Below are 144,179 nucleotides of genomic sequence, written 5' to 3'. Positions count from 1 at the left end.
CAGGACTAGTGTTCAAATGACCATAGTGAGTTTATGTGTGTGGTGTATGCGTTCATCCAGTTTGGATGCTTATTGGGTTTTTTTCCAGTAACATCAGCATTGTGTTTGCAAATCATTATTGCAAGTTTTTACACATTTCAAAAACACCAAAATTATGTTAACCAGGCTCAATATTTTAACTTCAGCTATGTTTAGTATTGACATACCTTAAGTCCAATTGAAATACTGTATTCATGCAAGATCTACTAATGCAAAATATGCTTATGGATTGAAGGTTTTTAAAGGCCCCAGATAATTCTGAAGTTTTGTATCCTTTATTACTGTTCTCTACTGAGATTCTTTCTCCTAATCTGTTTTTATGGACATTGGGATAAATTATCTTTATTAATGGCAGTTCAAATCTGGTGAGGCAGAGAAGGCAGTGAACTCACTCTGTTAAAAAGGAACTTTCTTGGTAGGTTTTCAGAAGATCATTCAACTTTATAGACCAAAAGAGTAGTTTTGCTTTAAAGGACTGTATTTCCTATACAGACACATCCAACTTACCAAGAGGCCAAATCAAGTCACTTAGGAGGTGGCAGGTTAAATGGGGCCTCAGAGAAGCAGACCTTAGCCTTGTGTTCTAATGGATTGTGAGATATAACTAAGTATTTTCTAATGTAGTTATTATCGAAGTATAATTGATATGCAATGTTGTATTAGTTTCGGGTGTCCAACATATTAATTTGACAATTCTGTATGTTACTCAGTCCTCACCACGATAAGTATAGTTACCATCCATCACTGTATAACATTATTACGGTATTATTGACTATATTCCTTATGCTGTGATTTTCATCTCTGTGAATTACTTATTTTATAACTAGATGTTTGTAGCTCTTAATCCCCTTTACCTAATTCACACATTCTCCTAATCCACCTTCTTTCTGGCAACCACCAGTTTGTTCTCTGAGTCTGTTTCTGTTTCATTTGTTCATTTGTTTTGGTTTTTAGGGTTCCCATGTAAGTGAAATCATATGATATTTGTCCTTCTGTCTCTGAATTATTTAACTTAGCACGATACCACAATGCCCTCTAGGCCCATCTATGTTATTGTAAATGACAAAATTTCATATTTTATATGGCTGAATAAAGCTCTACGTAAATGTGTGTGTGTGTGTGTGTGTGTGTGTGTGTGTGTGTGTGTGTATCACATCTTCTTTATCTGTTTATCTATCATTGGATACTTCGGTTGCTTCCATATCTTGATTTTTGTAAATAATGCTACAATAAACAGAGGGGTGTATATATCTTTTCAAATTAGTGTTTTTATTTTCTTGGGCTAAATAGCTAGAAGTGCAATTGATAATATGGTATTTCTATTTTTCATTTTTTTTAAACCTCCATATTTTCCACAGTGCTTATACCAATTAGCTTTCCCACCAACAGTACATGAGAGTTCCTTTTTGTCCAAATCCTCATCAACTCTTGATGTTTCTTGTCCTTTTGATTCTAGCCATTCTGACGGGTGTGAGGGGATAGCTCATGGTGATTTTGATGTGCATTCCATGATGATTAGTGATGGTGAGCATCTTTTCATGTGTCTGTTGGCCATCTGTATTTCTTCTTTGGAAAAGGGTCTTTAGACATTTTTAATGCCCATTTTTAATCAAATTATTTAGGGGGCTCTTTTTGGTATTGATTTGTATAATTTCTTTACATATTTTGGATACTAATCCTTTACAGATATATTATTTGCAAATACACTTTCCCATTTAGTGGCTTGCCTTTTTTGTTGTGTTAATGGTTTCCTTTGCACAAAAGCTTTTTATTTTGGTGTAGTCCCAATAGTTTATTTTTGCTTTCGTTTTGCTTTCTTCAGGAGGAATAAATAAATAATATATAAATAAATAAATATATTACTAAGCCAGATGTCCAAGAGAGTACTGTCTCTGTTTTCTTTTAAGAGTTTTATGGGTTCCATTCTCACATTTAGGCCTTTAATCCATTTTGAGTTTATTTTAAAATGTGTATAGTGTGAGAAAGTGGTCCGGTTGTATTCTTTTACATGCAATTGTTCAGTTTTCCCAATGCTATCTTTGAAAAGACATTCTTGTCCTTACTGTGTATTTGTGCCTCCTTTGCCATAGGTTAATTGATCATGTAAGTGTGGGTTCATTTCTGGGCTCTCTATCCTTTTCCATTGATTTATATGTCTATTTTTGTGCCACTACATTCCTGTTTTGGTTACTACAGATTTGTAGTATATCTTGATATCTGGGATTGTATAACTCCAGCTTTATTCTTCTGTCTCAAGATTGCTTTTGCAATTTGGACTCTTTTGTCATTCCATGCAAATTTTAGTATTATTTGTTCTAGTTCTGTGAGAAATGCCGTTGGTATTTTGATGGGGATTATGCTGAAACTGCTGATTGCTTTGGGTAGTATAGACATTCTGACAATACTAATTCTTCCAATCCCTGAGCATGGTATGTTTTTCATTTGTGTTATCTTCAGTGTCTTTCATCAGTGTCATAATTTTCAGAGTACAGGTTTTCTCTCTTTGGTTAAATTTATTCCTAGGTATGTATTTTACTTTTTGGTGCAACTTTAATGGGATTGTTAACTTATCTTTCTGCTTTGTTGGTATTAAAAAAAAATGCAGCAGAGTTCTGTGTATTAATTTTGTATCCTGTCACTTTACTGAATTAATTTATCAATTCTAATAGTTTTTTGGTAGCATCTTTAGGATTTTCTATAATAGTATTATGTCATCTGCAAGTAGTAACAGTTTTACTTCTTCCTTACCAATTTGGATGCTTTGTACTTGTCTGTCTTCTCCAATTGCTATGGCTAGGACTTCCAGTACTATTTTGAATAAAAATGGAGAATGGATCTGTATTTTGTTCCTGATCTTACAGGAAGTGTTTTCAGTTTTTCATCATTGAGTATGAGGTTTCTTGTGGGTTTTCATATACGGCCCTGATTATTTTGAGGTATGTTCCTCTAAATTCACTTTATTGAATGTTTTTAACATGAACGGATGTCCTATTTTTTCAAATATTTTTTCTGCATCTGTAGAAATTGTATAATGTTTATCCTTTCTCTTATTAGTGTCTATTAAATTGATTTGCAAGTGTTGAGTCATCCTGCAACCTTAGAATAAAGCCCACTTGATCTTGGTGAATTATTTTTTTAATGTATTGTTGAATTTCCTTTGTTAATATTTTGTTGAGGATTTTTACATCTATGTTCATCAGGGATATTGGTTTGTAGTTTTATTTTTTTTGTAGTGTTTTTGTCTGGTTTTGATATTTTGGGTAATGCTAGCCTTGTGGAACAAATCTGGAAGTTTTTCTATCTCTTGCATATTTTGGAATAGTTTGAGAAGTAATAATTCTTCTTTAAATGCTCGGTTGAATTCACCTGTAAAGTCATCTGGTCCTGGACTTTTGTTTGTTGGGAGTTTCTTGATCACTGATTCTATTTCATTACTGGGAGTCTGTCAAATCAAATTTTCTATTTCTTCCTGATTCCGTTTTGAAAGATTGTATGTTTCTAGGAATTTATCTACTGCTTCCAGGTTGCCCAATTTGTTGGCATATAATTTTTCATACTATTTTATAATGCTTTTACTTATGTGTGTTGTTATTTCTCCTCCTTGATGTCTCACTTTGAGTCCCCTCTCTCCTACTTGATAACTCTGGCTAAAAGTTTATCAGTTTTATCTTTTCAAAGAACCAGCTCTTGGTTTCATTTGATCTTCTTTTAGACTGTGTTTATTGCTGTTCTCTTCTTTAGTATTAACTTCCTTCTACTAACTTTGGGCTTTTCTGTTTGCTCTTCTTTCTAGTTCCTTTAGGTATGAGGTTAGATTACTTATTAGATATTTTTTTTGTTTCTTGAGGTGGGCCTGTATCACTAAATCTTACTTCTTAATACTGCTTTTGCTGCATCCCAAAGATTTTGTATCTTTGTGTTTCTATTTTCATTTGTCTTCATGTATTTTTTTATTCCTCTTTGATTTTTTTCACTAAACCATTGGTTGTTTAGTAGTTTGTGTTTTCTATTTTGTTTTTTTTTTCCTTGTAATTGATTTTTAGTCTTACATCATTGTGGTCATAAACCATACTTGATACGATTTCAGTCTTCTTAAAGTTATTGAGACTTGTGGCCTACCATGATCTATCCTGGAAAATAGTCCATGTACACTGAAAAAGAATGTATATTCTGATTTGGGGGGAGATGGAATATTCTGTATTTATTGGTTAGGTCCATCAGGTCTAATGTGCCACTCAAAGTCTGTTTCTTTGTTGATTTTCTGTCAAAATGATCTATTTGTTGACATACATAGGATGTTAAAGTCTCCTATTATTGTATCACTGTCAATATCTCCCTTTACATCTATTAATATTTGCTTTATGTATTTAGGTGCTCCACTGTTGAGTGCACAGAAGTTTATAATTATTACATTCTCTTGTTGGATTGCTCCCTATTGCACTATTGTTTATTGCTCCCTTTATCCTCACATAATGCCTTTGTCTTTTGGTGCTTTTGTTTTAAAGTGTATTTTTTTCTGATATAAGGATAACTACTCTGGCTTTTTTCCCCACATTTATTTATATGTAATTTTTTTTTCATCCCTTCAATTTCAGTCTGTAGGTGCTTTAAGTTAAAGTGAATCTCTTACAGGAAGCATATAGATGGGTCTTGTTTTTTCATCTATTCAGTCACCCTTATCTTTTGATTAGAGCATTTAGTCCATTTATGTTTAATATAATCACTGATCCATATTTATTTGTTGCTTTTTTCTTTTTTCTTTCATGTTTTCTGGTTGTTTTTGTAGCTCTTCTTGGTTTCTTTGTTCTTCTCTTGCTCTCTTCCCTTGTGGTTGAATGTCTTTACATAGTGAAATGCTTGCATTACTTTCTCTTTATTTTTTTGAATATCAATTGCAGGTTTTTGTTTGTGATTACCACTGGGTTCATATATAACATCTTATGTGTACAGTGGTCTATATTAAGTTGATGATCTCTTAAGTGCACATACAATCTAAGAGTCTATATTTTTACCCCTTTCCATGTTTTGGGTATATGATGTCACATTTTGCATCTTTTTATTATTTGTATCCCTTGACTAACTTTGGTAGGTATAATTGCTTTGGCTACTTTTGTGACTTGACGTTCATACTGGCTCTATAAGTGATTAATCTAATACTTTAACTTTATGTTTGTTTTTACCAGTGAAATTTTCTCCTTTCATAATTTAATTCTAGTTATCGCCTTTACTTTCCACTTAACTCCCTTTAACATTTCTTGTAAACTGGCTTAATACTGATAAACTCCTTTAACTTTTGTCTGGGAAACTATTTATCTCTCCTTCAATTCTGAATGATAATCTTGCTAGGTTGAGTATTCTTGGTTGTGGGTGGTTGTTTTTGTTTTTCCTTTCAGCAGTTTCAATATATCATGCCACTTCCTTCTGGTCCACAAAGTTTCTGCTGAAACATTACCTGGTAGCCTTATGGAATTTCTCTTATATGTAACTGTTTCCCTTTCTCTTACAGCTTTTAAGACTCTGTCTTTAATTTTTATGATTTTCATTATTATATGATTTGGTGTGTGGACCTCCTTGAATTTATATTGTCGGGAGCCCTCTGCTTCCTAGACCTGGATGTTTATTTCTTCTAAAGATTAGGGAAGTTTCCTGCTATTATTTCTTCAAATAATTTTCTGCTCCCTTCTTTCTCTTTTCTCCTTCAAGTGTCCCTATAATGTGAATGTTATACTTGATGATGTCACAGTGGTTCCTTAACCCATTCTCACTTTTTTTTATTATTTTTTGTTTTTGGTGTTCAGCTTGGTTGCTTTCCATTATCTTATCTTCCAGACCACTAATCTGTTATTTTTCATCCTCTAATCTGATTTTTTTAATTCTCTTGATGTATTTTACATTCTACTTACTGTATTCTTTACCTCTGACTCGTTTCTTTTTATATTATCTATCTCTTTTTTGAAATTCTGAGTTTATCTACTCTTTTCTTCAGTCCAGTGAGTATTTTTACAATGGTTACTTCAAACTGTTTATCAGGTATATTTTTTTATATCTGTTATGCTTAGCTCTTTTTCTCTGATTTTTGCCTTGTTCTTTCATTTGGTACCTATTTTCTGTCTCCTCATTTTGTCTACTTCTCTCTCTTTTTCTCTTTGTATTAGGTAGGTTATCAAAGTCTCCTGGTCTTTAAAGTAGTGGTCTGTTGACAAAGGGGTCCTGTGGTGTCTTGTAGAGCAATCCCCCTGGGTCACTAGGACCAGACATCCAAAGGTGTTCTCTATGTGGGCTCTGTGCCCACTACTGTTGTGGCTTAGACACAGTTGCCATGGGCATGGTGGTGGGTGGGTCTGGCCTTCAGCCCAGCTGGCTGCTCTAACCCACCTCATATTCTATGGGCACATTGGCATGGTTTGCCCCTTGTTACAGTGTAAGGCCTGGATGCAGCCACCATGAGCTCACTGGTGGGTGGGCTGGCATTCAGCCTAGCTGTTTGCACTTAGTCTCTGTGACAGCTGCATGTACCCCACAGGGTAGGACTTTCTCCTTACACAGCCTGCTAAGGCTCTGCTGCAGGAACTGAAGTCATGCCGTGTGGTGTTATCCCATCACCTCCTCAGTACAGGACTTGCTTTGGAGTGATGCTGATTTTAGTTGGGGCTACCTGCTTTGGCAGGATGACTAGCTGGGGTAGGAATTGCTTTGGAGCGATGCCTGCCCCACTGGCTAGCTTGGGTTGGGACAGTTCTGCAGGGGAATGCCAGAGTGGATCACGCAGTGCCAAAAACTTAGATGGAGGGTGTTAGAATTGGCTCCTGCAAGCAACTGACTAAGCTGGGGGTGATGCAAGATAAATGACACCCACTAGCACTTTTGTTCCCAGAGAAATATGCAGACCCCCACCCTTCCAGCACATGCCTTAAGATTAGTCAATAAATCTCCTTCACACATATGCCACATATTTTTCAAACTGCTGCTCTATGCTGTATCTCCCACTAAGTTATTTATGATGCTGACTCTTGAAGGGTGCAGTCTCAGTTTCATATCACCTCCAGCTCTCCTGGAGTTAAGTCCTGCTGATTTCCAAAGTTCCCAAAATTAAGGCCCACTGACTTTCAAAGCCAGTGTTTTCCCAGTGAGGATCCCCACAGCCAGGGGTACTTAATGTGGATTCTCTTCCATGCTTGTGGTGTCCCTCCTGTTTATGGTTCATTGTGCTGAGAGTTTGGATCCCAATGGCATCTCCACTCCTCCTACCCTTTTTAATGTGCTCTTTTCTCTATGGAAGATCTGTTGTGCCAGTCTTCAGGTTGTTTTCAGAGTTGTTGCAGAGAATGTAACTGTTGCCTCAGGGTGTCCAGGTGACAAGGTAAGCTCAGCATCCTCCTATTCTGTCATCTTCTCCCTCTCCTGTCAACGTAATTTCTTACTGATAGTAATTTTAAAAGATAAAGTTGACGATAGACTTTTAAACATTTTAAAAAATTATATACCATGTCCAAGCCAACCCCCATCATGGCCTCACTGGTTTTCATTCCTCAACGTACTCACGGGAGCAGAAGAGAAAGGTATGGAAGATTTTGATCACTTGGGGCATCCTCGCACTGTAAAGTTAAATAAGAAAAAAAAATCCAAACTCTGTAGGAAGTATTAGACTTTTGTAAAAATAAGTGCCTATAAAAGGAACTAGAAAATCTCTTAAACTGCAAAAGAAAAACTAGAAATACAATAAAGTGTTAACAGTTACTGAGATTAAGGATGCCTTATCCTCCTCATGAACTTAAAACTTTCTAAAAGGATTTTTTTTAACTGAAGCGACAATCCACGTCCAACAATTAGAAGGGGGTGTTTTTCAAAACTATGGCACATTTATTTACAAAATAGAATGCAGCTATTAAAAAAAACTTTTGGAAGATGGTGACATAGGAGGACGCTGGGCTCACCGCGCATCCTGCTGATCACTTAGATTCCACCTACACCTCCCTAAATAACCCAGAAAACCGCCAGAAGACCAGCAGAAGGGAGTCTCTGGAGCTAAGTGCAGACAAGAGGCCCACGGAAGAGGGTAGGAAGGGCCGCGAGGTGGTGCACGCTCCACAAACTGGCGGGAGGGAACCGGGGCGGAGGGGCGGCCCAACGGCCAAGCAGAGCCCCCGAGTCTGGCTGGCAAAAGTGGAGGGGCCGGACGGAGTGTTCAGACAGCAAGCGGGACTTGACATCTGGAAGGTTATAACCTAACAGCTCTGCTTGGAGAACGGGAGGGCTGGAGGACAATGGGAGGGAGAGTCCTTGAGCCCCAGATGACAGAGCTCAGCTTGGCGGGGAACAAAGGCACTCACCACCACCATCTCCTTTGCCCATCCCCTAGCCAAAATCCCAAAGGGAACCGGTTCCTGCCAGGGAACTTACTTGCACCACACAAACACCCAAGCTGTGCTTCTGCGGATCCATCCCTCCGGCTGGCGGGGGGTCTGACTCCCTCTCAGTGCCGCAGGGCCCCTCCCGAAGCAGATCACCAAGGATAAGCGAGCTTGAGCCTGCCCCTCCCGCCCCCCTACACCTGGCCAATCCACCCCAGCTAATACGCCAGATCCCCAGCACCACAAGCCTGGCAGTGGGCAAGTAGCCCAGAGGGGCCATGCCACCCCACAGTGAATCAAGCCCCTAGGAGAGGGGAAGAGAAGGTACACACCAGTCTGACTGTGGCCCCACGGTGGGCTAGGGGCAGACATCAGGTCTGAGGCCCCGCCCACCAATGCAAGTTATTCAAGACAGCACAAGGGAAGTGCCCTGCAGTTCTATCCAAAATGACAAAACAGAAGAATTCCCCTCAAAAGAATCTCCAGGAAATAACAACAGCTAACGAACTGATCAAAAAGGATTTAAACAATGTAACAGAAAGTGAATTTAGAATAATAGTCATAAAATTAATCGCTGGGCTTGAAAACGGTATACAGGACAGCAGAGAATCTATTGCTACAGCGATCAAGGGACTAAGGAACAGTCAGGAGGAGCTAAAAAAAAATGCTATCAATGAACTGCAAAATAAAATGGAGACGACCACGGCTCCGATTGAAGAGGCAGAGGAGAGAATAGGGAACTAGAAGATAAAATTATGGAAAAAGAGGAAGCTGAGAAAAAGAGAGATAAAAAAATCCAGGACTATGAGGGGAAAATTAGAGAACTAAGTGATGCACTAAAGAGAAATAATCTATGCATAATTGGTGTTCCAGAGGAGGAAGAGAGAGGAAAGGTGCTGAAGGTGTCCTTGAAGAAATAATAGCTGAGAACTTCCCTGATCTGGGGAAGGAAAAAGGCACTGAAACCCAAGAGGCACAGAGAACTCCCTTCAGACATAACTTGAATCGATCTTCTGCACGACATATCATAGTGAAACTGGCAAAATACAAGGATAAAGAGAAAATTCTGAAAGCAGCAAGGGATAAACGTGCCCTCACATATAAAGGGAGACCTATAAGACTCGTGACTGATCTCTCTTTTGAAACTTGGCAGGCCAGAAAGGCTTGGCACGATATCTTCAGTGTGCTAAACAGAAAAAATATGCAGCCGAGAATCCTTTATCTGGCAAGTCTGTCATTTAGAATAGAAGGAGAGATAAAGTTCTTCCCAAACAAACAAAAACTGAAGGAATTTGTCACCACTAAACCAGCCCTACAAGAAATCCTAAGGGGGATCCTGTGAGACAAAGTACCAGAGACATCACTACAAGCATAAAACATACAGACATCACAATGACTCTAAACCCATATCTTTCTATAATAACACTGAATGTAAATGGATTAAATGCGCCAACCAAAAGACATAGGGTATCAGAATGGATAAAAAAACAAGACCCATCTATTTGCTGTCTACAAGAGACTCATTTTAGATCTGAGGACACCTTTAGATTGAGAGTGAGGGGATGGAGAACTATTTATCATGCTACTGGAAGCCAAAAGAAAGCTGGAGTAGCCATACTTATATCAGACAAACTAGACTTTAAATTAAAGGCTGTAACAAGAGATGAAGAAGGGCATTATATAATAATTACAGGGTCTATCCATCAGGAAGAGCTAACAATTATAAATGTCTATGTGCCGAATACAGGAGCCCCCAAATATATAAAACAATCGCAAACATAAGCAACCTTATTGATAAGAATGTGGTAATTGCAGGGGGCTTTAATACTCCACTTACAGAAATGGATAGATCATCTAGACACATGGTCAATAAAGAAACAAGGGCCCTGAATGATACATTGGATCAGATGGACTTGACAGATATATTTAGTACTCTGCATCCCAGAGCAACAGAATATAGTTTCTTCTCGAGTGCACATGGAACATTCTCCAAGATAGATCACATACTGGGTCACAAAACAGCCCTTCATAAGTATACATGAATTGAGATCATACCATGCATACTTTCAGACCACAATGCTATGAAGCTTGAAATCAACCACAGGAAAAAGTCTGGAAAAACTCCAAAAGCATGGAGGTTAAAGAACACCCTACTAAAGAATGAATGGGTCAACCAGGCAATTAGAGAAGAAAGTTAAAAAATATATGGAAACAAACAAAAATGAAAATACAACAATCCAAATGCTTTGGGATGCAGCGAAGGCAGTCCTGAGAGGAAAATACATCGCAATCCAGGCCTATCCCAAGAAACAAGAAAAATCCCAAATACAAAATCTAACGGCACACCTAAAGAAAATAGAAGCAGAGCAGCAAAGACAGCCTAAACCCAGCAGAAGAAGAGAAATAATAAAGATCAGAGCAGAAATAAAAAATATAGAATCTAAAAAAAACTATAGAGCAGATCAATGAAACCAAGAGTTGGTTTTTTGAAAAAATAAACAAAATTGATAAACCTCTAGCCAGGCTTCTCAAAAAGAAAAGGGAGATGACCCAAATAGATAAAATCATGAATGAAAATGGAATTATTACAACCAATCCCTCAGAGATACAAGCCATTATCAGGGAATACTATGAAAAATTATATGCCAACAAACTGGACAACCTGGAAGAAATGGACAAATTCCTAAACACCCACATTCTTCCAAAACTCAACCAGGAGGAAATAGAAAGCTTGAACAGACCCATAACCAGCAAAGAAATTCAATCAGTTATCAAAAATCTCCCAACAAATCAGAGTCCAGGACCAGATGGCTTCCCAGGGGAGTTCTACCAGACGTTTAAAGCAGAGATAATACCTATCCTTCTCAAGCTATTCCAAAAAATAGAAAGGGAAGGAAAACTTCCAGACTCATTCTATGAAGCCAGTATTACTTTGATTCCCAAACCAGACAGAGACCCAGTAAAAAAAAGAGAACTACAGGCCAATATCCCTGATGAATATGGATGCAAAAATTCTCAATAAGATACTAGCAAATCGAATTCAACAGCATATAAAAAGAATTATTCACCATGATCAAGTGGGATTCATTCCTGGGATGCAGGGCTGATTCAACATTTGCAAATCAATCAACATGATACATTACATTAATAAAAGAAAAAATGAGAACCATATGATCCTGTCAATCGATGCAGAAAAGGCATTTGACAAAATTCAGCAACGTTTCTTAATAAAAACCCGCGAGAAAGTTGGGATAGAAGGAACATACTTAAACATCATAAAAGCCATTTATGAAAAGCCCACAGCTAACATCATCCTCAATGGGGAAAAACTGAGAGCTTTTTCCCTGAGATCAGGAACACGACAGGGATGTTCACTCTCACCGCTGTTGTTTAACATAGTGTTGGAAGTTCTAGCATCAGCAATCAGACAACAAAAGGAAATCAAAGGCATCAAAATTGGCAAAGATGAAGTTAAGCTTTCACTTTTTGCAGATGACATGATATTATACATGGAAACCCGATAGACTCCACCAAAAGTCTGCTAGAACTGACACATGAATTTAGCAAAGTTGCAGGATACAAAATCAATGTACAGAAATCAGTTGCATTCTTATACACTAATAATGAAGCAACAGAAAGACAAAGAAACTGATCCCATTCACAATTGCACCAAGAAGCATAAAATACCTAGCGATAAACCTAGCCAAAGATGTAAAAGATCTGTATGCTGAAAACTATAGAAAGCTTATGAAGGAAATTGAAGAGGATATAAAGAAATGGAAAAACATTCCATGCTCATGGATTGGAAGAATAAATATTGTCAAAATGTCAATACTACCCAAAGCTATCTACACATTCAATGCAATCCCAATCAAAATTGTACCAGCATTCTTCTCGAAGCTAGAACAAACAATCCTAAAATTCATATGAAACTACAAAAGGCCCCGAATAGCCAAAGTAATTTTGAAGAAGAAAACCAAAGCAGGAGGCATCACAATCCCAGACTTTAGCCTCTACTACAAAGCTGTAATCATCAAGACAGCATGGTATTGGCACAAAAACAGACACATAGACCAATGGAATAGAATAGAAACCCCAGAACTAGACCCACAAACATATGGCCAACTCATCTTTAACAAAGCAGGAAAGAACATCCAATGGAAAAAAGACAGCCTCTTTAACAAATGGTGCTGGGAGAACTGGACAGCAACATGCAAAAGGTTGAAACTAGACCACTTTCTCACACCATTCACAAAAATAAACTCCAAATGGATAAAGGACCTGAGTGTGAAACAGGAAACCATCAAAACCCTCGAGGAGAAAGCAGGAAAAGACCTCTCTGACCTCAGTCGTAGCAATTTCTTACTTGACACATCCCCAAAGGCAAGGGAATTAAAAGCAAAAATGAACTACTGAGACCTCATGAAGATAAAAAGCTTCTGCACAGCAAAGGAAACAACCAAAAAAACTAAAAGGCAACCGATGGAATGGGAAAAGATATTTGCAAATGACATACCGGACAAAAGGCTAGTATCCAAAATCTATAAAGAGCTCACCAAACTCCACACCCAAAAAAGAAATAATCCAGTGAAGAAATGGGCAGAAAACATGAATAGACACTTCTCTAAAGAACACATCCAGATAGCCAGCAGGCACATGAAAAGATGTTCAATGTCACTCCTCATCAGAGAAATACAAATCAAAACCACACTCAGATATCACCTCACGCCAGTCAGAGTGGCCAAAATGAACAAATCAGGAGACTATAGATGCTGGAGAGGATGTGGAGAAATGGGAACCCTCTTGCACTGTTGGGAATGCAAACTGGTGCAGCCACTCTGGAAAACAGTGTGGAGGTTCCTCAGAAAATTAAAAATAGACCTACCTTATGACCCAGCAGTAGCACTGCTAGGAATTTACCCAAGGGATACAGGAGTACTGATGCATAGGGGCACTTGTACCCCAATGTTTATAGCAGCACTCTCAACAATAGCCAAATTATGGAAAGAGCCTAAATGTCCATCAACTGATGCATGGATAAAGAAATTGTGGTTTATACACACAATGGAGTACTACGTGGCAATGAGAAAGAATGAAATATGGCCCTTTGTAGCAACATGGATGGAACTGGAGAGTGTGATGCTAAGTGAAATAAGCCATACAGAGAAAGACAGATACCATATGTTTTCACTCTTACGTGGATCCTGAGAAACTTAACAGAAACACATGGGGGAGGGGAAGGAAAAAAAAAAAAGAGGTTAGAGAAGGAGGAAGCCAAAGCATAAGAGAATTTTAAAAACTGAGAACAAACTGAGGGTTGATGGGGGGTGGGAGGGAGAGGAGGGTGGGTGATGGGTATTGAGGAGGGCACCTTTTGGGATGAGCACTGGGTGTTGTATGGAAACCAATTTGACAACAAATTTCAAAAATAGATAAAACTTTTAGGAAGTTTATTTAATAACATGGGAAATGCTTATAACATTTCTGAAGGTCCAGATGCAGGGTACAGAATTTCTCTGAAAGACTGCACACAAAGAAGATAATAGTGACTGCCTCCAGGGAATGAAACAAGATTGCTGAAGACAGACCTAGGAGGCAGAATTACTTTTCTCTGCATATCTTTTAACACTGATCAGACTGGCAAAAACAAAAGTCTGGTAACACCAAGTACTGATGACAATGTGGAGAAAGAACTGTTACACATTGCTGGGCAAAGGGGAAATTCCTATATGCATTTGGAGAGCAATCACAGCCAGGCAAGCTGAAAAATCCATTCCTTTATTGAGATCCTGCAGTTCCACTTCCCCCTATGTAGCTTATCACCCCCTGTGTGCAGAGAAATACAAAGGGTGTTCTTGCTGCCTGGCTTAATACCATGGAAACAGTGACAACAACCTAAAGGTCTGTTGTGGACTAAATCATGTGCCCCCAAAATTGTTATGTTGATGTCCTAAATCCCAGTACTTCAGAATGTGACTATATTTGGAAATAGGGTCTTTAAAGAGGTAATTAAAATGAAGTCATTGGGGTGAGCTCTAATCCAATATGGTATCCTTACAAGAAGAAGAGATTAGGACACAGGCACGTACAGAAAGGAGACCGTGTGAAGATGGAGAGAGACGGCCATTGACAAGCCAATAAGAGGGGCGTCAGAAGAAATCAACCCTGCCAACGCCTGATCTCAGACTTCGAGCTTCCAGAACTGTGAGACGATAACTTTCTGTTGTTGAGGCCCCCAGTCTGCGGTGCTTTTCTGTGGCAGCCTGAGCAGATGAATGCAAAGTCCATCAGTAGAAAATGGATAAATAAAGCCTTGGTTATGCAGACAATAGTCCCACTAACCACCAAAAGTGGTAAAAGATGAGGGTCCCGGCAATATGGAGTCCTGTGAGTAGACAACCCCCAGGAATTTAGTTGAAGCATGTTGATCTTATCCTACCTGAACTCCAGTGGCCAGGAGAGTTTGATCTAGCATCATACCCAAAGGAAAGCCTAGATGGTAGAGGAAAAGGCAACATGGTGCCTTTGGTCATTACAAAGGAGATTTATAAGGCTGATCTCTAAAGACAGAGGACAGAACCCCAAAGCCAGCCTGCGTCTCCAGTATGCCCCCTCTAGCTCATTCCAGAGGAATAATCCTGCCAGGGTGAATGGAATTTATTCTTTCGGTCATTTGTCCCACCAGCACTGACTCAAGTACCCCTTTGAGCCCAGTGCCTTGCTAGGTATGAAAATATAAAGATAAACACAGTTTATAGTTGTCAGGTAGCTGGCTGGGGAGAGACAAATGAAGTCAAGTCACTACACAAGGTATTACTGGGGACCTATGAGCAGAGCCCAGAGGTGAGTGAAGATGTCACAGTGAAAACAGCATCTTGCACATTGTATTTTCTCTGCCGGAAAGGCCTGTCTTTTTTGCTTTGGGAAGTGTCTGTTCAAAAAAGACAGGCCTTGAAGGCAGCAGCAAAAAGTACAAGGGCAAAAAGTCACAAATGCCCCAGGCTGGCTGGGGCAGGGCTCTAAGCGGGGCAGCCGCATTGCCTGGCATGCGGCATAGGAACCAGGCTGGTCAGGGTAAGAGGGGAAGGAGGTGGGTTTTAAGCTGTAGATAGTAGGCGTTAGACAAATTTTTTCTGAAGAAGCCTGGCCTGATGGGCTGTCCAGGAAGATTCTCTGGCAGTAGTTTGCGGAAGGACTGGAGGGAGAAGGGACTGGTGGCCAGGCAGAAAACCTGTCCCGGCATCTGGGGCTTTTTCAGGCTGGTGCACACAGAGATAGTTGTGACTCAGGACTGCAGCTGGAATCGCTGAAAGGTTATTTTGCCCGTGAAACACAAGACAATAGACAGAGGGCCCAGAATGAATGGATGAGTGTCGCTGGCAATTGCTTAGACCATGTATATTTTAATGTCAAAAGTGCTTATTCCGTATGAATTTTCTTTGAGAACAAAAGGGCCATTTGATCCTTGGGGCTATGTGGATCCAGAAAGGCATAGAGAAAAGTGCTGTGCTATCCAGAAAAGTGTTCCCCATCTGCCTCCACTGGTTGGGTCAGCAGTTCTGAAAAAACTGAGAGGTTGACATGATGCTGCAGCATGTAGAAACCAGCTGGTACCCAGGTAACGCAGGTGTCCAGGCCACTGGAACACCCAACCACTCACCTGTGCTCCCATTCTCAGGCCTTAGAAGGGCATGCTCATCTGAGAAGGTGTCATTAAGATTTAGGAGGCACATCATAGACCCGTGTGTCCATGAGGTGCACTCTGGTGGGTCAAAGAATTTGTTTCCACCCTCAACTCTCCTACAGAAGAGCTCTGTGATACGTGGGGCCTCCGTTTCCTCAGATGTGAAAATAGGAGATGAAGCCAATTGTTACCAAACATGGCCGCACATCGGAATTACAAGGGGAGTCAGTTAAGACTAATGATTCCGAGGCATAACTCTAGACCAATGGAGTCAAAGTATGTGGGGAGGGGAACTCTGGAGACTGTTCATGACCAAATATTTGTTAAGGCATCTGTTACCTGCCTATCCCCAAGGTCCCTCACTTTATAAGATATCCTTGTACTTACAAATTCAAATTATAGGAAGCATAGCACCACCTCTAACCCTATGGCCAATATTTTGGCCAGAATTCCAGGCAGTTCTCACAGGAGGCTTAGGTGACTCCTGGACATACCTGCTCCAATCTCTAGCACTTACTGTATTTTCTATCTCGCTGGGTCTGTTCCTTTCTCTTTTCCAATGCCAGTCAAACTTGAACTGAGCCCACCATCATTAAGATTAAGAGTGTCTCCAGCCATGATGGTAAGAGACAAATAGTCCATAACAATTCAGCTGACCAGTCCACCCATGGGGATTTCCCCTTCCCCTCAGGTCCCAAAGTTGTCTCTTGTCACTCTTCTCCTGAGCAGTGTGTACCTAATTCCCCCCAAGTCCTGTCCATTTCCCCCATGAGGCAGTTTGCCCCACACAACCTGCATCAAATGCTGAAAATCTCGGCCAACCTTTGCTTATTTCAAAATGCACTAAAGATTGCGTTAAACAAAAGGTCTTTGAGGAGCACGAGCACTGACAGAAGTTTCAAAACACCTTCTCTTGAACAGAATCAAATGATTTACTTTGACTCTCACCTCATGGGTTTGTTCCTTCCCCTAAGCAGCAGAGAGTAATGGCAAGGTAACCATTACCTTCCATGGATATTAATTCTGCTGCTTCCCTTAGAAGATGGGAATAGTGGCAGATGGCACTTTCTCTTCAACAGCAAATCAGTCTATCTCCCCACTCCTTGCATGTTTACTAACTCCCTAAGTGTCCAATACAGCCATTCTGTATTTGGAAACCACTGGACCAGGTGAATGATACAGTTACCTTCAACTTTAAAATTCCTGGTCTCTCTGAAAACAGAAGTGCTTCTGCACTTGTGAGATGGATTTGGGCGATCCACTAACTAGCTGGGCGATCTTGGGCAAGTTACTTCAAGTCTCTGAGCTTTGGCTTCCACATTTGCAGAAAAGAGAATAAGAATACCAAGTTCATGGAACTGTAGGAGGTGACATTAGATGGGACGGGAACCCACAGTACTGCTAGCTTTCATCTTCCTAGCATCTGGTAGGCAAACTTGCAGAAATTTAGGATTTAGACAAAAGCTTAGGTGGGATGAGCTTTCTCTTTGTCAATACATCTTCTCCCGGACCTCATGAGGTCATTTACTGAGTGTGGGACCTTTACCAAATACCCTTCCAGACGGGGACTAGATACCCCACTACTGCTCTGGACAACTGTGAAAGTACAGCCTGCTGCCCTGGGTGGTCACTGCATTAACAAGTACTGATATGCTGCAAGGTCAACATCTAATTTCAGGACAAGGGCAAGCTCGATTCCGACAGACAGGACAGGACTCCTGGACATGAGGCTGGAAAACAGCAATGTTGCTGTGCTGGGAGGCCATCAGGCACCATGAAATGATGTGCTCCAAACTTACAGGAAAACAAGGGTGGAAGGCAACCAATCACTGAATAATTGTGGATGCTGGGGTTTTCCTGGACACTCTTACCTGCAGTCTTTTTTATCTGCCATACCTAACAGAGTACCAAGCCCATAGCAGACATAATAATAGTTAAGAAATTAAGTGAATGCTAGGACACCTGGGTGGCTCAGTTTATTGAACTTCTGACTCTTGATTTTGGCTCAGGTCATGATCCCAGAATCATGGGATCGAAACCCATGTCGGGTTCCATGCTCAGGATGGAGCCTACTTAAGATTCTCTCTCTTTCTCTCTCTCCCTCAGCCCCTCTCCCCTGCTCACACTCTCTCTCACTCCCTCGTAAAAAAAAAAAAAGAAAAAGGAAAGAAGTGAATGTGTTCATTAATGGATCAGATAGATGGATGGATGAGGGAGTTTTAGGCTATGGAAACTGCCTGAGTGGTTATTTCACATAACAGACTTTCTGAATCCCCTGAAAACACAAACCTTTATTTCAAAAACTCGTTCTGAAAACCAGAAAATATGTTTCCCAGTGTAAAAGGGACTCCATCAGAACTGTCAAGTGCAATGATGCATTAAACTAATTCATTCGATACTTCATTCATTCAACAAACTTACTAAATCCTTACATAGCAGGCATTATGCCAAGTGCTGAAGGCAAAAAGAGAAATAAAATGTGGTACCTTGAAGGGGCTGAGCACTGGTCATTTTTTTTTTTTTTTTTTTTTACTTCCTATGTGGTTCTACTCTGCAGCCAGGGTGGACAAATGTTGCCTGGTATGGCTGTCTTCCCAGAGCCTGCACAATAATGGAGGGGGCACCCACACCAGTTCTCAGACCACCTGCCAACCCCTCTTTCTCCTCCCCATTTCCCAGTCTTCCCAATTTCCATCTTTTTCTCCCTTAAACTGTAAAAATCTCACTGAATTATTTATTGCTTTTTGCAACTATTGAATAATGGTTACCTTAAAGAGAAAAAGAACCCCCCCCCAAAAAAAAACATTTTAGACTTGGCTTTTTGAAAAACAAACTATGAAATGGATTTTTTTTTTAATTTTAATTCCAGTGTAGTTAACATACAGTGTTATATCAGTTTCAGGTGTATAGTATAGTGATTCAACAATTCCATACATTACTTAGTGCTCATCATGATCAGTGTCTTTTTTAATTCCCTTCACCTATTTCACCCATCTCTCCACTCACCTCCTGTCTGGCAACCATCAGTTTATTCTCTCTAGTGAAGAGTCTGTTCCCTGGGTTATCTCTTTCCTTTGTTCATTTGTTTCTTAAATTCCACATACGAATGAAATCATACAGTATTTGTCTTTCTCTGACTTATTTCACTTAGCATTATACACTCTAGATCCGTCCATGGTATTGCAAATGGCAAGATTTTACTATTTTTATAGCTGGATAATATTCCATTGTATAAACATACTACATCTTCTTTATCCATTCATCAATTGATGTACACTTGGGCTGCTTCCATAATTTGGTTATTGTAAATAATGCTGCTATAAACATAGGGGAGCATGTATCCCTTTGAATTAGTGTCCCTGTATTCTTTGAGTAAATACCCAGTAATGCCATTGCTGGATTATAAGGTAGTTCTATTTTTAATTTTTTGAAGAACCGCCATACTGTTTTCCACAGTAGCTGTACCAGTTTGCATTCCCACCAACAGTTCATGAGGGTTCCTTTATCTCCATATCCTCATCAACTCTTATTTCCTGTGTTTCATCAGGACTAAAATCTGTCAGATTTTAGCCATTCTGATAGGCGTGAAGTGATATCTTATTGTGGCTTTGATTTGCTTTTCCCTGATGATGAACGATGTTGAGCATATTTTTGTATGTCTGTTAGCTATCTGGAGGTCTTCTTTGGAGAAATGTCCGTGCATGTGTTCTTCCCATTTTAAATTGGATTATTTGCTTTTTGGGTGTTGAGTTGTATCAGTTTTTTATATATGTTGGATATTAACTCTTTGTTGGATATGTCATTTGAAAAGATCTTCCATTCAGTAGGTTGCCTTTTAGTTTTGTTGATCGTTCCCTTTGCTATGCAAAAGATTTTTATTTTGATGTAGTCCCAATAGATTGTTTTTGCATTGGTGGTTCAGTGGTAGAATTCTCGCCTGCCAATAGATTGTTTTTGCTTTTGTTTCTCTTTCCTCAGGAGACATATCTAGAAAGATGTCGATACAGCCAGCATCAGAGAAATCATTGCCCGTGTTCTCTTCTAGGATTTTTATGGTTTCAGGTCACACACACACACACACACACACACACACACACACACACAACCTGGAAGTATCACAATCCCAAATTTCAGGTTATATTACAAAGCTGTAGTAACCAAAACAATATGGTACTGACACAGAAATAGACACACAATGTGTAATGGAACAGAATCAAAAGTCCAGAAATAACCCCACAAATATACGGTCAATTAATCTTTGACAAAGGAGGCAAGAATACGCAATGGGAAGAAAGACAGTATCTTCAAGAAATGGTGCTGGGAAACTGTATAGCAACATGAAATAGAATCAAACCTGACTACTTTCTTACACCATATACAAAAATAAACCTGAATTACTCGGCAATCAAAAAGAATGAAATCTTCCCATTTGCAACTATGTGGATGGAACTGGAGGGTATTATGCTAAGTGAAATTAGTCAGAGAAAGACAAAAATCATATGACTTCACTCATATGAGGACTTTAAGAGAAAAAACAGATGAACATAAGGGAAGGGAAACAAAAATAATATAAAAACAGGAAGGGGGACAAAGCAGAAGAGACTCATAAATATAGAGAACAAACTGAGGGTTGCTGGAGGGGTTGTGGGAGGGGGGATGGGCTAAATGGGTAAGGGGCACTAAGGAATCTGCTGAAATCATTGTTGCACTATATACTAACTAATTTGGATATAAATTTTAAAAAATAAAATTAAAAAAATACTTAAAATGTATGTCTTTTAAACTGAAAGCTCATTGATCCAAAACTGTTTAATGTATTTTTAGGACAACTTGGATCTATAAGGCAATAGAAATAGTTCCAACTTTCCATCTAAACTTTGGTCCTAAATTGAAACTTTTTCTATGTATGAATCATTCTCATGGAGAAAATGCTGCTATTCACCCTTCTAGGAGTTGTCTTTTTAGTACAAGAACACCTCAGAGATATTTCAGATTTAGTTCTAGACCACTGCAATAAATACTCTAGTATCTATTGCAAATATTGCAATAAAGTGAGTCAAATGAATTTTTTGGTTTCCCAGTGCATATAAAAGTTACATCTACATTATGCTGTCATCTATTAAGTGTGCAATATCATTATGTCAAAAAAAGGAATGCATACCCCTTAATTAAAAATATTTTATTGCTTAAAAATGCTAACCATCATCTGACATTTCAGCAAGTCTTAATCTTTTTGCTGGTGGAGGGTCTTGCCTCAATGTCTTTGGCTCTGGACCGATCAAGGTGGTGATCTGAGGTAGGTGGTTGTGGCACCTTTGGCTCTGGACCGATCAAGGTGGTTGCTGAGGTAGGAGTGGCTGTGGCAATTTCTTAAAATTAGTCATCAGTTAAGACTGCTACATAGATTGCTTTTTCATGAACAATTTCTCTGTAGCTTGAGATGCTGCCTCATGGCATCTCACCCACAGTAGGGTCAATCCTCTCAGAACCTGCTGTTACTTAATCAACCAAGTTTATATAATATTCAAAAGCCTTTGGTGTCATTTCAACAATCTTCACAGCATCTTCACCAGGCGTAGATTTCATTTCAAGAAATCAAATTCGTCGCTCCATCCCAAGAAGCCAACTCTCTGTTCATTCAAGTTTTATCATGAGATCGCAGCAAGTTTACCACATCTTCAGGCTCCGCTTCTAACTCTAGTTCTCTTCATGTTTCCACCACATCTGCAGTTACCTCCTCTACAGAAGTCTCAAACCCCTCAAGGTCATCCATGAGGGTTGGGATCAACTGCTTCTGAACTCCTGTTCATACTGATTGTTTTGATCACATCTCATGAATCACAAGGGTTCTTCATGGTGAGTCCTTTCCAGGTGGGTTTTTTTTTTTTTAACTGATTAATTTTTTGTTGAAGTATAGGTGACATAAAATGTTACATTAGTGTTCACAAATGTAACATAGTGATTCAACAAGTGTATACAGTATACAATGCTCACCACCAGTGTAGCTACCCTCTGTCACCATACAATGTTATTACAATACCATTGACTATATTCCCTGTGCTGTGTCTTTCTTATCTCCATGATTTATTCATTCCATAACTGGAAACCTGTGTCTCCCACTTACCATCACTCATTTTGCTTATCCCCCCACCTGTTCCATTCCTAAAACCTTAAGTTTATTCTCTGTACTTATGGGTTCTTTTCTGATTTTGTTTTGCTTTTTAGATTCCCACATAAGTAAAATCATATAGCATTTGTTTTTTTCTGACTTATTTCACACAACACATACCCTGTATACATAGCCATCCATGTTGTTGTAAATGGCAAGAGTTCACTCATTTTTATGACCAAGTCAGATTCCATTGTATATATCATCCATTCAGTGTATATAGCCATATTTTATCCATTCATCTATTGATGGGCATTTGGGTTGCTCCCATATCTTGGCTTTTGTAAATAATAGGGGTGTACATCCTTTTTTTTTATGTTAGTGTTTTCATTTTCCTTGGGTAAATACCCAAAAGTGGAATTACTAGATCATATGGTATTTTTATTTTTAATTTTTTGAGGAATCCCAATGGCTTCAGCAATTTACATTCCTACCAACAGTGTACAAGGGTTCTTTTCTCTCCTCATTCTTGCCAACACTTGTTATTTCTTGCTTTTTTTTTTTATTCTAGTCATTCTAACTGGTGTAAGATGCTATCTCATTGTTGTTTTGATTTGCATTTCCCTGGTGACTAGTGATGTTGAGCATCTTTTCATATGTCTGCAGGCCAGCTATAAAAATTCTTTGGAGAAAAGTCTACTTGGGTCCTCTGCCCATTTTTAAATCAGATTATTTGGGGTTTGGGGTATTGATTTGTATAATGTTTTAATATAATTTGGATATTAACCTCATCAAATATATCATTTGCAAATATCTTCTCCCATTCCGTTGGTTGTCTTTTTGGGTTTTTGATGGTTCCTTTGCTGTGCAAAAGCTTTTTGTTTTCATGTAGTTCCAATAGTTTATTTTTGCTTTTGTTTTGCTTTCCTGAGAAGACATAGCTAGAAAAGTGGTGCTAAGGCTGAAATCAAAGAAATTACTGCCTATGTTTTCTTCTAAGAGTTTTAGGTTTTCAGGTTTCACACTAGGTCTTTAATCATTTTGAGTTCATTTTTGTGTATAAGAAAGTGGTCCGGGGCGCCTGGGTGGTTCAGTTGGTTGGGCGGCCGACTTCGGCTCAGGTCATGATCTCGCGGTCCGTGAGTTCGAGCCCCGCGTCGGGCTCTGTGCTGACAGCTCAGAGCCTGGAGCCGGTTTCGGATTCTGTGTCTCCCTCTCTCTGACCCTCCCCTGTTCATGCTCTGTCTCTCCCTGTCTCAAAAATAAATAAAACGTTAAAAAAAGAAAAAAAAAGAAAAAAAAAAAAGAAAGTGGTCCAGTTTTCATTCTTTTGCAGGTAGCTGTTCATTTTTCCCACCACAATTTACTGAAGAGACTGTCCTTTCCCTATTGTATATTTTTGCCTCCTTTGTTATTGATAATATAAGCATGAATTTATTTCTGGCTGTCTATTCTGTTTCATAGATCTGTATATTTGTTTTTCTGCCAGTAAAATCTGGACTATGATGCTTCCAGCTTTTTTTCTTCTTTCTCAAGATTGCTTTGACTATTTGGAGTCTTTTGTGGTTCCATACAAGTTTTGACTTTCCTAGTTCTATGAGAACTATGGTTCCATACAAGTATTGTTTTTCCTAGTTCTATGAGAAATGCTGTTGATATTTTGATAGGGATTACAGTGACTCCATAGATTGCTTTGGGCAGTATAGACATTTTAACAATACTAGTTCTTCTAATCCATGAACATGGTATATACTTTTATTTGCTTGTATCAACTTTCATTTAATCAGTGTTTTATAGTTTTTAGAGTATAGGTCTTTCACCGCCTTCATTAAGTTTCTTCCTAGATATTTTATTCTTTTTGGTGCAATTACAAATGGAATTGTTTTCTTAATTTCCCTTTCTCCTACTTCATTATTAGTGTAATTAGATGCAACAGATTTCTTTATGTTAATTTTATATCCTGCAACTTTACTGAATTTATTCCAATAGTCTTCAGATGGAGTCTTTAGGGTTTTGTAAGTGTAGTATCATGTCATCTGCAAACAGTGACCATTAGTAACATTTTTCTTACTAACTGGTATGACTTACATTTCCTTTTCATCTCTGATTGCTGTGAATGTAACTTCCAGTACTGTGTCGAATAAAAATAGTGAAAGTAGACCTTTTTCCATTGTTTCTGATCTTAGGTGAAAGACTCTCAGTTTTTCACCACTACGATGTTAGCTGTGGGTTTTTATATATGGCCTTTATTATGTTGAGGTATGTTCCCTCTAAACCCACTTTAGTGAGAGTTTCTAACATGAATGGTTGTTGTATTTAGTTAAATGCTTTTTCATTGAGATGATTATATTTTTATCCTTCATTTTGTTAATATTGTGTATCATATTGTTTTGCAAATATTTAATCACGCTTGCATCACAAGAATAAATCCCACTTGATAAGAGGTGAATAATCCATTGAATGTGGCTTGCTAATATTCTGTTGAGAATTTTTGCATCTGTGTTCATAAGGGATATTGGTCTATAGTTCTTTTTTTTGGTTGTGTCTTTGTCTAGTTTTGATATTGGGGTAATGCTGGCCTCACAGAATGTATTTGGAAACTTTCTTCCATCTTCTATTTTTTTGGAATAGTTTGAGGAGAATAAGTATTACATCTTCTTTATTAAAAAAAATTTTTTTTAATGTTTTATTTATGTTTGACAGAGAGACAGAGCATGAGCGGGGGAGGGGAAGAGAGTGAGGGAGACACAGAATCCAAAGCAGGCTCCAGGCTCTGAGCTGTCAGCACAGAGCCCAATGCAGGGCTTGAACTCACAGACCATGAGATCATGACCTGAGCTGAAGTCGGACGCTCAACCGACTGAGCCATCCAGGGGCCCCTAAATCTTCTTTAAATACTTGGTAGAACTCACCTGTGATGTCATCTGGTCCTGGACATTTGTTTGTTGGGAGTTTTTAGGTTACTGATTTAATATGGTTATGACTAACTGGTCTGTTCCAATTTTCCATTTCTTCCTGATTCAGTTTTGGAAGATTGTATATTTCTAGAAATTTATCTGTTTCTTCTACATTGTTCAATTTGTTGGCATATCATTTTCCTTACCAGTTTCTTAAAATCCTTTGTATTTCTGTAGTGTCAGCTGTCATTTCTTTTGTATCTGAATTTATTTGGGTCCTCTCTCTTTTTTTTTCTTGATGAATCTGGCTAAAGGTTTATCTATTTTAAGCTTATTTATTTTTGAGAGAGAGAGAGAGAGCACAAGCAGGAGAGGGGCACAGAGAGGAGACAGAGAATTACAAGCAGGCTGTGCACTGTCAGCACAGAGCCCAACATGGGGCTCAAACTGATGAACCCGTAAAAGCATGACCTGAGCTCAAATCAAGACACTTAACCAACTGAGAAGCCCAGGCACCCCTTTTCTTGTTCCTTGAGGTAGGTCTGTATCACTATAAATTTCCTTTTTAAAATGGCGTTTGCTGTGTCTCAGATTTTGGCCATTGTGTTTTCATTGACCCATTGGTTGTTCAGTAGCATGTTGTTTAGACTCTACGTTTGTATTTTTTCCAGTTTTTTCCCCCATGATTGATTTCTAGTCCAATCCCATTGTGGTCAGAAAAGATGAATATGATGTCAATCTTTCAAAATTTATTAAGGGTTGTTTTGTGGCATAACATGTGATCTGTCCTGGAGAATGTTGCATGTGCACTTGAAAAGAACATGTATTCTGTTGGTATTTTGGGGATGGAACATTCATACAGATGTGTTAAGTCCATGTGGTCTGTTTCATTCAAAGATACTATTGTTTTTTTTTTATTTTCTGCCTGGATGATCTATCCACTGATTTAAGTGAGGTGTTAAAGTCCCTGTCAGTTTCTCCCTTTTCGTCTATTAATATTTGCTTTATGTATTTAGGTGTTCCAATGTTTTGTACATAGATATTCACAATTGTTATATCCTCTTGTTGGACTGATCCCTTTATCATTACATAATGTCCTTCATGGTCCCTCATTACAGACTTTGTTTTAAAGTCCATTTTTTCTGATATAAATATTGCTACATTGGTTTTTTACTTTGTGTCTTTAAATCTGAAGTGAGTCTCTTCTAGGCAACATATAGAAGGTCTTGTTTTTCTATCCATTTAGTCACCCTGTGTCTTTTAAGTGGACCATTTAGGCCATTTACATTTAAAGTAATTATTGATAGATATGTACTTGCTACATTTTGTTCGCTCTTTCATTTTTTTGTAGTTTTTCTAAGTTTCTTGCTCTCTCCTTATGACTGGTGACTTTCTGTAGGTGTTATGCTTTTACTACTTTCTCTGTATTTTTTGTACATATATTCTAGGGTACCATGTGGTTCACATGTAACATCCTAAGTACACAGCAATCTATATTAAGTTGATAGTCCCTTTTTCACTCCCCACTCTACATTTTATGTATATGTTGTTCCATTTTACATCTTTTAATTTATAATTTTCTCCTAATTATGTCCTTTTATTTTCCATTTAAAGAAGTACCTTTAACATTTCTCCTAAGGCCAATTGAGTGGTGATGAACATTTAAAATTGCTGTCTCAGAAACTCTACCTCTCCTTCAATTCTGAATAACTTTGCCAGGTAGAGTATTCTTGGTTGTAGGTAGGGTTGTTTTTTTTTCCCTTTCAGATAGGCTTGGATTGTTCTGGGATGCTTTGTGACTGTGTTACCTTGGTGAGATGGCTAAAGCTGTAGTTTGTGTTGACTAGGGGTGTCCTGGTATATACCATGCTGGGGCCACCTTGGTGGGATGGCTGGGGCTGGTGTGGGCTAGGTGCCTGGGGCTCACTGAGGCAGTAGGCTGGCTAGGGTGGACCTGAACGCTGCTCCTACCCATGCTATCAGGGTGGAGAAGGAAAGTTAACCAAGGTTAAGCCATGGCTTTTTTTCTGTGCCCAGGGGTATCTGTGGCTGGTATGAACTAGGCACCCAGGGCTCACTGAGGTGGCTGGCCAGTTGTGGTGCCCAGAACCTTCCCTCCATCTACACTATCACGGTACATGGTAAACATAAACCATGGTGCTCCCCAGCCCCTCTAACCTGGATAGAGTTCCAGAAGATCTGCTATTTGGAAGAGGTCTAGGGCTGGATCTCTTCCATTCTAGTTGCTCTTTGAAACCACTTTTTTTCTGTGCCCCAGAGCATCTTTGGCTGGTGTGGGCTAGGGTCCCAGGGCTTTGAGTCGGCGGGCCAGCTATGGTACCAGAACCCTGTTGTCATCTGCACTGTCAAGAAGGAAGGAAAACAGTAGTGCTGGGTGGCTCTCTCAGTTAAGCATCTGACTCTCGATTTTGGCTCAGGTCCTGATCTCACGGTTCATGAGTTTGAGCCCCGCGTCGGGCCCCTCACTGGCATTGCAGAGCTTGTTTGGGATTCTCTCTCTCTGCCTCTCTCTTGCTCATGCTTGTTTGCTCACTTGCTCTCAAAAATAAATAAACTTATTTAAAAAACTTTAAAAAAAGAAAAATAGGAAGGTGAACATAAACCATGGTACTCGTCAGCCCCTGCAACCCAGAGAAAGTTCCAGAAACTCACCAGCCATTTGCAGGGTTCTAGAGCAGTTCCTTTATATTCTTATTCTAGTTGCCCTTGTAAACCATGGCTTGTTTTTCTGTGCCCCACATCACGTCAGATGAATCTGCTCACGATCCCTCAATACTATTCCTCCCCACTGCTGTCTGCAGCATTGGGGATGGGGGGTTCCCTTCATTGCCATGTCTCCCATCTCTCTTGCTGTTCTCTACATGGCTTATCTTTACCTGTGTAAAACCTGCTTAGCCCCCAGTTCTTCTTCAGGAGGAACTACTCTGTAAATAGGTGTAGATTTGCTGTATCCATGGAGGAGGGGAGGAAGGGGGTCTTCCCAGGTCACCATCTTGGACGAGAACCCCAGAAAGTTTTCAGTTTACTTTGCCTGGATCCTTCAGAAGAATCATTATCTATAGCAGCTATACCTTAGGAAATGTATTAATAAGACGTAAAAATCAAAATTACCCTTTAATCCATGGGCTACAGAGTGGATATTGCATCAGCAGGCATGAAAACACCATTCATCTCTGTCCATCTCTATCAGAACTCTTGGGTGACCAGGGACACTGTCAATGAGCAGTAATATATTTAAAGGGATCGTTTTTTCCCCAAGCACTAGGTCTCAACTGTGGGCCTAAAAGATTCAGGAAACCATGTTGTAATTCAGACTCTGTCATTCAGACTCTGTTCTTCCATTTATAGAGGGCAGGCAGAGTAGATCTAGCGTCATTCTTAAGGGACCTAGCATTGGCTTCAGCTTGAAGTCACCCACTGCATTAGCCCCTAACAAGAGCCAGCCATGCTTTGAAGCCATGCATTGACTTCTCTTCAGCTCTGAAAGCCTTACATGGCATCTGTCATTCAGACTCTGTTCTGTGCTGTCATTCAGACTCTGTTCTTCCATTTATAGAGGGCAGGCAGAGTAGACCTAGCGTCATTCTTAAGGGACCTAGCATTGGCTTCAGCTTGAAGTCACCCACTGCATTAGCCCCTAACAAGAGCCAGACGTGCTTTGAAGCCATGCATTGACTTCTCTCCAGCTCTGAAAGCCTTACATGGCATCTTCTTCCAGTAAAAGACTGTTTAGCATAGCCACCTTCATTAACTACCTCAGCTAGAACTTCTGGAGAACTTGCCGAAGCTTCTACATCAGCACCTGCTGCTTCACCGTGAACTTTGATGTCATGGAGACGGTTTCTTCCCTTAAACCTCACGAACCAACCTCTCCTAGCTTCAAACTTTGCTTCTGTAGCTCCTCACCTCTTTCAGCCTTCATAGAACTGAAGAGAGTTAGGGCCTTGCTCTGGATGCAGCTTTGACGTAAGGGATGCTGTGGCTGGTTTGGTTTATCCAGACCACTAAAACTGTCTCCAAACTGGCAACCGGGCTCTTTTGCTTTCTTATCATTCCTGTTTCACTGGAGTAACGCTTTGAATTTCCTGCAAGAACTTTTTTCTTTGAAACACAGCTTGGCTGTTTGACGCAAGGGGCCTAGCTTTTAGCCTGTTTTCAACATGCCTTTCTCACCATGTCTAATCGTTTCTAGTTTTTGATTTAAAGTGATAGATGTGTGATTATTGCTCTCACTTGAACACTCAGAGGCCATTGTGGGGTGATTAATGGGCCTAGTTTCAATATTGTGTCTCAGGAATAGGGAGGCCTGAGGAGAGGGGGAGTTGGGGGAACAACTGGTTGGTGGAGAGGTCCGAACACACACCGTTCTCAATTAAGTTTGTCGTCTTATATGGGTGTGCTTCATGGCACCCTAAAACAGTCACAATAGTAACATCAAAGATCGCCATAAGAAATATAAGATAACAAAGATGTTTGGAATATTGTGAGAATCACCAAGCTGAGACAGACATGAAGTAAGCAAATGGTGTTGGAGAAATGTTGCCAACAGACTTGCTCAACACAGAGTTGCCATTAATCTTCAAATCGTAAAAACAACAACAAAAAACGCAGTATCTGCAAAGCACAATAAAGTGCCTGCACTGAATAAAGTTCCACAATAAGAAAAATGTGCCTAAGAGCCCAGCGCTGTCTGACATAAGGCCTCTATGAGCCCAGATTCCAAAGGCCTGACTTTGACTCCATTCTGTAATACTTGATTCTCGGCAAACACGGGAGGGACCAAATGGTCCAAGTTTCCCCACGACTGAGGGGTCAGTAAAGTCACTGGTACAACAGGATGGTCACCCTGGTGATCACCCCTCCTCTTGTTACCAAAATTTTTCTCTCAGAAATGATGTTATTTAGATACAGTGAAGCCTGAATATAAATCATATTGCCAAGTTCAAAGACTTTACTGTAATATGGATTACTCCAAAGACTTTGGGCCCACGGTGATCTATATCATTTTTACTGGTGTGCATTTTTCTTGGTCTTGCACCTCTACGTGTTCCTGTTGGAAAAAGCCCCTGATAGATGGTAAGTACCCATATCCCCTCTCCCCTAACATTCCTCGTGGACCAGCAAGGTGGTATTGCCCCAAGGTTACCTGGTTAAATTGGGGTGAGCCTCAAACACCGGCCAAAATGTGCTATTTCTTAACTTCCATTATCTTACATATAAGGCCTAGAGTTTAGGTTCTAGTATTCTCCATGAACACCATACAAACTCTTCAAGGGACAAGCACATCACTTCACATTTCATCGCCCTAAGCAGCAGCAGGGTACCTCCTGGAAATTACAAACTGTCCAAAGCTTTGGAATTTGGATTTTAATCTCTGCTCCTTCACTAACTCTGTGACTGTAGGGGCACAGTCTCTGTGACTGTGGGGGCACTGAGGGGTTAATCCTACCTGCAAAGCTGGGAATGAAGATAGGAAATTAAACCAAAAAAACCAAAACCTTCCAAGTACCTGACATAGAGGACAAATTGAACAGGTCATAAAAGGTCAAATTTAAACAAGTAAAAACTGGAACTTTGTGCATTTGTTAAAACTTAAGAGAAAAACCTGAACTATGTGCATTTGTTAAAACTTAGAGAAACACACAAATATAAGGCACGTGCTTCAGAATGCTGAGTCACCCCTCACAGAAACAAAAAGCAATCATTCCATTCAGGAATGCTTCCTTTATATACAAACACAGCATTCATTTGGTAAAAAACCAATTGGGAGCCATCTGATTGGAACAAATTCTCTCACCATTACTTTAGGGTACACTGTTGTAACATATAATTTATTATTATCAGTTTCATCATTTTGCACATTTAATACCATGTTTCTTTCTCCCACATAGAATATTATCCAATAGAAGTCCCCGAAAGGAACCACAGCACATTCATAACAAGGATAGGAAACGGTCCTCCATTTCGCTCTCCGATACAATGATTCAACTAAAATAGTCAAATTTAATCAACTGCAAAACCAGAAAAGTGAAAATCAGCTGGTGTGTGTATCATAACCAAGATCATGAACACCTCCACGAAATGAGGTGAGCAAAGAGAAAAATGCTGCTTCTTAACAAGCTTCTATGGAACTTTACTTTTTTAAAACAAATTACTTATTTAGAAGGCTTATTTATTCTGCCTTTGATGGTACAAACATTTGGGTGTTTTCTCAGGGCCATCCCTGGGCAAAGAGATGGCGTGTGTGAAATGGAAAACAGTAGCCCTTCCTAGACTCCTGGAGTACAGGAGACTGATTTCCAATCTTGGCTCAGTTCAGAAGGAAAAAAGGGAAGAGTTCTATCTCTTGGGGAAAAAAATGCAGCCTACTTTCGGGCATGCCTGATTTTCCATCCACTCAAGCGTTCACGGCAAGTCCTCCTGGTTCTTTCGTGCCGGCTCCTTCTCCTCCGTGGTCTTCTGAGTGTCGTCACTGTGGTCAAAAGGTCTGGGGCTTCCCAAGGAACAACCATATCTGGGTATATTCTGGAAGATCAGCTCTGTCAGCAACCACACCTTCTGCCTTCCGGAGCAGATGTATGGGCTCCCGTGGCTGGAAATGGTGCCAGAGAAGCAAAGACCCAGCAGCCCAGACTGCACGGTCTCTGGCACATTCTGCACATACCTCCACCCCACTCAAGTGTCCTAGGAAATATTAAGTCAACCGGACATGGCTGACTTAAAAAGGCTTGATAAAAATTCTCCCTGCACTTAAAAAAAAATGCATGTAAACACTGCTTCTAAGTCACTGGAGAACCCTTGAGCCTTTTGGTCTCAACTTTCCGATGTTTTGCAGTTTTACACGCTCAGCTTTTTCTTGGAGGTATCAATCTTTTTTCTTCTTATTAATGGAGTTCAGAGTCTGAGGCTGCCTCTGAATATGAGCATGGGGTTTGACCGGCAGAAATAGTATTATCAGAAGACTTATGATGTGTAAATAAAAGTACATGGACCTAAAATAAAACACAAAAATTATATTTCGCACAAGGATGCAAATGGGAAAAGTCACATGGGTGTGATTACATCATCTGCAGGCCAGCAAGTGAAGGCACAATTTTGGGCAGTAGCCAACCCGTCTGTATTCCAGTTTGCCTTGATCCACCCCAAGGCGGGGGGGCTCCTTCGGTAGGTGAGCAGGCCAGGGATGGACCAAAAGCATAGAACTGAACACAGCAAACCCATCAGCCCATCTACAGATAGATACACAGTACTGTCCCCCTGCCCTGATCAGACTAAGAGCATGAATCCCATAACAGCCAGAAACCCCTAATGATTTGAAATCTAAGAACACACAGGACCCAATTCAAACCCTATACTCTGTTCCCTAGACACAAATGCACCTTACACTTTAACTGATATGCTCAAGTGTGAAGAGTTGTTCTTGTGTGTGTTAGGAGCCAGAAGAATCCAGATTTTCAAAACCTGCTCTATGACTCTGAAGATCGCTTTCACCCAAACTAATAAGAAACAAGTGCTGCTTTTTCAGTCTGTGCATTTCTATTGTGTAAACGTGGCATTCAGCACACTGAGCACAATGTAGACAATAAATATCTGTAAATGCAAGTAATTAGAAACAGCTCACATTTGTACAACTGTTCTATAGCCTTTTGGAAAGGCTGAACTTAAACGTTCTCCAATGCTTCTGGAAGATCAAAGGAAAATAATGTCAAGAAACCCAGAACGGATTCATGTGTCCTCAGACACATTGGAATCAGGTTAATTCACATATCCCCTAAATAAATTTCCCTGAAAGCATCTACAGAATAGTCAAGAGTTCTAACAGAAAAAAATACATCTTCACTTATTCTTTCAATAAGCATTTACTGCTTAGGATGTACAAAGCATTAAACCAGGACCAAAAAAAAAGGCAAAGCCCTTCCTTCCTTCAGGGGAATGGGGAACAACAGGAATATAGGAGTGAGGGTACCACAGATACCTCCCTCCCACCTTAGCTGGAGGACACGGTCCAAGAGCCCCAAGTAGAGGTCTGAAACTGTGGACAGTACTGAAACCTATATATACTGTTTCTCCCTCTACAGACTTATGATACAGTTTAATTCATAAATTAGGCAAAGAAATTAATAGAACTACAACCATGTACTTTAATAAAAGTTATAAGAATATGGTCTCTCCTCTCTCAAAATACAGTACAATAGTACTGTACTCACCCTTGTGATGATGGGAGGTGATAAAATTAGTAACATTAGGCTACTACTGACCTTTTGATCACACAACAGGAGGCGGATCATTTGCTCCCAGAGAGTAATTGCAGGTAACTGAAACCATGTAAAGCAAAACCGGGGATAAGGAGGCTCCTATAATTTAACCAGCCCCAGGCAAGTAAACAATTAATTTATTGTCTAAACCAGGACACCGAGAGTGAAAAAGAGTTCTATAGATAGACACACTGGCTCAACAGGCACTCCAGCCACGCTTTGTTCTTGCATTTTCCTTAATCTTTCATCTACACTGGAACAGTTATGTTAGATTAAAGCCAATTATTTTGGAAGTCAGAAGGAAAATATTTCAATCCCCTCCCAAAGTTTAGTAACCTATTCTGCCATTCCATATTTTTCTAAAATTTTAAGAAACACTTCATCTCTTTATTATGGAAAAACTCAACATTTGTTGAGCACCCTAGTTCCGAACCAGGTACCCCAGATACACCGATGAATGAGGCATAGTCCTCACTCTCAAGGAGATGCTATCTGCAAAAGATGTCTCTACCTGGCATCCTTACACACTGAATTTAAGAAAGTGTCACTACTAGGGCACCGGGGTGGCTCAGTCAAGCGTCGGACTTCGGCTCAGGTCATGATCTTGCAGTTCATGGGTTCGAGCCCCTGTGCTGACAGCTTGGAGCCTGCTTCAGATTCTGTGTCTCCTTCTCTGCCCCTCCACTGCTTGCTCTGTGTCTCTCTCTCAATAAGTAAATGTTAAAAAATATTTTTTAAGGGTCTTCTACTTAAAGACAAGTTCGTGGATAAGGATTTGCCTTTCAAAATGAGTTCCCAAAAAGGTCCAGCCATGGACCCCAAAGGTGCCCCAACCTTCCAATTCATGTATTGAAGCCCTAACTTCCCAAGGGATGGTATTGGAGAAGTGGAACTTTGGGAGGTAATCTGGTTGGGGGTGGGCCCCGTGATGGGATTAGTACCTTTATAGGAAGATAAAGTGAAACCAGAGTGTGAGCTGCCTCTCCCTGTGTGGCTCTGCCACCCTGTGAGGACACGGAGAGAAGGCAGCTTCCGTAAACTAGGAAGACAGCACTCACCAGAAACCAAATCTGCCAGCACCTTGATCTTGGGACTTCCCGGCCTCCGCAACGAGGGAAATGTTTGTGGCAGAACTCACTCGGGCTATATTTAGTCATAGTATCCTGAGCTCAGACAGGTTCTTTCATAATACATTTAAGTGTTTACTTGGGATTCACAACTTAAAGATTAGACAGGAATTTAAAGCTGAGATGGGAAGTCACCATAGATTGAAAACCGACTAGACCTAAAAATAAAGCACATCTGAAATTTAAATGTTAAGCAGTGATGGATGTGCGGAGAAGTGATTTGCATACAACTGCCATTCATTGCCAGTCACCGAAATTAGCCCCAAGTGAGGAACAGATCTGGAATGATCTGGAATGCAACCAGACCCACCTCCGCTAAAAAAAAAAAAAAACCGCACATTCAATTTTCATTTCTTTCATCAGATTCAGTGATTCTCTTAAGAGATGCTGAAAACACTTTGTGAGATGCAATCTATGATAGCCGTTGGCAACACATGGCTGTTACAATTCAAATTAATTAAAATTAGATAAAATTGACCATTCAGTTCCTCAGTCACCGCAGCCACATTGCAGACGCTCAACGGCCACACGTGCCGATGACTAACACACCGGATAGCATTTCTAGACTGTAGAAACTTCTGGACAGAGCTGATCTGGGCAGGGAATTATTGTTTTTGTAAATACATGGAAATCTACTTGGGTGATCTGGCTTGGTAGCTATTTGCTTCTCTTCCTCTAGAGCCCCTGAGTGTAGGAATCAGCATACTTCAGTCGGTTAAATGCACGTTATCTCCAACAAATCGCTATTTAGCATGATCTCCAACCAGTAACATTCTGCCCAAATAGCTTGTAAAGACATTTTTCGTGACTGCATTACTGTTCTTGCTATAAAGGAACTCCAGGTCTGAAACTCAGGTCGAGGTGTGTGAGTTTTGTTCAATCACCCTCTCTGAGCTTCCACTTCCTCTTACGACAAACAGGGATACTGAGAGCTACTCTCTCCCCTCAGCTCACCGCTATCTACCATGGATTCTCGGTTCTGCCAACACTCAGGTCACTTGGGGCTTCAGTGCCCAGAACCTCCTCCTAGCACAGGGGGCCTTTTCAGTGCTGTTCCCTGTGTCTGGAGCACAGTCCCTAGGGTGCTCCACCTGGACCATCACCCTCACATCCCCACACACACTATGTTTCGCTCCCCCCCCCCCCCCCCCATGCAGCCTCCAGGTCTTAGCTCGAATGCCGTTGTCACCCAAAAGCTACCCTTGATGTCCGGTCTGAGTCCGATTCCTGTTACGTGCCCTCCTAAGTCTCGATACCGATGAGGGAGCATTAAGGCAAGCTGAGGGCAAAGTGCAAGCCAGCACCCCTGCCCCCGCCCCGCCCCCAGGTGGGATATGTGCCATATTCCTCAGACACTCCTGGCCGCCCAAGGACCAAGGAAAGGAAACAAGCAGTTAATGGAGATCATAGTCATGCGGGACGGGAGTCTCCCTCAGTTCACAAATATCTTAAGATGGCCTTTTTTTGGTAATTTATTATCAACAGACTCCTCTCCAGTTATCTCTAGACTCCGTTTCCTGGAGCCCCTGGTATCACCTTCCTCTCCATAGGGATATGGGGAACAAAGGCAAGAAAGAAAGAGCAGGTAAAATTAAATTTCTTTACAACCTGCAGCCCATTGATAAGTACTTCAGGCAAATTCGGAGTAGAACATTTCCTCCAGGAACCCCCCACCATCCTAGCGTAAATGCCTTACTAGAGGAAAAACGACCTTAGCTTCACAATAGCAAGGCCTCAGGTATCCTAGGAGTCCTCTTTAGCAGACCAAAGTCCTTCTGGAGGCCTCCTTTTGATTCTACCTCCCCCAACTCCAGGGTATATAACTAGTCACTCTTCACAACCCCAGTAGAGCTGTTCCTGCCCACCGGTCCTGTCCATGTGCTTTGATAAAATCACATCTTGCAGCAAAGACATCTTCAACAATTCTTTCTTGGCCATCAGATACCAACCCCCACCACTCCAAAACCTCATCAGTATCATTCACTCTGAGTACAATCTTAATGTACTCTTAATGTACTTAATGCCTCTATCAAGCTATCCCCTCCATGGGACCAGGAAGGATTTCTTTTATTTTTCTCACCATTTTATCCCTAACTTCTAGGACAGTGCCCAGCAACCAGAAGGTATTAAATGGTTTTGAGCTGAACGCAAACATTCCTGCTGTAAGTTGACACATATTTCACATTTTGGCAGTTTCCTGCACTTAAGATACGTGGAAGCCATATTTAGAAATTCTTAATACTGATGGATTCAATTTGCCAACTTCCAAGCCAAACGCAGAGAAGACAAGTTTATGAAACGGCAATGGAGAACGACGGAAACTTACTTGTATAAGCTGATGGTTGGTTCAACTGCTAACATGACGAAGGGAGCAACGGTGTAGGACACGGCCAGCTGAGTGACCACCCAGGTGACCACATCATACGCAACCTTGAGGGCTTTTGAGGAAAGGAAGTAATGTCTGTAGTTGTTCCTCATCTGCAAGCCAAGGAAGGCAGAGCCAGGGATAAAAAAATAAAAACAGTTTTTATTCCATGCATGGGGGCAGTATACCTTGGGAACACAGGTGATCAAAAATGCCATTATGATTTTTATTATCGTAAAAACATATTTATGTCCACTGTTGACAAGTGTTCAAAGAACTAAGCAAAAAAGAATTTTATCTTTTGATATCTGCCAGCGAAAAGCACTGTTTATAACCTTGGCACATATCCTCCCAAGCCTCTCGCTATGCATACACATCCACATTTATATTTTCACTGATGGCACAGATTTATTTTCTAGGCTTTTTTTTTTTTAGTATTCTATCGAAAACCATATTCCATGCTGAAAATATTAATCTGTGATATAATATGGAAAAGCTAACTTTTCCATAATTAATTTGTAGGTCTTTTAATAAATGGGACTAGATTTGCCTCCAGAAAGACATGTAATTCCCAGATCCAAGAACCAAAGGCACAGCTGGGACAGTGACTGGCTTACAGGTAGCTTAGCCCCAAAGCAGGAGAGGCTTCCTGGGGGCCTCTGGGTAAGCTAAAGACTCCTTCTTGGCGAGTTCAAGACAGAGCTCCACCCCCTGGGGAGCGTAAGCAGTATCAACAAACTCCTGAGTTCATTCTCCTGGGAATACTGTTCTACCAACCCTCTCTACCCCCTATCTAACTCATTTGTGAAAAATATGTCCGGGCCACCCAAAAGAAAGGCTTTCCATAAATCAATGCTTTGATACCAGTTGAAATCACAGAGCTAAAGGCATTTTCAGGAATAATACTTTGGATATATAAACAAGCACAATTCCGGTCTTTGTTTTAGCTTGTCCTGGCCATCTGTTCTGTGCTTTTATAATGTAAGGGGTATGTGAATGGGAGAAAAGACACGGCGTTCCTTGTTTTCCACTTACAGATATGTGGAATATAGACGTTACTACTCATGTTGATTAGTGCACTTTTAAAATAATCAATTATTCTTGTTCACACGTATATTCCAACCCACATTCATCGAACTAAAACAGGTATTCTGCAGGGAAGGGACTCTTGCTGCGGGATTCCAGTGCCTGAAACACTCACAGGATACATGAATTAAAGCGTGAATAGCTATGCTGGGGCTCCTGAATTCACATCCAAAATACAGTTTAACAAATGTCATTAAAAATCCATGGCACCAGGGGCACCTGGGTGGCTCAGTCGGTTGAGCATCCGACTTCAGCTCAGGTCACGATCTCACGGTTCATGGGTTCTAGCCCCGCATCAGGCTCTGTGCCAACAGCTCGGTGCCTGGAGCCTACTTCAGCTTCTGTGTCTCCCTCTCTCTCTGCCCCTCCCCTGTTCATGCTCTGTCTCTGTCTCAAGAATAAATAAACATTAAAAAAAATTTTCTTTTTAATCCCTGGCACCTAAATATGGAAGGCCACAATCATTATCAAAGGTTGCGATTAAATCAAATACAAAACTCTACTGCACAATCAACACACCCTGATTTACAATTACTCACATACGTGTTCATTTCGTTCTTTAAGGGCAGGCAGGGCTTGTGTTTCTTTAGCATTCTACTCTACAACCAGCACAGAGTAGGAACAGTCCAGGACGAACCGGAGGCTACCCAAACAAATTCACAAAGAATTTCACACAAACTAACTTAATCGGATCAGGCATGAGAATGTGACAAGTTAGAGTGATCTCTAACAACACAATTTTACTGGCTGCAAAGACTTGGCGGATTGTTTCTCAGCTTATGATAATGAAATGAGAAAATGAGTTGGGTACAAGCAGAATGAAGCCTGTGGAGCCTCAATTACGAAGGCATCGTAATTGGTAGACCGCTTAATGATTAAAAATGTTTTCATCTCTTAAGGTACGAAACATTCATTACTCCTAAAATTCCTTGTTTTGCAAATACCATCTGTAAATAACAGAAAAGCAGTTAATTACTTGGTGGCCAAAAATTCCTACATATTGAAGTATTTCTCTAAGAGGAAGACTTCTGTTGTGTGGTGATTTTTCAAAGTATCACTCCCATCTCCACCACCTACTTCTGAGACCAGAAGGTAACACATACAGGCATCAGATTATTAGGGAAAAGATCTTACAACCAAAGGAAGCTTACCGTTCTGGCTGCTACTGTGACAAGGGTTCCAGTTAAGAAGGTAAAATAGTATCCAGGGTAGACACCATGCCACAAGGCAGACAGGACAAAGGTTAGCACCGTGGGGTACCAGGGAACCCGCTCATAGCACACTCTATGAAGAGAGGAAGGTACAACAAGCCATCAGTCAGAGGAGCAGAAACGTCTAACTACACTTGTGCCTTCAGACCACACAGAAATCATCTGACCCATTACGGATGGCGAACATGCCTACCCCTATCAGGGCTTTTCAATGCAATGCCAGCTGCCTGAGCTCCGTTTCCTGAATGCTACCAGACAGGGAATTCGTAGTCCAATCGTCTGGGGAGTAGAATAGGAAGTTTTAAACTGCATGGAACTAAATGATCTGGGCCCCGTCATACGAGATCTAATAAAAGTCCAAGCAGTCACTCCACCCAGCAAGAGCTCCTGCCTCATAGAAGCGCACTCCTCCAGTGCCCTGATCTACCAGGAACACTTATGGATCAGGGCCACTGGCACTAGAACTTTTCAGATCAGGATAGCGTCTTTCGAAGTAGGTATCTTCCTTCGGTCAAAATGAATCCCGACCTGGCCTCCGTGCCATCTACCCAGCCAACGCTGCAAACCGTTTCATCTCTCTTGGCAAGGACTCCAGCACAAAATCACGGTGTCGGTTACACGACTTTTCGGCGCTTCCGGTGTCCCTTTGGATTTCAATCCACGAATTCGCTTTAAAGAGTGACACTGTGAGGACCTAGAAACTGTCAGCAAATACCCTGGAGATCTCTGACTTCTTGGTTGATTAAAACGAAGTGATGGGGACTTTCTCCCAAATCCGATCTATAAATCGCCAGTGGCAGCATAAGGAAACCATGACGTGCTTTACTAAACAATCGAACCCCCAAAAATAAAATAGAAATTCAAACAGTTAACACCAATCCAGCTCTGTATGGATTGTCAAACGCAATGGAAGTGAACTCAAACTAAGGACTATGGCTTGCTTGTCACACAAAGAAAGAGAATGCATTTGGGGAAAGAGACAGAACCTGGATGCCACTTGGAATGTTTCTTTGAAATGGGCTAGTCTTCACAGGTATTTGTTTCTTACCCTCTGTATCTTTTTGTATGAATAAGATGCTTTGTTTTCCAAAATGATTTTTTAATATTTGTTACATTTTTTATGTTCAGTCATCTTAGAACATAAATTCCCAATGGAGATATTGGGATTACCTGACATACAGAAATAGAGGTTTAGGGGCACCTGGGTGGCTCAGTTGGTTGAGCATCCGACTCTTGATTTCAGCTCAGGTCATGATCTCACGGTTCATGGGATCAAGCCCTGTGTCACATTCTGTGCTGACAGTGTGGAGCCTGCTTGGGACTCTCTTTCCCTCTCTCTCTCTGTCCCTCCCCAACTCGTACTCTCTCTCTCAAAATAAATAAACATTAAAACAAACAAACAAAAAAAGAAATAGAGGTTTATGCTAAATTTTCTGGTAAAATTAATAGCACCAGTAAGTACAAATTCCCAAAATTTGCATGTTCAGGTCAATTCTCAGATGGCGCTGCTTGAGTTTACTTTGGAGTGTTACCGTATATTGTCTCTTACCCTGATGTTGGGACCTATGAAAAATGCTATGTATCAGAAACAGAATCTACAGCTTGATAGTTTCACACTCTTGCACTCATATGATCAGAGTATTTGCTAGCTAGAGTTTTTTGCTTCAAGGATAGCACATTAATTCCATATTAAGTAACGTTTCCAGTCTTGGAATGTGTAGGGAAATAAATGACAGAGAAATATGAACAAAAATGTGAGGTTAAAAAAACCTAAATCTTCAAGGTGCCATCAAGCTGTTAATGCTAGGGATAAATGGAGATCTTCAGTGATTTGATGCTGACATTGACCTTCCTTGACCTAATCTCCTCTAGGTAAGAGGCAGCAAAACACAGAGGTTTAAGAGCCTGGCTCTGGAGAGAGTCTCTTTGGGCTCTTATCAAGTACTCATTAGCTGTGTGACTTTAAGCAAGTGTCATAACCTCTCTGTCTCACTTTCCACATCTGTAAAATGGGGATAACCGCCATCTCCTATGGAACTGACCTGAGAACTGCACGAGTGGCTGCTAGACAAGAAGGGCACTATTAGGTGTTTGATACACTAAAATAACTATGCTACGCTGCGACCCTCTCACATTATTTCTACTTTTCCATTATAGGGCAGAGATGTTAATACAAAACAAAAGTGTCAGATGACACGTTACTCCTGGCAGACTACTGCTCATCTAGCGACGCCCATCTAAACATATCCCAGTGCCACGAGCAATGAGGTCATTTTTTTTATTTTTCTTACCGCTTTAGCCAAGTAGCTGTCTGAATATTCCAGTTTTCTAAGTACATTTTGAAACTTGTGGCAGTCTAGAAAGAAGAAAATAACACCTATCATTAGCTTCAAAAATTCCCCAAGTAATGGAAAGTCCTCCCCAGAATTTCCCTGGCGGCAGATTAGATGTGCATAGAGACGACTCCATCCAGAGAAGATCAGTGGTTCCATCCTACACAGTACAATTTCCCGGTGTTTAGACAGTTCGCTTTGCACTAAAACTTGGCTTGCAAAGTCTTCATTTCCCTCAAAACTTATTTTCAAATTATAGGAAAATTGAAGGAATGTCTTACAGGTTTTTCTCCCACTCTGGTTAAAAAAAAATTTTTTTAAGTCATCTGAGTTTAAAAACTAAACACTCTAAAGGGGGATTTGCCATAGGAAAAGTTTCATCATGTCGATTTAGGCTTTTCTGGAGACAACCTAAATTTAACTGTCATCTTTCCCTATGTGGCCATCTATACACTAGGTCAGTCTTGTGAAGTGATTCTGCCAAGAGCTGCACAGGTTCAAGGGCTTCCAGTTGGATTTAGAATAGGGAGAGATTTCACGCATGAAGGAGTCTCCATACAAAAAAAGAAAACAAACATCACCCAACTGGCAATGACACAGGTGCCAAGGAGAGAGATTCCAAAATAATCCATCAATTGGGTTTTCTCATTAAAAAAAAGAAAGAAAGAAAGACAAAAGTCATATCAAAGGCTGGCACTAGAAAGCATGAAGCAAACTTTCAAGAACCAGAACTCTTGGGGTGCCTGGGTAGCTCAGTTGGGTAAGTGTCTCTTGATCTCAGTTTAGGTCTTGATCTCAGAGTTGTGAGTTCAAGCCCCACATCATGATGCCTACTTTAAAACAAAACAAAAAACCAGAATTCCTAACAAAGGCAGAGTATAAGTGGCACTTTTTTCTATGCCAGCCCTAAGGACATCTTGGGCCATACATTGGCCTAATGTAGTATGTTTGGAGGGAAGGCGAGAGATGGTAGGTAGGTAGATAGATCAGACAGAAAATTAAATACATAAGTAGATATTATAACTTTTTAATTCAAAGCCCTAAGGGGTTTTATTTATGTTGTCTTTGGCTAATACAATGCTATATGTACAGCTTCGAAGTACCTTAACTAAATCAGACTTCCTTGGGTTTCTTCAGCTCTTTGCTCTAGATCAACTCTACTGAGAATGCAAACTTCTGCTTTCTGGTTTTCTCTTCTAATAAAGATGTGACTTAACAACTTAGCGCTTCACCCTGACCACACACCCACAACAGGAGGGCTGTGTTTTGGGCACACAGCTGAGGGGACTGGTGAGCAGGCCAAAGGGAGATGCTGTAAAGTACGTGTACCCGTAGCACCCCAAGGCAACCAGCAGTGATCCGAGATTTTTGAGGAAGCCAAGAACTTGAGTGGGAAAAGCGAATGAAGTCCCGATGCGACTCTCTCGGACGTTATCTGTATAGAAATGGGAAGCTTGTAAGTGATCTACACTGCTTTTCCAAGCATGACAAAGGTCGTACTGGAGGCTGCTGCTTGTCCATTAAGAAGAAGAGAAGCCTCGGGCATTAAGAAGGTGGAGAACATCGGCCATGTCCCCTTTTGGCCTGGTGTCCACCTAACAGGGAGCAGGCGGTCAGTCTCCACATCCCTGGTTTCTTGCTCTACACGCACATCCTCTTCTGCTCAGACTCTCCCGTGGCACCCTGCCTGCCCTGTGGTGGGTGGGAAACCAGAACCGACAGCAAATATGAGTCACCCGGCTAGAGGACCAACCCTTCTGTAGGTCGAGACCCGAGTCCTTACTCCCACTCAGCAGCCAGAAGGAAAGGCTGCTCTGACGGCTCACACAATGCCAGGAAAACCGGGAATCTCACGGCCCCAACAAGACCACCTCTGAAGATAAGGACGTGTCGAGAACCGAACCGTGATCCAAGAACAGAGCCAGGGAAAGACCAAAAACAAACAAACAGACAACAACAAAAAACCCACGCTGATTCGAGTGGCCTAAAAGCCATGTGCCATGACAACGCTTCTTAAAAGCAAATGGATTAGAAATGTTTCAGAAGGAACCACAGAGAATGCCTGCCATACAACAACCTAAACACAGGAACTTCCAGTCTGTATTCTTGACTGAAGAAAGCAGAATGTGAAATGAGAGAAGATGACATCTGTACTTTCTGGTAGAAAGAACAGGACTGTAAACAACAAAACGATTTTCCTGGTTCCTTTTCAGATTTCTACACGTCATTCCTTGAGCCATGCAAACTGTCAAGAAAGTAGGTTATCTTAAAAAAAAAAAAAGTCCAAGGGGCTGCTCGACTTAGAATTCCCTGATCCCTCGGACACTCTGAGGAAGAACTTCCAGGGACACCACACTCAAAGCAAATCATTTGCTCTATTTGCGACGGAAGCTTGATGCAAAAGCATAATAGACTCACCTCAATTTTCCAGATGTTTAGGTTAGAAAGCAGATCCCAACAGAAATTTCCATTCTTATCCACTCCGCTGAACCCAAAGCCTGCTGCATTATTCACTGCATCAGCTATGGTTTTTAAAACAACACATTAGGATATGGAACAAAAGTCACGTTGCTGCTTTATAAGATATTAAATGTCTGTCTAACTTTAAGATTGAGAGAGAGGCAGTGGTCTCTCCTTTGGGAAAGAAACCAACACAATTTTAAGGACCTGGTACCATCATAAATCACAGAAACATCAGTGGTTCTTTGGTGGCCTTAACGTTCACGGACTCATTTTTATTCATTCGCTAGCATTTAGTGAACACCTGCGAATAATAAGGCACTAGACGCTCACAGAACACAAAATGGAAGTAAAAGAGAAATGAATCAGAACAAAGCAGCAAGGATTTAGTGACCAACTTGATAGAAGGGGAGACAGGGAAGAAGGTAAACACACATCTAAGCTCAGAAGCAGAGGCCAGAAGAAACCGAGGACCCAGGGGACTCAGGCCCGAGAGTTGTCATTCAAGATGGCACAACGTGAACTGATAGCGTTAGTTCTGAAAGAGAAACCGGAGCTCATTCTGGACACATTCAGGGTGACATGCCAGTAGGTTTCAGCCAGAGCTGCTGAGATACAGTTAGAAAAGCTCAGAACACAAGACAAAGAGCTGAGACAGAGAGACATGAATCTGGGGCCAGCAGCCACGGAGACCACACGTGGACCCCATTACCAAAGCATCCTACCCACAAAGTCAGTCTGAGAAAACGCCCGTTTCCATCTTTATTTCACTTCACTGAAGTGTAAGAAGATGTCCCCCTGCGGTGAGTGCAACATTTCTGACTCCTTAATTATGCGATTTTGTAATCAGATAGAGACCTGATGAAATCGACGTAGATGCCGACCAAGAGGCTGATTTTCTCTTTTCACTTCATTCAATTCTGTCAGACTATTTTCTTTAAAAAAAGAAACTTCAACACCCCGCCCCCCCCAAAATAGTAGTCCAGATAAAAAATGGGCAGAAGACACAGACATTTCTCCAAAGACAACATCTAGATGGCCAACAGACACACGGAAAGATGCTCAACATCACTCATCAGGGAAATGCAAATCAACACTATAATGAGATATCTATCACCTTATTACTTGTCAGAGCAGTTAAAAAATACAACAAACACCAAGAGTTGGCAAGGATGTGGAGAAAAAGGAATCCTCATAGACTCCTGGTGGGAATGCAAACTGGTGCAGCCACTGTGGAAAACAGTTTGAAGGTTCCTTAAAAAGTTTAAAAAAAGGCCTACCCTATGATCCAGTAATTTCACTACTGAGTATTTACCCAAAAAATACAAGAATACTGCTTCAAAGAGATACAGCATTATTTACCATAGCCAAACTATGGACACAGTCCCAGTATTCATCATTGATGAATGGATAAAGATGTGATATGTGTGTGTATATGTATACACACATACACACAATGGAATATGATTTATCCATAAAAATGAAACCTTGGCATTTGTAACAATATGGATAGAACTAGAGAGTATCGTGCTAAGTGAAATAAGTCAGAGAAAGACAAGTACCATATGACTTCGCTCATATGTGTTTAAAAAACAAAACAAATGAGCAAAGGGGGGAAAAACACAAACCAAGAAACGTACTCTTACTTAACTCTAGAGGACAAACTGATGGTTACCAGAAGGGAGGTGCATAGGGGGATGGGTGAAAAAGGGTCTGGAGATTAAGGAGGGCACTTGCTGATGTATGGAAGTGTGGAATCACTGTATCACACACCTGAAACCAAATACAACGCTGTATGTTTACTGAAGTTAAAATAAAAAATAAATCACAGCGCCGTCTTAAGATCTGGGGAGATCTTAGAAAAATCTTTCTTGTAGCTCTACTCATTCTTTTCTATAGGAGTTCAGGGCCAGCTCCAGAGTGACTTCTGAAGGGTTACTCTAAAGAAACACAGCCCGTTCTATGTTCGTCTCCTTTCCTTTTGAAAGGGCTGATGACTGCTTTACCACCTCCAGGTTGGTCCTCTAGCTGGGTGACTGTGTTTGGCTTCACTGGGAAACGATCTGGCTTCTTTTAGAAGGAGGGAAGAGAAGTACTGAGCGCTGATAGGTCATTCTCCCAAGCTGACTTGATGGATACTCAGCGGACAAGGAGAAGAACAACAAAGCAAGGGTGTGCCAGTTAAGAAACGACTGGGTGTGCCAGTTTAAACGTGCGGGAAGACACTGAACGACAAGACAAAGAGAAGAGGGGCAGTTGGGGTCGGTGTTGGAGACTGAAACAAGGGCCGGGACCCGCAAGGCAGCCCCTCACTCAGTTCCTTCCGCCCCCGCCGGCCTCATCTAAAACGCAGATTAACAACTTCTTCTCTTTCTGGTTCTCGCTACCTTTCCAGGATTGTAGAAAGCTCTCTCTCTACAGGTGTTCTCAGTCAGTGTTCCCAGCGGTGCGAAGACAGTGGCAAGGGTGAGCTCCGGAGGCAGAGCCCCTGGCTTCCTGCCCCCCATCGAGCAACACCCTGAGCGTATGGCCTCGGGAGAGTTGTCTGACATCTAGACACCCATTCCCTTGAGAGGAAATTGGACAGAAGAATGGTATCGAATTTCAAGCCATGTGGAAAGACTTAAACGAGATATGAGTGAGCACAAAGCACGGTGCCTTGCCTGTGGGCGCTCAAGAAACGTTAGCTATTATCACAGTGTCCGTCTTGCCCAGGCTTAGTGATGCTAACATTCTCATCACGCAGGTGGTCAACAATGCCAGACTCCGAATGCTAGAAGGAATTCTGATCCCACAGCCTGAGCGGCTACGAGCCACCCCGCCAAGATAAATGAAGGACCAGAAATAGCGACTCTCGGATGCTACGTCTCTATAGAGGATGGGGGGACCTACCGGGTCCCCCTAGTGCATTCCGCCTCCTCTTAAGCGAAGACTTGTTTTTGTCTCCAAGCGGAGGTGGGTGCTACATTCACCAGCCCCAAACTGGCTTTACTTGTATTGCCTACTGTATGATCGCAGATAAGTTGGATACCCATATTTTGGAGGTCGTGTTCCTTGGAACACAGCCTGGGCTGAAGTGGAGTCTCGCTAATTAGTACTAATTAGCAAGGGAAAAACAACCAGGATCGTACATGAAGTCCAAAGAAAACAGCTTTAATTATTTCACTGTAAACAGTAACGAGAAAACGAGGCTAACACGGTGCAGCTCAGCTGAGATCCATCAAGAGGCCAGCTTTAAGGATTAAATTTATAATCACGTATAATTAGTGCATCAATTATATGTAAATGATGTTTTAAGGAGCTGGATAAAACAATTATTTGGTAAAGCAGTTTAAGCATTCCCTGTTACACTCTTCATTGCTTCTTTATTCGTAACACAAAGGTTAATTTCAGACCAGCCCAAGCAATCTAAACTAACAAGGTTCAAATTGAGGCCATACAAATTAATGAAGTGTTTCTACTGAAGCTATCAAAACCAGATAAAGGGAAGAGGGTATAGAAAAGAGCCAAGTCCAAAAAAGCTACCCACGGGAAAGAGTACTTCTATACTCCCAGTATCTGGGGCACTCCCGAAAGGGCAGAATGACACCAGACACCCCGTTCCCTAGAACCCCCTCCCCACCCACAGCCCCACCAGCACAACCCACCTCGTGTTAGACTTTCCCTATGAGGCCACGGACTGGCCTTTCTTTCCTCCTAAAGCAGGAGCTCATTTAGTCCAGAAGCCAGCCCGTAAGCCCTAGGATACAGAATACGGGAGAGGGAAAAGTAAGGAGAGGAGAGAGAAAAGGAAAGTAAGTGAACAAGCAGAAGGCAGAAGAGGGCGTGAAAGAGTATTAGCTCTTCCTCTCTCGCTCATTCTCTTACACGCCCACGTGCACACACACACAGACGCACCCGCAGGTTAGAGCAGAGTGAAGACATTAAGTAATTCATGTAGAAAACTAAGCCTGGTACTCCGAGCAGGGTTCACCATAGTATGCGTCACGCCTGCCTACAAGAAATTCTCCTTCTCAAGTAAGAAAGAGGAATAGGACTTTTGAAGCCCCAGCCCATATTCCTCGTCCCCTCTGTACTCCTCGCCTGGGGACAGCTCTCTCTGTGTCCTGCCTGGATGGGGTGCACAATTCTGTGCCCACACAACGTAACCATCTTGACCACAGACCAGAGCTCTTGTTCCCCCTTTGCGTTCCCCCGAGCACAGCACCCGGTCCTCGACAAAAACTCCCTGCAGTAACCAAATAGGACAGACACAATTTCCCATGCTGCAAACTTGTTTAAGAGCCTTAAGTCAGATCTTTCTGGCCAAGCATTACATCAATACTGCACCGGACTGAACTTATCCCTGAACATCTCGACCTATGAAAATCATGTAGACCAGGGGCCGGGGAGAGGGAGGAATGAGGAGAATATTACTTTTTCTAACGGGAACAGCATTCCTGTTTGGGGTGACGGAAAACGTCCTGGAGACGGATGGTGGTGATGGTCGCCCAACACCGTGTATTTACTTAATGACCGTCTGTTGTACGCATAGAGATGGTTAAAATGATAAATTCTACGTTATGTCTACTTTACCACAAAAAATAAAAATTCAGTAGCTACCAGCTTTAATTTGGAGATAAAAACTTGGGAGCATGAAATGAGAAAAAAGGAACTCAATTAAGCGCTATGCCTTCACTCACGGAATATGGGCGAAGCACCAGGCACTGAGTTTAATCATCTGTTTCGCTTAATAAACCAAATCACCGCTCCCTGACATCAAGCCCCAGGTCACCCTCAGCTAAGAAGTCAAATTTCCATTCCTGAAAGGGTTCCAAATGTGAACTAGACACAGCTGCCGTGCCTTATCAAAATCCCTTACCACGCCTGGTAAGTAAATAGAAGGACTCACGGCTCACTCCAGCAAAGCTTTAAACTTTTCCAGTCTAAAATTGTTTGAAAGGAAAGAGAGAAAATCAAAGTGAGTCGAATTTTCTACCTTAAAAAAAAAAAAAAATCACTTGAAAAAATCTTAACCAACAATTGAAGCAGCATAACCTCAATCAGCACGTGCATTGGTAAATTATTCAAGCATGTATCCTGTATTATGTACAACCCAGAAAAATGGCCCGATGACCAGCTCATTTTGGAATTTTTCCCTAACTTTCCGCTGTACTGAAGGCCAGTTCTGACTGGTGGAGGAAGCTTCCAGATTTGGACATCTGTTAATAGCATTGAGTTTAAACGAGAGGCAGGATTGCTTTTCTCTTATCATGGGTGATTGACTTTACGGATGGCAGGAGACAGAAGTGCTGTGCGATAAAATACAAAACGATACTGGCTCAGCCACCCCCATTACGTATTGAACTCTGTTTTGATTAGGCGATCCCAAATGCGGTTCTGTCATGCAGGGCCATTCCATCGAACGTACCTAACGTCCAGGCAAAGTAATACTTGGGCTTCGAGGCTTGCATGACGATATACAAGTAGCACAGTCGAGTCAGAAAGTTCGCTTTATGAACAAACCAGTCATCAACCAAGCAGGTGACAGGGAAGGTCTTCGTGAGTGTCAAAAACAGAAGGAGAGACACCAAGGTCATGTACAACTTGCGGATCACTGCTCCCTGAAAATGTGGAAAAGAATAGGTGTAACCATTCAAGATTCCAGTATGAAGAAAAACAATTTGAGCAAGGGCACATTAAGAACAAAGCTGTTCCAAGAGCCGCTTTGGCAATAGGCCCTAGAAGGAGAGGCATGCCTAGGACACAAATTGGACGCTGGGCATATGGGCTACAAGTGAAGAAAGAACATACCTCTGAGCCTTGAGGATTGAATGTATCTAAAATGGAAGACAATGATTACCAGCACATTCTACCAATAAAAGGTAGGCGTCTTATTACCCAAAACATAAGGGAAATAACATTATAGGGTGGCAATCTTCCATCAGAAAGAACCATTTCGCTTGTCTTCCACTTCTGTCACCCGCAGAGCCGAGGAAATGGGTTTCAGTCACCACAAGGACAGAGGCTTAGTCAGGAAGGATTCTGTGCCAGTTTTCAAGGGCCTGAGCCAGGACGTGAGTAGGTAATGGAAAGCTTTAGGAAGCCTTCCAGGATGGTTTACATGTGGTCTGCTCTGGCCTTGAGATGTGCTAGTGGTTTTTTGGCTTTTTTGACGTTTATTTATTTTTGAGAGACGGAGAGCATGAGCGGGGGTAGGGGCAGAGAGAGAGGGAGACCCAGAATCCGAAGCGGGCTCCGGGCTCTGGGCTGTCAGCCCAGAGCCCGATGCGGGGCTCAAACTCAAAAACCGTGAGATCATGACCTGAGCCGAAGTCGGTCGCTTAACTGACTGAGCCATCCAGGCGCCCCATGATGTGCTAGTGTTTTAAATGCCTCTGGACCAAGTGATTTCTGCTCAGTTTCCCTGACATTCCAGGCAATGTCAATGAACATCAATAGGATTCTGGTTCCCAACTTTAAAAAAAAAACAAAAGGGGGCCACTTTCTCTTTGTAATATGGGGACAGCAGGACGGCAACAGCACCTCCCTCAGCTTGAGGGTTAGGTGAGTGAGTGTCCGCAAGGCATCCAACGGCGCCTGGCTCCCAGTCGAGTGCACGCCACGCTTAGCCACGATGATGCCAACACACCGGGGAAGCACCAGCTCGTGAGGGCCACCCTCTCCCACCGATGTGTCTTCAGCCAAAGTACCACCTCCCTGCTTCATGCTCTCCGTGCACAAACATGCAAGAGGCTCCCTGGAGAGTGATGTTAAGACTCTCTGAGAATATTCTCGGAGAGTGATGTTAAGACTCTCTGAGAATATTCTCTACGAGCGCGTGCAACATAAGAGCACTACTGTGCCAGACCCTGCCAAGAAACACCCGCGGGCACCCTCATGTCTCGTGGCCACGGTGACCTCACTGCTATGTTGTTTCGATGCCGCAGCGAGAGCGGAGACAGTGGACGGACCGTAAACTGTCAAAGACCCGACAGCACCGAAACTCTCTGAAAACGCATGCTCCAGAAGTCACTTAAATTTTCAAATAATTAACTTTGCCTGGGTTGTAGCATTTACAAAATATTTAACTCCAATCTCCCGGTTTTCTCCTCTTTCCAATGTCCCCTACTCCTTCAGCTAATTACAAACGTCCCTTAAATACAAGCCATGTGATCTGAATAAATGCAGCGTTTTTGTAAAGTTCAAGAAGCGATCCCATTGCTGACCACTTTGAAATGAGCAAAATGCAAATTAAAATGAAAGTATTTTTTAAAAAGCCATCTTAAACTCTCTCGAAGTCAATAAAACCAAGCTTTAAGCGTGCCCACGTAAAACTGGTTTCCCACATAAGAAGTGGGCTCTGAAATAAAAATCGCATTTATTCTGGTTCCCACCCCTTCCCATCCCCCCTTTCCCGATATTATCTTTGGGCTGGATATGAATTTCTATCCCTAAAGACAAAACACTCATAAATCCGAACGTGTTAACTAGCATAGGGCCGAGCACACTGTAAGCATTAAATATTGGCTGACTGACTAATGGACGAATCGCCTTAATATTTCCAGCCAATGAGCTCCTCTGTGAAATAAACATGTGGTGTTCCAACATGGAAAACTGCTGTAAATAAATACCAATACCAGTATTTTCAGTGCATAGGGGTGGTGGTGGGGGTTATTGGCCACGCTTTTTGGTGAACTGTTTGGCTTTTTAATTAGAACAATTACCAGTGAGAGTCAGCCCTGGAAGCAGAGCTCTATTTTTCTGGAGCTCTGCGTAAACACTCTCGGCACTAAAAACTTACAGTGGGAGAAGGCTCTGGCAGGCTCTGGAAACCTCTCTGCTTCCAGTTCACTTCCAGCAACTTCATGTGCGTATGTCTCCCCTCAATAAAGGCTATGTAATCCTTGAAATTGTTGCAAGGGCCAGCTATGACACTCATGAAGTTGAGAAGATAGCTTAAGTATTGCAAAAAGGAGGGCTTTACCCTGTGAAAATAAACAACAAGTTGAAGTCTTCGGTCTTTGGATTTTTCTTTTAGATCCGCAAGTAGGCCAATCCTAAACACAGGGGTTGTCTTTGTAGATTACCAGACGTGAGGTGGTCTTTCTGGGTTCCGTTTCTCTAAAAATCCACCCAAGCTAGAAACCTGGTTTGAAAGGGCAGGTTAAATCGGGGAGTGGCTCGGAGAAGGCGCAGCGCTCCGTGGCGCCCTCTGCTGGCCGGCTGCGGCTATGGACATGGAGGGTGAGGTGCAGGGTAAAGGAGGCTCTGAGGCTGGGAAATGCGCTTTCTCATCACCCTTGGTCGCCTAACAAGAGAAAAAGGAAGGTAATAAACATAAGGCAGGGTGGGAACCTGACCTAATGTTAGCTGCTCGAGATGCACTGAAATGGGAAAACTCCCTCCCGACTGCCAAAATAAATACAAAACAAATGATGGGTGGAACCAGTTTCCACTAGAAGAGGACACACAAAACCACCCCTGTGCAGCCTCTTGTCTGCTCTGGCATCCAGGCACGAGGTCCTGAACAACAGACAGAAGTAGCGGCAGGAAGCAATTCTGTAGAGACCAGTTCTGGGTAGTGTTTTAATGGCATTTAAAAGGGCAGGATGAGGGGCGCCTGGGTGGTTCAGTCGGTTAAGCGTCCGACTTCGGCTCAGGTCACGATCTCGCGGTCCGTGAGTTCGAGCCCCGCGTCGGGCTCTGGGCTGATGGCTCAGAGCCTGGAGCCTGCTTCCGATTCTGTGTCTCCCTCTCTCTCTGCCCCTCCCCCGTTCATGCTCTGTCTCTCTCTGTCTCAAAAAAATAGATAAAAAAACGTTAAAAAAAAATTAAAAAAAAAGGGCAGGATGGTATTGTGGGGACAAGGCTCCCTAAAATGCCACTGGTAACCCGTCACTGGAATATACCCTACAGCACTTATGCCCTCATAATACTGACCAAAGAGTTGGATTCATTAGTCTCTTGCAATGGGTCTCCATTTCTTCCAAGTCCCGATCCCTTCGCGTGGAAATGGGGCACTCCGTCTCCCGACCACTCAGGACCCTCTCTTCCTTACCCTGCCTCCTACAAGTCTCTGGCAGGAACCCTCCACCGCCATGGCTGCACCACCTTCCCCGATGTGCTACCCACGGGCTCTTTCCACTCCCCATCAATGCTACTCTCCTCCGTTAGTCTCCCTTCCTCTCCAACACCCACACCAGCCACAATCTGTCTTCAGCCTGCTTCCTGCCACCTGCCTCCCATCCCCCGGCCCCCAGTCCTCTGTCCAGCCCTTTGAGTCCGTTTCGTACCAGCATTTAATCCTACTGACGGGCACTGACAACTCTTTCTTGAGGACCCTCTGACACAGGCCCCATAAAAATAACTCGGTAATAACGGACATAACAACCTCAGTGAAGGAGAATCTTGCAAAACAAACAAAACTACAGATCCATTTACTCTCCGGCCCAGCAACCCCGCTTCCGGGAATCTGTCCCACCATTATACCCAAACTTGTTTAAAATGACCAAGGAACAGGGTCATGCATCACTGACTTGTAAAAGCCACAGACTGACAGACAACCCCAAGTATCCATCAACAGCAGATTCATTAAACAGACAATATTACCTCCATATAATGCAGTGAATATGCAGATACTGAAAAGAGGGGGATTTCTGGACACTGATACACCAAGGCCTAGAGAACATACTGTGAAAACTTACTTCACAGCAAGTCGATGTTGCTCAGCAGAGAGGTCTTCAGCTCTTCGACCTAATCCTATAAAAAAGAAAAAAGTTAGAAAGGAGATGTGTGAAGCAGATAACTCATTCTAAAAGAGGCTTACAAAATTCATTTGAAGAAAGTGATTTATCTCATATTTCATTAATTTTGCTTCAGAAATCATAAAAGGTCCTCCTTTTGCTTTTTTTTTTTTTTTTTTTAATGTCCCGGATTTAAGAGCTACCCACAAATATGTGTGTGAGGAGGAAAGTCTCTATATGTTCTTGTGAAGAGGGGAGGATTCAGGGACTACTATTGAATCTGCAGTCTGTCATGGATCCCAGAGAAGCCCCCACATCTCCTCCACTCCTTGCCCAAGTGCCTCTGGTTTCACTGCTCCATGAGAGAGAGAAGCCGGCCTTTGCTGCCTGCACCAGCTTAAGTACCTCCCTGAGTGCACTGGGTGCAAACACCCAGTATTGGCTGAGAACATAGGTGTGGAATGGGGAAAGGAACAGGGGACTTTCCTCTTCCAAAAAACAGGAAATGGAAGCCTGAATGCGGGGAAAACACAGAAGAATTATCAGGTGATTATTCTTTTAAAACTCATCCAGGGGCGCCTGGGTGAGTCAAGTCGGTTAAGCATCCAACTTCGCAGCTCATGTCACGGTCTCACGGTTCATGGGTTCGAGCCCCGAGTCGGGCTCTGCGCTGACAGCTCAGAGCCTGGAGGCTGCTTTAGATTCTGTGCCTCCCTCTCTCTTTGCCCTTCCCCTGCTCGTGTTCTGTCTCTCTCTCAAAAATAAACATTAAGAAGAATTTTTAATAAAATAAAATTCATCCATGCCAGAAAATCACCTTAGTGCTTCTCATAAAATTTAGATGTTAACTTATAGTCAAACTGAAGTGTCATAAGTTGACTTTAAAACTGTATATTCAGCTAAGACTGATTATGATCACCGATCACAGAGGCAATTCAGAAACATGTCTAAAGGCAGGCAGAGTGTTTCTGAATTTTACTTGTTCCTCCCATGCACAAGAAAAAAAGAAACGGCAAACAAACATCTTGCTGCATATAAGGGTTGTTCCAGAAAATCGGGTATACTGAGAATGCTTTAAGTAGTAAATATAGGCAAAAGGCCTATTAAAAAAAAAAAAAAAAAGGCAGTATTTAAAAAAAAAAAATCACACTTTCTTCTAAGATCTCAACAATACATCTCTGGCAATCCTAGAAATTAAATTGATTTTAGTTATTGGTTTATGGTGCTAATATTAGTCTATAACCACTACCAAGTAGACTTTTAGGTACAAAAACATTCAGCAACTCACCCCCGTTTGCCCAGGACTTACCCAGTTTGGGTCCTAAAAGTCTCATGTCCTGGGAAAGCACTCAGTCCTGGGCAAACCAGGACAGATGGTCTCCCTAGAAAGACCCCATCCTTGGTATGAAATTACCCAGTTCTCTACACAGTGATTAAATTGCCAAGTATGAACTCGGAATACCCAGGGTCAAAATGAAATTAAATCGGTTCCCAAGCTTTAAAGAAAAATAAGACTAGCTGACAGAGACTGTAAATCTACTCAACCTGTTGGCACATAAAGAAGCTTCAACCGTCCGAAAGCGTTTGCCAGAGCAGTACAAATCCGTAGAATATACTTTTACTAATTGTACCCAACACCTCTTAAGCCCATATTAAAATCTTCCACCCAGCTGAAAGCGCTGTACTCATCCCCTGGAACCAGGTTTTAATCATGTAAATCACACTTTCTTGGCCATTTGCAGGAAGGGCATGAGCAAAGAAAATGTTCAGTTTTATACAAACAGAAGGTTCTTCCTTCTTCTAGGACAAGGGTCACGCTAATCTCATTAGATAATTTTCCAAGCCAAGCAAAAACAAAAACACTAAGCTAACAAAACAAATCCAGCATGAAAAACGATTAGCCAAGGGCACCTGGGTGGCTCAGTTGGTTGAGCGTCCGACTTTGGTTCAGCTCATGATCTTACGGGTTTTTGAGTTCGAGCTCTGCATCGGGCTCTGTGCTGACAGCTCGGAACCTGGAGCCCGTTTCGGGTTCTGTGTCTCCCCCTCTCTCTGCCCGCCCCCCCCCACTCGCTCTTGCTCTCTCTCTCTCTCTCTCTCTCAAAAAGTAAATAAACATTTTTAAAAAAAAAAGATTAATCAGCCAATACTATTTTTTATTACCTTATGAGCATCTCAGATTAAACCAAAGAAAAAATCAACAGATTTAGAAATGAAGGGCAGAGCGCACCATACATTTAAAATGTGGTATAAACAAACAAAAAAAACCCTTCTCAGTATAAAGACTTCAGCAAATGTAGACGGCAGATTCAGCAGGAAAAGTGGTAAATAATAGCTGAGAAAGTAAAAAGCTTTGATTAAAGAAGCTTGCAAATTTCTGACAAGTTATAATAAGATCTGGACTGTGGATATAGTCTAAACGAAGGTCTCTGTCAGGCTCACTCTCAGAACCAAAAGGAGAGTTCTTCTCACCATCATGAACTTGGAATGCCAAGGTCGTGATCTTCTGTGTGACAATCATCAGAGGCCTAAAAGGAAGACAGAAGATAATCCATTGGCAGAAGGGCCACGAGAAGAAACTTTCATTCTATTTCCCTGAATGGTGGTGTTTTATCCCGAAGGTTATTCAATAAAATACGAACACACTGGATTTGAAGAACCCATTTTTATTTCCTTTCCAAATCACTTTAAGTAAGTAGATACAACAACACGGAACGAGATCACACCAGAAAGCCTCTCTTGCACTGTTACTCAAAGCCTTGAGTTTCAGTACCGGCACCGACTACGTTGTCTGGAACTCGTTAAAAATGCAGACTCGTACACTTCGTTCCAGAACCAGAGAATGGAAACCTGCATCTTACCAAGATCTCCAGGGAACTCAGATGCACAGTAACATATGAGCAGCATCAGTTTGGGGGACACCTAAATCCAGTGCCCTGCTTCCGCCTGGATGAGGTACATATTCTGGCTTCTTCATTCTAGTATCTTCTACCATGTGTTGTTCTAGTAAAGGCAATTCTTGCACGTACTTTTTCCGTAGTAAAAGATTCATTTGTAAAACGCAGCCACCTGTCCATAAACCGTTTAGTGACCAAAAATAACACCAATCCTAATCTGAAAAAAGACCTCAAATAAAAACTTGCCTAAGAAGTGGCATCATGTCAACAAGGATGCCAAGATAATTCAACAGAGGCAAGAACAATTTTCTTAAATAGTGATGGCACAACTAGATAGTCACATAAAAAAAGATACAAAAGTAATTAAAACTGCATCGAATACCTAAAATGCAGGCTAAAACTATAAATCTCTTAGAAGAAAACACAGGCATAAATCTTTATGACCTTAGATTGGGTGACGGTTTCTTTTTTTTAATAATTTTTTGAGACACAGAGAGAGAGAGAGAGAGAGAGAGAGAGAGCGTGAGCAGGGGACGGGCAGAGAGAGAGGGAGACAGAATCCAAAACAGTTGCCAGGCTCCAGCTGTCAGCACAGAGCCTGGCGCGAGGCTCAAACTCATGAACCAGGAAATCATGACCTGAGCCGAAGTCAGATGCTTAACCGACTGGGCCACCCAGGTGCCCCTTGGTGATGGTTTCTTAAGTGCAACGCCAATAACCTGTAACTTCACAGGTAACAAAAGAAAATTATAGATTAAATGGATATCATTAAAACTTAAAATCCTGTGCTTCAAATGACACACACCATCAAGAAAGTGAGAAGATAGTTCACAGAATGTGCTGAATACATGTGTAAATCACACATCTGGTAAGGGACTTGGCACTAGAATATATAAAGAACTCTTACAACTCAATAAGAATAAGACAGTAATATCATTTAAAAATGGCCAAAGGATCTGCATGGACATTTCTCTAGAAAGGATATACAAATGGTAAGAAGTTGCTCTGGCCGAGGTATAAGCAGATGAAAAGATGCTCAACAATGATCAGCCATCCAAGAAATGCAAATCAAATCACGTACCCCTTCTCAACCACCAGGATGACTAGAATCAACAAGACAGATAACAAGTATTGGCCAGGAGTTGGAGAACCCTCAAACACTGCCAGTGGGAATATTAAATGGTACCTGCTACTTTACTTTTTATTTTTTAATGTTTATTTATTTTTGAGACAGAGACAGAGTGTGAGCAGGGGAGGGGCCGAGTGAAAGGGAGACAGACTCTGAAGCAGGCTCCAGACTCTGAGCTGTCAGCACAGAGCCTGATGCGGGGCTCGAACTCACAAACCATGAGATCATGGCCTGAACCAAGGTTGGACGCTTAACTGACTGAGCCACCCAGGCGCCCTGGTATAAGCTACTTGAGAGAGTCTGGCAGTTTCTCAAAAGGTTAAACATAGAATCACCGTATAACCAAGCAATCCCACTCCTAGGAACATACCCATGAAAAATAAAAATACACTTACACAAAAACTTGGGCACACGTGTTCAGAGCGACATTATTCGTAATAGCCCAAAGGGAAATAACCTAAATGTCCACCAACTGATGAATGAGTAAATGAAATGTGGTATGTCTACACAATAGAGTATTATTCGGCAATAAAAACAATGAAGCCCTGACACATGCTATAATACAAATGGTCCTTAAAAACATTATGCTAAATGAAAGAAGCCAAACACAAAAGTCATATATTGCACGGTTCCACTGACATGAAATACCTAGGACAGGCAAACCCATAGAGAAAGGAAGTGTTGCCCAAGGCTGGGGCAGTTGGGAGGAAATGAGGACTGAGGGCTAATGCATACCGGTTTCTCTGGGAGGGTGATGAAAATGTCATATAATTGGGGCGCCTGGGTGGCTCAGTCGGCTAAGCTTCCGACTTCGGCTCAGGTCACGATCTCGCGGTCCGTGAGTTCGAGCCCCGCGTCGGGCTCTGTGCTGACAGCTCAGAGCCTGGAGCCTATTTCGGATTCTGTGTCTCCCTCTCTCTGACCCTCCCCCGTTCATGCTCTGTCTCTCTCTGTCTCAAAAATAAATAAACGTGAGAAAAAAAAAATTAAAAAAAAAAAAAAAGAAAATGTCATATAATTAATTATGGTAATGGTTGCACTCTGTACACCCACTCTGTGAATACATTCAAAACCACTCAATTGTATTCTTCAAATGTTTTATTTTTTTTTAATCTTTAATTTTCTAAAGTTTATTTATTTATTTTGGAGAAGGTGTGCATGGGAGGGGCAGAGAGAGAGAGAGAGGCAGAAAGAGAGAATCCCAAGCAGGCTCCACACTGTCAGCGCTGGGCTCAGACCCAAATGGTGAGATCATGACCTGAGCTGAAATCAAGAGTCGGGACGCTTAACTGACCGAGCCAGGCAGGCATCCCTGAATCGTACTCTTGAAATGAGCGAACTGTAGGATATGTGAATTAGATCTCACCAAGAGGAAGTGGAGTTAGAATCCTCCCTCATACTCACTGTTCTATGCATGTAAGGAGGAGTGCCATATGCTCTTGCTCAGAAGCCTTCCTGTCTCAACATTTTTCATTGATCCATTTATTTAAACTTACGAGTAGATGAGATGCCAAATTCAGAATGCCCAAGTTATGAGATTTGAGAGTCAAATCCGTAAAGTTACTGACTTAAAAGATGAAACTCAAATACCATCCATGTTGTATATTTCAGTCAAAACCTAAAATAGTCCAAGACATGTCGATGATGATTGGAACTCATGCTGACTTTTTGCAAAAATGCAAAACGCGGCACACACGAGCAACCACAAGTACAGGAAGGACGCAAAAAGGCTCCTTGATGCAGCCAACGAACTTCCGCAGAACAACGAGGCCTTAAAAGTTGAGTTGTACTCGGATTTTCCACCGCTGAGAAGTGCGCCTTGTGCTGGGGTTTGCACGCACTCACCAGTAGCAGGCGCTGCACTTGCATCCATGGGAACCATCCGGTCAATCTGAAATCAAGGTTTGAGTCCAGCGTGGTGGAGGTAGGGCCATTTCTCTTTTGTCCGATAACATTCTTCATGATTAAGAAATAAAAAAGATAAACAGGCCAACTTCTGGGGAAGATGGTAAAATGGGAGGATCCTAAGCTCGCCTCATCCCATGGATACAGCCAGACAACAGCCACATCGGTGTAGAGGACCCAAACAAGGACCTGAAGACTGACAGAACAGGGTCACCACAGCTAAACGGAGAGAAGAGGGCCCACCGAAAAGACTAGGAAGTGTGCAAACACGGCTGGGAACCAAACTGACCCATGGGACTGTGGGAAGGAGGGTCACTGCAAGCATGGAGAGGAGCAGACCCCACACCAGGCACCGGGAAAATAAATCCCCCTCACAGTTTGCTTTGAAAACCGCAGTGGCTTAACGCCACCAGTCCTTAAAACCAGCGGCACGTAAACCTAGAACCTTAAAAACCGGCAGGCTCAGCTCTGGGACAGCTGGAGCTTGACAGGAAATGGAGTCCTGGACCCTAAAGAGACAGCATGACAAACAGGCCTGCTGAGATACAGCACAGAAGCAGCAATTTGAAAAATACCTGGGGTATACTGTGGTATACAGGAAGGAGATTTACTAATCTCAGAGCGTGTGCTTGAGAGACAGGGATCTTTAGGAGTCTTCTCCAGACACAAAACAGCTGGTGGGCGCCATTTCTCTCCCCTACATCCCTGCCTAAATAGCACACCTGTGGGAACCGGCTCAAATACTCTCCAATTAGCTTGATAATACCGCACAACCCCCACTCTCCTGCCCCACCTAATCTGCCCTTGGCAGGAGTCCATCCAAAGCAGCCCCACAAGCTGGCATTGTGCAAGCAACTGCCACAGGGGCCAGCGCCACTCTAAGTGACTCCTGCCTTGGGGAGGCAGGTAGAAGATAACCACACACACCAGTTAGACTCTGGCCCCAGCAGTGGGCTGGGGCAGACATCGGGTCTGACTGCAGACCCCACACGCCAACTAGAGCCTGTCAGGGGACAAAACAGGAAGAGCACCCTGCAGTTCAGTGTGACCACAGCTCTGAAAATTCAAGCCCGAGGTAGCCCAACTGGCCCATTAGACACATAGGGACCAAATCCTGCCCACAACGGGCAAAGAGAGCCATTGCAGACAACTGGTCTGAAGGCAAATGCAGCTCAGTCACAACAATAGGGTGTGCTCACCACACAGAGGAAGCAAAACCATAAAGCCCCAGGTTCTGGTGAACATGGGACATTGCACTGTAGGGCACTAAGGGACCCCTTCTTCATAATGCCACTGCTTTCAACAGCAGGAGACACTGCTGACTTTCCTAACACAGAGAAACAGACACAGAGAGTTAGACAAAATGAGACAGAGGACTATGTTCCAAATGAAAGAACAGGACAAAAATCACAGCAAGAGAGCCAAATGAAACAGAGGTAAGTGATATGCCTGAGAGAGAACTTAAAGTAATGTTCATAAAGATACTCATGGGACTGGAGAAAAGAGTGGAGGATCTCAGTGATATGTTCAACAAAGAGAAACCATAAAAATGAGCCAATCAGAGATAAAGAACTCAGTAACTAAAATTTACACAGGAAGGAATAAATAGTAGACTAGACTAGAGAAAGCAGAAGAATGGGTCAGTGAACTGGAGGACAGAGTAATGGAAGCAATCAAGCTGAACAGGAGAGAGAAAAAAGAATAATAAAAAATAAGAATAGACTAAGGGAACTCAGTGACACCATAAAACATAAAAACACTCACATTATAGGGGTCCTGGAAGGAGAAGAAAGATAAGAGGGGGAAGAAAATTTATGTCAAGAAATACTAGGTGAAAACTTTCCTAATCTGGGAAAGGAAACAGAACTCCAAATCCAGGAGGCCAGAGAGCACCACCCAAAAATCAACCCAAGGAGGTCCACACCAAGACATTAAAAATTAAAATGGCAAAACATAGTGGTAAAGAGAAACATTTTACAACAGCAAAAGAAAATTATTACATACACAGAAACCCCACAAGGCTATCAACAGATTTTTCAGCAGAAACTTTGCAGGCCAGAAGGGAGTAGTACAATATATTCAAATGCTGCAAGGAAAAAATCTGCGGTTAAAAATACTCCATCCAGCAAGGTTATCATTCATAATAGAAGGAGAGATAAATAATTCCACAGATAACATCAATAAAATTGATAAACCATTAGCCAGACTCATCAAAAAAGAAAGAGAATTCAAATAAACAAAATCAGAATTGAAAGAGAAGAAATAACAACCAACACCACAGAAATACAAAGGACTATAAGAGATTATTATGAAAAATCATATGTCAACAAAATGGACAACTTAGAAGAAATGGATAAATTTCTAGAAACATATAACCTCCCAAAAATGAATCAGGAAGAAATAGGAATTTTGAACAGACCAATTACCAACAATAAAATTGAATCTCAAGTCCAGGACCAGACACCTTCATAGGTTAATTCCACCAAAGATTTAAAGAAGAGTTAATACCTATTATCCTCAAATAATCCAAAAAAATACAAGAGGAAAGAAAACTTCCAAATTTCTTCTATGAGGCCTGCACTACCTTGATAGCAAAATCAGATAAAGTCACTACAAAGAAAAAAAAAAAAAAGACACTACAAAAAAAAAGAGAACTACAGGCCAATATCTCTGATAAACATAGATGCAAAAAGCCTCAACAAAATATTAGCAAACTACATCCAACAACATGTTAAAAAAATCATTTACCACAATCAAGTGACATTTATTCCCAGAATGCAAGGGTAGTTTAATACTCACAAATCCATCAGATCAATAAGAGGATAAAAATCATGTGATCATTTCAAGATGCAGAAAAAACATTTCACAAAGTACTATATCCATTCATGATAAAAACTCTTAAAGTAGGCTAGGAGGGAACGTACCTCAACATAATAAAGGCCATATATAAAAAACCCATAACTAACATCATATTCAATGGTGAAAAACCGAGTTTTCCCCCTAAGATCAGGAACAAGACATGGATGTCCACAAAAGTGTCCTACCACTTTTATTCAACATAATACAGAAGGTCCCAGCCACAGCAATCAGACAAAAAAAAAAAAAAAAAAAAAAAAAAAAAAAAAAAGGAATAAAAGGCATATAAACTGGTAATGAAGATGTAAAACTTCCACTATTTGCATATGACATGATACCATATATAGAAAACTTGAAAGAGTCTACCAAAAAACTATCTGAACTGATAAGGAAATTCAGGAAGATCGCAGGATCCAAAATCAATGTACAGAAATCCGTTGCATTTCTATACACTAATAATGAAGCAGCAGAAAGAAAATTTAAAAATACAATCCCATGTACAACTGCACCAAAAATAACAGAATACCTAGGAAGAAATTAACCAAGGAGGTGAAAGACCTGTGCTTTGTAAACTATAAAATATGAATGAAAGAAATTGAAGACAACAGAAACACATGGAAAAATATTGCATGCTCACAGATTGGAAAAACAAATATTGGTAAAATGTCTATACTGTCCAAAGCAATCCAGAGATTTACTGTTCTCCCTATCAAAATACCAACATTTTTCACAGAACTAGAATAAAGAATCCTAAAATTTGTATGGAACCACAAAAGGGCCTAAATTTCAAAAAGAAATCTTGAAAAAAGAAAAAGCTGGAGGCATCACTATTCTAGACTTCAAGTTATATTACTAAGCTGTAGTAATCAAAATAGTATGGTACTGCCACAAAAATAGACACATATTTCAATAGAACACAAAGGAGCCCAGAAGAAACCCGCAACTTTATGTTCAATTAATCTTTGACAAAAGAAGAAAGAATATGCAATGGGAAAAAGTCTCTTCAGCAAGTGGTGTTGGGAAAACTGGAAAGCTACATCCAAAAGAATGACACTGGACCATTTTCTCACATCATACACAAAAATAAACTCAAAATGGATTAAAGACCTAAATATGAGACCCAAAACCATCAAAATCCTAGAAGAGAGTACAGGCGGTAATTTCTCTGACATTGGCTGTGACATTTTTCTAGATCGGTCTCCTGAGGCAAGGGAAACAAAAGCAAAAATAAGCTAGTGGGACTACATCAAAATAAAAAGCTTCTTCACAGCGAAGGAAACAATCACCAAAACTAAAAGACAACCTACAGAATGGCAGAGAATATTTTCAAATGACATATCCAATAAAGGGTTAATATCCAAAACGTAAAAAGAATGGATACAACACCACACCCAAAAAACAAATAACCCAATTAAAAATGGGCAAAAGACACGAACAGACATTTCTCCACAGAAGACGTGCAGATGGCCAACAGACACATAAAACGATGCTCAAAATCACTCATCATCAGGGAAATGCAAATCAAAACCACAATGAAATATCACTTCACACTTATGAACATGGCTAAAATCCAAAACACAAGAAAAAACAAGTGCTCCCGAGGATGTACAAAAAAAAGGAACCCTAGTGCACTATCGGTGGGAATGCAAACTGGTGCAGCCACTGTGGAAAATCCTATGGAGGTTCCTCAAAAAGTTAAAAGTAAAATTACCATATGATCCAGGAATTCAACTACTAGGTATTTAACCAAGGAATATAAAAACACTAATTCAAAACAATATATGCACCCCTATTTATTTCAGAATTATTTACCATGGCCAAACTATTAAAGCAGCCCAGCGTCCATCAATAGATGAATGAATAAAGAAGATGTAGTATGTACATATACATGCAATGGAATATTGCTCAGCTAGAAGAACGAATGAAATCTTGCCATGTGCAACAACATGGACGGATCTAGGGAGTATAATGCTAAGTGAAATAAGTCAGTCAGAAAAAGACAAATACCGTATGACCTCACTCCTATTTGGACTTTAAGAAAGAAAACAAATGAACAAAAACGTAAAAAGAGACAAACAAAAAACAGACTCTTTAGTACAAAGAACAAGCTGATGGTTATCAGAGGGAGGTGGGTGTGGGGACGGGTAAAATAGGTGAAGGAAATTAAGACTATACTAATCATGATGAGCCCAGAGTAATGTATAAAATTATTGATTCAGTATACTGTACACCTGAAACTAATATGACACTCTATGTTAATTATACTGAAATTTTAAAAGTCAACAGAAGGAAAAATTTATACATATATAAGGAAAGAAAATCACTTTTTTTTTCTGAACCTAAGATTATGCTTCCAATTTGGATAAAGACATATAGGGAAAAATGAATAAGGGAAAACAGGCAGATGGAGATGTGATTAGGGTAGAAAGAACAATGCCACTCCCTCCAACACACACACACACACACACACACACACACACACACACACACACAGAAAATCAGTGCCTTCCTACAAACTCCGGGCAATTTACCAGAAGTGGTACCCATTCGTCCATGTCTATTTTCCGTATCAACTCCCACCAAAAAATAACCTGTCTTTTAAAACATTAAACAGAAACTCAATTTTGAACAACATTCCAATAAAACCTACCTAGTTTACCTTACTCTTTGGAGCTAGCGTGGTTAAGTTCTCTGTCCCGGTAAAACTGAGATGGGGCAATGATATAAAGTTGGCTGGCCAGCATCACGCCAGATCTGACATTCAAGATCCAAAAGAGTGTATTTTGCATTTTCATTACTCTTTTCTTTATAATAAAAGTCCTCTTGTAATACTAATATATTAGGAAAGCAAAGAGTCAGGCAAGCCTAAGTTAGACAGGGTGGGAGAATAGGAATATGACAAACTTTCAATCAACGGCAACCTAGGCTGGGACTGCCATCTTGCACAACCAGGGGCTCCAAATGCAACGTGAACTATGCAACTAGTAGGCTTAACTCAGCAGCTGAGGAGCACAGGAGGCTCGGACAGTACTCCCTCATCTCTGTTGCTTCTGCCCCACTGGTAACCCCCACTCCCTGGATTACCAAAGAAGAAGGTGATGGTATGACAACTTCAGTAGAATGTTACCAAACTCCTATCAACTCTTCCAGCATCAGGAAGAATATGGAGGGCTCCAGAAGTCACAGCAAACAAAACAGATGGTTCCATGAGCTCCCCAGGACTACAACTAAGGGTAGCGGGAACTCTTCTCCACTTAGTTCAAAGTTCACCGAGTATCTGTTGGGAACCATCCAGTGGTCAATCAGAGTAGAATAGGCTTACCCTTCGCATTAATCTTTCCAAAGTTGTAATCTCCACACTCTCGACTCAACAATAACAGAATCATCAGTTCTCCATTCTAAATAGGCACCCACCAAATATACTTACTTGGTAGAACTTATACTCATGTCTGGGAATTAAATTCCAAGTGACTATACTAGTTATCAAAGAGCTGACAGAAGCCTGAAGAAGCACGAAATAAGCAAATCTCCCTGCAGACATCACTTCTTTGCCCATATTATAAAACCCAATTATTTGCACATACTGAGTTGGTCAGGTGGAGGGGCCAGGATGTCATAAACCAAGAGAAGAAAACATTTCCCAGACAAATGATCATCTCTAGCAGCAAGGTGTGCAGACAAGTGATATTTCTATTATGCCCTAGTAAGGTAAAAGGGAACACAAAGGCTATTGTTCTACTCCTCTAGACCATTTCACCATAATATGCATGCATATGCATTCATAATATGCATACTTGCAAATATATTTAAGTATTGTTTATGATTTCTCATTATAATCATATAAAAGAATAAAACAATTATTAAAATCACCAATAAAGACCTCCCAACAGAACTACTGTCTCAGCATTTTGATTATTTCCTTCCAGGGCTTACTACGCATGTCCACGTTCATAAGAATGGGAATCTTTTTTTTTCTTTTATTTTTGAATGTTTATTTTTATTTTGAGAAAGAGCACCAGCAGGGGAGGGGCAGAGAGGGGGAGACAGAATCCCATGCAGGCTCCATGCTGCTAGCACAGAACCCGAGGTGGGGCTTGATCCCATGAACTGTGAGACCATGACCTGAGCCAAAACCAAGAGTCAGATGCTTAACTGACTGAGCCACCCAGTCAGGGACTGAGCGCCCCTAAAAGTGGGAGTCTTAAGTCACGTATTAGTTTTGTGGATTTGATTTTCCATTGTATTGTAAGCATTTTCCAGTGTCCTTAAACATTCTTTGAAGACAACATTTTCAGTGGACATATATTAGTACCATGATTTAATCATTCACCTCTTTTGGACCATTGAGGATGCTAACAGCTTTTCACTATTGACAACAGCTGAACACCCTTATGAATACATTTGATTTCCTTAAGGTAATTCAATTGCTAGGAATTTCTCCTATCATAGAATATGAGCTTAAAAAAAAAAAATCCTGCTTGAAATTTTATGGCTAAGTTGCCTTCCAGAAGGGGACGGTACCAATTTGTACTCCCACTATCAGTGTGTAAGCGTTCTTGTTTCAGACTGTTCTCAAAAACACACGGGCAACTCAAATTGCCAACATGATGGGAGAGCAATTAGCTGCCTGAATCGGCCGAGCCTGCAAAGAGGAAATGAGGGTTCTTCTTTCTGCTTCCCTCAGAAATATGAATTTGTACCCTTCTGGGAGCAAGAGAGAAGAATGAGCTCACTTCCACACACTTCAAAGGAATCAAGTACCCGCTTTATTACCAGCAACTGTTGAGCGTCCTGCAGGGGAACAGTAAATGTTCTGGTATTTTTAACAGCCCACATTCACAGAGAAAACACAAAGGATATTCGCCACTAATAAAAGTGTGTCGTCTGTGGTATCCTCGCCATTAACAACAGTCCAGCCCACAAAAACCTGATTACTTTCAGAAAGACAAATAAAATGCCAAGCCCCAGAATAATTTAAAGTATGAGTTTAGCCGTTACTCTCAAATTAAAAACATATATATGTTGTTTGGCACAAATGCTGATCTCCTCTAATCCCACTCAATTCCTGTCTGTGCTCTTATCCTAAAGACGTTTATAGGGGTGCCTGAGTGGCTCAGTTAAGGTGTCAGCTCAGGTCAGGATCTCACAGTCCCTGGGTTCAAGCCCCGGGTCGGGCTCTGACGGTGTGGAGCCTGTTTGGGATTCTCTGTCTCCCTCTCTCTCTGCCCCTCTCCTACTCATGGCCATGCACTTACACTCACTCTCTCTCTCTCCCAAAATAAAAAAAAAAAAACTTAAATAAACAAAGACGTAATAAAGTATGTTAAGCTCTTCAGTTTGGAAGCATGCTACAAAGGGAACAGCTATCTCGTTAGGCTGTTTTAAAACACCAGGTTCAACTTCAAGACAGAACTTTAGGAGCACCTGGGTGGCTCAGTCAGTTGAGCATCTGACTTCGGCTCAGGTCATGATCTCACGGTTCATGGGTTTGAGCCCCGCATCGGGCTCTGTGCTGACAGCTTGGAGCCTGGAGCCTGCTTCAGATTCTGTGTCTCCCTCTCTCTCTGCCCCTCCACTGCTCATGCTCTGTCTCTCTCTCTCTCTGTCACAAATAAATTTAAAAAATTTTTTAAAACTCTACTTTATTCCTCCACAAAACAAAAATTTTAAGCTGAAACGAATGGAAGTGTCAGACAAAGTCCATTCTGAAGGGGAACTGGGGTTTTCTGCATGTTCATCATCAAAACAGACATCATTAAAGAATCTCTGTAACTGACAATCTGGGATTTAAAACCTCTTGTCAATTTCAGGTTGGTAGGTGCCTCTCTGTTTATCCAAGAAGGCAGATTTATGTCAGTGAGGCACAGTGAATTTCTGGTGGCAGGGAGAAAATAATGCTGCTTAATAATGTTCTACAATTTAATTTTTTTAATGTTTTATTTATTCTTTGACAGAGAGAGAGAGACAGAGACAGGGACAGAGGGAAAGCATGAGCAGGGGAGGGGCACAGAGAGGGAGACACAGAATCCGAAGCAGGTTCCAGGCTCTGAGCGGTCAGCACAGAGCCCGATGCGGGGCTCAAACCCACGAACTATGAGATCATGACCTGAGCCAAAGTCGGACGCTAAACCGACTGAGCCACCCAGGCTCCCCAATAATGTCCTATAATTTAAAAAAAGACATATGCTGAAGAACCGAATAGCACGGCCATCCAGCAGTTAGAGAAGGAAGTCTCACACAACTACAGGGAACAGACACATCTTCTCTGTATCCTTCCTCAATCCACAGTGTTCTTTATAGTTCAAACATTCTATGATCTAATGTGTAATCTAGTGTGTAATCTAGTGTGTAACTTCTTAATACAAGGAGATCTAAAAAATGCCCGAGGGGCCCCTGAGTGGCTCAGTCGATTAAGCACTGACAGTGCGGAACCTGCCTGGATTTTCTCTCCCCTTCTGTGTCTGCACACCACCACCCCCCATGTTCTCTCTCTCTAAATAAATAAATAAACATTTAAAAAAAAATTTCCAAGCACCAACATCACTTGAGGAAAGATGTCACGACCATGCTGCTGGAAGTCAAGCTGACAGTGACTGATTTCCATTGTCCCCTTCTGTCAAAGTCCCCAGTTTTACGGACAGAACCGACAAGGAAGGAGGTGTGACAAGAGCGGGGAGAAGTGGGGACGCTGCAGGTGTTCTCACCTGCATGATCAGGGGCGAGGGACAGCTGTTGGTCCATCAAAAGGCACACTATCACAGAACACCGTGTGCTGCTGTCTGAGAATGGCCGTAACCGAGTATCACAAATTAGGTGGCTTAAAACCAGAAACTAATTACACCTACAAAGACCCCATTTCCAAATAAGAATACATTCAGAGATTGAGGTTGGAGGAACATTAATCAACCCAGTACACGACGACAAATATGCTCTCAAGAGAACTTCCCAAACCAACCTGAAGTCGGTAACCCTATGTACATGTCAGTCTTTGCTCACCCCTGTCTCCTGTAACCGGGCCTGGCATGTTCGGGGTTCTCAGCCAGTGCCTGCTGAGTGAGGAATGAATGAGCCTTCTGATTCAACACCAAAGCCCTTCCTCGGAGTGGGGATCTGCAGAGTGATGGCATTGCTCTTCCATAAGCCCCATCTGCCACCTCCACAGTCATTCCTCTAACGGGGACTGAGGCAGTAGAAGCAAGTCAAGATGCCCAGCCTGCCGAGCGACCTGACAGCCGACTCCTGCAGGACTCCAGTCCTCCCCGTCCCCTTCCAACCTCCCTACCCTCTTCTCATTCAACAGCCATTACTTGTGGCATGATGAACTTGCCTTCGTCTCTTTCCAAGGGATCACTCTCTCCCCTTTCATGTCCATATACAATCAGTTTATATAGCAGTACAGGCAGGCCGGGGCGGCTCAGTCGGTTGAGCGTCCGACTTCGGCTCAGGTCATGATCTCATCGTTCGTGAGTTCAGGCCCCGCATCGGGCTCTGTGCTGACAGCTTGGAGCCTGGAGCCTGCTTTGGCTTCTGTGTCTCCCTCTCTCTGCCCCTTCCCCACTCATGTGCTCTCTCTCGATCTCTCCCTCTCTCTCAAAAATAAATAAACATTAAAATAAATTAAAAATTACATTTAATGCTGTAACTTCCTGGCTGTATTGTTATCTTTGTTGCTCCCATATTTTCCATATATTGCTCATGTGTCATTAAAAAGTAAAAAGTTGTGAACTTGTTTCAGAAAAACTCAACAACAACCATGTTCCACAACATACAGGGAGGGAAATGCAGAAAGGAGACGAGGCAGAGAGAAACGTAAAATCCCAGGAACCCAAGGATAAGAAGAACCAATGCAGGAAAGACCAAACCACAGTCACAGAAACTTCAGGACACCAGTCTTTGTGGCCAAAACCAACACTTCTGGCTTCCCAAGCCTCTTCAAGGTGGGACAGTTAAGTCGCAAAATTTGCAAAGTTCGCAGAACTGAGCTGTGAGTTGCAACACCTTTATTTCACTACCTCCCCTCCAATAACTCATGAAAGGAAGTGCAATTCAACCGGAACGGAGACCCCAGGCTCTGCCTGACCTCGCGCTGCTGCAGAGAACAGACCCAAATTCCCCAGGAAGGAACACGGTGAATATACAATGTGTTAGGAGGAATCACCCTGTTTCAGTGTCCATTCCTCAAGATTCATAAACAGCTGTTCCTAAACAAACAGCGACAGAGTATAGAATGTTCACTTATCTGCCCACGGTTATCACCAGGTGACCATCAGGAGAAGGGTGGCCCAGCAGGTTAGGGCCAAGAAAAAACTTTTGCAGCCCAGCATGGAGACCCTTGCTGTGCTGGGTATTACCTTCACGTCACTAGAAGCCTAGGGAATCTGGGGGAAGGGTCAGGACGGGAACCATTTATCAGCTGGGAGTGAAAAATTTCTGTATTATTAATTAGTAGGAGATAAACACCAGGTCCATGTTAAGAGCATTGTAACAGAGGACTGGAAATGTTTCCTTTAAAGAGGAAGACAGTAAATACTGTAGGCTTTGCAGGCGACATGGTTTTGTCATGACTATGCAACTCCACCGCTATAGTGCAAGAGAGGCCAGAGACAACACGTAATGACCCGGTGCCCAGTTGTGTTCCATTGGAACTCTACAGAAACAAGCGGCAGGACAGACATGGCCCACGGGCCATCGGCTGCCACCCCAACCTTACAACACAGCAGGGCCAACAGTCCTGCAGAGCAATCAAACCTTCAGCCCCAACCTCATTAGCACAGTCTTACCAACCGATTGGACCAGCCACCAAGGAGTCTCCTGTGCAGCCTTGATCTTTACAGACCCCGAGAGACGGAGTGCAAGTCTGCAGTCGGGCCCTCCCCCCAAATTAATACACTCACCCAGAAAAATCTGTAGTGAGAATTCCATAGTGGAAGATGTATATCCGGCTGATGTGGCATATTGTAAGGTATCCCATTGCTACAAAGAAGGAGTATCTGAAAGCAGAAGAGAGAAGATCGGATGATTATGCGTGGCAGTAACACGATCGACTTTCTCCTCTTCCTCTCCCTCCCTCCCCACATATAGTCAGTCACAAAGTCCTCTCTGCTTGGTCTGTAACCCAGCTGATCCCCTCCGCTCACTTTTGCATTCACTGCCTGGGACCCTTCATCTTTTCTCACCTGCACACAGCACAATGGAGTCACCCCGGTGCCGATGCCTGGGCCTCACCCCTGCTATTCTGGCTTAACTGGTACAGGATACACCCAGCAGGTGTAATTTCATCGTGCAGCCAGAGCTGCGAAGCAAGAACCTGCAAGATCTTGTGCTCAGATTCTCCTCCTCAGAAACCATCGTGTCTACACAACGATCTTTGTAAAATACAAACCAAACCAGCATTATGCCGCCGACCTCTCCCTTCCTGACATCAACTTTGTTCTCTTGGCTTCTCTTCTCCGTGATTGCTTCCCGCCTCTCTGGTTAATGCTTCCAAGGTTCTTGCTCAGCTTATCTTCCTCCACTTACTCCTTAGGTGTGAGCATTCCCAGTGCCCTGCTGGGCACACCCCTGCCCAAGCCTGAGGCTTCAGTTACCACACACCAAGATCACGTCCTGTCTTCCTTCCAACACCTGCCATGACCACCGGGGTACGAACCAGCAACACAAAGACAGACAGACAGACACACACACACTCATGTACATCATTCAGAACATTCATCAATTTGTAATCACACATATGTGACATTAAAGAACAAAAATTCAACTGAGTAAACTTTGAAGATCGAATTATCTTTATTAAGCGATTTGTTGACCTGGCTGTACCCCACTTAGCAAATAGAGGGGAGCTCTGAGGAGTTGCACAAAATGGAAGGTTTTTACAGGAAGGAGGGTGGCACAGGGAAGTGACTAGGAAAAGAAGGGATTGTTTCAGGCAAGGCCACTTTCCCTTAGGAGGAAGGGTCTCCTCACGCAGATGACCTCATGTTCCCTTTGGGGGATGGAGAGGGCCCATGGGATAGACTCCAGAGGCCATTAGTGCTGACCAGAAAATTCCTGGATGACCGGTTAAGACTTACATTTCTGGGGGGTTTGAAACTGCCCTAAGCCCTAGTTTGGTGAGGTGGCCTACGTGACTCCATTTTGGGTCTGTGGTCTTCTTTTTCATAATGATCATCAAATTAACTGTTGTCTCCCTTACTAGACCATGAAAGCAAGAAAGTCTTGTGTGTTTCACTCACAAGAGTGGCCTCCTGGGTGCTAAGTGAAAACCAAATAAATGTTACTTGTCTTAAAAGTCTCCAATGGCTCCCACTGTCCAGTCACATCAAAACTCCTAAACGCAGCAGGCAATGTGCTCCTGCACGGAGCTCTACCTTTCCCTCGTGGACTCCTCTCTGCTCACACCCCACGTCCACTTATGCTCAGACGACACCGGCCGCTCTCTCTCCACAATTACAGCTTGCATTTCCAGGCCAGATGTCTTCCGCACACCCCTTCCTCTGCCTGCAACTCCCTCCTCCGTCCTCCAGACTACCTAGGAACTGTCTAATTACCAGGTAAGGCCGGGCTCCGGGTCAGTCCCCCCCGCACCGGCTTGCTCCACCCCTTCCCTCCTACCCCCAGCACAATTCACTGTTCCGCTCCTGGTATATCTCCAGTGCTCCATGCCAACCTCATCATTATGATGCTGAAATTATATGCATGTGTCTGTTACACCAACTCACCATGACCTTGAGCACCCCAACCCTTGGCCATAGAGGGGGTTCGTGTATGGTTAGCTGAAAGGCACTGAAAGGAGCACATTCAACATTTTAAATGGTGCAAGAGCCCATCAGAAACAGACATAAATTTAGAAGGTATAACACTGAAACATGGGTCATAAAACAGAGATGAAGCATATTCTCAAATTATATTGAAATTCACGAGTTCATGTTAAAATAACCCATGGAGACCGAATGGTGAGGTAAGAAAAATAAAAATACACTTGGTAGCAAGGGAGAACCAGCTAGTGGGCGTGAAGCAGTTCTGTAAACTCTAAAGCACTACATAACTTTACGTTCTCTTTGCAAACAAAGACGTCCTGACACAAAATAAGACTTTCCCTGCCTTGGGTTCATCCTTAACCCTTTCCCAAACAGAAAGACGGTGAGCAAAGCAGGACTGAGAGAAAACAACTCCCTGAAGGGCTGAGCAGAAGCAGAATGGTGCTAGTTAGGCCCTTCTGCCTCCAGCCTCTGTTTTCTCTCTCCAGCCAGTTCGTGAAGGTCAAGGCAAAAGCACGAGGCAGATACAAAAGACAAATTCTCCCACGGCCCTCTTGAATGCAACCATACCTGCTTCCTCTTTCTCCTTCACAAGAGCTAGACCCATACCTTCCCCTGCCCCCCAGCCGAGCAAAGAAAGAGACTTCAACTCAGTAGTTATAACAAGCACTGTGTCCCGAGACAACAGCACAATGCATTCATGCTCTGGACGCACCTGAAAAATCTAAGGAATCCAGGAGTGGTAGAGAGACTACGCATTATGTTCTGGAGACAGACCAACAGGACTTCAAAGCCCAGCAATGGCAAAGCTAATGTGGGAAGTTTAAATACTAGCTATTTTATGAAGGAAGGATGTGGCAGAGACTAGGGCATGAGTGATGGTAACATTCCCCTGCTGACCTGGGTGGTGGTAACATGGATGTATTCATTTACGAAAATTCCCTATCTGTATACCTATTTACCTCTCTGAGCATTCATTTCTTCAACCTGTGGGGAGGGGGGGGGGAATCTGTATCCCAATTAATTGTCCTAGAGAGAATATATTTGTAATAATGACGTAAAGTATTAAATATATTACATGATATACTAAGTAAGAGTTTATAGATTCAAAATAATGAAACAGAACTATTTTTTGTAATGTTTTTGTTCTTATTTACGAGAGAGAGAGAGAAAGACAGAGAGAGCGATTGAGCGCATGAGCAGGGGAGGGGCAAAGGGGGGGGCACGGACAGAGGATCAGAAGCAGGCTGTGCACTGATAGCAGGGAACCTGACGCGGGGCTCGAACTCACAAACTATGAGATCATGACCTGAGCCAAAGTCGGACGCTCAACCGACTGAGCCACCCAGACACTCTGAAACATATCTTTTTAAAAGAGCATGGCTTAGCACTTGGCACAAAGCAGGTACCCCAAAATTGGCAACTTATCATGTTCTCACAGAGGCGGTCTATCCTAGGAGATACAAACTATATTCTGCTCCAGTCGGTCTGGATATGATCAATTAACACCTGTGATTTCTGCCCAACATAGTGGCTTAGGAAGGAAACAGTTGGCACCCCAAGAAATCTATAGACAAAGAGAAAACAGTATGTCTAGAAATCAGTTAACTCCCCATAGCGGCAAAGCCTGACCTTCCCCGACTCTCCCCAGCCATGTGACGGAACTCTTGTAACTGGCTCGGCAAGGGGAAGAAAACGATTCCCAAAGAATCACGAAATCCTGATCCTGAAGAAACCTTAAGTTCAAACTATCACACACGCCACATTTTATAGGTGGGAAATCTGCTGTACAGAGAGGCTGCATGACCCTTCTGAACTCACACTGCCAGAGAGAGCCAGATTTCCAGTCTCATGTTCTTTCCCTGCATCAATAGGAAGCAATTTCCCTCCGTCAGGAACCATGAACCACTCCCTACTTCCGCAGTCCTGGCAAAGAAAGAGCTTGTGCTGGAGTCCTTTTTGGTGTCTTATGACCTGGGCCTCTGCTACCACAATATTACTGTGGTGGGACAGACACAGCCTGTCCGTAAACTGCTCGGCTCAGCCAAGGCTGGAGTGTTCCATTCCTGGCCAGAGGCTGACACTGGGCCCCGCACGGAACAAGCATGTGCATGCAGGTTCTTGACTCTGAAAAACGGTCCACACCGATCGGGATCACACGAGCGTGGAGAGAGCTGACAAATCACAACTTGTAAGGTAGTTAAAAATATGCTACAGAGATATACCCAATTTTTACTAACTGTTGAATGGCTTCCAAACTCAAGTTTGGGGAAAGCCAGACATTTTCACCTCCCACTAACAACGGCATTTTGTCATAATATGGAGCATTCCCAAAGCCCATTCTTACCAAATCAGACATATAGATTTCCTATTTCCCTTCTGAAGGAGTGACACTATCCCTTTCAAGGAGGGCATTCAGAAGGAAGAGGATGGCAATTCAATTTTTCAGAACTCATCCAGACACTAAGTTGGGTGAAAATAAAATTTTAAAGCATACAAAAATATTTTCCCTTAAAAATTTTTTCCCTTGGAAACAGGAAATTTACTGTAAGTAATTTACCAGATTATACATTAAAAAGTGAAATTTCAATGATTTGCAGAAGGAAAACTATTGTGCTAATAGTCTTATTAATCAGAGTTTTCAGGGAGCCTGGGTGGCTCACTTGGTTGTGCCTCTAGGGCTCAGAGACTCTTGATTTCAGCTCAGATCACGATATCAGACTCATGAGATCGAGCCCTGTGTTGGGCTCTACACTGGGATCTATGCTGGGCATGGAACTTGCTTAAGATTCTCTCTCCCTCTCCCTCTGCCCCACTCCCACTTGCACATGAACTCTCTCTCTCTCTCTCTCTCTAAAAAAAAAAAAATCAAAGAGCTTTCTGAAACTAAAATAAGGCATCTGCTTTTTCAGGGAAGCCATCAGAAAAGAACTTACAACAGGACAAATGTCTTTTCAAAGGTATTCATTCATTCCATAAATATTTATTGAGACTTTACTTGTGACAGATACTGTTCTAGGCTCTGTGGACACAAGAGTGGACTGTGTTTTCACGTTTCAGTGTTACAGAAAGACAGAACGAATGCTGGGGTTTCACAAAGACCACAGGAAACACAGACAATGCTAAACAGATACCCAGGTGTCTGAATCGATTATCCAAGCACGTTGCCTTCGAGGCAGAATTAAGTTACTTCTCTACTTTCAAATCAAAATATCACAGTAAGAATATTTCTTCCTCTTTTGACCGTTTTAGTATACATATTTGAAGTACACAAAGTTTTGACACGGGTCCACGCCTGGAAAGCGACAGCCAAATTCAAGATAACAGACATATCCGTCACCCCCCCAAGTGTCTTCCTGCCTCTCCGATCCCTGTCACATCTCCCTGTGCCGCCCCACCCCGGGGAGCCTCTGATCTGTTCTCTGTCACTTCAGATTAGTCTGCATTTTCAAGAATAGAAATGTGTGTGGCTTCCGTCCTTCAGCACATTTACTTTGAAGATTCATCCATATCATTGTGTGCTATTAATCCTTCGTTCCCTTTTCCTGCTGAGTAGTATTCCACTGCGGTGACGATCTGGGCGGTTTCCAATTTGTGGCTACCATACAGCTGCTTCTCTTCCGACACGAGGGGCTTGCCACCCTTTTCACAAAGCTTCCTCTGACTGCTCCCAGCACTTAGGGCCCCCATGTCTCCTTCTGATATCCCAGAGAACTTAGGATACGCCACTTGTGACGGGCACGTGGGGAAAGTGCCCCTTGACCCTAGAAACACATTTCACCGGTCATGGAAGAAAACCTCACCTTGCACGGCTCACTCCCAGAATCTTACCTGTGAATACTGGATACGCTTGCTGTGACCATGATCCCGTAGCACATTAACACCAGCACAAAAAGATGCACAGAGTACCTTTAAGACATCAGGGAGAGAGAAGGAGGAGCGTTGAGTATATTCCAAATGAACATGCCTACTGGGCACGCACACTGTGCTCCGCCTATGCCCCCACCAGAAAGCACATGATCTGCTAAGTCATGTTTATGCAACAGAAAATACATCGAAGAGTTTTGCTCTGTGTAATTAAGGTACTAGACTAGATCTTGAAGCAGCAGGAGGAAGTCATGACACAGTCTGTCACCTGTGGTGCCAGTAACGGCAGGATCCATAAATGGAAGGCTTGCACTTTGGCACACATACAACTGAGAGTCCAGAAGAGTTCTTTCTTTCTTTAGAACCTTTTTTTTTTTTTTTTTTTTTTATTTTAAAGCACCAGGACCAAAACTGATCTTCACCAGATACCAAGACTTTTACCTGGTAGTTGATTCAACATACTCATCATCTTTTCTCAAATTTTTACTGAAGGAAGAACAGCAGTATTATAGTATCCTGAATGAATTCACAAAAATCCTTAAGTTGTATTTCTAGAAATGTTGGTTCCTAAAACTCTTTCCCCGAGAAGTGCCACTCCCAGGGTATTTGGCCAGCTTATCTGGTAGAGAAAAGAGTCATCCGCAGGCTCTCGCTGTTGAGGAATGACTCACACTTCCTAAGACCAACACTAAAACTCTTCTACATTATGCACAGGACTAACATCAATTATTATTGTCATGCAAGAAAAACACCAATATCTACAACAGGTAAGAAAGTTTCCTCATCTGGAAAATGAAACCTTATAGCATTCCACTTACTTGACCCAGAGTAACATCAATGGAAGCACAATTTCTAGAAAAATTCACCGAATTGACTTCTAGTGGATGGTCAGTTTATTGGTTCTAGGTTCTTACAATAAATGATATTCCTAGAATATACAATAGGAGTGTGTATGTGTGTGTGTGTATATATATATACATATATATACACACACACACATATATATATATGTGTGTGTGTACATATATATGTGTGTGTATATATGTATATATAAAACAATAGGAGTATATATATATTTTTTTACAATAGGAGTATATATTTCACTTCCTGCCTGGGAAATGCCAAGAATGTTGCCCCAACACACCCAAATGATAAATACTAGAGTTTCTGAGGCTCATACTCACCAGCCAAAACAAAAGATGACAAAATAGATGCCAAAAATGGTGGCAAACGCGTGCCGGACATCGGGACTGGTTTTACCAGGACTTAAGTAGATGCGGAACCAGAAAGCAGCGAACAAGGCAAAGAGCTGACATGCTACAAAATTCACCTGTTGGGGGGGAAGAGAGAGAGAGAGAGAGACTCAAAACCTTTATTTATCCTTCTGCCTGTGTGCGAATTCTCTCCGGTCTTTTCGGATTTCCGCATCTGGGTGCATCTGCGACTTGGACTTTTTCCTCAGCAGAGTGTTTGTTTGGAAAAGGTTCAGGAGACTGACCGGGTAGCCAGGCCCTCATCTGATGTGAGAAGTGAGGAACCTGAGTTTCGTTCTCAAATTTTTTTTCATTTTTTATATACATATAATTTGTCAAGTTAGCCACCATATAGTGTATACAGTAGGCTCTTGATTCTGGGGGTAGATTTCACGTCTAATTTTTCAAGACTACCCAAGGTTGCTTTCTCACCCACAACACAGAGGGCTTTTCAATGTAGAGGGCCTCAGTGACTGTGAGGTCAGTTTGCTGGGTCTCTTTCCACCGCATCCCCAGCGCTATCCTAAGATAAAGCACGTGTTCTGTAAGAGGCACAAATGAACCAAATCCGTGACGCGTCCCTCATGAAATACCTGAGAAACTAGAGGCTTCTCTCCAAAGTCATCATCAACTGTTTGACTCTAATTTTTCTCATTTTAACTTAACACCGGATGAAAAAAATAAAATAAAAACACATGAACACCAAATGAACAAGAGGACAGCTCAAGTTCAAGGAGTGGCACTGAAAAGCCACACACAAAAAAGAAACACCCCCACCTTACACTTCCAACGCCACCCTATCCAATTATTTAAAATAGGCAACAAATTTCCTTAGAAAAGTCTCATTCATCTATCTCTCAAAAATATTGTACGTACAAGAAAATATAAAATAACTCCCTGATACCCCGGGGAAAGACCGGCTGATGTAACACAAAACCCAAATGCATCAAGTGATGTAACCATTAATTACAGCGGTTCAAACTTTTCAGAGTGTTCGGAGGGAAAACTCAGCTTCTAGAAGACACTTAACGGAAAAGGGATCGAGGATATAAATACCTGAATAGAGCCTCAAATTCAGCCTCCACAGTTTCTCACACGACAAAAAACTGTAGCTGCTGGTGAAATTCATTAGGGCTGTCTCCCGGCGGGGGCGGAGGCAGCAACATTAGCTCCTCCTGAGCTCACTTTGTTTTCCCGATAAAAACCAAGACGACTTGGGGCCCCTGGTAATTCACAGGAAGGCTTTCCAGAGAATCTTCTGTTTCGTTTTTGAAAACTGTGCTGAGTTTCCCCTCTGTTTGGAGACCACTCTTCGCGGACCTTTCCAAACACTGATCCCCGCTACTGCCTGCCCTGGCTTTCTACCCTGGAAGACAGAGAGGACGTGAACCATGATTCTGGTCTGCATGATGCGGTCCTATCATTTCGTGTAGCCTAAACACGCCACCGCCAACCCTCTCTCTCTCTCACACACACAATGGAGAGAAAAATAATCATCTTAGTGAGGGTCCAAATGGAAAAGAATTGGCAACTGGAAAATCAAAGTTATGATCATCTGTAGGTGATCAATCACACGTTCTTTCATTCTCTTAGCCACAGCAGAATACGGTCCCCCAGGCAGCAGAGCAGCTCAGGGGAAATTGGTTCCATTCCTTGAGGTTTGCCGGTAATTACTGAGCACCCCTGCACGTGAGGAATGATCCAAAGGGTAGATCGTGTTCTCACGTGCAGTCCCGGGACCGGCAGCCGCAGCTGGAAAACCATCAGAAATGCAAATTCTCGGGGCACCTGGGTGGCTCAGCCGGTTAAGCGTCCAACTTAGGCTCAGGTCATGATCTCGGAAACATTTTTTAGAAAAGAAATGCAAACTCTCGTGCCCCACCTGAGACTTAACTAAATTAGACCTTCCCAAGGTGGGTCCAGCAATCGGTGCTTTAACAGCCCCCCAAGAAATGGGGGTACACAGTCACTTTGAGAAGCCCTGGGATACAGGAGAAAGGAGGCACGCTGCCTGCCTAGCAGACCTTATACTCTGAGAAAGGAACACAAGAACCCACAAGTAATTGTAAAGTAACATTAACATGGCTCGAAGTTAGTACATGATTATTATTCTCTTACATTACACCCCCTTTAGATCCGAAGTAAATAATGAGAAGTTTCACAGTTAAGGAGGGATGAGACTCAGGCTGACAATTAGGAAAAAAACTGTTGAAATAGGTAAAAACTGAGGCGCGGGAGCAGTTAAGGACATGAAAAATACTGCTGCCTGGGGCACCTGGGTGGCTCAGTTAAGTGTCAGACTTCGGCTCAGGTCATGATCTCGCGGTTCGTGAGTCTGATTGAGCCCCGCGTTGGGCTCTGTACTGACAGTGTGCAGCCTGCTTAGGATTCTCTGTCTCCTTCCTCTCTGTCTCTCAAAATAAATTAAAAAAACGTTAAAAAAAAAAATACTGCTGCCTGGACCCTATCCGCAACCATTCTGACATAACTGGCCTGACATCAGGACTTTCCAAGGCGTTCAGGTGGTTCTGATATTCAGGCAAGATGGAAAGCACCTGGTTTAGAAGTATACTAAGAGGGACCCTCAGAGGCATCCAGGAGGAACTAGACTTTCTCATAAAGAAGAAAAGCACAAATAAAGGAGAAGGAGATTGGTGAACATCGTGCGGCAGGGATGAGACAGAACAGATTTAAGCTCAATGGTCGTCACTCAGCCGGCCCAGGCATCCTCAGCCTCCTGACAGTCTCATCAGCTTGGCTCGTCTTAAGGAAGGTGGGTCCTTCTAACCCACCTCCAAGGAAGAATAAGGCTCACTGTGGGGAAACTACCTCTGATCTTGTCACCCTCGTGATCGATAAGGAGGAAACAAAGACTCACTGGGCCACTGAAGCAATCTGCCATTTTTCAGCCACCATGATCTCATGTGTAACCAACTGAATATCCTAGTTCTGACTCTCGGATGTCAGCTGGGTGAGCTTTGGTAATTCATTGATTAATTCTACAAACACTGACTGGCTGATGCTATATGCCAGATACTGGGTACAGCGGGCAAGATACTCTCACTACCAGCAAGTCAAGAAAAGAAGACTTACATGCTCTGGGTTTCAATTGCTTTTTTCGGGGGGCGGAGGGGGGTTCCAAAACATGTGCTTTGGGAGACCTAGTCTGTAACGGTCTCTGATTCTAATCTAACTCAAATCCTTTCCCTTAACTGGTAGTGGTTAATGCCTAAACGCAAGACCCTTGGGACTAAAAGCTTCCTCCTACACACAGACACAACCCACACCCCCATCCTCTTCCCGGGAGTGAGTCATGGATGGCTGGATGAATGTTCCCTGGCAAACTGTTCCAAGGCAAAAGTGGAAACACACACACACACACACACACACACACACACACACACACACACACAGCAACACCGCTCAGTTCTCGCAGGAGGCTCCTAGCAGGATTGCTTTTCAACCGCCAGATGTACATCTTAAAAGGCATAAGCTGAACCACAGTTAATACAGTGGAATATTATTCAGCCTTAAAATGGGGGAAATTCTGACATATGCTACAACATGGATGAACTTCAAGGGCATTATGCTAAGTGAATAAGTCAGTCACAAAAGGACAACTATTCTGATTCCACTTAAATGAGGTACCTGGAATACAGCAGTTAAATTCACAGAGACTGAAAGTAGGACAGTGATTTCCAGAGACTGAGGGGTAGAGGGAACCGGCTTATTATTTAGTGGATACAGAGTTTCAGTTTTGCAAGATGAAAAGAGTTCTGGAGACGGGTGGTGGCATGGTTGCACAACACCGTGAACGTTCTTAATGCCACTGAACTATCCTACATGCTTAAAAATGGTTAAAATGGTTGTGTCTCCCTCTCTCTCTGCCCCTCCCCAACTCTCACTTTGTCTCACTCTGTCTCTCCAAAATAAATACACGTGAAAAGAAATGTTTTTAATGGTTAAAATGGAAAATTTCATATTTTCTGTATTTTATCACAATTTTTTTTAAGTATAGGCTGAAGCATGACACCGATTTCTTTGCATTTGCTACTTCTGCGGCCAACGGTGACAGGCTGCCGTGACAACAGTTCTTAGAGGAACAGAATGAGATCTTGGCTCCTTTCCTCTCTATAGGGCCAACAAAATTGGAGGCATTGTTCTTCAGAAATGCATCCCAAAGTGGATTGTATTTGATGTATAGGATCTGCTTCCAAATAACCTTGAAGGGATGGCTAGAGTGGAGTGAGTATAAATCAGTGGTTCTCAACTGGGGATGACTTGCCCCCCTCCCGGGAGACATTTTTGGTTGTTATAACCAGAAATGGTGGTGGGGGAATGCTCCTGCTATCTAGTGGGTAGAGGCCAGGAATACCGCAAAACATCCTAAAAGGACAGCCTCTCACAACAAAGAATTTCCCGGCCCAAAATGTCGGTAGAGCCGCTATGAACAAATCATGGTATAGACGAAACAAGATTGGCCATGAGTTGAAAACTGAGTGCTGGGCACATGACAGAGGTCATCCTAATAACCTCTCCACTTGTGTGTATGTTTGAACTTTTCCATAATAAACCGGTTTTAAAAATTATACAACTCTGGAAAGCAAATCACTGGCCTGGGATGATACAGATATTAAACTTTGGTGACTACAAGCAGCTGAAACTGAGAAGGCCTCTTTATCCAAACTGGAGAAACACTAAGTTAATCAAGTAATATACATAAGTACAGAAACAAACTAAAACAATAAAGGGATCGCATCTTCCTAAATGGGGGGGGGGGGGGGAATAAAGCCTTTTAGGAAATGATCGAACCCTGTTAAGAAGAGAATCAAATTACAATTACAAGAGAACAAAAGACCTACCTTCAATAATAATAATCAAATGAAGTATTTGATCCCATCCCACAACCAAGAATAGACTTTGTGGTTCCAAGAGTCAACACAGAGCCAGAATACCCTGCTGCACGACCAGGATCCACCACTTACTGGTTGAAGAGTTACACCAGCTTGCTGCATTTTGGCTCTTAGCTCATGTGACGGGGGTACGAACAGTGGTACCATTTGACAGGATTGTTGGGACAAAAGAATATATAAGACTATTTGAAACAGTGCCTGGCACTGATAAGCACTTACTATTAATATCATTCTACATCTACTAAGTTAACATGCAGATTGTGGGTAGAATAACTCCATACACCGTCACTACTGTTGAGCTATTAAGAGCCGGCCTCCCCAGTCTCCTCCCTGCTGCCTTTGTACCGATTCCCTTTCCCACCCAACGTTCAGGCAGCCGCCAGAATTTTCCATGTGTCCTTTCTTCCACAGGGAGAGGCAATGCAGCTTCTGACAAAGAGCCAATCTCTGGGTTTTCCAGCTCCCAAGTGGGGTTTTATAAACTAAAAGCAGAGATCAATCTGAATAAATCAAAGCAGTCTACCAATGTTGAAAAGATAGTTTTTTTTTTCTTTTTAAAATTCTAAAAATTGTCTTTATATAGATCAAGAGCAAAATGGAGGAATTTAAAGCACGAAGTTTCTACTACAATCGTGGAGGGAAGAAAAGTTCTTAATGATGAAAGGGTTATTTTTCTGCCCATAAAAAGGAGATAGAGTTTGGCCAGTGCGTTGAAGGAGGGATTCAGTGGAGTAGGACTAGCAACTTGACATGGGGTGGGAGGTTGGGGGGGGGGGGTGACAGCAGAGGCGGTGGGACCTCAAAACTTGATGGGATCCTGGAGAAGTCCGGAGGAATGACACAGGTTATCACTGTTGGAGATTGGCTGTCTGGCTTCCCAGGATGCAGCCCTGGGAGATGGGCCAGCATTGCTTCCAGAAGGCCCAGAGGGTAATGAAATACATGGGCCCAGGGCATCTCTCAGGCCCCTCTCCCAGGCTCTAGAACAGCGGAGAGGCCCGAGAAGGTCTTGTGGTTGGATTCAGGAGAATGTTGAGTGTGAACCTGCCACCAGGAGCCACGGAAGATGCTGCAGCGAACATCAGATAAACCAGCAGCAAGAGCCTAATGCCCAAGACCACAGGGAGGGGCTCCACTCAAGCAGAAGCCAGCAAGACCCCAACGGCACAGGGACCCGAGGCCCTCACCCAGGCTACAGAGGTCTGTAGACCCCTCGGGGCTTACCTGATTCCCAGCCGTAGAGGGAGACAAACCTCTACCACAACCGGCCCCAAACAGAAGGAAGCCGCTTATAACTGGCAATGTAGCGCGAAAGCTAAATTAAGTTTAGTAGGGACAAACTTAAAAGTTACAGTTTTTGCACATCTATCTCTGGCTGAAAATTTTCAGCCCGTCATTATCACCACGATTAGAGATGTGCACAAAAAATCTCCACAAAAAATATTTAACTCCGTGTTAACTTCTCGAAGCAAGAAGGGACCTAAAAGTTCAACAAAATTAGTAAAGACATTGGTTAACACATGAACAACTCAAGGACGCACCCTGAATTATAATCCTTTTTGAAACGACCGTGGTACTATTTGCCGTAAGCCACACTTCCAACCGAATGGAAATCTATTCGTTGGATGACAAAAAAGCAGAATGCTAAAAAAAAAATATTAAGGCATTATTTACAAGACAGAATGACATAAGATTTACCTAATCCTAGGACAAGAGGATAGTAATTAATGGTAAACTATGCAACAGAACAGTATTCCAGGGGTGCCCCGGTCGGTTAAGCCACATCATGACTTAGGCTCAAGGCATGATCTCGCGGGTCATGAGGTTGAGACTTACATCAGGGCCTGTACTGATGGCTCAGAGCCTGGAGCCTGCTTCGGATTCTGTGTCTCCCTCTCTCTCTGCCCCTCCCCGGTTCATGCGCACACTCACTCCCTCTCTCTCTCTCTCTCTTTCTCTCAAAAAGAAATAAACATTTAAAAAATAATAATAAAATAAAAAATAAATAAAAGTGTATGTATGCCTACACCTGTGTTAAAAAAAAAACAAAACAGTGGCATTAGGAAAAAGGCAAACATAACACGTGAGATGGAATTCGGAGGTTTTGTCAGGGTGACGGGAATCTGAGCAAATTTTTTGCAAAAATTCTTTTACAATTTATAGTTGTAAATTCCATGTGGAATTTCTCACACACACCACACACACACAATCAAGGCAATCTAAGAAACTCTAAAAAATCTGTATTTAATTCTACTTACGCTAGCCTCAAGGCTGCATTTATTAGCACCTACCACAGCTAACTTTTAGGAAGGAGTTAGGCATAAATAAAAAAAAAATTAACCTGTAAAAAGTTTCCTCTTAAAGAAAAACATGTTTTACAGGCGGTAAAATGTCAAGGGTAACAGTGTGGACAGCCAAAGAGAATAGAAATATGTCCCATGATGCTCTTTAATAAACCCTTCACATTTAGAAGGAACATGTGCGGATGTCTTGACTTTGGGGCTGGCGTACCCCCTCCCGAGCAGAAAAGAAAGCTGTGCTTTCATCTGTGATACACAACAATATGCTGTGCACAATTAGAGTATTGTGTGGGTCCTATGCCTAAGGAAACAGCAGAGCACAGCGGTCTTGATCAGACTCTCAAAACGCAAGCCTGGCGTACCTCACGTTAACAAGAGCTCAGTTTCCACGGCTCTTGCAAGATTTCAAAGTCACGACAAGCAAATAAAACACGTGCCCGAGGCCGTGATTCCCTATTTCACCAAAGCACAGTGAAACCCTACTGCAATGTTCAAGCGCACGTCTTCAATCTTTCTGCTGTAACGCGCTGCTGGAGAGGGGGTTTATTTGGGGATTTCTGTGCCTCGGTCTTCATATTCTTGCAACGAGAAACGAACTCTGCCGGGGGCGAGAAAGCACTGCCTTCCTCCTAATGAAGAGATGTAAGCAGTCTATTTTTAACAAACAGCAAATATTAACGGTCCAAAATTATTTCCTCCATGACAGTGGCTCAGCAATGAGGTGCAGGCGACTGTCCAGGCCTGGAATGTTTCTCTCAGCAACAGTGCCTTATATGTTCCCAGACAAAACCGATCTAATTAAACAATTCCTTATTTAAAGGCAAGCCATTCCCTCCTCCACAAACAGTGCTCTTTTGCATTGCCTCCTACGAATAAATGTGGCTGGGGGAGACTACAAGAAATGCTATTCCCTTCTGCACCACGGAACAAAAAGTGTTTGTGCCACAGTCTTCAGCTACTTTGCGCTTTCAAAGAGAGCCTTGTTACACTTCTGTTCCAACCTCCTTGGAATGTCAACAAGAAATGCTTTTTTTTTTTTCTTACTTGTTTTTTAATGTTTATTTATTTTTGAGAGAGAGAGACAGGGCGTGAGCAGGAGAGGGGCAGAGAGAGAGGGAGACACAGAATCGGAAGCAGGCTCCATCCAGGCTCTGAGCTGTCAGCACAGAGCCCGACGCGGGGCTCGAACCCACAGACCAAGAGACCATGACCTGAGTCCAAGTGGGACGCTTAACTGACTGAGCCACCCAGGCGCCCCATAACATACAGGTTTTAAGTAATAACAATAGGGATGTATTGTGCATGTATATTTACTGAGCTCAACAAAACCTTGGCTGTTACTCTACATGCTTCACATCCATTACCGCATTTAGTCTTCTCAAAGAGCCTCACTGTCCCACTGAGGAACCTCAGACACAAGGCGAAGGGCCCCAGAGCCGTCAACCGCTGGTTTGACACTGGTTTAGAGACACTCAGCCGGGAGCGCCTACATGGCTCAGTCCATTAAGCATCCAACTTCGGCTCAGGTCATGATCTTGCGTTTGTGAGTTGGAGCCCCGCGTCGGGCTCTGTGCTGACAGCTCAGAGCCTGGAACCTGCTTCGGATTCTGGGTCTCCCTCTCTCTCTGCCCCTCCCCTGCTCACGCTCTGTCTCTCTCTCTCACTCACTCTCTCTCTCTCAAAAATGAATAAAACATTAAAAAAAATATTTAGAGATGCTCAGCCATTGCCTACGATTGTCTCTCAAGATCTTGATCTTGTAGGGTGGTGGGGCTGGGGGTAGGGGCGGACCTGAATCAGGCTGCCAGGCTCAACATCCTGTCCAACAACTCTTCTCTGAGGCTCACCCAGACCTTTTCTCTGGAGTTTGTATACTCACATCAGAAGCTTCCTTCCCTCAGTTCAGAGTATGTCATCCAGTTCCTCTGGAGTGAGATAATCCCTCTATCAATTCTCAGGGGAAAAAATCCTGTATTTTGGTTAGTTTAGACTTGTGGCTACCCTATGCTGTAAATATGTCATGTATTGGTTATGATTTAGAATGAAAACGCTTTAGAAATGAATTCCAGAAGATACAAGGGCAAAAAAATGTTTATGCTGTTTAGCCATGGCAGACTGAAACCTTAAAATACGTGGGTGACATGTTTTATAAGGATCTGCCTCCAGCTTGCCTCCCAGCCCACAAATCATTTCCTTCTAATCCTCGGCCAAGGAGGCAGGGAAGACTGAATAGAATCTGGGACCATTTGAGGAGTGCTGAAAACACTGTCCACAAACACCCACCCATGTCCTCTGGAGATGTGATCTCCCCACGAAAACCACCTCCGTCGTTAGCCACTTGAAAGCGACAACAAAGGGGTTCCCGGGTGGCTCGCCACAAAGCGTCCAACTTTGGCTCAGGTCAGGGTCTTGCGGTTTACGGGTTCAAGCCCCACATTGGGCTCTCTGCTGTCAGCACAGAACCCACTTCAAATCCTCTGCGTCCCCTCTCTCTCTGCCCTTCTTCCCCTGCTTGCTCGCTCTCTCTCTCTCTCAAAAATAAATATTTATTAAAATAAAAGAAAGTGACAATAATAACACGATAATAATAACTAACAGCAGGATGCGTACCACATCACAGGCACTGCTCTAGGTCCTTCTGAGTAACTTCTTCAACATTCACAACTCTCTGAGGCTCTTCGAGGCATTCATTTTAGAAAAGAGGAAATTAAGTCACAGAGAGGTTAAGAAATTTTCCCAAACATCGCATACCTCCCGGATCCTGCTTCCAGAGCCCATCTGCTTAGCCAACCATGCATGATTCATCTAAATCTTCACCTGTAATTCCAACATCTCATTCTCCAGGCAAGGAAAGGTGGAGACCAGAGATTGTCAGTGACTTGGCCTGGGTCACACAGCCAAGGAATGTCAGAGCTGGGATGAGAACTAAGGTGTCCTGACCCTGGTCCAGTGCACCTGCCTGCAATCCTTTACCAGCTGTGGATGCGGGATGGAAGTAAGACAGGATGCAGGTCAGAGAGGACCATGCCAGGGTGAGGTCTGAGGGAGGAGTCCCAGACGGCCAGCGGGAGGAAGGGACACACACGGCAGGAGAAAGCACCACCACACAAGGAAGTGCAAGGTTTGGGGCGACTTTATCACCTTTGGTTTTCTTCTTCTTAAGATATAATTGACATGTAACATATTAGTTTCCGGTGTACAAAAGAATGACATCTGTATATGTTATGAAATGATTACAATAAGTCCAGTTAATACCTATCACCACACATAATTACACACTTTTTTTTGGTGATAACTTTTTTATAAGTTTGTTTTGAGAGAGAGAGAGAGAGAGAGCAGGGGAGGGGCAGAGAGAGAGGGAGAGAGAATCTCAAGCAGGCACTGCATGGCAACACAGAGCCTAACGTGGAGCTTGAACTCACGAACTGTGAGATCATGACCCAAACCGAAATCAAGAGTGAGCACTGAACCGACTGAGCCACCCAGGCACCACTTTTGGCTATAAGAGCTTTTAAGATCTACCTCTTAGCAACTTTCAAATACACAATACAGTACTGTTAACTACAGTCACCATGCTGGGTATTACATTCCCATGACTTACTTATTTTATAACTGGAAGTATGTACCTTTTAACACCCTACACCCATTATGCCCAAGCCCAGCCCCCACTTCTGGCAACCACCAATCTGTTCTCTGTTTCTATGAGTTCTGGGGTTTTTTTAGATTCTGCGTATAAGTGACATCACATGGTACTTGTCCTTCATCTTATTTCATTTAGCATAAAACCCTCAAAGTCCATTCATATTGTCACAAATGGCAAGTTTCCTTTTTTTTCTGAAGTTTACTGATTTATTTTGAGAGAGAGAAAGCGTGAGGGAGAGAGGGGCAGAGAGAGAGGGTGAGAGAAAGAATCCCAAGCAGGCTCCACGATGTCAGCACAGAGCCCAACATGGGGCTCAACCCCATGAAATGTGAGATCGTGACCTGAACCAAAGTCAGATGCCCAACTGAATAAGCCACCCAGGTGCCCCTATTTTCCTTTTTTATGGCTGAATAATATTCCATTGCGCGCGCACACACACACACACACACACACACACACACATTTTTTTTAGTTTATTTATTTTTAAGAGAGAGCACAAGCAGACTCCACACAGAGAGCAGAGAGAGAAGAAGAGAGAGAATCCCAAGCAGACTCCACACTGTCAGCACAGAGCCCAGTGCAGGGCTTGAAATCACAAACCATGAAATCATGACCTGAGCCAAAACCAAGAGTCAAATGCTTAACCAACTGAGCCACCCAGGCGCCCCCACACACACTTTATCTATTCAACCACCAGTGGACATTGAGGCTCCTTCTACGTACTGGCTACAGAAAATGCTGCTACAACGAATATAGGGGGGCACGTATCTTTTCAAGTTAAGAGTTTTCATTTCTTTTGGATAAATACCCAGAAGTGGAATTGCTAGTTCTATTTCTAATTTTTTGAGGAAGGTGCATACTGTTTTCCCCAGTGTCTGCACCAATTTACATTCCCACCAGTAAGGCACAAGGGTTCCCTTGTCTCCACAGCCTTGCCAACACTTATTATCTCTTGTCCTTTTGAGTCTAGCCATTATGACAGGTGTGAGGTAGTATCTCATTGTGCTTCTGATTTGCATTTCCCTGATAATCAATGATGTCAAACACCTTTTCATGTGTCTGTTGGCCACCTGTAGGTCTTCTTTGGAAAAATGTTTATTTCAGCTCCTCTGCCCAATTTTTAATCAGACTGTTTTTTGCTATTGGGTTGTATGTGTTCTTTATATATTTGGGATACTAACCCCTCATGAGATTTGCGATTTGTAAATATCTTCTATTCCACAGGCTGCCTTTCATTTTGTTGTGCAGCTTTTTAGTTTGTTATAGTCCTACTTATTTATTTTTGCTTTTGTTGCCTTTGCTTTGGGTCTCAAATCCAAAAGATCATTGCCAGACCTATGTCAAGGAGCTAACTGCCTATGTTTTCTTCCAGGAGTTCTATGGTTTCAGGTCTTATAGTCAAGTCTTTAATCCATTTTGAGTTAATTTTTGTGTATGGTGAAAGATAGTGGTCAAGTTTCATTCTTTTGCATGTGGCTGTCCAGTTTTCCCCCACCATCTATTGAAAACACTGTCCTTACCCATTACATACTTTTGACTCCTTTGTTATACGTTAATTGACCATATACGCAAGTGTTTATTTCTGGGCTCTGTAGTCTGTCCCATTATTTTGTTTTATGCCAATACAACAGTATTTCTGATTACTACAGCTTTGTAATATGCTTTGAAATCAGGAAGCATGATGCCTCAAGCTTTGTTTTTCTTACTCAAGATTGCTTTCACTATTCAGGGTCTTTTGCCGCTCCGTACAAATTTTAAGACTGTTCGATTTCTGTGGAAAATGCCATTGACATTTTGATAGGGATGGTACTAAATTTGCAGGCTGCTTTGGGTAGTATGGGCATTTTAACAATATTCATTTTTCTAATCCATGAACATAGAATATCTTTCCATTTACTTATGTCCTCTTCAGTCTTTCTCATCAGTGTCTTACAGTTTTCAATGTACAGGTCTTTAACTTCTTTGGTTAAATTTATTCCTAAGTATTGTAAACTATATAATTATGGAATTATAAATGAATTATTTTAATATATCTTTCTGCTAGCTCATTTTTAGTGTACAGTAATATAACAGATTTTTGTACATTGATTTCATATCTTGCAACTTACTGAATTTGTGTACTAGTTCTAAGTTTTTTGGTTCAGTCTTTAGGGTTTCCTATATATAATACCATGTCATCTGCAAATAGAGACAGTTTTACTTTGTTCTTTCCAATTCTAATGCCTTTGTATCTTTTTCTTGCCTAATTGCTTTAGCTAGGACTTCCAGTACTATGTCGAATAAAAGTAGTGAGAGTGGGTACCCCTTGCTTTTTCCGGACTTAAGAGGAAAAGCTTTTACCTCTTTGTCATTGAATATGATATTAACTGTGGTGTTATTATATATAGCCTTTATTATTCTGAGGAATGTTCTCTCTATACCTACTTTGTCAATTTTATCATAAATGGATATTGAATTTTGTCAAATGCTTCTTCTGCATCTATCAAGATGACCATATGATTTTTATCCTTCATTTCGTTAACATGTTGATTGGTTTGCAGATGGTGAACCGTCCCTGCATCCCTGGAATGAATCTTACATGATCACGGTGTCTGATTTTTGTCATATTGTTGAATTGGGTTTGCTAATATTTGTTGAAGATGTTTGCATCTCTGTTCACCAAGAATACTGGCCTATAATTTTCTTTTCTTGTGGTGTCCTTGTCTGGTTTTGGTTTCAGGGTAATGCCGGCCTCATGACATGAGTTTGGAAGTGTTCTCTCCTTTCTTTTTTTTTGGAAGAACTTAAGAACTGTTATTAATTCTCCTTTTCAATGTTCAGTAGAATTCACCAGTGAAACCATCTGGTCCGGGACTTTTATTTGTGGGAAGGTTTTTGGTTACTGATTTTGGTTATGGCTTTATAATCTCGACCAGGGCCTGGGTATAGACAGAGACCACCACCAGAAGCAGGTATTGGAGGGGGGGGGGGTGTACATGTATAACATACATTCAATATATAATCTATGTAAATGTGTTTATATGTACACGTGTGTGTGTGTGTGTGTGTGTGTGTGTGTGTGTGTGTAACTTTTCACGTGACCCCAATCCACCCAGCTGGGTCTGCAGCTGCCTTCTCTCAACTGGGTTCCAGAGTGAAAAGCAACCTCCACTAAGAGTCTCCCACCACCTACAAGGTTACAGGACACAATAACAACATCTGCTTCACAAGATTGTAACAGGCACTAAATAAGAGGGGAAAGAACCTTGTGTATTAGGTGAGCTACAAACTGTCCAGCCAGCTAACGAACTGCCACACAGACCACTTGCTGCTGTGCCGCCCACGACTCAACTACCGCACAAGACCCCTCTTCAGTCAGTGACTCTCAACACCAAACACTGGAATCAACCAGGGAGCGATTTTTTAAAAAACAAAAAATAAAAAGGACTGATGCTAAGGCCCCGCTCTGACTCTGGGGCGACAGGTGTGGGGGAAGGCCAGTCATTTTAGTTTTTTTAAGGTTCCTGGCTGATTCTAATGTGTCGCCCAGGTCTGAGAATGAATCACAGCTTCAACTTATCATATTGCTCACAGGGAGGGAACAAGCAGTTTAATAAGTGTACTTTAGGGGCACCTGGCTGACTCTGTCCGTTAAGCATCTGACTTCAGCTCAGGTCATGATCTCACGGCTCGTGAGTTGGAGCCTCGCATCTGGCTCTGTGCTGACGACAGCTCGGTGCAGCCTGAAGCCCGCTTCAGATTCTGTGTCTCCCTCTCTCTCTCTACCCCTCCCCAGCTCGCACTCTGTCTCTCTCTCAAAAATAAATAAACATTTTTAAAAGTTTTTTTAAATAAAAATAACTGTATTTTAGAGTAACCAAAGATTTTAAATCAGGCATAAAATAGACAAGAAAATTTTAGGCTATTAACAATTATCTGGTGCAAGCCTCTCATTTTGTAGATAAGGAAACTGGCTCATGGGGGGAAGAAACGGGGGGACTATGGCTGGAGGTTCCTAACTCTATAGGCAGATCTCCTTCCACCTTATAAATGGATTCAGAACCCCATGCCCTGTGCGACTTATGACATCCTTATTGATACGTCATTGACATATGCGCTGGCTGGCTAACTCTGGCTATGTTTTGGCTCCTGGCACTCACCACCCCATCACAGAAGAGCTTTCTCAACTGGCAAAAGAACTACTCAAAAGGTCCAGCACACTGTATACCTCACTCTTCTCGGAAGGTTTAAAAATGAACAGGAAAACCAACTGGTTCATACAAAAGGAATAAAAGGCATCCAAACGAATCAAACTACTATCCTCCGTTGTGAGGACTCAATGAAACACATCAAAAGAGCTTTAGATCCTTCTTCCAGGCATCCAGCAAAACTACACCTGAATGAAGTCAACTGAAAGAAGTCATGGTGGTTCTTTTTCATCCAATTTTATATTCCTATGAAAATTAACAAATGCTCACTTTAACAACTGAAAGATACAGAAATATACAGTGAGAAAAGTTCATGGTCCCCCCGTCCCCAAGCTTCTACACACAACACCCACCATTCTCCATTTTTTAACACTTTTTTCTATATTTATAAAACATACTCATACACATTGGTTTCTCCTTTTGTTTAATACAATCGTGGCATAAAAATTACCCTGTAACTCAATGTTTCATTTCACAAAATACCATCAACATCTTTCCAAGTCCATTCACGTTGAGCTAGTATGTACTTTTCAAAGCTGCATGATATTCTATAACATGAGTCGGGGTGAGAATGTTTTCTATTTTCCATAGAATGATTTCCATAGAAATAAGATGATTTCCACGGAATGATTTCCACAGAAGTAAGATAATTTCCACTCCATTCCCTCAGAGGGAAAATATGAAAGGTCTCCACCCTGACCGGCTCAGTCCCTCCTCCCCTGGGAAGAAGGAATGACTTAGCCACCTGCTGAATTTGAGAAGAGACACTGAGCATGGCTAGTCAGGCCTTCTGGGATCTCTCTGTGGGGGCAGGTCCGCATTTAGAAAGAGCCTTTCCTGCTCTATGCTCCCTGCCTTGTCCTTCCCCAGGGGTCTTGTATGGTTGCCCCGCTCCCAGTGATTGGGGGGGTAAGTCAGTCAAGGGTAAAGAGATAGGGAATCTGTTGTGGTTAATCAGCTTTATCATTAATAAAGATTAATATTTGGATCTCCCTCTGGCTGTCTCTTGGGTTTTCTTTCCAAGTTGGTCCACATCCAGGAGGGAAGCAAAGGGTCTTCTTAAGCTTTCCAAAACTTCAATATTATGTACGTGACATAATTTCCTCAAGCATTTTCCAACTTCCAAGCGGTTTCCAGGGGTTTTTTTGGGGGTTTTTTGGGGGGCGGGGGAGGGAGGCACTGCAAATAGCACCATAAAAAAAAAGTCCTTGTACATATACTTTATGTACTGGGTATTTTATGTTTGTAAGATAAATTCCCAGGAGTTCAGTCAAGTGGCATATTTATTTAAAATTTTAACAAATATGACCAGAGATTTTCTCTAAAAGTTGAAGCCATGTTTTACTCCCACCATCATATATATATGTGTATGTGTCCTTCACCCCTCACCCTTGCCAGCCAGCACTGAATGCTGTCAATCTGTTTAATTTTTTCAATCAGATGGAAAAACACTGGTATCGTAGTAATTCAATTTACACTTTCCTGACTACTAGTTCAGCACCTTTTCATTTATTATTGATCTTTGGCCAATGACTTTATTGGCCAACAGATTAACATTTTTAAGTTATTTGCTATAAAAAGGGAGAGTTATACAGATGAATTAAGCACACAGATTTAATCAATAGTGACGAGACCCAGAACAGAGTTATAAAGAGCACAAGCTGGGAAGTCAGACTGCTGGAGACAGATCCCACCCTAACTCTAACCTCTACCTGGACCACCTTAGCCAAGTTACTTAACCTGTGTCTTAAATTCTTCTAAAAACTGAGGATTATAATACAGATACCCTCATACAATTAAGTGAGTTAATACATGTAAAGTGATTTAGCACAATGCCTGTCCAGCAAGAAATGCTCAGTGCGTACTAATCATCTCTTTTTTTTCCCATCAAGCTGTTTCCAAACACAGTAGCAAGGAGAAAAGCTCAAACGTACTAATTATAGCTGACCAATTTCTCTACACATCCTTTAGTAGAAAGCATATAAATGATAAAACACCCCCACCCAAAAAATCACTGATGGCCTATGAAATGCATAATATGCTCCTATATAGTCAAAGACCTTTCCCAGATGAAAAACACAATTAGCCCATTCTTTTGGGGTGCCTGGGTGGTTCAGTCAGTTAAACATCCAACTTGGGCTCAGGTCACGATCTCACAGTTCGTGGGTTCCAGCCCCGCATCAGGCCCTGTGCTGACAGCTTGGAGCCTGGAGCCTGCTTCGGATTCTGTGTCTCCCTCTCTCTCTGCCCCACCCCTGCTCATGCTCTGTCTGTCTGTCTCTCTCTCTCTCTCTCTCTCTCTCAATCTCTCTCTCTCTCTCTCTCTCAAAAATAAAGAATCAAATTTACATTTTTTTCAAATCTCATTATTTATTTTAAAATTCTTAGGCATACATTTAAAATAGAATTAAGAGACATAAGCCCAATCAGCATGGAGCATGAGTCAATCATAGGATACCATCGTGTCACCTCTCTTAGAAAACAGTAACTGTACCCACACGCATGCACGCGTACACACACATGTTGCATTTGGTTGTTTCACGTCACTAAGGAGGCAGTAAGTACAAATAGCATCAGTGTTTTCCCAGTGGGCAAAGTGGGGAGGTTAAATAAGGTTATTTAACGCGAGAGAAGGAAACAGATTCCCAACTTGCCTCTCTCCCCAACAACCTATGTTGCCTCCTACACACACAAAAAAAAATCTGACTTGAACAACTTCTTTCCTGGTGGACTTTAAGTAACAACTTTACCACTCTAAAGACGATACCCTCCATAGACATGGACACTTTGCTGTCACCCATAATACTACTGGCTATTTAAGATGCTACTCTGAGTGAGATTTATGGGGACAATGGAAAATGCAGAACCAGGACTGTATGTATTTTCTTATGCAATACCCTAGGGTGTGACCAATTATCTGAGCGTGTTATGCAATTCTCCAAAGTCACACGACAGAATTAATTTTTTTCATTTAGTTTACACCGAAAATAGAAGACATCACCATTTACCTTTTACAAAACAGAGACCTTGTGGGGCCACAGGGGATACAACACAGATATCACAATTCCAAGAGTGGAGAGCCGCAAGGGCTGCTGGCCCTTGTATAACGGGGGACCGTGATAAGAGGAAAATCTGTGATTTTGCCTGGTCCCCAGGAATGAAGCTATTTTCAGCTCCTATTATGTAATCATCTTCTCTAGAATATGTGTTTGTAACAAAAGGGAAACTCCAATGTGGACTGAGAGTCAAAGAAACCATGCATCCTATTTAAAAAACAACAGTAATACCTTAGCCTACTCAACAGCAAACTATACACAGTTTTCAAAGGCAGGAAACAAATCGCCAGCTGTAGGTTAAAAAATGTTTTTCAACTAGTCAGCAAGCTTTTCTTTGGTGCCTATTAATTCTTCCACCTATACATTCATAGAAGTAAAGGAGAGGAAAGGGAATTTATTTTAAAAATTAAACTCCAAAGAATCTCTAAAATCACCCTCCAATTGTAACCTCCCCATCATGCCATAAACCATGCCATATCCCTAACACTCCACAACTGCTTGCCCAAGTCACCACCATGTCCTTGTTTGTCAAAGCCAAGGAACCACATCCAGTCTTTGTCTACCTGGAGTACATTTGGCACTTGTACTTTATGGCCTTTCTTCTTTTTTTATTTATTTTTGATTTTTTTCAATGTTTATTTATTTTTGAGAGACGGAGAGACAGAGTGCAAGCTGGGGAGGGGCAGAGAGAGAGGGAGACACAGAATCTGCAGTAGGCTCCAGGCTCTGAGCTGTCAGCACAGAGCATGACATGGGGCTCGAACCCACAAACCACAAGATTATGACCTGAGCTGAAGTCATGACCTGAGCTGAACTGAGCCACCCACACGCCCCTCTATGCTCTTTCTTCTTGACTCCCTACCACCACATTCTCTTGGTTGTCTGTACCTTTCTGATCACTCCTTACCTCCTTCCTGAGAGCTGCTCCCCTGTTGCCCATTCCTGCTAAAATGGTGCCCTTCGGGGGGCCATCCCAGGCCAGCTTTTCTTCTCACGCCACATTATATGCCAAGGGGCCTCTCTCATTCCTGTGCCTCCAACACCAGCTGATGACTTCCAAATCTTTTTCTCCAGCCCAGATGTGCCCCCTGAAATCACAGAGAGACACCCCACGCCTACTGGAATCAACGCTTAGATAAGCCACAAACACCTAAATTTCCGTAAGCTCCCAACAGAGTTCATCACCTGCCCCCTCCATCAATTCCTCTTGCTAGGTCTCCGATCTAAGGGTGGGACCCTTCAACCACCCAACTGTTCAGGCCAGAAACCAGAGAACTCCACCTCTCTCTTACATACCCTCCAAATAGAATCAGTCTCCTCACTCTATTAATTCTACCTCCTAAATCTATCTTTGATCCATTCGTTCCCCTCTCCACATCCACCTTAATTCAGACTACCATTCATTTCACCTGGACAACTTCAACAGCCATTTACTAATCTCCCTGCCTCTGACCTTGCCCAACTCTCCCTCCCCTCCTCCTCAGTCCTTCGGATCTCAGCTTAGAGGTCACCTCCTCCAGAAAGCCTTCCCTTCTGCTACTCCCACGGCACCTTCAGCTTCTGCAATCACATCACTCCTCATGCTCTGTTATTACTGGACCAATAGCTTCAAGAAGGCCACATCTATCTTTTTGATCAATGTACACACAGCGCCTGCTATATATATTAGGTTCTCTATAGTGCAATGAATGAATGAATGAATGGCATGCTAAGGGCAAGGGGTTAAGTGGTCAGCATGTCAGGAGAATAAGAAAAGGTGGATAAAGAAAGGCAGGGCAGAGAAGAGGTAAGAGAAGGCTCTAGAGACTATGTTTACTCTTTATTCTATAAGGAACATAGTTTCAGACCTCTGCTAGGCATTCAGAAAATATTTACTGAAAGACATTTTCAGATGCAAGAACAGACTGTTTTGGAGCCTTCAAGAGTTCCAAGTGTTACTTCTTTAAATAATCGAAGTTATTTCATGTACAATGATTTAGACGTGATTGATACAATCCACACCCGATGGTCTCTCCCAAATCTAACCTTCACCCCCAACTACAATGGGAAACAATGCAGTTAAACCTCTTAATCCAAACCCAGCAGCATCACCAACAGCAGGAAACTCTTTTACATTCTTTAACACAAGAAAAACAAAAGAGAAGATAATAAATACGCTGTGGTCTCAACTACTATGAAAAACTGATTCCTAAAGATGGCTGTTCTACCTACGAAAATCGAAGAAATGTCTATGGCCTTGCCTTCTCAACTTTTGCTCTTACTACCAAACAGAACATGAAGTCAGCCTTTTCACCTTTCTAAATCTTAGTTAGCAAGTGCCCTCTGCGCCTAAGTTTCAGTTCCAAAAAAAGTCAAAGGCAAATGACAATAAAAAGTCCTGTAAACACCTAAGTGTAAAATACACATATGCATATATGACCTTGATATATGCATACAGATCATCAGTAGTGTATTAAACAAACATTTCAACATAAAAAGATACATAAAAACATAGGAGGGGGCAGGCAAAAAGGGCAGAAATATATGAACACGGTTTAGCATCCTCAGAGGGACTCTGAAGAAAAGGCACGTTCCTCCCCATGTCACACAAAATTGGAACTTTAGAGTCTCTGAGTATAGAAAGCTAGTATTTTCTAGACCTCGGCTCCCACAGAAGCAAAATACTTCTGAAAGTTAATCTAAAATTTAAATCTTAAAATTCCATAAAATAATCACAGAGATTGAAACAGGTTTTTACAACATACTACGACTTAATGGAAACATGTCACCCGAAATGATTAATGACTGATTTTGGAAAATATCTGAAATAGAGTCAAAATACATTTGGCTGTTCACAAACAGGAGGACACGAAGGAGATTTAAAACTCTGCTTGACTTAGAAAGAGACAGACCAGAGATCAGACAACTGTTGAAGTCTGAGTACTCTGCACAGAGCTAGGCAGTGCCAGTAAATATTTTGGAAATCCTGGGTTTAAAATACAGAGAAATGATAAAGACAAAAATGTTGGGGAAGGGAAATAAGAAGGGAAAAGACACAAAGGATACCGTAACAGTCGCTTCTTACGATGCCACTACAGAACTCAGATGAGATATCAGAATTGACGGAACAATTGAGACTCTTGACCAAAATCTCTAATTGTTCTTCCAATAGAATGTGAGGGTCTCGTGGACAGAAATCTACTGCCTTGTTACCCCTTGGATCCTGGCACCCAGTACAGTGCCTGGCACGTAAGTATTTAATCTCTGTAGAATACGTGAATGGAAAAATACATAAAGAAGAAAACTGAAATAAATCTAAGGGAGAAAGGGGGACTGCTCAGCTGCAACAGGCATCGCTCAGTGGCACCCACAACTGGGGGCTCCAAAGAACGATGCCAGCTAGTTCCTGTTGCTTTACGGTAGGTCAAGTGCTCCCAAATCGGCACTTTTAACGGCAAAATTATATCCAGGCTTTACTGACTAGAAGACTGTTTGATTTCTTTTTTTTTTTTTTTTTTTCTCTAGAGTTGAAAAGCCAAGACAATTCTACCCTGGTGCTCTTACCATTCCACCCACCTCTTCTCAATGCCCAAGGGACAGCCCTCCGCAAACACAGTGTGGACAAGACAGAGGTGAAGCCGCTGCCTTCCTCATCCCGTGGGCCAAGCTCCAGAGGCTGCCTGGCTGACCCCGATGACCTTGAGCCAGCCATTACTGGGGCCTCTATGAACTCTGATGAAAAGCACGACTAATAGTAACTGTTGGGTTTTCTGTAAAGGTTTATACGTTTTACATAAAATACAGGGTTTGAAGGAACCTTTAAAAATGATAACACCCTGGGGCATGTGGGTGGCTCAGTCAGTTAAGCGTCCGACTTCGGCTCCGGTCATGATCTCGTAGTTCATGGGTTTGAGCCCCATGTCGGGCTCTGTGCCGACAGCTCGGAGCCTGGAGCCCGCTTCGGATTCTGCGTCTCCCTCTCTCTCTGCCCCTCTCCCACTTGAGCTCTGTCTCTCTCTCTCTCTCAACAATAAATGTTAAAAAGATGCATTTTAAAAAATGCTAGCACACTAACTGAACAAATCTGTGATGGCACTAACTGCAACTCTTACGGTACATTCCAGATCCATCGTGCTCCAAGGAATACGTATATGTACGTGCAGCACACCTGGATGTCAGGGGACCACGTCCTCCAGGTGGTGGGGTTACACTTGCTCTTGTCGCAGATAAAAGGTGACCTTCAGGACACAGTGCAAAGCTGGTGGGTATGCGTGGAGACAAACGAAGACACCAGAGGGGGAAGTGGGGAAAATAAAGTATCAGGCGCCCGGTGCCCAGGCCACCGATCTATAGACACTCCAGACAGCCACTGCTGTGGCTCGACTCACGCACAGCACAGCTACACTGCTGTGGGCAGCCGGGTGAATCGGGCTCAGGAAAGGAAGAGCTCCTTCTCGTGAGTAGCTTCAAGAAATCACGGGTACCTGCAAACAGTTCCACTCACAGGACCCACACAGAATAAAAATAAGATCGAGGGCGCCGGGGTGGCTCAGTCAGTTAAACATCTGACTCTTGATCTCGGCTCAGGTCACGATCTCACAGTTGGTGGGATCAAGCCCCGCGTCAGGCTCCTTGCTGACAGTGTAGAGCCTGCTTGGGATCCTGTCTCTCCCTGTCTCTCTGTCCCTCCCCCTGCTTGCACGTACTCTCTCTCTCCAAATAAATACACTTTAAAAAATTAAAATAAAATAAAAGTCCTTGAATTTCCATTTTCCTGTCTGACATGATGGGTGCATGGCAGAAAAGAGGTGGTAATATCCAAGAGAGGCAAATTAATTCACCCTGGATAGATTATTTACTAAGACAGTCGAGAGAGCTATAGCAAAACCACTGTCCTTAAGTTCTGAAACACAGAATGAAGACTTCCATAGGCAAGCAGGGGAAACAGAGTATCAAAACACCGTCCCCTCCCCTAACAGCCGGTCCCCTTTACGAGGCCCCAAAACACTTTTCCTTAATTAATGAAAGTAATACAGTGAGAAAGGCCCAAGGCGAGAAGCTATCTTTAGCACAAGACACTGTTTGGTTCCTCTTAAGTGGAGAATTTTAAGTTTAGGCTCTTCCATGAAATTTTTATTTTCCTTTACAAAAGAAAGTCTAGAAAAAAATACTACCTGCTGGAAAATACATATTCACTTGCAACACATTTGAAGCAGCCCTACAGCACTGTAAGGGTTGTCTGCAAAGAGTTCTTCGGAGCTGGGTTGTGAGGGCATGTGAGTTTTTGGTTTTGTTTTAGGATTAACACGCTGCAGTGTTGGGGCACCCGGGTGGCTCAGCTGGTTCAACGTCCGCCTTCGGCTCAGGTCATCATCTCACGGTTCATGGGCTCGAGCCCCGCCTCGGGCTCTGTGCTGACTGCTCGGAGCCTGGAGCCTGCTTTAGATTCTGTGTCTCCCTCTCTCTGACCCTCCCCCAATCACACTCGCGCTCTCTCTCTCTCTCTCAAGTATAAATAAACATTAAAAAAATTGCTGTTAAGTAAAAATTTTTTTCAAAAATACGCTGCAGTACTGCGGTAGAAAGCACAGCCAAGGGTCTGTTCAGATCCAAATTTTGGACTCACACGCCATATTCATCTACGTAATAGACATAACCCTACCACTTAGGGTAATTGTGAGGTTTTAATGAATTAATATATGTAAAAATCAATATTTAGAATAGCTCTGACAAAAGCTATCTAAGGACTAAGGGCTTATTATTAATTATTTTTACTTCAGAAATAGCTTTGTTTATTTATTTTTTTAGAAACAGGTAATTTTTTCAAAGGTGAGGATTTAAACAGAAAATATAACCCGAAGGACATGAGAGCTTTTACTCCATTTCAAAGATGATAAGGAGGCCTGGCCTCATCATTACTAATTTTAAAGACGGGCTGAACTGGACAGTTTAACCAAGTTATTTCATACATATTAGAAACACTAAAAAAGACGGTTTTTAACCGTCTAACCTGCCATCAAGAATTACCTGCCCACAGTCACCATCCAGATGAAAACACTAATAAAGACCCTAACAGCTGGTGTTTCAACAATTAAAAAGTCACCTTTCTCCAGGGCGGCTGGCCTCTGAACTTCAGGAACTTAAATATTTTCTCCTGCTTCATTATTTTAAGTGGCGAACAGTATCCCTGCCTTGGGATACTCTAATAACCAATACATCTATTTGAATTTCTTTGTTAACGTTTGTTTATTTTGAGGAGAAAGAGACAGAGCATGGGCGGGGGAGGGGCAGAGAGAGAGGGAGACGCAGAATCCCAAGCAGGCTCCAGGCTCGGAGCTGTCAGCACAGAGCCAGACGCAGGGCTTGAACTCACCAACCATGACCTGAGCTGAAGTCGGATGCTTAAGAGACTGAGCCACCCAGAAGCTCCCAAATACATCTATTTAAAAAAATTCACCACGCTATGTAGATATGGACAATAAAGGAACCACAATGGTTTTTCACAAAACTTGGCAAATGTTTCTAATTACCCTAAAATGCCTGCTATCGCTAAAACTTCACACTTTCTCATTTTTGTTTTGTTCCCTCCAAGTGCAACTGACCTCCCCCCACCTCTACCATGCCACCTCACTTCCCTCCTTCCCTTCCCTCTGATACCAGATTCTCTAAGTTCCTGATGGCAGGAATGACAGCTGGGCAGATTAGCTGGCATGGAGTGCCACTCAGGAGACTCATGTCCTGCGAGCACACAGTTAAGCATTAAAGGGATTCTATCTTGGGGCGCCTGGGTGGCTCAGTAGGTTGAGCGTCCGACTTCGGCTCAGGTCACGATCTCGCGGTCCATGAGTTCGAGCCCCGCGTCAGGCTCTGGGCTGATGGCTCAGAGCCTGGAGCCTGTTTCCGATTCTGTGTCTCCCTCTCTCTCTGCCCCTCCCCGTTCATGCTCTGTCTCTCTCTGTCTCAAAAATAAATAAACATTAAAGGGATTCTATCTCAATATGGAGGGAAACGTCCTTTGGGTTTTATGTATAACCTCCCAGTCCTATAGAGTATATACTTTAGTTTTTGCAATGGTGTAAACTTTCAAAAGGCAATCTACTCACTTTGCAACCCCATTAAGCCAAGATGCCACTTCCTTTCACCTGTTGTGGTTTTTCTGTTCTGTTTCCCATGTGAATTGCACCATTCCACACTACAAGGCAGAAGTTACTGCCTGTTGCCACCAGTTCTCGAGGGTATAAATTCTATGGGGAAGAGGAGGCTGAAGGGTACCCACGCATAATGAAACAGGGAAGTTCCTAAAATCTGTACATAACGTGCACACAGTCATGACTTGCTTATTCGATGAATCGACTTCTAGGCCACCGCAAATGACACCATCTGCCTCTAGAGAAAAAGCTGGTCTTGCTCTGACTACCTACTACTATGAAGAGTCCATCGCTGCAATCTTTAGCAAGTAGCTAATGCCACAAAAACACGCCAGGGTTAGAAAAGCATCACAGAATTCTGGGAAGTAAGTATTTAAAACTTAAGTCATTTTAGATGTGATGGCCCTTCGAAGTGCACCTGGCATCAGAGTCAGGCTGTCCATTCCCCAACCCTGGGCTGAACGCTGCCTAGCTCTGTTGACAGGTTCAACGTGGGATACAGCAACATCTGGTACCTGTGGAACATCAGGCAACTCCTGTCATCACTGAGGACCGAATAAGGTTTCTAACTGGTGCCATCGGGAAGTCATATCAATGATCCATGAGTTCCCTTCTAACTCAGAAATTCTTTTTTTTTTTTTTTTTAGGATCTAACTCAGAAATTCTTATAAACATTAATAATGCCTTGGCTGTGACCAAATGACTTAGCCAAAGAGAGCAGGCAGATTGGCACCTGCCAGCTAATGATTAACTGATTTACTTCATGTGAACTCACTGGTAACCACACAAGACAGCATGGGAAATTCACAAATGGTACTGGGTGGTGCAAGGTTATCCCACCAGCCACTCTTCCTCCAAGTTCAGCTCACCAAACATACACTGGGTGTCCAGTTGGTAAAAGGCACCTGCCAAGAGTTGGATTAAAAAAAAATTATTATAGATATATAGATATAGATACAGATAGAGATACAGATAGAGATACAGATATAGACATAGATAGATATAGGATCTCACCCTCCCTCTGGCACCCACGGCAATCGGCTCATGCTGGCCAACTGCACCCACCACGGCGTGTGTTGTGGCCAAAGTATCTGTGGACAGGTCATCTCTGCTAGTAGACTGTGTCCTCCTTGAACAAAGGAGCCTTACCCAGTTGACCTCTGCGTTGCCCAGAAAACACACTCCTTGGGCTGTTTCAACAAACCTCCAAGGTAAACTGATGTCCTCCAACCCACTTCAGTTTTCCCCCATAGTCCTCTCCCAACCACATCCCACTACCCTTGGTCTCCCCAGATGACCTGTCCATCATTCCCCACACGGCCCCGCAATATTCCAACTTTGTTCACTCCCATCATCTCTCTGAGACACCCCAGCACACACTCTCAGACACACCCTCAGGGGCGGCTCCCTAACCTCTTCCTGCTCCAGTGAACACCACTGGCTGTGGATTGTGTACACCCCACTCTCCCACCGTCACAGAATCGGCTTCTCCAGTTTTTTTGCTAACTAAACTCAAGAGTTGTCTGTACTCGGTGTATCTGCCAACAGAATTCCACCCTGAATTGCCTTAAACATGGTGTGAATTTCTGGCCTGTAAATATGGCACCCACTCTCCCTCCTACCATTTAACAAATACCAATTATTTGAGTTGGTTTTTTTTCCATTTCAAAACATAGAGTATATCCATGGACAAGTGAATTTAATGAAAACTTCACTTAATAAATGGCATCTCTTATGTAAACTTGTAAAAGGTTTTCAAATTAGAGGTATAGAAAGGCTTCATTAGAACTTTTTTTTTTTTTTTTTTTTTTTTTTGCAGTGAAGAAAGGTAATTTATTGGTATGGCACCACCCAGGAGAATGGGGAGCTAATGCTCAAAAGTCCCAGAATCCCTGGTGGCTTTCAAGTGAGGGTTTTTGTTTTTTTTTTTTTTGCTTTTGTTTTTTTGTGGTTGTGGTGGTTGTTGTCTCTCATCATGATAAGTGTACTCTTTACTCCCCATCCCCTATTTCATCCATCCCCCTACCCACCTCCCCTCTGGTAACCATCAGTTTGTTCTCTAGAGTTAAGAGTCTGTTTCTTGGTTTGTCTCTTTTTTTTTTCCTTTGCTCATTTGTTTTGTTTCTTAAATTCTACCTAAGAGTGAAATCATAGGGTATTTGTCTTTCTCTGACTGACTTATTTCACTGAGCAGAATACTCTCTAGCTCCATACATGTTGTTGCAAATGGCAAGATTTCATTCTTTTTTATGGCTACGTAACATTCCATTATATATATGTCACTTGTTTTTTGTTTTTTTGTTTTTTTAGAGACAGCAAGCAGAGAAGAAGGGCAGAGGGAGAGAGAGAATCTGAAGCAGGCTACACACTTAGTGCGGAGCCCAGCGCACAATCCCACGACCCTGGGATCATGACCTGAGCTGAAATCAAGAGTCAGATGCTCAACTGACTGAGCCACCCAGGCACATAAATTAATTATTCCATTAATTTATGTGTCCATTTTTATGACAGTACCACACTGTTTTAATTACTACCATTTTGTAATACAACTTGAAATCTGGAATTGTGATACCTCCAGTTGTATTTTTCTTTTTCAAGATTGCTTGAAGGTCTTTCAAGGTCTTTTTTAATTCCACACAAAGTTTCGGATTGCTTGTTCTAGTTCTGTGAAGAATGCTGTTGGTATTTTGATAGGGATTCCATTAAATGTGTAGGCTGCTTTGAGTAGTATAGACATTTTAACAATATTTGTTCTTCCAACCCATGAGCATGGAATGTCTTTCCATTTCTTTGCATCATCTTGAATTTTTTACATCAGTGTTTTATAGTTTTCAGAGTAGACATCTTTCACCTCTTTGGCTTATTCCTATGTATCTTTTCTGACCATAATGCTATAAAACTAGAAATCAACCCCAAGAAAAATTCTGGAAAGAGCACAAATACACGGAGGTTAAATAATATGTTACTAAACAATGGATGGGTCAACCAAGAAATCATAGAAGAAATAAAATATTACATGGAAACAAATGAAAATCAAAACACACCAGTCCAAAATCTTTGGGATGCAGCGAAAGTGGTTCTAAGAGGGAAGTTTATAGCAATACAGGCCTACCTCAAGAAGCAAGAAAAATCTCAAATAAACAACCTTACATCTAAAGGAGCTACAAAAAGAATAAACAAAACCAAGCCCGGCAAAAGGAAGGAAAAAGTAAAGATCAGAACAGAAAGAAATGATACAGAAACTAAAAAAATAACAGAGTAGATCGATGAAACCAGGAGATGGTTCTTGGAAAAGATCAACAAAATTGATAAATCTCTATCCAGACTCATCAAAAGAGAGAGAGAGAGAGACTGCGCACAACAGAGGACCCAAATAAACAAAACTGCTAATGAAAGAGAAGAAATAACAACCAACACCACAGAAATACAAACAAATGTAACAGAATATTATGAAAACCTATATACCAACAAATTGGACAACTTAGAAGAAATGGATAAATTCCTAGAAACATATAACCTACCAAAACTAAAGCAGGAAGAATAGAAAATTCTAACATACTAATTGCCAGTAATGAAATTGAGTCAGTTATCAAAAAAAACTCCCAAAATACAAAAGTCCAGGACCAAATGGCTTCACAGGTAAATTTTACTAAACATTTAAAGAGTAAATACTTATTCTTCTCAAACTGTTCCAAAAAATAAAAGAGGAAAGAAAACTCCCAAATTGATTTTATGAGGCCAACATTACCCTAATACCAAAACTAGACAAAGACACCACACAAAAAAAGAGAACTACAGGACAGTATCTCTCATAAATATAGATACACAAATCCTCAATAAGATATCAGGAAACCAAATCCAACAATGCATTTTAAAAAACCATACACCACAATCAAGTGGAATTTGTTCCTGGGATACAAGGATGATTTAATATTTGCAAAACAATCAACGTGATACATCACATCAATAAGAGAAGGGATAAAAGCCATTTATCAATCACTCCAATAGATTCAGAAACAGCATTTGACAAAGCTCCTGAGCAAAGTAGGTTTAGAGAGAACTTATCTCAACATAATAAAAGCCATACATGAAAAACCCACAGCAAACATCCTACTCAATGGTGAAAAACTGAGTCTTTCCTCTGACATCAGGAACAAGACAAGGATGTCTACTCTCACCACTTTTACTCAACATGGTGTTGGAAGTCCTAACCATAGCAATCAGACAACAGAAAGAAATAAAAGGCATCCAGACTGGTAAGGAAGACGTAAAACGGTCACTATTTGCAAATGACATACTATTATATATAGAAAACCCTAAAGACTCCACCAAAAAACTATTAGAATTGATAAATGAACTCAGTAAGATCACAAGATATGAAATCAATGTACAGAAATCTGTCACACTCCTACACGCTAATAATGAAACAGCAGAAAGAGAAATTACGAAAACAATCCCACTTACAGGTACACCAAAAACGATAAAATATCTGGAACTTAAAATTTAAGAATTAAAGTTTAATGTAGCCAAAACTGAGTTTAATGAGACCTATAATTAAAAGAGAATAAAGTAGCAAATGATTACCTTGGGCCAATCAGCTTTAGGCAGTGCTAACAGCATGCTAAAAATAGAAACCAGGTGGATTTATTAACCTTGCCTCTTGCCTACTTGTCAGCCGCCAAAGTACTTGCCTGTTGAGGGCATTTCCCACCTGGGTGGCTGCTGCAGATGAATTATGAGTGACACTCTGGCGACAAAAGAGGCCTCCCTGGCCACTGCTGTGGTGACGCCTTCCTCAAGTTCCGCCAAAGACAAGTGTTGTCAGAGCCTCCAAAAAGGGAGAGGACTAGAGGTCTCAGCTAGAGGAGGCATAATATCCTGGCCCATGTCAAATGCCCACCATGCAACCTCTCCTTTCCTCTTCTTTTTAAACTGTATTTTCCTGGGGCACCCGGCTGGCTCAGTCGGTTGAGCATCCAACTCTTGATTTTGGCTCAGATCATAATCCCAGGGTCATGGGATCAAGCCCCACATCTGGCTCTGTGCTGAGTATGGAACCTGCTTGAGATATTCTCTCTCTCTCTCTCTCTCTCTCTCTCTCTCTCCTCCTCCTCCTCCTCCTCCTCCTCCTCCTCCTCTCTCTCTCCTCTCTCCACCCCTCTCCCCTGCTTGTGTTCTCTCTCTCTCTCTAAAAAAAAAACAATAATAAATAACTAAATAAAATGTATTTCTTATCGCCTCCCTTCTGTCCTCTCCTTCTTCCCGCCCCACTTAATTCTACTTTCTCTTTCTGGCCTTCTTTCTCCATCTAGTCCTCCTCTCTTGCACGCTAAAGTGGATCCAGACATTTATTCAATTGAACAAACAATCCCACAGAGCTTGTGTGGGTCCAGGCATTGTGCTACATGCTACACTTGGTAGGAAAACAGCAAGTGCCTTGGCCCCCGCCTTCTTGAGAAAGGGGTGAAGCGAGGCCAACAGACAACTCAAGCAAGAGGCATCGCTGATCCTCACACATGGGAGACACAAACCTTATGAGCATCAGAGAGAGCTCATATCTGCATGGGAATGAGAAGTTAAAGAAGCAGTCATGCTAAGAGGACACTGTGCATGTAGAGCACAATTAAAGGGCACAGGTACATATATTTACCATCTCGTGCCTTGGATTACTAGGAGATTATTTTACAGCCACAGTGAATTTAAGGAAGGGATAGCAGCACACACGACTTCTCATAAACAAGTTGGTGTGATAGGATATAGCCTAGATTTTGAGTCAGGGGGACGTGGATTTAAGTCCCTGCTCTCTTCCACAGACCTGGGTGACCCTGAACAAATTACTCCAATTCCTCAGTCATAAGACGGTAGTATCGACCTACTTTTAGGGTTGCTACAAGAATTTGAGTATTTACTCAAACCAAAGGTTATTCAAACCTTTCCAGGCCAATAACCTTTCCCCCTGGGCCCCCTCATAATCAAAGACTTTTCCTTGCTAGAACACTGGGCAGAAACCCTCTCCATTTTCTCCTCCCCTCACTCAGTCTGCCCAAGGGAGGGTATGATTGACACTAGGGGGACCCTTGCTTCCTAGAAGGGAGGGAGCAGTGCCTTCAGAGTCTGGACTCTCTCCTGAGATGCCTTCCCGAAGGCTGCTCAGTCTTCCACTCCTCTTCCCACCAAGGGGCAAGCCCCCCAGGCAGCTGCTCAACCTGCCACTGGGATAGATCAGCTCAATCCAGGTTTGTGGGAGCTTCTCGTTAGCCCCAGAGCCATACTGACATCTCCAGTTTAGCTTTCCCAGTATCAAAGCTGACATCCAGCAGCCTGAGACCTATGAGTATTTCTCAATTGATTCACAGCCCATAGGAAGGGGTGAAAATGGAACGAACCCTCACATCCCAACCGTTATTGTAACCCTGGAACATAATGAATAAGTTATCACTGACGGAGGAAAACCTCGGAAAACACAATGGAAAGGACTGGTGTGACATTTACCAAAACAAGTTGACATACAGCACTCTTCAGTCGTTGAAAGTCCCCTGGCCTTATCATTCGCTCCTCTCCAGAGAGGTGAGGCTATGACTACAGCCAAAGAGAATTCCCTGTCCTCTGCTCCCCTTCATTACTCTCTCACTCAAGGTATCTGGCAGGCAGCCCTGTCCTTGAGGCTGGAATGTAACTAAAATAAACGATAATTTAATCCACGGTACTATGACCTACCCGGAAAAGATAATGTGTTTACAGAAAGGGGAGGTCTGCAAGGATTCTATTAAACAACAAAAGAAAAAGAAAAAAAATTTTGAGTACGTGAATACGCTATGGGTGAACAGGTACCACAACTAGGTGGCCCAGGTACCAAATATGATGCAACGGGGTCCATCTGACTAACATGGCTCAATCACCATGACCATGATGCCCACCCAACTGACTCCCTTTACTTCTGATTATACTTGCAATTTGTAGGAAAAGTTTCCTACATGGGATGTGAATGGAATGACTACCCAACATCAGGATTTCTGCCCTGCATGTCAATTGTATTAGCCACAGTGAACGGATAAAAAGGTATTCTGTTTGGTTGGTGTCCATCCCTGAGTCCAGTCCCATCAAGTCTAAGTACCCCAACAAAAATCAAGACTCTAGACTAACTAGCAAAGTTAAGAACAGGACCCTGAAGAGCTGTGACTCCACCAAGTTATTGCTGTTCCCCAAAAGGGTTGCCACCCGGCTCCAAAACCTTTGCCATTACTTGCCCTAAAATTGAAAGGTACTTTAGGAACGCCGGGGGTCTCCAGCCAGTACCTCACAGCAAGATGTGCAGGAAGAGGGCCACCGGTGAGGGCACGCTAGGGGGCTGTTCAGGTGCTGGCACTGACAGGAAGTCCAGCCTGGCCGGCAAAAGCCGGGTCTGATGATCACAGCATCCCCGGTCATCCTGCAGACGGTCATCTTGCAGGGACAGGAGGAGGATGGGACACTGTCTGCAGTGAAGCCATCCACAAGAAGTGGACAGAGACTAGCTAGCAGCAACCCAGGGTTAGAAGCCCATCCTGGCAGAAAGGCAGACAAGGCAACGCCCCCCTGGAAAGCAGGACCCTCATCACTTAGCCAAGGCTGATGGCCGGGCCTCAATCGCTAGATGGTAAGCAGCCCCCACGTGTCTGTAATTATTTGTTTGTGGGCCCATATTCTGGCTAAGTTTGAGTTCTCTACAGGCAAAGAGGAAGTTATACTCATCTTTGTAAGCCTAGCACCTAGGACAGTGCCCAACAGAGAAAGATCGGTAAATTGCCCAAGGCGTCCCAGGCAGTTAACCCCAGCTCAGTCCTGGCTCCCTGCCTTCACCTGCTGCTTCACATCAATAAGTGATTGGGAGGAAGGAAATGGGGGTGAGAGGGCTGGAATTTGCTGGAAGCTTCAGCACCCACAGGTACTCTATCTTCACCACACCCCTCCCTGCCCCCAGAACAAGAGTCAAAAGCTTTTCCATGTGATTGAAGACAAAATCAGCTTTTCTTGATTTGCATATAAGTGAGACCATACAGTATTCGTCTTTGTCCGACTCATCTCCCCTAGCAGAGTGTCCTCAACATTCATCCATGTTGTCACAAATGGCAGGATTTCCTTCTCTTTTGGGGGGATAATATTCCACTGTATGTATCTTTACAGTGGAATATATATATATATATATATATATATATATATATGTGTGTGTGTGTGTGTATATACATAATCATTATCCATTCATCCATCAATGGACACCTCGGTTGTTTCCATGTCTTGGCTATTATGAATAATGCCACAATGAACACGGGGGTGCAGTTATCTCTTCCAGATAGTGATTTGATTTCCTCTGTGTATATACTTGGAAAAGGGATTGCTGGATCACAGAGTAGTTCTATTTTTAGGATTCTGAGACATCTCCATACTGCTTTCCATAGTGGCTGCACAAGCAGGGAGTCCATTTTCAGTGGTGCTTCTGGTCTACCATTCCGACTGTCCTCACTCTCCAGTCCCAAGCACTTAAAAACCCATGTGCCCTGATTTTCGTCACCATTCCTAAAACCCAGGGTGAGGGAATGAGAAACAGAAAGAGAGGCTAAGGAGGGGAGGGGAGGGGAGGGGAGGGGAGAGGAGGGAAGGGGAGGGAAGGGGAGGGAAGGGGAGGGGAGGGGAGGGGGAAGTAAAGGAGGAGGGAAGACAGAGAGGGAGGGAGGCAGGCTGTAGTGGGACTATGTGGAAACATAAGAGCTTGATGTTTGGAATAAGTTGACTGCACAAGCTCTTCCCCGGCTGGCCACTGGCCTGAATCAGGACTCATAGACACCAGCCTAAACTCCCATGGCTTTGAGGCAGGGCCCTGGGGCAGCCCTTGAAGAAGGAGCACAAACAAGAATATTCTATCAAAGGCACATCTCAGACAATGTAAACGGGTTTAAACTCTAACCGGGTCTGGGACTTAAGAAAACCACATGAGAAAAAAGTCACTGACTCCTGAAAGTAAATAAACTAACCAGAAATTGAGAAGAAAACCACAGAGACTAGAGCTATTCCCAATGATCGATTTCTAGTTAATGAACGAGTTCCACATTTGGAAATGTGGAAAGAAAAGGAGAAGCCATTCAGCTTTAAGCAAAACCTTGCGACGTGTAAACATGGTTATAAAACTATTTACCAAGTTGTTTGGAAACACTGACTTCAAACTTAAACATCTTGGGGATAAAAATAACCTATGTTTATTCCTCTGAAACATCTCTGGCCATCACAATTTGCTCATTTCAGATATCAACCATAAAGTCCTCCCAAGGACATAAGACAGGATTCCTAGGGCGTCTGGAATGTTTCAACACCAGCAACTCCATTTGCAATAACCATTTAATTCAAAGGCCTAGCCTTCTTATCGTGGGCACATCTTATTAATTCTGAAGACACGAACAAGGTAGTAAGCAGCCACAGGGGAAAGCGCACAGACATTGGGATGAGACAACCAGTTCTGCCACTAGCCAGCTGGGTGTCCTTGGGCAAGTGATCTGATCTCAATGAGCCTGGCTCTGGTCTACCAAATGAGGACGGGAATGAGATTGTCATTAGGATAATTCTGAAAATCCCATGACAAAATTACATGTGACATATTTTTTGCACACGGCCAAATGGCTCCTCCACGCACACTTCATGGGGAGTGTTCTCCAGGTGGAGTCTCTGCGCTGGGGTCCTGCAGAGCACCCCTCTCCTTCTCACTTCTCCTGTGAAAACAGTTCCAGATTCCTATTGTTACAAATTTAAAATAACGCCCAAAACCAGAAGAGATTCAGCAACCTCCATCTCCAACACAGACGAGAAGAAAGAAAAGAGAGTCACATCACTAAGAGGGAGACTCCTGGATTAATTCATACAAAGCAGTAAGCAGAAACAGAATCATTTCCATCGGTCAGGGCAAGACAGGAAGAAACTTAACAGAACGCTGGTTTTCTTCCTACATTTAAAAGTGAAATGGGAACACCATATGGAGCATAAGAGGCCACCCTGAGAACCTGAAGAACACCCAGAGAAAAAGGACTCGGGGGGTATTCAGACACGCCTTGGAGTTGAGTTGGAAGGAGACACGGCAGGCTAAGAACAGTAAACACACGCATACCCGCACATACGAAGGCTGGCTCTGCCTGAGAAATAGTAAGTTGCCCGATCACCAGGGGAGACTGGAATTCCCAAGTGCGCAAAACTTCACAAGTCCCTCAAGGAGCCAATGCTCAGACGAGCCTTCACACAGTACTCAAGGCTATTTATGCTCTGGAAAGTCACGCTTCCTCCTCAAGGCAGCCGGCATATCCCCAGCAGCTCCTGAACGGAACATGGAATCTTTAAATTCCTAAGAGTCCCAGACGAGGACTTCGTAGGAAATTCAGACTCCGAAAGATCAAGGGTGGGACCCGGGCATCCCTGGGTTTCCAAAGCCACCCAGATGGTTCTGATGGTGACTGCTGGTTAGGAATGAGTGCCGTAGACCACGGACACTCTGAACCACCGCGGATGCCTTAGGCCCGTTGGATGTGCCTTTCGGACACACTGAGCCCAATCCCAACCTTTTGAAGCTCCCATCCACTTCACTCTTTCCAAACAATAAACACCGATAAATTAGTTTCCACATTTTCACCCAAAATCCAAAGCCAAGGCTATTCAGCAGGAGCACCCCACCTTCTTCCCATCTCCACGCTGAAGCGAGTCAAGTCCATCCCTACCTCCTGGGTGGAGAGCGGACCTTCTCTCGGGGTCCTCAGCTGACCAGGGGTTTGACCTCATCCCTCCTGACATTCAGTCCACTCTGCACCACCACGTCGGTCAGCTTCTTCTCCCCAGGTTTCGACTTCACTGCTGTCTTCAAACAAGGACAACTCCCCTCTGTCTTAAAAAACAAAACCAAACTCCCCTTGATCCTTCCCGCCATTGTTTCTTGTCTCTCTTCTTCAAAGTCCCCAGATTTCTCTCTTGAGTGGTCTACACAGACATCCATTTCCTCCCACCTCGGGCCCCTGTAACACCCTCCCCCGCCCCTCCCCCATCTCCAAGCTACTCGGCTCAATTACCTTTTCCTGGCTCCCCAATGTGCACGGTGCTCAGCAGGATCACTCGCCAGGGCAAACTGAGTCTCCGTGGTCTCAGGTCACCCCCTCTGCCCTCCCCCAACTTCACACCTTTTCTGGCTTCATCTGCCCCCAGATGCCAGTGATCTCCAAACCTCCAACTTCTCAGCTCTGATGGCTCACAGCTCGCTTTCCCTTCGGGACATGTCCATTTTGAAATCCTGCTCTCATCTCAATGTGGCCCAAGCAGAAGTCACATTGTAAAGCAACCTCTATTTCCAGTTTCCTCATTCCTGTCAAAAGTAGTCCCATTTGCCTAGATACTCAAAACCCCAAGTGCATAACAGCCCCATCTTCTTCCTCTTCTGACATCTTCCTCTGCAACCCTATTGGGTTCACAACTGGGTGAGCCACAAAGTAACCGCCACATCACCCGTCATCTTGCACAACTACGTCATCCCTTTGGGTCTTGAAGCTCTTTCTTTTTATAGATTTTAAATGCCAAAATACTATGGCTGTTAAACACACACAAACACAGATGTAAAATTTTAAAGTTTCCTTCACCCTTCCCAATAATCTGGATGATTATTGCGAGGGTCAAGGCCACTGGGATGAGACCACTAGCTACATTTTGGTAACTATCATTCCAGAACTAAAGACAGAGAGAGAAAGAAAGAGCAAATTGATTTTTTTTTTAATTTAAATGGGAGATGGGATCATAATATACATGCTGTTCAGCAACTTGCTTTTACTCAGTGTGATAGATATCTTTCAATCTGCCTTCCTTCTAATATTTGTATATGGTTCCATTAAATAGCATAATTTAATCTGTTCCTCTACTGCTTAACATTTAGAGATCTTATGATCTTTTTTTTTTTAATTTTATTTTAAATTTTTTTTGCAACGTTTTTTATTTATTTTTGGGACAGAGAGAGACAGAGCATGAACGGGGGAGGGGCAGAGAGAGAGGGAGACACAGAATCGGAAACAGGCTCCAGGCTCCGAGCCATCAGCCCAGAGCCTGACGCGGGGCTCGAACTCACGGACCGCGAGATCGTGACCTGGCTGAAGTCGGACGCTTAACCGACTGCGCCACCCAGGCGCCCCTAATTTTATTTTAAAAAGAGAGAGAACACAAGTGGGAGAGAGGGTAAGAGCTGGAGAAAGGAAGAGAGAGAGAGAAAGAGAGTCTCGGGAAGGCTGCACACTCAGCACAGAGCCTGACACGGAGCTCTAACCCACGACCCTGTGATCATGACCTTGAGCCAAAATCAAGGTTCAGATGCTCAACCAACTGAGCCCCAGACATCCTGGGCTCTCATGATCTTTAAGTGCCTACGGAGAAACTTTGCTCCTCAAACCACTGACTTATTTGGCAATTAATACTAAAACAAGAATCACATGGAGTGGCAGCTGGACACGAAACAGAACTCAGGACACGCGTGTAGGGACGTCAGGAAAGGAAGGGTGTAGTTCCTGAAGACAGGCACCATCATCATACAGCCTCTGCTTGAATCCTGCCGGGGATGGGGACTCGTGAACTCCACTGGTCATCAATTCTTTTATCTATGCAACGCACAGCAATAAGGAATTTTATGACGAATTTTATGACCTACCTCCCTAAAGCTTCTGTCCAATGAGTTTAACTCTGCTAAGGACACAGAATAACTATATTCTTCAAATATCTGAAAACTGCTATCCTATCATTCCTGAGGCTTTTAACTTAAACACCCCTTCTTCCTCAACAATCCTCATATGAATTAGCTTCCTGCTCACCTTCGGTCAGCCATGCCTCAGTTTTCCAGTGTCCTTCTTAAAAGCTAACAGCTTTGGGGAGCTGTGACTACACCACACAGCGTGATCTGCTGTGACCACCTGCTCTTGCACAGGAGAGCAAGACATGTCTCCTGGATCACTGTACCCCACTGCACAAGCCAAATGGGGCAGCTGCAAAATTGCTTTGTATTCTATCTAGTTCATTCCCAGATTTACCAAATATTCCCCTAATGATTCCTGTTTTGAGGCTGTGCTCCATACCCTTAGACATAAAGTACAAGAGTGGATAAGAGTCCAGGGTTGGAACCCTAAATTCCTGGGTCAAAATCCATGGGATCTTACACAAGTCACATACCCTTCCGTTTTTTTCCGGGAAAATATTATTTACCACATAGGGTTGTGGCGTGGCTTACACGAGATCATCCGTGCCGAGTGTTTAGCACAGCATATAGGAAGCACTCACTGTAAAAAGTTTTATTTATAGCTAGATAAGCATGACGACCAGAAGCTGAAAGGAGAAATAATGCCATAAGGCGGAATAAGTATACCTATGGCCCATACTCCCTCGGGAATCAAGCTGCATTTTCCTTTCTATCCGAAGAGAACTTGTATCTTTTATATACCCAACTGTCTGATAAATAAGCAAAAAAAACTGTGTCTCACCATCTGCTTTAGAAGACAGCTGATTTTCTTAATATTCCCACATGCAAAGCCATGCTGGTGGCTGTGAACACACCCCAACTAACAACCCCAGCATTTTCAGATGATAAGTAATGTTTACCTGATAAGAAGTTCTTTCACACTTCCTAGGTACACGAAACCTACTCACATATCAGCTTAGATCTCACGGTCAAAAAAAAAAAAAAAAAAAAAAAGCTTTCCTTCCACCCGTCACCGTATCTTTACTCACTCCTCCCTCTGCCCCATCTTTTCTGCCTTGAAGTACCCTAAATTCCTTCCTCCCCAGCACCTGCAACGGCAGGTCTTTTCTTCCATTCACCGGATATTAGCCGAACACCACCCACACCCATCTCGCTGAAGTTCTGTGCTGTGACACTGGCATCCCTATTAGATTCAGAAGTGTGATGGAGCTGGCGATGGGGAAATGACAGCAAATGACACCGACCTGTTTCCTGACCGGTCTGCACACGCGTTCCCAGGTGATAGGTAGGTGAGGTGTTGATATTCACAACAACCCCTCACTGTAGATATTATTGGCTTGTTTTACAAACCAGGAATCAGGCTCAGAACGTCTAAATAGCTTGTCCAATACGTGTCTAATAAATACTGGCTCTCAGCTTAGAACCCAGCTTCCCCACATGCTATTCCACCTTTCTTCCTACTCCCCTAGAGCCAGGTGAGTTCACAGGACAGATCTCAGAGGGAACCCCAAACATCAATTGCGCAGCGTGTGTCTAAACTCTAGTCTCCTTTTATACAGCTAGTATTCCATTGTTCCTTACAAGATTTTTGCATGGATTCTTGTGGCTTCATCAATATGTGCTGTTTGCATGGAGAAGTGAGTAGCAGAAGAGCATTTCCAAGGAGGAACTATCTCAGTGAGCGATGGTGAGTGCATGGAGAGCTTGGTTTGGGGTGGTTCTGTTGTCTGATGTTACAAGAGAAATATTTACCTTATGAAACAACCATTCATTCGCTAAAGTCACCTGATTTGGAGCCTGAGGAGTCAGGATGAACCAAAACTCCCTCCCACCTTTACTGAAAGTGACTTAGACACATGCAAAGATTTTCATAAATCGAACCTTACAGTAAAAAGTAATTCTAAAGCACGAACATGGACCAGCAGAACTGCACGTTTTCTTTCCATGTTTCTGACTAGGAAATTTTCTAAAAACATACTGGTCCCAACTTCCATTTCTGACAATATGAGGAGTTCAACGTTCACAGTGACAGCACAACTAACAATCCTACTTTAAATACAAAAAGCATCCGGGTGGGGGGATGGGTAAAAAAAGGTGAAGGGGATTAAGGGTACACTCGTGATGAGCACTGAGAAATGTACAGAACTGGTGAATCACTATACTGCATACCTGAAACGAATACAACACTGTATATTAGTAAGTAAAAAAAATGAAAAGCTGGGGTACCCGGGTGGCTCAGTTGGTTAAGCCCCCAACTCTTGATTTCAGCTCAGGTCATGATCTCACAGTTCATGGGATGGAGTCCCGAATAGAGCTCTGTGCTGACAGCAGATTCTCTCTCTCCTTCTCTCTCTGCCCCTCTCCCATACTTTCTCTCTCTCTCTCTCTCTCTCTCTCTCTCTCTCTCTCTCTCTCCTTCTCTCCCTCCCTCCCTCTCTGTTTCTTCCTCTCAAAATAAATAAAAACTAAAAAAACCTGATGCTTTTTTTATGTTTATTTATTTATTTTTGATAGAGAGCGCGAGCAAGCAGGGAAGGGGCACAGAGAGCGGGGGACAGAGGCTCTGAAGCGGGCTCTACGCTGACAGCTTCAAGGCTGATAGTAGTGAGCCCCACGCGGGGCTTGAACTCACAAATCACGAAATCGTGACCTGAGCTGAAGCTGGATGCCCGACTGACTGAGCTACCCAGGCACCCCGAAAAAAAGCATCAATTTTTAAATAGACCTTATTTTTTTAGAACAGTTTTAGATTTACACAAAATTACAAAGACATTGCAGAGAATTTCCACACACCCTGCAGTTTCCCCTTACATCTTACATCGTATGGCAATTTGCCACAGTTAACGAACCAATGTTGATACACTAGTATTAACTAAAATACATACTTCATGCAGATTCCTTTAGTTTTTACGTAATGCTCGTTTTCTGTCCCAGGATCCCATCCAGGAAACCACACGACATTTCATTGTCACGTCTCCTTAGGCTCCTCTTGGTTATGACAGTTTCTCAAACTTTCCTTGTTTTTGATGACCTTGACACTTTGAGGAGTACTAGTCTGGTATTTTGTGAACTCCCTCAACTCATGTTTGTCTGAGGTTTTTCTCATAATTAGAAGAGGGTTATGGGTTTTGGAAAGGACGATCGCAGAAATAAAGTGTCACTTTCCCCACACCGTATTAAGGGGAACATACTACCAGTATAATTATCACTGTGGATCCTGACCTTTGTCACATGGCTGAGGTCATGTTTGTTAGGTTCCTGCACTGTACATTTACTCTGCCCCACCTTCCCTTTCTACACCATCCTTTTGGAAGGAAGTCACAACGCACAGCCCACACTTGCAGAGTGGAAAGTTACACCACCGGTATCATTTGGAATTCTTCCGCAAGGAAGAATTCTTCTGCAAGGAGATTCGTCTATTTTGCCCCATGTATTCACTTATTCAATTATTTTATATCAGTAGGAACTCAGTGATGTTCATTCTATACTTTGGCTTATCATCGGTAGATGACAGACCTATAATTTCTACTTCTTGATACTCCTACAATTTAAGCCTTCTTTACTTTGTTGCTCAAATCTTTCTACCTCTAGTCATTCGGACCTTCTCACCATGAGCTTTTGTTCTGGTTTCGGAGAAAAGTATCAGAAACCAACATGTGGGGACAGGCGTCCTCACCGCTAACGGAGTGTCACTGCCTGCAGACCCTTTCAGCTGAAAGCACAAGGAACTATGTGTATACACTAACTCTGGAACATACACACATCTATAAATACTCCTACGTGCTGCCATCTATATTTGTTAAGCTAAACATGAGCTCATATTGCCACGCTTGATCATTTTCATGCACAGCTGAACTGGTGGGAAAATTCCTCAGAAGCCAGAAATGCAAGAAAGCAGAAATCAGACGTGTAGGATATCTGGCATGTGCTCCAGACAGTCCAGAGCCCGGGCACCAGAGACCAGGCAGGCAGGCTGAGAACGGAGAGACGGGAGCAAGAACTGGAGACTCGGCAAAAAGTGAAGACGCGTCTTGAAGTCAGGACTGCTCCGTAAGCCCTGAAAGGCAACGGCTAACTAGGGAAAACCGCCCTCCCCACAGCCAAGACAGTGGGGTGTGTGTTCATAGGGGCGCGACTCTCGGTGGAGAGCCGAAACGTGCAAAGACTCCCTGAGAATGAGAGTTTGGAGGCCTAAATTTACATGCCCTGTATGGCCCAAAAAAAAAAAAAAAAGTCCAAAGCAGAAAGTACAATTTAAGTGAGCCTGGATTGGGAATACTCCCAGGTGTCCCGGCAGAAGGGGAACCCAAATGTTTTTTAAAAGGGCTGCGCTTTAAAGCCAGGTCTCAAAACATCCCCACAGTTGAAGTACAACAGAGCAACGACGCATGAGCACCCAATCAAAAATCACCAAAGACCCTTGAAAAGTGAAGAAGCCAATCACAAAGACACATATTATATGACTGCACTTACAGGAAACAGCCAGGATAGGTCAATCTATAGAGAGAGAATGTAGGTTAGGGGTTGCCAGGGACGGGGAGGGGCAGACACGGAGAGGCAGGATTTAGGAAGAAACAGGAACTGCTAATGACATGGGCCTTTCTCTGGGGTGGGGGACAGAAATGTTCCAAAATTAGCTTGTGACAATGGTTACACAACTCTGTGACTATACTAAAAAACATTTTGAACCGTATACTTTATTTTTTTTTTCAACTTTTTTTTTTTTTTTTTTTTTTATCTTTGGGACAGAGAGAGACAGAGCATGAACGGGGGAGGGGCAGAGAGAGAGGGAGACACAGAATCGGAAACAGGCTCCAGGCTCGGAGCCATCAGCCCAGAGCCTGACTCGGGGCTCGAACTCACGGACCGCGAAATCGTGACCTGGCTGAAGTCGGACGCTTAACCGACTGCGCCACCCAGGCGCCCCTTGAACCGTATACTTTAAATGAGTGAACTGTAAGGTACAGGACCCTGGAATAAAAAGAGCGCATGAATGGAAAATTTGGTGAAATTCAAAAACTCTGGAATTTATTTAATAGTTATATATTCGCGTTGGCTTTTTGTCATTTTGACAGATGTACCACATACGATGTTGACGCTGGGGAAAACTGGGTGAGGCATACATAAAAACTCCCTGTGCTATCGTTACAACTTTTCTATAAATCTAAAATTATTCCAAAACGGTAAGTTTTTTTTTTTAATTACCAAAGAATGTGACCCATCTATTACGAAGCAAAGGGCCATCTTTAAAAGATGTGCAAGTCTTTTCTTAAAATACTGCTAAGACCTTGGTACCTTTCACTTGAGTTTATGAGGGCTGATTACAAAATAATACAACAAAGGCCACCACATTCAAGGCCTTTGTGGGGAAACGAGGTGCGTTAGTGGTACACCCCACTTATGGTCACCTACCCTGCATTTTAAGGTCTTCACTGATGGCTCTCCATGATCTGTGGCTTTGGCTATCCTTAGTCACTTTTTCACCTGAGGTTATTTCCTTCTGTGTAGCAAACTTCACGTAATTGTCAAGTTCAATTGTTCTTAGAACCATTTTCGCTGCTCTTTTCTACCTGCTCCAATTCTTCTGGAAACTGCAACAGAGGACCAAAGCTAGACACGCATTAGTCTAATAAAAGTTTCAAGGCTGCCAAGTACACAAGATCTGGCTTTCCAGCTCTCATACAAACTTATAAGTGGTCAGTTTCGAAACAGTTTCATAGCCTACTACCTGCCTTAAAATTCTCTCCGCGGTTTCAGCTCTCAAAGGGGCACACTTATAATTCCTCATTCGTTGGTATGAAGAAATTGAGCCCCAACCTAAATCCTGAGGAAATGATTTTTAGTTTACAGCCACATTCTGCCCTTCCTTTAACCTAAGATAGCAGAACTGGCAATCAGATAAAGATATGTCTAAAGATGCTCTAAATGCTTCAGTAGAAAGATAAACACCACGTAAGTCAACTTCAGTTTTGCAGCTTAGTAAAGCTAACTATAAAACTGAGGTAAATGTTAGCTCAATGAGGCTGAGATTACAAAAATAAATGTAAAATAGTCTACCACTATACTCTTTTGTAAACTCCACCATTACATGAAAAACAAAAAATTAAAAATCATTTTGTCCTTTCCTCCACATAAACTGACTCTCGGAATATAATTTCATAGAAATGCTGGTTTTCTCCCCTTCCGTTAAATAATCTGCAGGCAAATGAACATGTATTGTTTGGAGAAGAATGGAGAAGGGAAGAAAAACAGCTCAACAAGCCCTAGCAGACAAGAAATAGCCACGCTGCTTTACATGATCTTTTTTCTAGAGTAAAGCACCCCAATTCCTAAATTCTGATTTTACACTAAAAAAGGGGTGCAGTGGTCAGGGTCAGGCCACCCCGAGATGGGGCCACTTTGGCATAAAGATTGTTTTGACTTAAAAGCAATCCAAACTGCAGATGCAGAAAAATCTCCTTCCCTCCCCCTCCACTGTGTAAATTTACATTGGAAAAGACAGCTAGTACCAGAAAGAGAGCTATGAACAGAGATTCCTCTTTACTGAAGAAATTTATTTGCATAGCAGGACAACCTTTGTTTTCTCAACATCTCCTCACCTTCCTGCTAATGGTCATCCTCCCCTTTGTATCTCCAGACCTTACCCCTCTCCTTAGCTCAGGAGGTCACAAAATAAGCTTTATGTGGCCTGAGTGTCTTCGGAATTTTCACGTCTGTGCAGATTCCTCATACATATGCTATTAGATTTGATTTTCTCCCGGTTAATCTGTCTCATGTCAATTTCATTCTTAGTCCAGCTAGAAGGACTCTGAAAGTCATAGAAAATTTCCTCCACCTCAACAGATGAAAGAAGAGAGATGATTCCAGAACCCCAAAGGCTAACTCAATTCAGCCAACATTCACCAAAAGGCACACATTACATTTGCAGAAAAAAAAAAGTAAAATATACATGTAGAATCCTATTACCTATAGCCACCAAAAAGTGGAAAATAAAGAGTCTTGGTTTGCGGGCTTTACCTTCAAAAAAGTGTTTCTTTACAGGGCACCTGGGTGGCTCACTCAGCTGAGTGTCTGACTTCGGCTCAGGTCACGATCTCACCGTTCATGAGTTCGAGCCCCCTGTCGGGCCCTGTACCGACAGCTCAGAGCCTGGGGCCGGCTTCAGATTCCGTGTCGCTCTCTCTCCCTACCCCTCACCCATTTGCACTCTGTCTGTCTCTCTTTCAAAAATAAATAAACATTTAAAAAAATTTTTTTTAATAAAAAATTTTAAAAAACAAAAAACAAGCCTTCCTTGCTATTATTGAAGATTCTGGAAGAACAGAATTTTAGGGCTGAACAGGTTTTCAGCAGATGGGCATACCAAGAGTTCTGACGAGGTACAGCCGACACCAGTTAGAGACAGAGCCATTTTCATCCCTGGGACTTGAGGATTGCAGGGGTCTTTAATATTCTTATACCTCAGTCCAGAGTGGACTTCTCTCCATGTGAGGAGAAACTGGAAACAAACCCCAATTTCTCTCCCCACCATGTGTGCTACTGGGAGGGGACCTTGGTGCTCCCCATTGTTAAGCAGGAGAGAGCAGACCCAAATTGGGAGTCACTTATGCTAAGCCCCAATCGGCAAAGACTTAATACCTAGCCTAGCTGTAGTTTTGATTACCCAGGAATGTAAAAAAATTATTTATTTATTTATTTCAAGAAAGAGAGAAAGTGAGCAAGCAGGGGAGGAGCAGAGAGAGAGGGAGAGTGAGAATCCCAAGCAGGTTCTGCACTATCAGCACAGACCCCAACGCGAGGCTCGAACTCATGGGGCTTGAACTCATGAACCATGAGATCATGACCTGAGCTGAAATTCAGTCAGGTACTTAGCCGACTGAGCCACCCAAGCGCCCCCCCCCCCACCCCCAGGATATAAGCTTTAACTAATCAGCTCAGAATTACCTGGTCAGCACCAATGCAATAATCCCACCAGAGAGACCGTTCAAGTCCCCTTAGGAAGGGGACCTTGCCTGGAACAATGCATTCTTTGCTAATAATTTCCTTTTTCCGCACCCTTTTTGCATTTAAAAGTCTTCCCCTGGGTAGCCAGTTGCGTGACTCTTGATATCAGCTCAGGTCATAATCTCACAGTTCACGGTGTCAAGCCCCCTGTCAATCCCAAGCAGGTGCACAGCCTGCTTGGGATTCTTTCTCTCCCTCCCTCTCCCTCTCCCAAAATAAATACGTAAACAGTTAAAATTTTTCTCCTTTTCTACGGCTTGTCGGAGCTCCTTCCAATCGCTTAAATGGGGTGCTGCCCAACTCATGAAAGGCTGCATAAAGCCAATTTGATCTTTAAGTTTACCCAGTTGAATGTGTGCTGTTTAATACCACAGTCCTCGGGAATGAGAACATAGGAGGGGGCGCCAGCGTGGGAAGCCCCGTCCCCGACCTCCTCTCCCACCATGACTGGCACTCCATGCTCTTGCTAAGGGGCAAGGCAGTTCCTGGAAACAGAAACAGAACTCTCAGAAAAGGCGGAAAGCAAGTCAAATGTCACAGGAGCTCTGTATATACAGATACGAATCACTCCTAGGAGACACTAAGTTTAAAAAAAAAAAAAAAAAAGGCAAGGAGTGGAAGAACTGTCTACTCTCAGAAAAACAGGCAAAGAGATTCTGCACACACGTATGCACAGCCCATCTCGGAAAGGACGTCACTGGCTGCCAGTGGGGAGGCGATCTGGGCAGCTGCAAAGTAAGGGGCAGGGGGAGTGTGGGAAGGGACCCTTCATTATATCCTCTTTTCTGCCTTGTGCTTTTGATACTAAGCATATAAGCTACCTAGGCAGAAAACGAATTTTTTTTTACTGTACTTTTACAATATAAAAACCACAGGGGCGCCTAGGTGGCTCAACTGGTTAAGCGTCCGACTTCGGCTCAGGTCATGATCTCACAGTTCGTGGGTTCGAGCCCCGCGTCGCGTTCTGTTGCTGACAGCTCAGAGCCTGGAGCCTGCTTCGGATTCTGGGTCTCCCTCTGCCCCTCCCCCGCTCATGCTCTGTCTCTCTCTGTCTCTAAACATCAACATTTAAAAAGATTTAAAAATGAAGTAACATAAAAGCCACAAAATTAATTTCAAATTAACTTTTAAAATTTAAACAAATAAATAAAACTAAATAAAAACAAAGACAGGGTAAAACATAATGCCAGAAAAAAAAAAAAAAAAAAAAAAAAAAGAAGTTTTAACTCTATGACATTCATAATGAAACCACTTCATGAAATTTCACAGAAGGACTTCTGAATTTAGCCAAAGTTCCTCTAGACCTAGTTTCTCTAGGCCTTAGCAACCTTCTGGTGTCTACCTTTGCTGACAAATTAGAGCTACAGAATGATGAATGCGACAAATCAGGGGCTGGGAGGAGATGAACTACAGTCTTTGTGATTTTAATTACTTGTTTGACCTCAGAATTTAGAACCACGGGGACAAAAACTGTTCAAAGGTTGCCCCTCCCTCGATCTTTCTCACGTTAGACGAGGACCTGAGTTCTGTGCTGGTGTTTGGTAAACAAGCCTGCGAATGGACTCTTTGTAATAATAAGATGGTTGGGAAACCCCCAGCACTATCAGCCCAGAAATCTGAATTCAACACTTAAAACCGTTTTCGTGCTGTTATGGGCTTTGAAAACCAATTTGGAGCCGGATTGATTACTAACGCATAAAAGATGAACCGATGACAACTTGAGGAAGTTGTAACCACAGCCCCACTGTTACAAGGAACTGGATATATGATTCACCAAGGGCACGTCTTCGGGAGAACCAGAAAGCACACTACAAAGAGGTTAAAGAGTTCATCGCGGGGGAGATGGTCACATTTCTTAAGCCCAAAGGGACAGAGGTCTTTTCATAAAGCACATTTTTCAGCTGTACAAACTACCTGAAGTTAACTTTTCCCACCGAGTATTACACTGATCCTTGGCGAAATTGCTAGAAATAGCCATTAATACGGCCACAGCAAGTTTCTCCTTTATCTTGTTTACTGAAAGGGTTGACTTACTTAAAATAGAAAGCTTCTGGAAGGCACACAACCAAGTTCTGTTATTAAATTACACATACGGAATTCCTTTTACAAGTTGCTACTACAAAACATAATTCCAGATTGTCTCTCCTTAGAATCTTTTTCAGAAACCTTTCTTTATAAATGTAATTCGGAGGCCATGCTGCAAAACACTTGGGTATAGGGCATCTTTTACACACGACACCTGATTGTAGGCTGCTGCGGGAAACGTCCACATTTTGCCCACACAAATCTGAGAAAACAGGCCCAAAACTGATATTAATAATCCCAAGGAATGCATACCTCAACCCCACATAATACAACTGGGAATGGAGAATTTAAACAAGCCAAGGCTAATTTCAAACTATCAGCAACCGGGCCCTTCATTAACTTTCCAATCAGATATCAGGCCTACGAATCTGAAATGCAGGTTCCAAATAACAAACAGACCTAACCAGTTGGTAAAAAGAGCTGGCTCCCAAGTCTCACTGAATTTACTCATTCGTTCTAATGCAAGAACGTAAATAAAATTCCTGTTCAACAAACATTTATGAAGTTCCTGCATTGTACTCAGCACACCGAGATGACGAAGGTTCACCCTCAGTCACTGCCCACGAAGAATGCTGGTCTTTTCTCCAATCGAGTCTCAGTAGCTTTGCTCAAACAGCTTCCTCTTCCTGGAAGATTCTGCAGGGCCCATCTGGCCCCAGCCCAGCACATTCCCCTTCTCGTCCTAAGGCGGCAGCTCGCAGGGTGGCTGCAGAGGCCTGGTGGCCCCCGGGCAGTGGCACGTGCAGGCACTCCCTGAAGCATGCAGCATGTTGTATTACAAGGGTTCACATGCAATACAGTGGTTGAACAAGCGTGTATGGGTTTGTCGCTTGATTAAGGTACACCCTAACCAATCTCCGCAGCCCCATTCCAACCCAGTTATTTGGCCTCCCAGAGTCAGGCAAGGCAGAAAGACCAATTAATATCTAAGACGTAAGGTAAGCCCTGCAATATGGTATGCAAAGTCCCGGGGAGAAACAGAAAAAACGAAGGGACCCGTTTGCCCTTGGAGCAGAGGGAGACAGCAAGGCCAAGGTTACAGAGAGACAGCGGAGATGAAACAGGAAATGAGAACTGGGAAGAGGACGAGGCTCAGAGAGAGAAGGAAGAGTGTAGGCGGAAGCTGGCAGGTGCGAAAGGCACACGGCATTTGAGGCATAGGAAATAAACAGTCCCCTGGGATGACAGCACGGTGCACAGGGAAGCAAGTCGTGGCTGCCATACTTCCTGGAAGCACAACAATCAGACAGTCCTGGGCTGAAGTCCTGCCTCTGCCCCTTTCCAGCCTCTGGGCTGCCGGCAAGGCACTAAAGCCCCGTAGGCCCACTGCTTACATTGAAATTTGCGGCATAAATTTCAATGTTGTCACACCCGTTAAATGAGATAATGTACGCAGAGCAGCTAACTGAAGGCCTGAGAGCACATGCATTCAATATAGAGAGCCGCCGGTGTCATTAAGCCAGAAAGGTAAACCGAGGCCAAGCTGGGAAGAATCCACTCTTGTTCCATGACACGAAGGTTAAAGCTCCAGAACCCACTGGGCCTCTGCTTAAAATGGCAGGAAGTATGTGGTCACGCCTGCAAATTCTCTGTCCTCTCTTCAATTATTGTCAAGTTAAGCCAGCAGATTGCGACACCAGTCAGCATTTTCCAGACGGGCCAGCCTACCTCCTGGACTCACCCAGAGTCCCCCCAGATGGAGACGGCTCATTCTCCTGCTCTGTGTGCACAGGCTCCCGCAGGGCCACGCCATGGGGCAGTCCCCAACTCCACCAGCCCTGCCCTCTCGACTCTATGGAATTCACAGCCTTGCCCTCAACACATCTTATCACTTGGTATTCGCACACTGTTTCTGCAAGTTGAGCAATCTCTTCGGAACCACAAAGGAACTTTCCACCACGTTTCTGTGCAGCCCCAGGAAACACTGCACTCCATGTTCAAGGTCGGTCACTGGCCACAGGCTTATCAGGACTCCGGGACCCCAGGGGCCCGCGCCCACTGCCCAGAACCCTGCCATTCATTCTGATTCCCATGCCCAGCCACCAAGCTCCCCTTTGTCAACTTGCAGCCATGTGCCTCTCAGACTTCCTCCTCCTCCGTGACTCATCGTCCCATGCAGACCTCCTTCCCTCTGCTGACCTCCTCAAAGCCCTCCCTCTGCTCTACCCAAAACCCCGCACTGCCGTCCCAGCTCTCTCCCTTCCCTCCCAGCCTTGGTGGAGAACTATGTGCCAACAGATGAGCAGAGACAGGAGCGTCACTGCTTTTCCAAATTCCCCTCCCCTTTGCTGCCTCAGCCCACCTCTCTTCCACCATCCTTCTAGAAAATCTGTGCTCCCTCCAGACTCAGCCCAAACTCCTCCTTTTATGAAGTGAGATGGTGCAGGGGCAGGCGGGGGGGGGGGGGTGGGGAGGAGGGAGGCTCAGTCGGTTAAGTGTCTGACTCCTGATTTCGACTCAGGTCACGATCTCACGTTGGTGGGATTGAGCCCCATGTCAGGCTCTGCACTGGCAGCACAGAGCCTGCTTGGGATCCTCTCTCCTCTGTCTGCCCCTCCCCTGCTCGCACATGCGTGCATGCTGTCTCTCTCTCTCTCAAAATAAACAAACAAAAAAATGAAGGGAGGTCATGCACGCAGAGCAGCTGACTTAGTGCCTGACAGGAGGGTGGGTCTACCCTCTCCGGTCCAGCCATATGCTCTCAGAACCTACCAACCTAGAGAGCTCAGTTACCGCCCAGCCTTTTCCTCTGCCTCCAGCTCACGTCCCAAGTCTACCTGCTTCAAACTTTGGGAGGAAGTCTGCCAGATCCCCCCCCCCCCCAGTCCACGGGGGTGGCTGGCTAAACCCAACTGTCACCCCTACCATACAACCACACCCGGACTGTCATCACTGCCCCGAACAGCTTCACTAGGAATCTTCCACTCACTAGGCCAGCCTCCACCCACCTCCTTTCCTCTGCACCTACTCCTCAGTCCCTCCAAAACTCTGGATGTGTCCCTTCTCTCTCCCATCACTTCCAAGTACTTGTCAGCATCTTTCAACACCCCTTCTTCTTAACTGCCTAGCAACCCTCTCTGCAAACGCCCAACGGTTTTGCTTTTGCTCCTAGAAGGAGCTGCTGGAAGAGAAAAATCGCATATTGGCACAAACTCATGCCTCGCAAAATTTGTGGTTTTCAGCCCGTCGATTACACTCAGCAGCCCGTTAAATGGACTGTGCACACCCCCTTCTCCACATCCCAGAAAGACAACGCTACGCCTTCTCCCATCCTCAAACGCCCACCCTCCTCTGTCCCTGCAACCTGCGGCCGTATGACTCCTGCCCTGCTCCACAAAATTAAAATCTTCCCACACCTTATGTCCGTCACTGTCTTCCCTTTGATGGTAGCATTGGTGCCCAGCTTCAGCCGGCCGGAGAAATCACCTGGGGAGCCCCTCCACCCCAACATTTGATTCACCAGTTGGGGCCGGATTCCTGAAACACACATGTCAGTAGATTCTGAAGAATGTCCATGCATCAAATTTTATGGAAAACTCGTCTCTAGCAAGGGTCTACAAAATCCAATCCTCGGCCAATCCCAGCCCACTGCCCGTTTCCTGTGTGGCCTGCTGGCAAAAAAAAATGTTTTTTCTCTTTTTTAAGGATTGAAAATAATCAAAAGAAGAAAATTTCCTGACACATGAAAAATTATACAAAACTCCAATTTAAAACTTTTTTTAAACGTTTATTAATTTTTGAGAGATAGGGACAGAGCAGGGGGGAGAGAGAGAGACAGCGAGAGGGAGAATGAATCCAAAGCAGGCTCCAGGCTCTGACTTGTCAGCACGGAGCCCGACATGGGGCTCAGGCTCATGAGCTAGGACATCGTGACCTGAGCCGAAGTTGGAGACTTAACCGACTGAGCCACCCAGGTGCCCTCGAAACTCCAGTTTACAAGTATCCGTGAGTGAAGTTTCCTGAGAATGCAGCCACACCCAATTATGGATTCACTATGTATTATGTTATTTATTCTACTCTCATGCAATGGCAGAGCTGAGTAGATGTGATGGGCTGCAGGGCCTGAGGCCGAAGATACTGACCGTGTGGCCCTTTATAGAAAACGTCCGCAGAGCTCCAGTCTGTAGGATGAGGTACAGACACGCCAGAGCCCATCGGCTGCCTCGTGACGTGACCCCTGCTCTCTTCCCCAGCCTGGACCCCGCAGTCCACTCACTGCAGCCCACAACCCACTTCAGCGTGTTCTCAGCTCCCAGAACTGAGCGGTTTCAGTCGTCCACACCTATGCGTGTGTTCTTTCTACCCACTTTGCCTGCTAAACTCCTCCTCATCCTGCAAGACCCAACACGTGCTACTCCTCACCTGCCAGAGGCTCTCTGACAACCACGCCTTGTCCCCTCGCAAAGAATAGATCTTTCCCTCCACTCTGCTTGATTAATTGGGATCCCAGGGTGCCGTGCGGAGCAGTGGTTCTCAGACTTCGGGGTGCCTCAGCGCCCCAGGGGGCTCATTAAACCACCCAGGGCTGTGCCTGTCCCCCGAGCAGCAGATGGGGACACTAGGCAGAGAATGGACATTACTTTTTATTTTCTTGTTTATTTTTGAGACAGAGACAGCATGAGTGGGGGAAGGGCAGAGAGAGAGAGAGGCGGACAGAGGGTCCGAAGCAGGCTCTGCACTGACAGCAGCAAGCCTGGGGCTCCAACTCACGAACCGTGAGATCACGACCCGAGCCAAAGTCGGACGCTCAATGGACTGAGCCACCCAGGCGCTCCTGAGAATGTACATTTCTCACCAGTTTCCAGGCTGATACCGTTGGTCCAGGTCACTGCACATGAGCAACACCAGTTGACGTATGTGTCCCTGCCTCACCCAACAAGATTTTTGAGGATGGACCCTATTTTATTGCTGTTTGAATCATCGCAGCCCAACAAACCCCAAGGAATTCTTGGGGAACATGGGAGAAACTCAATACCTGTTGTCTGCAGTCTAACCAAATTATTTTCCTCCTGTTTGCCAATCATTTTCGACATCAGAAGAAGGGGGCATCAAGGGGAGTGCAGATCTGACTTTGCAGGAACTACTGAGGCCAAAAAAGAAAACTAAAGTAGCGCTCTGCAGGGCTGATGTTCTCTGGCCTGCCATATGCCCACACCCATCCTGAGCTGGGATGAACTGGAAAGTCCCAAGGTGAAGAGCAGATTGTTCAAGTCAGAAACCCAAGGGTACAGCCTTGAGGCAGCATCAGTGGGGGGTGTGGAGGGGGTGGGCCAAGCAAAGGACCCTTCTCCCAACAAAGGCTGATCTGCTATCCACTTGGTTGTAAACCATGTTAAAGGTAAATAGTAACTTCTACAGGAATCCAACATGTCCTATGGCTTTGCCTTCTCTGTTCCACCAGGGCACCATCTACAAACTTCTGTCAGCACCTGCACAAGTCAGTGAGTACACAGTACTTGTATACTTACATGGGTCCTTTGTCTCCTCTACTGGTGTGCAAGCCCTTCCAGGACAGGGGCCTTGATGCTTTTTAGCCTTGTATTTGTACCACCTGGCCAGGTACCAGGCACTAACAGCATTAAATAAATATTTAATTGATTTAATAATGACTATGGAATGTGAGCTGAGCTTTTAACCAAGGGCAAGATCTAGATAAGAAGAGACTTGCAGGTTGAGCTTTCCAAGATTGGACAAGGGAAACAACCGGTGACTAAAAGCTCCAGGCAAGTAAAGAAACCTCACAGTCAGAGGCCCCGGTGGAATAATCGAAACTCACTACTGGACTCACCATTCATCAAGAATGCCAGGTCTTTAGAGCTGGTCTTCATTCACCCAGCCTTTTAAACTATAACACAAGCTTATGTTAATTGTCCTAAACCTTTGCCGCTTTAATCTCAAAATCATTTCCTGGATTCTTATGTCCGGGTCTATTTTTCCCTTGACGCTTTTTCTGATTAGGTTGGGGTTTGGAAGGGGAATGAAACCCAGGCAAGGACTTCTAATTCAACAAAGAATTGCTACTTTATGCAAAAGTATACAAAGTCTGGTAGGACAACCGATAAAAACAGCCTTGGCCCCCAGAGCTCCCCACCACCAGAATGGAAATTCCTCATAGTCAGGAAACCCATTTCTTGCTCAGCTTTCAAAACTCCTTTCAAAACAGGCGTTTTAACAATTAACCACATTGATACCCAATGCATCACGCAATTAACAACATTGATATCCATCCATCATGGTGGTTAAATCAGTCTTACAAACTGTGACAGTTATGTTTAGTTTAGGGGCACCTGCGTGTCTCAGTTGGTTAAGCATCTGACTCTTGATTTTGGCTCAGGTCATGATCTCTGGTTCTTGAGTTCAAGCCCCACATCAAGGGGAGGGGGGAGGTTACAGTGACAGCATCGAGCCTGCTTGGAATCTTCTCTCTCTTTCTCTCTCGCAAAAATAAATAAATAAGCATAAAGAAAGAAAGAAAGAAAGAAAGAAAGAAAGAAAGAAAGAAAGAGAGAGAGGCGCCTGAATGGTTCAGTTGGTTAAGTGTCCGACTTTGGCTCAGGTCATGATCTTGCAGTTTGTGAGTTCGAGCCCCGCATCGGGCTCTGTGCTGACAGCTCAGAGCCTGGAACCTGCTTCGGATTCTTTGTCTCCCTCTCTCTCTGCCGCTCCCCTGCTTACGTTCTGTCTCTCTCTCTCTCTCTCTCTCAAAAATAAATAAACATTAAAAATTTAAAAACAAAAGAAAAGGAGAAAGAAAGAAAGAAAGAAAGAAAGAAAGAAAGAAAGAAAGAAAGGAAGGAAGGAAGGAAGGAAGGAAAGAAAGCCATCCTTAGTTTAAAGGCAGATCAGGTCACATTCCACAACCAAAACCAAGTGAAAAGGAAACGAGCAGATGACTTAAAAAATAAGACAAATACTCATCCTTTGTTCCCTGATTCACTCTAAATGAGAAAGAAAAGTTCTTACCTAATTTATCCCGGGCAAGTGAAGCTTTATATCTAAATAACCCTACTAGTTGTCGGCACTCCATACTTGCTATACACAGCGACCCACTGTTTTAGAAATCCAATTTTCACACACTCACCTGTGACACACCTGTGGAGGGTCCTACATCATCATCCATTTCCTACCCTCTGCATCTGAATTCTTCTGTACTCTACTTGTTTCTAATCAAGTAAGATGATTTTACATTTAACATCTCTAGGAAGATGTCAGACTAGTAAAGTCCCTGGAAATTAAAATAATAGACGTTTCCTCACGATCGATCGCCCGCAAGCTTCCCTGGGGAGTTAACAGAACAGATAAATGAAAGAATCAAATGAAAAATGAGTTCTTCACTCGCACAGTAGAATGCTCAACAGATATTTTAGGTTTTTTGCAAGTAATAAAATACTTGACACAGGGACACCCAGAAGCCAAAGACATTCTCAGATGTACGTTCAATGCAGAAATTACGAATACAAGCATGAAATGCTATGAAATGCGAACATGGGGAGGGGGGAAGAGTCAACGTCTTCAGGTGGCCTATAAGGAGCTATTTAAGTAACACAAGGGACATGTTTTGTCACCTCTAGCATATTGCAGGCCAATAAAAAGCCACTCTTCGGTGGGACAGAAGCAAACATTTATTGAGGACTATTCTCTTATTCCTGGATCGTCCTCCACCTCTGGCTCTACCTTTCTCTTCCAAGTTCTGTGCCCAGAGTGGAGCCCCTGCCGACCGCATCACCCAGGCACCCCAGGCCGTCACCCTTAGATGTGATCTGACTACTGCGGAGATGGGCAAGAGACGGAAGGACTGTGGGTGGAGGGAAGGAAGGCTGAGGCTCTCTCTCTCTGCTTCCTCCTGCAGGGGTGGATACAGCTCTCACTGGGCAACAGTAACAACACATCCTCCCCTTCCCCTTCCCCTTCCGCATCCAGGTCTTAGTACCTGAACCTCCTCCGGTGGGTCCCTTAATGCTGCCCACATCCCTCCATGTAGTTCATTAAAGTGTCTCCACTGCAACCCACTGAGTTGAGTTTCCTGCCAGGACCCTGTGTGAATGAAGGACCTTCCTGATGTAGAGCATTTTTTATCTGCATAAACTTTCTCCACTCTAAAATGCAGATTTTTTTTTTTTTTTAAGAGAGGGAGAGAGCACAAGCAGGAGAGAAGGGCAGAGAGAGAGAGAAAGAAAGAGAGAGAATCCTAAACAGGCTCCATTCTCAGCAGAGAGCCCAACACGTGGGGCTCAATCCCACAGGCCTGACATCATGACCTGAGCTGATCTCAAGAGCCACACAGTCAACTGACTGAGCCCCCCCCCGGGTGCCCCCAGAATGCAGAACATATTGCCATTTCCCCTTTTACCCATGGGGGCATTTGGAGCTCTAGGAGGCTGAATGCCAGCCAGCGGTCACAGAAGCACTCACAAAAGAAGTCTGCCGGCAGAGTAGGTCAAGTCTGACATCTAAGACCTTAAAAAGGCCTTGAAAGGGTGAGGGAGAGGGGTGCCCGGGTGGCTCAGTCGGTTAAGGCCCGGACTTCAGCTCAGGTCATGATCTCACAGTCCGTGAGTTCGAGCCCCGCGTCGGGCTCAGTGCTGACAGCTCAGGGCCTGGAGCCTGCTTCAGGTTCTGCGTGTGTGTCTCACTCTCTGCCCCTCCCCCACTCCCTCTCTCTCATGCGCTCTCTCTTAAAAATAAATAAAAAATAAACATTAGAAAGTGTGAGGGAGAAAAACACACGAAGCTTCCAAATTCTCAAGCCACAACTTAGCCTCAAACCACATTATTTATGGTTTGCGACTTTCATCAGGCCTTAAATAAGTGAGCTGGGGCACTGCCCTATATGTACTTTTTCCAGCAAGAATCACTCAGATGTGACCCTGCTGGAAGGTGGTGGGGCCATCCAAAGATCAAAGACATCATGGAGCGGTGGGGGGGTGGGAAGGAGGGGAGGGGTCCTTCCTTGCCCATGGCCCTTTTCTTTTTCAGTTTATCCCAGAAATCCCCTTCTCCCAGCCTTAAACATCCTTAAGCCTCTTTTATTCTTGTTTATAAATTAAAAACAGGGTTCCTCTGACAAACCCAGGAGACTGGGGATGGGGGTAGATGAGTTAAAAAGCACCTGATAATATCGTACCAGCACCTCTCAGTTGTAACTTGTCAGGGTTCCTTAACTATCCCTTTCCACACGAAAATGCTCCCCAGATTCCTCTCTCTAGCAATGCCAAATAACTTAAAACAGAAAATGCAACTAAAATAAATTCTGATGGGGGTTGGGGCTGGGGCTGAAGGGTAAGTACAAAACACATTCCGCTTAAGGAAAGCCAGCTATGAGTTATATAGCAGTTTCAGGGCAAAAGAATCTGTTAGTATCTCTGCCTTTGCCTAAGTCCCTGGGACTCTCCCATCTTCATTACAAATCGAAGACTGATTTACAAAAGCACAAGTTAGCATCTAATACCTCCCCCCATTTGTTAACTTTCTGGATTTTGCAACTGATGCGAAGGCAAATGGCCACAAGAGGTGGAGCTCTGAGTCAGATCTTTGGAGGCAGCCAGGTAGAAGGGTGGCTCAGTAAACAGTATGTGAATAAGGCAAATGTCCAGGTCTCACTTCCTCATTGCAGAAGGAATGTGAGTGGAGAGGGCAGCAGGTATACTCCCGTTTGAAGAAGAAAAAAAAAAAAAGAAGGGAAAAAAAAAAAAAAGATCAGTAGTGAAAAGCAGAGGAAGAAACCTGGGGCAAACCTCGGTATGAAACTAAACCGAGGTGAATGGGCGGTCTCCCAACACACTTCATTCCACTTAAATCAACATATATTTACTGACTCTCCACGAAAGACATGGCAGATCTAGCCTACAGCACCTGCAGACACAAGAAAATGAGTAAGGCAGCCTCAACCCTCAGGCAGATTTCCTACCAGGAATTATATTGTTCTTTATTGCCATTTTCAGTTTTAACGGTAGCAGACAGTTCCTGGACAGTCCAAGTAACTTCTCTGAGCCTCTCTTCTCCCACTATCCTAACTCACTCGGGAGCCTAGAACCTCAAGAATGAACCCACAGGATAAACTGGAGCCCCTTGGGAAACCATGGCAATCTTGTGTAACTCCTCCCTTTCCGATGGACATCACACCTGGCACAAAATAACTGTCCCTCTGATCAGGCAAGTCTCACCACCCAAGTCTAAAACCCAGGTGTCTGTTCAAGCAACGGGCTGCAGAAACAGACCAAGCCGGCTTATCTTTTAAGGACAGAAATCTAAATTAAAAATAATCAAGACTCGACTACACGGATGGAAAAAAAAACAAAACAAAACAAAACAAACACCTGATTCATTTGTCAGAATACCTTAGAACTTCGTGACAGGAAACGAGGCAACCCAAAACCTCAAGAAGAAAAAATATATGTATCATTTGAACCCGTCTTTCAGGGTATACCGATTTTTTTCACACTTCGAGGACAAAAACGTTGTCAGTAAAAAAGCCCACCTGTCGAGTCTGTGGCTGTGAAATCTGCTATAGGGGCTGGGGGGTGGGGGGGAGGACCGTCGGTGGCTAACGCGTGCCCGCAGCCCGCACCCCCCGCGGTGGCCCGGGAGGAGGGTCCCTCGCTGCGCCCACGCCCCGGCCGCCCGTTACCTGGTCCAGCGGGATGCCCAGGAGCTCGCTGAGCGGGTGCAGGCAGGTGGAGCCCGTGGTGCGGTACGAGAGGCTGGACGGCGGCTCCGCTGCCATCCTGCATCTTCGGGAGGCGGCTGCCCCGGCCCCAGCCCGCGCCACCCCGCTCCCCGTCCCGCAGCCCGAGCGCTCGCGGGCCGCTGCCCCAGGCGCGCGCGCGCGCGCACGGCCGCCTCGCCCGCGGGGACCGAGCCACCAGGCCGGGGGCCGCGCGAACTCCCGGGGCGCAACCTCGGCGTTGGCGCGGCGGCCCCGGGGCGCGGTGGGAGGGCCGCGCCGGGCGCGCTCCGCTTCCCGCTGCCCTCCTCTCGGCGCTCATTGGCCCGGCCGCCCGGGACGGCCCCGGGAGGAGGGAGGGACGGAGGGAAAGTGGGGAAGCGGAGCCCGGCCCCGAGCGCCGCCCGGCCCGCCCACCGGGCCAGAGCCCGGGCCGACCCGGGCGAGGGAGAGCGACGCCGGCGGGCGCCGCCGCCCTGCCCTGCGGCCGCTGGCGGGCAGCCCCGGGGGCGGGAGGCGCCCGTCCGCTTCCTTCTCCCGAGCCCGCCGGCCTGCCTCCCCGCGCCCCGCAGAGGTCTCCATCCCGGCCACCCGGGCGGGCGCCTCTCCCCGGGGAGCACCCCGCGCCCCACCCTGTTTTGGTCTCGCTGCAGTCTCGGCTTCCTCCCCGCCCCCCTCCCAGTCCGCGCGCTGGCTAACATTTCCTGCGCTTTCCTTTGGAGCCTTCTCGCTCGCAGTCCTTGCTGCAAAGGGTTAATCTGCTAGGGGCTGGAGGCCCAAGGAGACACCACCCCCCGCCCCCCCCCCCCACCCGGCTGCAAACCAGCGCCCCGGAACCCAGGCTCCCTCTCTTCGCGTTCCCCTGCGCGAGACCCTGAGCCGTGTCACATCAGCAAATGGAGGGATCCTTTCCCCCCATCCCTTTGGCTTGGGAATTCTTTTACCTCTGTAAGAAGCGGTGCTTCTGTTACGTTAGTGCATTCTGATAACACGTTTTCACGCACGTGTTCTCAAAAGGGAGACACTTCGTCTCTGTCCCCAGAGGGAGCCAAACGTATCACGGGCACTCAGAAAATGGTTTCAGTTGATTAATCGGTTTGGAGAGTCCGGAAAGCCTTGAACTGCTGTATGCCAGCTGATGAAGCAAGCTTTACAGGAAAGCAGCTCTCTGAGCTGATGGGCATAATAAATCCAGGGAAAGGGGAGCTGATGCGGACTCCCAGGATACACGGGGAAACCAAGCCCAAACTTTTGCCATCAGCAGTTTACCTGGGAGTTGTTACTGAGCCAAGGAGAATCCAACGGGTGGGCAGGGACGTTCAGGCAGACGTAATATTGTTGTCAACGTGGCCTCCATCTTCAAATCCACCCGCAGGCCTGCCTGACAGACACTGGTAACTTCTCCCCAGCTCAGCCCTCACGCTTGCGTTCTCCAGCGGTTTAATCACCAAAGAGCCGCCCCAAACTTTGTAATTTCAGGCCAGAGTTTCTCAACCTATGATCCCCCATCCAGGGGTGGAAAAAAAAAAAGTCTCTACCTCCACTCCCCTGCCCCACGGAGATGTTATAGGAGGTCACTAACAGCAGATGACAATCTCTGCTTTATTCACACCACACCCACATTCACACTCACAGAGGCACGAGGCTAGACAGGTTCAACAGATATCACACGGTTCTGGAAACTGACCAGAACTGAAGCTGTGTTCCTCTTACCCTGAGCAGCATGACAGCCTAAGGGAGGTGGTTGAGGGCAGAAGGGGCGTGGAAGCCTGTTTAAAAAATAAAAATAAAAATAAAGTAAAATCAATAAAATCAATACTTAGATGTGAACTCCCAGGAAGGAAGAGGAGGCCAGTTTGGGTGGTATTTATGAAGCAAGTACTCAGACCACTCATAATCTTCTACAAACAAATCCATGCTCCTCAAGTTCAGAAAATGGGTCTTTGCATTGGCATAGATTTAAAAAGAAAAGAGTAGGGGCACTGGGGTGGCTCAGTCGGTTAAGCAGCCGACTTTGGCTCAGGTCATGATCTCACAGTCCGTGAGTTCAAGCCCCACGTTGGGCTCTGTGCTGACAGCTCAGAGCCTGGAGCCTGCTTCGGATTCTGTGTCTCCCTCTCTCTGCCCCTCCCCCGCTCATACTCTGTCTGTCTCTCTCAAAAATAAATAAAATTTAAAAATTTTAATAAAAAATTAAACTAAAATGACAAGAGTAGCCATCTACAGATTTTCTACTGCTCAGCAAAACACAGGTTATAATCTAGTCTAAAATTTTCCCTTAAAAATGCAGTAACTATGCTCAGATCTTGAAAACAAAATGTTACAGGACTTAAATCTTAACAGTTCTATTCTAGTGATATTGTAGTACAATTAATGCTAAAAGAACTATCAGGCACAATATCAAGAGAATGGAATAGCTCCATGATTGATTAATCAAACAGGCTACTAAAGAATGGACTATAATTCTAAGACATATGAGAGATTCACCATAGACACGTCACTCCCCTTTCCTTCCCATTTATCTCTGTTCACATCCTCTGTCAACTGTAGATTTGTAATAATTATTATTTGATATATTAGCTACAACTTTACAAAAGTTGTTTCATTTATCAGTGACAATAGCCCATGTGGCAGTTACTATAATCAATATTTTACAGAGGAGAAAACTGGAGTTTATTTTTCTTTACTATTTATTTTTTGGGAGAGAGAGAGAGAGAGTCTGAGCAGGGGAGGGGCAGAGAGAGAGAGGGAGACCCAGAATCCAAAGCAGGCTCCAGGCTCCGAGCTGTCAGCACAGAGCCCAATGTGGGGCTTGAATTCATGGGCTGCGAGATCATGACCTGAGTCAGCGTCAGACGCTTAACTGACAGAGCCACCCAGGTGCCCCGAGAAAACTGGAGTTTAGAAAGTTAAGCATCATAGTTGTGTTAAGGGAGGTTAAGCCAAAAAAAAAAAAAAAAAAAAAAATGTCTATCTGATCCAGAACCTGGGCTTTCAGTCATTATCCACATTGCCTTCTCTAAAACAAAGCATTTCTCTATCAAGAGGCCCGCCCAGGGGCGCCTGAGTGGCTCAGTCGGTTAAGCGTCCGACTTCAGCTCAAGTTAAGCGTCCGACTTCAGCTCAGGTCACGATCTCACGGTCCGTGAGTTCGAGCCCAGCGTCGGGCTCTGGGCTGATGGCTCAGAGCCTGGAGCTTGTTTCAGATTCTGTGTCTCCCTCTCTCTGACCCTCCCCCGTTCATGCTCTGTCTCTCTCTGTCTCAAAAATAAATAAACGTTAAAAAAAATTAAAAAAAAAAAAAAAGAGGCCCGCCCACACATGTGACATGGGCCTGTCATTCCTGATGGCAGGGGTGGTGCTACAGGCAGTCGGCCTTGCCTGTTTTCTGTCTGCAGAAGAATGAGTCTTGATGTCGAGATCACTTGTTTAATCTCCCATACAGAGCCATGCTCAAATTGTGAAGGCCAGACAAAAAGACCTGGAATTTTTTCTGGCATGTCAGGAAGGCAGCATGATACTATGGACTGATAGAAACTCAAGACCAGTCACATGAGCGGCCAGAACCAACCAATGCTTCTCAAACAACAAAACTGAATTCAAACAGTCCTCATGGGGCACCTGGGTGGCTCAGTCGGTTAAGCATCCACTCTTGATTTCAGCTAGGGTCATGATCTCATGGTTCATGAGTTCAAGCTCCACATCAGGCTCTGCACTGACAGCACAGAGCCTGCTTGGGATTCTCTCTCTCCCTCTCTCTCTCTCTGCCCCTCCCCCTGCTCTCTCTCTCTCTCTCTCTCCCTCAAAATAAATAAATAAAACTTAAAAAAAAAGAAATTAGTCACTGATAACTGAATGCAGAAATAAAGCCTGCTGACAAAACTCCATCAGCTAAAAATACTCAGAACGATATTTATAAACATGATTTTGTACAACTTCTAAATGTCAGGACTGGAGCCTAAAACCTAGAGGAGGCACAGATTAATTAACAAACTAATTAACTCTTCTTAGCTGAAGCTTCTCTTTTACGAGCTGACATTTTATTTTTAACTTTAGTCTTTTGGGAATGAGAGCTTCCTCAAATGCATCCCTGCATACTTAAGTGGACTTAGTGATCACAACTGAATTTTTATTGGTGAGTCAGGCATTACGGTGAATAAGAACCCATTCCACAATGCAGCAATGTCTCTGAGTCCACTGATACATCAAGAGTTTGTCCTTGTCCTACATTATACCCAAAGAAGTAAACTTTCTCAATTATTGTGTCTACTTTCTAGTTTTTCAGTCTTCTCTTCTGCTCTCATATTCCAGTTGTCGCTGCCTCACCTGCCATTTTGATTCTCCTGTGATCTTGTGAACTCCATAGATTGCCTTCATGAGGCTTTGGCTGAGTGCCAAAGGAGTTCTTGAAGAAGTGAAGTATTTCAATTTTAAGTAAACCCATACTGTCTATCTTGGATATTCAAAGTCTTCCCCCTCCCCTTATTTCCTGCTTCTTTGGCTATGTTCCAAATACTCCTGCCAAAGAAGTGTTCTAAGAATAATAAAGTGTGATTGAAGACAATACTTGAGGCTATCTGGTTATGGTAATGCTGTCAGGATTCTCTGGTCGGCTGCAGTAATAAATAAATACATACATACATACATACATAAATACATAAATGAATAAATAAATAAATAAATAAATGCCAGGTAGGACCTAGCCCAATGGCTGGAGCCCTTGGGTGTGCTGAGATGCTTGGCTCCCACTCTCTCCATCCCCCACCTCAGCCTCACTGTGGGTGTCACTGCTAAGGCTACTGCCATCTCAGGCCTCAGCGAACTCCACAGCATTAACCCATGTGTTAACCATGAACCCTTGTGTTCATCTTGGAGACCATTTGGAATCTCTCTCAACTCTTGAATTTTTCACCTTCCTCTTCCCCTTTCTGTTCCGTGCCTGACCCAATGATAGTGCCAAGCGTAACCATATTTTGGAATGAGTGGATAGATGGTTCCCTGGCAGTCAATGCAGCCAGCGGGACTCATGACTATCTCTTTTCTTCCAGTTGAAGTCCTCATGACCCAGCTTGTTGTTTGGAGCCTCTGAAGCCTTCGGTCAGCACATTAGGCTGGCCAGCCCTAAATGCTGACAGTACAGTGAAGTCTGTTATTTATAGAACCAAAGTAGGTATTTGCCCCTATCCCCCTAGTTCTATTCCTGTACTCCTAATGTGCCATTTCTGCAACTTTAATTTATTTCTAAACATTTTCCCATCATTATTGGTCACTTCTCACAGAATAGCCTGTAAAACAAGCTTAGATTTTCGCAAAAATATACCAGTAGGCCATCAAGTCAATTGTCAGTCTCCAAGAAAGGGACACCAAGCTTAGTTGACCACAGGATATCTTTTGTGTACAAGATGCAACCTTCCATATTAGTACTCCCCAGGTTCACGTGGGAAACAGTGTTTTCTCTTGTGAAGACTGATTCAACATTCAGCAACTATTTATTAAGGAGCCATTATTTATAAAGCACTATTCTAGGTGCTTGGAATACACATCAACTACACACAGACAAAAATCACTCTCCCCAATAGAGCTTACGTTCTAGCAGGGGAAGACATAAAACATATTTAAAAAATAATATGAATATGCCAGAAGATGATGAGTACATAGAATAAGAGTACAGCAGGGTAAACAGAGTCTACACATTGACGTATTTAATGGGGTGGTCAAGGTAGGCCACGTTGAGAAAGTCACATTTGAACAAAGATTTGAAGGAATCTAAGGATTTCTGGGCACAGAACATTCCAGAAAGAGGAACTGTCTAGAGCAAAGACACTAAGATATGAATAGGCCTTGCAGGGTGGAGAAACATCAGGCTGGCCAGGAACTCTGGAGCAGAGTGAGTGAAAGGAGAGAGAGAAAGGAGATGGGCCAGCACAGCGTGGGCAACAGGCTATGGGGACCTTGGAGGCCATTATCACAACTTCTGCTGTTTCTTTGTTGCAATGGGGAGCCATTGCAGGGATTTGAGCAGAGGAGTGTCTATACTCTTTAAATAACCATTCCTGGGGTGCCTGGGTGGCTCAGTCAATTGAGCATCCACCTTTGTCTCAGGTCATGATCTCACGATTCATGAGTTGGAGCCCCGCGTCGGGCCCTGTGCTGACAGCTCAGAGCCTGGAGCCTGTTTTGGATTCTGTGTCTCCCTCCCTCTCTCTCTCTGCTGCTCCCCGGTTCGCTCTCTGTCTCTCAAAAAATGAGTGAACCCTACTCATTTAAAAAAAAAAAATTTAAATAACCATTCCCTTTTCCCCCTCCCTCTAGCCCTTGGTAACCACCCTACTTTCTATTTCTGTGAATTTGACTGCTTTAGGTATCTCATACGAGTGCAATCACACCATGTTTGTCTTTTGGTTACTGGCTTATTTCACACTCATGCATGTAATAGCATGTGACAAGATTTCCTTCCTTCTTAAGGCTGAACAATATTCTATTGTATGTAAAGACCACATTTTTCTTTTCATCCATCAGTGGACATTTGTTTCCTTTGCTATCGTGAATAGCGCTGCCGTGGAAGTGGGCATGCAAATACTCTTTGAGATCCTACTTTCAATTCTTTAGTGTATATACCCAGAAGTAGAGTTGCTGGATCATGTAATAATTCTATGCTTAATTTTTTGAGGAACCATCATACTGTATTCCATAGTAGTTGGGCCATCTTACATTCCCACCAACAATGCACAAGGCTTCCAGTTTCTACACGTCCTCGCCAACACTTGTTACTTTCTGTAGGGTTTTTTTTTAATGTTTTTATTTAGTTTTGAGAGAATGCAAGTTTGGGAAGGGCATGGGGGGGGGGGGTGTGGACAGAGGATCTGAACCAGGCTCTGTGCCAACAACGGTGAGCCTGATGTGGGGCTTGAATTCATGAACCACGAGATCATAACCTAAGGCCGAAGTCAGATGCTTAACCGACTGAGCCACCCAGGTGCCCCTGTAGTTGTTTGTTTTTTTTTTTTTAACGTTTATTTATTTTTGAGACAGAGAGAGACAGAGCATGAATGGGGGAGGGTCAGAGAGAGGGAGACACAGAATCTGAAGCAGGCTCCAGGCTCCGAGCCGTCAGCACAGAGCCTGATGCAGGGCCCGAACCCAC

General features: G+C 43.3%; 1 protein-coding gene across 5 annotated transcripts; it reads right to left on the bottom strand.

Annotated features, from left to right (window-relative positions):
• Nucleotides 1-30,911: 30,911 nt before the first annotated feature.
• Nucleotides 30,912-137,273, bottom strand: MBOAT1 (membrane bound O-acyltransferase domain containing 1). 5 transcript variants are annotated; one of them, XM_042985615.1, is made up of 14 exons: nt 137,000-137,267; nt 104,423-104,458; nt 78,259-78,404; nt 77,039-77,116; nt 71,345-71,440; nt 56,136-56,191; nt 53,625-53,679; nt 51,722-51,905; nt 49,349-49,541; nt 43,897-44,000; nt 41,437-41,501; nt 39,086-39,218; nt 36,810-36,961; nt 30,912-32,093 (listed from the first exon to the last, which is right to left on the bottom strand). In XM_042985615.1, the coding sequence occupies exons 1-14, from the start codon at nt 137,093-137,095 to the stop codon at nt 31,967-31,969; spliced, it is 1,521 nt and encodes a 506-aa protein (XP_042841549.1). In that variant the 5' UTR covers nt 137,096-137,267; the 3' UTR covers nt 30,912-31,966. The 5 variants fall into 5 exon arrangements, with proteins under 5 accessions (XP_042841549.1, XP_042841550.1, XP_042841552.1 ...); XM_042985616.1 differs by lacking the exon at nt 137,000-137,267 and adding an exon at nt 128,054-128,732; XM_042985618.1 differs by lacking the exon at nt 71,345-71,440 and having other exon boundaries at nt 137,000-137,270.
• Nucleotides 137,274-144,179: the final 6,906 nt, after the last annotated feature.

This window comes from Panthera tigris, chromosome B2 (assembly GCF_018350195.1).
Source record: "Panthera tigris isolate Pti1 chromosome B2, P.tigris_Pti1_mat1.1, whole genome shotgun sequence".
Lineage (NCBI taxonomy): Eukaryota > Metazoa > Chordata > Mammalia > Carnivora > Felidae > Panthera > Panthera tigris.
Note: the sequence above shows the minus strand (reverse complement) of the source record. Positions and strands in the feature narration are given on the sequence as shown.

Coding starts and splice junctions, on each gene's coding strand:
- MBOAT1 (XM_042985615.1), bottom strand. CDS start 137,095: ATGGCAGCGGAGCCGCCGTCCAGCCTCTCGTACCGCACCACGGGCTCC. Junction 53,680..56,135: donor GGCATTCCAAGTTCATGATG/GTGAGAAGAACT, acceptor TCTTTTTTATAG/GATTAGGTCGAAGAGCTGAA. Junction 32,094..36,809: donor CCAACCATCAGCTTATACAA/GTAAGTTTCCGT, acceptor GTTTTATTTTAG/GTCCATGTACTTTTATTTAC.